General features: G+C 42.2%; 1 protein-coding gene and 1 pseudogene across 1 annotated transcript; both read right to left on the bottom strand.

Annotated features, from left to right (window-relative positions):
- Window positions 1-34,492: 34,492 nt before the first annotated feature.
- Window positions 34,493-139,996, bottom strand: LOC126354528 (sodium channel protein Nach-like). Its single transcript, XM_050004256.1, has 9 exons — window positions 139,860-139,996; window positions 125,785-125,985; window positions 105,543-105,699; window positions 104,021-104,151; window positions 93,579-93,687; window positions 93,186-93,453; window positions 68,412-68,574; window positions 46,509-46,624; window positions 34,493-37,793 (listed from the first exon to the last, which is right to left on the bottom strand). The coding sequence occupies exons 1-9, from the start codon at window positions 139,973-139,975 to the stop codon at window positions 37,612-37,614; spliced, it is 1,443 nt and encodes a 480-aa protein (XP_049860213.1). The 5' UTR covers window positions 139,976-139,996; the 3' UTR covers window positions 34,493-37,611.
- Window positions 87,651-87,768, bottom strand: LOC126357209 (5S ribosomal RNA; annotated as a pseudogene).
- Window positions 139,997-144,179: the final 4,183 nt, after the last annotated feature.

The raw sequence follows: 144,179 nt of genomic DNA, 5'->3' as shown, positions 1-144,179 counted from the left end.
AATGTGTCAAATCCCTCTGCCAGAAAAAGTAAAGCAAAACAGTGTGTTTATAACTGACGACGTTGCTGTGGAAAACCAGGGTAAAATTCTACGATAGTTCTATTTTTGTCATCATATGTTTACTGACGTATTTTATCTCAGTCACACATATCCCATAATCCTGAAACACTTGGTGATGGATAACGCAGATCTCATTATAGATACCGGGTTAACCAGACTTACACTTTTATTTAATGGTTTCTGAACTGTTCACCCTGCTAAGTTTTGTAAGTTACTCAGTTGTGCATCACAGGGAAAGCATATGTTAGTTTTACATCCTCACTGCTGCACAAGCACATTTTCTATTAGAGTGCTACTGACTTGAGCTATATATGTATTGAAATTGGTCACTGATTCTAAGTTATATGTCATTAATAACACTTCCAATTCACTTCTGCTATCAGAATTGTTTAGAAAGTTTACACTTAATTCACCAAGGACTAATAACTTCTTTTTGCTTGGCGGACAACATAATAGGGCTTCAAACTTTTTTATGAATAACTCTTAATCTTTTAATGGCGACCTGTACACTGTTGCTAATATCAACACTACTATCTAGCTCTAGTTCATATGCACAAACTTCGAAGTGGTGATCATCACAAAATTTGCTTACTTCTACAGTTTTCTACTTATACCCTTGTTTTGTGTGTGCTAGATCTGCAAGTGTAAGACGCTAAATTATACCCTCTTATACTGACACTTTCCAACCTCACAGTTACATTATGTTCTGGCAGACAAAGTATATCAATCTCATTTTTCAGATCATCTAAACACACTAACAGCTCATCTACTTTATTTTTTATTCCCCTGATATTTCAGTGAAGTAAATTGAAACTACCCTTACCTTTATCCCTATTTACTGTACATGAAGCTCCTTTTATTCTATTTCTCTTGATTATTGTTTGTCTGGACTTTGGTTTTAACCTAAAAAACCTTGTACCTGGTCCCACAGAGATCATCCCTTGTGCGACTGTGGCCCCCTGGCAGTATCTGCTAATAGAGAAGCTAACTAATATTTCCCCTTCCTATTTAGGTACAGACCATGTGTAGTGTAGCCTGATCTACCAATAGCATCAGTGGGAACAATACTCATATGAGATTTTGTCACTGTCTGGAACACCCTTTTCAGCTCAGTGTTAACATGCCTTACAGCAGTGTTTACCCAGGGCCGATCATGACGCTGAAGGACCTTCACAAACAGCACATTCAAACATGGTTCTGAGCACTATGGGACTTAACTGCTGAGGTCATCAGTCCCCTAGAAATTAGAACTACTTAAACCTAATTAACCTAAGGGCGTCACACACATCCATGCCCGAGGCAGGATTCAAACCTGCGACCGTAGCGGCCACGCGGTTGCAGACTGTAGCACCTAGAACCGCACGGCCACTCCGGCCAGCACAGCACATTCGTGTGCCCAGTTTTTGCTCCTATTTTGTCCAGGTCACTCCTAATACTATACCTTGCATTCACACCAGGCTGTTTCCTGCTCCGTCTTCTACACTTACCTTATCTTCCTTGTCAAAGACCCTACATAGCTCACCAAGGTTTTTGTCACCTGTCTAAGACTAGCATTTGGTTTCACAAAACTTGTGGCCTGGTACCCTTCACCTAATTCCTTCTGAAGCTGCTAGCCTACGCCACTTCCATGCCTGCTACCTAGAAGCAGAATTCTTCTTTTCCTATTCTGATTTGATCCCGCCCTATCTTTTTTTCTTTAAGCTAATATTCTGCTTCAACCTACTTTCAGTTACAGCTAGTGCGCATTCATTCATGTGATTCTAAAATCAGTGACTAGACTGAAGTAACGACCAAAGACATCAATATTTTGGTATAACAGTCTTGCCTACACAAAAAATTGCTGCACGAGTGGTCACAGTTGTGCTCGACTCCCGGGAGGTCGTCACGGGAAGTTGGAAAACCTGAATTAGCAGGCTCTGAAAGATAGACGCAAACTATCCCAAAATATTTCCTGGCAAATTAAAACCGTTTGCCGGACCGAGACCAGAACTCGGGGCGTGCTTCACCAATTTTTTTTATTATTTTTGTTCCCCGAGGCAAGAAGCACTATGGGAGCAGGGCGGCGGTATTTTCCGTAAGTACTCTTTAAACTTCCTTTGCTCGTGTAGTTCCTTACCCTTTGTCTGATGTAGCTGCTCTCAATAATATATGTTTTAATATGCGACACTCTATTATTTATAAGGCCGACCATTACGGGCACCATGTTGCCTGGAGGAGACACTGCGTTCGCAACGTAAGCTGTGAGATTTCCATCATCGGCTGCTAGGGCCTTTGCTGTCCGAGATATCAGCAGAACCCAACTGAGCTACACAAGCACGACGCACGGCCCGTCCTCACAGCTTCTTCCAGGAGTGCTAGTTCTGCATGGTCTGTAGGGGAGCTTTTGTGAAGTTTGGAAAATAGGAGACGAGGTACTGGCGGAACCGAAGCTGTGAGGACGGGTCATGAGTTGTGCTTGTGTAATTCAGTTGGTAGTGCATTTGCCCGCAGAAGGCAAAGGTCCCGAGTTCGATTCTCGGTCCTGCACACAGTTTTAATGTGCCAGGAAGTTTCATATCAGCGCACACTCCGCTACAGAGTGAAAACTTTCATTCTGTCCCACAAAAGTCTACTCAGATAATTTCAAGAACTAGTATTAAGAGAAGAAACAATAGACATTCATCATGCCATTCTGGAAGCACCTTCAACACAAAATGAGAGTAGTTACAGCACGCATAGAGGCAATGATGCTGTCACCCTTACCACTCACCATACGCGAATGGAACAGGAATAACCCTAACACGTTGCACCACGCTAAATACCTTGTGCCACGGGCTTCAAGGTGGTCTGAAGAGTAAAATGTGGGCGGTCTTTATCCTGCAACAGAATGATCCTGTTCCTCTATGTTCCTGAGCGTTTGAAGTTGATTATGTGCTTGAATTGTTGCGAAGTTTCCACGTGCCGCTGTGCCTTAATTGTGGCGCTCTGTTCGAGAAAGTCGATGAGCAGCAAGCCTTTGCAGTTAAAGAAAGAAGGCATCATAACTTTCCTGGAGCTGGCATGTCTGTTATTTCTACTGCGCTGCAGAAGTTCCGCTGGGAAGATCTTACACATCTTCCATACAGCCCCGATCTCTCTCCACGGGAGAGCCCTGAAGAAAGAAATTAGCGGCTGTCGGTTGCTCCGGACAAAGAGGTGCACGCTGGGTTACAGTCGTGGCTCCATAGGCAATCGCATATATTTTTCCATGAAGGCACTGACCGTCTTATCTGATAGTGGGATGTATGTATTAACGGTCATGGTGATTACCTCTGAAACGATGAACAGTTTACCTACTGTTTTCCCCAACTGTCTTGTTTTCGTTTGACTGCCACTTACAGAAGAAGAAATCTCTGTCCTCAGAATTTCAAAAGTTTCTATGTCAGTGATACAACAGGTCTTTCTTGTCTACCCCATACTGGCGACCTCGTAACATCTCTGCTACACTCTCGTGTAGTAGTTGTGGTCTTCAGTCCGAAGGGTAGTTTGACGCAGCTCTCCACTCTAGTCTGTCCCGTACAGGACGCGTCACCTCTTCATAACTACTGTATTCAAGACTTCTTCCCTCTACAATTTTTGCCTCCACACTTCACTCCATTATCAGGCTAACTGTTTGTTGATGCCCCGGCATGAGTTCTGTCAACCGACCCCTTCTGTCTGTATATCGTCTCTAGTTCGACCAACTGTAATTATTCCACTGCCCAAATAGCAAGTCATCAACTACTTGTAGTCCCTCATTTCCTAATGTAATACCCTCCGTGTCGACAGATTTCATTCGACTACATTCCATAACACTTATTTTACTTTCATAGTATGAACAATTGTCAACTTAACCCATTCCGTGCTACTGCTCTTCCAAATCCTTGCCGCCTCTGACAAAACTAAAATGCCTCAAATATTTTATTTCTTTTCCCTTACCTTCAGTTTCGTTACAACTTTTCCTCTGCTTCCTTTATTGCTTCCTCAACTTTCAGCTTTAATAACATCGAGAATGCTCTACAATCTGTCTCACACTCTTTTCAAGTACTGTTTCCCTTTCATCTCCTTCGATTCCTATAAGTCCAATCTGGTTTCTGCACAAGGCGTAAATATTACACTGAAGTGACAAAACTCATGGGATACCTCCTAATATCACACCGGACTTCCTTTTGCCGGGCGTAGTGCAAGGGCTTAATAAGTCGCTGCTGAAATTCTGAGACATGCTGCCTCTATGGGCGTCCGTAAATACAGGATTTTGTACACGAACTGACCTCTCCATTACGTCCCATAAAAGTTCGATGGGGTTCATGTCAGGCGGTTTAAGTGGTCATATAATTCCCTCGAACTGTCCACAATATTCAGACATGGCGAATTGTCGTTCATCAAAATTTCATCGTTATTTGGAAACATGAAGTCTATGAGCGACGGCAAATAGTATCAAAGTAGCCGAACATAACCATTTCCAGTTCATTGATCGGTTGAGTTGGACCAGAGGACCCAGATCATTCCATGTGAACACAAGCCACACCATTATGGAGCCAACCCCAGCTTTCACAGTGCCTTCTTGACAACTTTGATGCCGGCCACTGTGGCCGAGGGGTTATAGGCCCCTCAGTCTGGAACTGCGCTGCTGCTACGGTCAGAGGTTCGAATTCTGCCTCGGGCATGGATGAGTGTGATGTCCATAGGTTAGTTAGGTTTAATTAGTTCTAAGTCTAGGGGACTGATGACCTCAGATCTTAAGTCCCTTAGCGCTTAGAGCCACTTGAACTTTTTTTTTTACAACGTTGGTCCATGTCTTACCAACTGAAATCGGGCCCATTTGACCACGCGACGGTTTTCCTGTTGTCTAGGGTCCAACCGACATGCTCACGAACCCAGAAGACACCCTGTAGGCAATGTCGTACAGTTAGCAAAGGCACTCGTGTCGCTCGTCTGCTGCCATTGCCCATTAATGCTAAATTTCACCAGACTACCCTAACAGATACGTTAGTCTTTCGTCACATAATGATTTCTGCGGTTATTTAAGTCAGAGTTGCTTGTCTCTTAGCACTGACAACTCTACGCTACTCCTCTCCTCCTGGTGGCCATCTGCCACTGCGTTGCCCTTGCTGAGAGATGATACGTGAAATACGGTATTCTCGGTACACTCTTGACACTCAGGATTTCGGAATATGGAATTCTGTAATGTTTTCCGAAACAGAATGTGCCACGCTAACTCCAACTACAATTCCGCGTTCAAAGTCTTTTGATTCCCGCGCTGCGGTCACAATCACGCCGCAAACCATTTTACATGAATTACCTGAGTCCAGGTGACTGCCCCGCCAACACACAGTCCTTCTGTACCTTGTGTACGCGATATTACCGCCATCTCTGTGTGTGCATATAGCTGTTCCACGACTTTTGTCACGTCAGTGTATTTCCCCCACAGTGAAGCATGTTACCCTCAAAAAGTGGGTTTCAGTAAATATTTTCAAACACAAGTTTGAAGCTACAAATGCTGTAAAAGTTGATTTGCCTTACTTCAATTCACCTTCTACGAATTTTATTTACCTGTGTCAATAGTACCTCAGCTGTGGTACATCGTATGCGCCTGTCAGGAGGAATAAGGACAAACATATCTCAACATCTGACAAAAAAAAGGGGAAGCAGCCACAAGACATAGTCGAATGTCAAAATATCAATGTAACTTCGTGTTTCCAAAATGAGATTTTCACTCCTCAGCGGAATGTGCGCTGATATTAAACTTCCTGGCAGATTGAAACTACACTCCTGGAAATGGAAAAAAGAACACATTGACACCGGTGTGTCACACCCACCATACTTGCTCCGGACACTGCGAGAGGGCTGTACAAGCAATGATCACACGCACGGCACAGTGGACACACCAGGAACCGCGGTGTTGGCCGTCGAATGGCGCTAGCTGCGCAGCATTTGTGCACCGCCGCCGTCAGTGTCAGCCAGTTTGCCGTGGCATACGGAGCTCCATCGCAGTCTTTAACACTGGTAGCATGCCGCGACAGCGTGGACGTGAACCGTATGTGCAGTTGACGGACTTTGAGCGAGGACGTATAGTGGGCATGCGGGAGGCCGGGTGGACGTACCGCCGAATTGCTCAACACTTGGGGCGTGAGGTCTCCACAGTACATCGATGTTGTACTGGGGCCGGACCGCAACGACGCACGGATCACGCCAAGACCGTAGGATCGTACGCAGTGCCGTAGGGGACCGCACCGCCACTTCCCAGCAAATTAGGGACACTGTTGCTCCTGGGGTATCGGCGAGAACCATTCGCAACCGTCTCCATGAAGCTGGGCTACGGTCCCGCACACCGTTAGGCCGTCTTCCGCTCACGCCCCAACATCGTGCAGCCCGCCTCCAGTGGAGTCGCGACAGGCGTGAATGGAGGGACGAATGGAGACGTGTCGTCTTCAGCGATGAGAGTCGCTTCTGCCTTGGTGCCAATGATGGTCGTATGCGTGTTTGGCGCCGTGCAGGTGAGCGCCACAATCAGGACTGCATACGACCGAGGCCCGCAGGGCCAACACCCGGTGTGGGGAGCGATCTCCTACACTGGCCGTACACCTCTGGTGATCGTCGAGGTGACACTGAATAGTGCACGGTACATCCAAACCGTCATCGAACCCATTCCTAGAGCGGCAAGGGAACTTGCTGTTCCAACAGGACAATGCACGTCCGCATGTATCCCGTGCCACCCAACGTGCTCTAGAAGGTGTAAGTCAACTACCCTCGCCAGCCAGATCTCCGGATCTGTCCCCCATTGAGCATGTTTGGGACTGGATGAAGCGTCGTCTCACGTGGTCTGCACGTCCAGCACGAACGCTGGTCCAACTGAGGCGCCAGGTGGAAATGGCATGGCAAGCCGTTCCACAGGACTACATCCAGCATCTCTACGATCGTCTCCATGGGAGAATAGCAGCCTGCATTGCTGCGAAAGGTGGATATACACTGTACTAGTGCCGACATTGTGCATGCTCTGTTGCCTGTGTCTATGTGCCTGTGGTTCTGTCAGGGTGATCATGTGATGTATCTGACCCCAGGAATGTGTCAATAAAGTTTCCCCTTCCTGGGACAATGAATTCACGGTGTTCTTATTTCAATTTCCAGGAGTGTATGTACCGGACAGAGACTCAACTCGGGACCTTTGCCTTTCACGGGCAAGTGCTCCACCAACTTTTTTTTTTTTCATTTTGTTAGTTGTTGATCGTTGTGTTTGGTCGTTGCGGGCGTGACATGACATCCGTTCAAGTGCGTTTGTTGATCCTTCCACTCAATTTTTTATTACAGATGCCAAGCGGCTCTCTGACAGAACACGATGAGGTACCGTGTCGGCAGCCAACTGAGCTACCCACACACGACTCACTCCCTGTCCTCACAGCTTTAATTCTGCCAGTACCTCGTCTCTTCCCTTCCAAACTTCACACAAGGTCTTCTGCGAACCTTGCAAAGCTAGCACTCCTGGAAGAAAGGATATTGCGGAGACATGGCTTAGCCACAGCCTGGGGGATGTTTCCAGAATGAGATATTCACTCTGCACTCTGAATGCGCACCCAACGGATGCAGTTTTGCTCCAGGCATCACAGAAAAAAGTACAGAATCGTTGTTTCGTAACGCTTTCGTTGGGATTGCGATGAATCCAGTCAGTTGCATTTCTCTGATACTGACCCTTCAGGGACTTGAAGAAAGTTCTAGCAAATGCTTTCAGTAAATGTGTACTGTGCGGTGGCAATCCCAAAAGTTCAATCCCATTTTCCCAACAATATTCCATAGCATCTAAGATAGTATGGCTGCCATAGTTGTCAATAACAAGAAGTTTAATAGGGCTACCCATTCCTTTGCGTTTCTTGAAATGTCGAAGCAAGACCATGAGCAATTCTTCATTAATGTATCCCGATTTACTCATCTCCGTAATGGAACAAGAAGGTAAGCCAACTTGAAATGCAGGGCGTTTCGCCACTCCTTTAAAAATTACCATTGGGTGTAAATACGTACTACTTGCATTCATGCATGCAACAAAAGTCACATTTTGCCCTCTTCCCACGTTTGTTAGTGAAATAACTTCTCGTTTCCCTTTAAGACTTACTATTCTTGTGGGTCTGTTGTTAAGAGGAAAGCCGGATACATCCATATTATAAATACACTCTGGTTTATCAACCAAATCATATTCCTTTAAGATTTCTTCTAAATTCTGAAAGTATTTCCTTACTTCTGCTTTATTAAAGCCTTCAGCGCTGGCTCGTGAAACACCGTCGGGTTTTCTCTGGCTAAGGTGAGTGTCTCTTAACTAATGCTCTAAACCAATCGATTCCAGCAACCTTGCTTTCTAAGATCCATGGATGTTTCAAATTATTTTTCTCAGCTAACGGAAATGCAGCTTATCTTAACTGGAGTGGCGACAGACCTAATCCTAGTTGTTCTAGAAATAAAGCTCTCTGGACCAAAGCATCTTCAATTTCAGAACCGTTGGATGACAATTTCTATTTTCTATATGACTAGTTGGGGTTAATCCGGCTTGCATTTTCATTTTAATTTGCATTCTACCATGTAAAGTGCTGAAAGGAATGTCATGTAATTCTGAAGCAGCTCGAAGGCTGAACTGTCCTCTCATTACACTCTTTTTCCCTCATCTAATGCAGCTGGACTCCATTTACTGTAGATTTTCTTTTCTGCTCGTTTTCGTGGCATCTAGAAAATAAGAGAGGTCTTAACAAGATCGCAGAGGGAAATTTTTAACATACAGAATTTATTTGCAATAATAGTGTATACCCCCTCCCCCTCCATGGACCATGGATCTTGTCGTTGATGGGGAGGATTGCGTGCCTCAGCGATACAGATGGCCATAGCGTAGGTGCAATCACAACGGAGGGGTATCTGTTGAAAGGCCAGACAAACGTGTGGTTCCTGAAGAGGGGCAGCAGCCATTTCAGTAATTTTAGGGGCAACAGTCTGGGTGATTGACTGATCTGACCTTGTAACACTAACCAAAACGGCCTTGCTGTGCTGGTACCGCGAACGGCTGAAAGCAAGGGGAAACTACAGCTGTAATTTTTCCCGAGAGCATGCAGCTTTACTGTATGGTTAAATGATGATGCCGTCATCTTGGGTAAAATATACCGGAGGTAAAATAGTCCCCCATTCGGATCTCCGGGCGGGGACTACTCAAGTGGACGTAGTTATCACGAGAAAGAAAATTGGCGTTCTACGGATCGGAGAGTGGAATGTCAGATCCCTTAATCGGGCAGGTAGGTTAGAAAATTTAAAAGGGGAAATGCATTGGTTAAAGTTAGATATAGTGGGAATTAGTGAAGTTCGGTGGGAGGAGGAACAAGACTTCTGGTCAGGTGAATGCAGGGTTATAAATACAAAATCAAATAGGGGTAATGCAGGAGTAGGTTTAATAATGAATAAAAAAATAGGAGTGCGGGTAAGCTACTACAAATAGCATAGTGAACGCATTATTGTGGCCAAGATAAACACGAAGCCCATGCCTGCTACAATAGTACAAGTTTATATACCAACTAGCTCTGCAGCTGATGAAGAAATTAATTAAATGTATGATGAGATACAAGAAATTATTAAGGTAGTGAAGCGAGACGAAAATTTAATAGTCATTGGTGACTGGAATTCGAGAGTACGAAAAGGGAGAGTAGGAAACATAGTAGGTGAATATGGATTGGGGCTAAGAAATGAAAAAGGAAGCCGTCTGGTAGAATTTTGCACAGAGTATAAGTTAATCATAGCTACTAACATTTGGTTCAAGAATCATAAAAGAAGGTTGTATACATGGAAGAATTCTGGAGATACTAGAAGGTATCAGATAGATTATATAATGGTAAGACAGAGATTTAGGAACCCGGTTTTAAATTGTAAGACATTTCCAGGGGCAGATGTGGACTCTGACCAAAATCTATTGGTTATGAACTGTAGATTAAAACTGAAGAAACTGCGAATTTAAGGAGATGGGACCTGGATAAACTGACTAAACCAGAGGTTGTACAGAGTTTCAGGGAGAGCATAAAGGAACAATTGACAGGAATGGGGGAAAGAAATACAGTAGAAGAAGAATGGGTAGCTCTGAGGGATGAAGTAGTGAAGGCAGCAGAGGATCAAGTTGGTAAAAAGACGAGGACTAGTAGAAACCCTTGGATAACAGAAGAAATATTGAATTTCATTGATGAAAGGAGAAAATATAAAAATGCAGTAAATGAAACAGGCAAAAAGGAATACAAACGTCTCAAAAATGAGATGAGTGCAAAATGGCGAAGCCGGCATGGGTAGAGAACAAATGTAAGGCTGTAGAGGCTTACCTAACTAGGAGCAAGATAGAGCGAAAGGCTATTTACAATTTGTACAGAAACGAGATGACAGGTACAAAGGTCGAGGGGCATGAAAGGGAAGCAGTGGTTGTAGCCTCTCCCCGATGTTATTCAACCTGTATATTGACAAGTAGTGAAAGAAACAAAAGCAAAATTCGGAGCAAATTACTTGGAAGAGCAGTTGAACGGAATGGACAGTGTTTTGAAAGGAGGCTATAAGATGAACATTAACAAAAGCAAAACGAGGATAATGGAATGTAGTCGAATTAAGTCGGGTGATGTTGAGGGAATTAGATTAGGAAATGAGACACTTAAAGCAGTAAAGAAGTTTTGCTATTTGGGGAGCAAACTAACTGATGATAGTCGAAGTAGAGAGGATATAAAATGTAGACTGACAATGGCAAGAAAAGCGTTTCTGAAAAAGAGAAATTTCTTAACATCGAGTATAGATTTAAGTGTTAGGAATTCGTTTCTGAAAATATTTGTATGGAGTGTAGCCATGTATGGAAGTGAAACATGGGCGATAAATAGTGTAGACAAGAAGAGAATAGAAGCTTTAGAAATGTGGTGCTACAGAAGAGTGCTGAAAATCAGATGGGTAGATAGTAATATGGCACTTCATTTCAGAGTCCAGTTATGTTTAAGGCATCAGCTAAGACATGGTAATAACATGATAGAATGAGATTTTCACTCTGCAGCGGAGCACTTGCCCTCGAAAGGCAAAGGACCCGAGTTCTAGTCTCGGTCTGGCATATAGTTTTAATCTGCCAGGTAGTTTCAACATTATGACAATTCGTGTAAACATTGTCAGCATATTGCTGACATATTTTTACATACATTTCAGGCATGTAAATACGGCAAGAAATACTCTTTACATTTTGGGCGGACATTTAAATGTGGACGCAGGAGGAGGACCAAAGACCGACTGCGGTTTGTGTGGCCAATGCAGTACGCAGTATTTTATATGTGGAGGGACTTACATTGTGATACATGAGTCACATCGTGTGGTTTGCTGATGTGTTTTTTGAACTATCGTTTTAGATGTGGAATTATCATTGTGATACTTGATATAACAATTGTATTTGTGTGTGTGTGTGTGTGTGTGTGTGTGGTCAGAGTGGGTGGGTGTGGTTGTGGGTTGTGTGGTTGAGCGGGGGTTGGTGTGTAGGTGGGTTGGATAGGTGAGTAGGTATTTAGTGTGTTCGCCTACATATTTTTTTTTCCTTGATTCAGTGTGTAGATAATTTCGTTTGATATCTTATGGTAATAAATCAACTGTTTTAGTAACAGCTATTTTTCTTTTGTAGTTTGATGTGTCCCTTTATTACTACGTCTGTGTGAGGTGTGGCACCTATATTTTCATGCTTAATTGGGCTTCATGCTGGCATATAGTCTGCAATGATCATATATCATAACATTAACAGATATTCAGATGATTCTCATGTACTTTCTCCATTTCTATACAGGTTGCTCATTGATGGTCATAAACAATGAAATTAGTACAATTGGTTCCAATGGCTCTGAGCACTATGGGACTTAACATCTGAGGTCATCAGTGCCCTAGACTTAGAATTACTTAAACCTAACTAATCTAAGGACACCACACACATCCATGCACGAGGCAGTAATCGAACCTGCGACCGTAGCAGCAGCACGGTTCCGAACTGCAGCGCCTAGAACCGCTCGGTCACAGCGGCTGGCACTGAAATTAGTGGAAAACAAAGATTTGGTTATTAGAAATTTCCGAATTATATAAAACTGATTTTCCTTCTCCTTCTTTACCACATTCCCTTCTATCACTTTTCTGGAGTAAAACAGTTCAGCCAAATGTAAAAATGATGAAATGGAAATTTTTGAAAATCTCTTCGTAATTTCACCTACCTTTCTCCTACCCTGACAACTAGGCGAAATTAGGACCATTTTTTCTAGGAGTCGCTGGTTCACTACATATACCAATTGTTAAGTAAAAATGTTCCAGTATTATGTCATGTGAGTAAAATTTAAAGACTAACACATGAATGACTGAATAGTTTTGCAGAAAACACCAGTAATATATTTGAAAGGAATGAAATACACTTTGACTATAAGAACTGTAACAAATTTAAAGGAACGATGTAGTGTAACAAAACACGTACATTTGCTTTCACAAAATGACAGCTTTTGAAGAAGTATCCTAGTAAGTTTTACAAGTCACATCAAACTGTGGACGTAGTGCCTGTCCGTGCAATCCGTGTCGAGTATAACATTGCAACGAACTCCTATATCGACGACCGGCTGATGCGTAATCCCCTCAGTTGCAGCAAGGTATAAGATTGTCGAGACTCCCACCAATGCAATCTACCTTCCAGTGACAGGTGAGATGTTGCACTACTTGCAGTTGCGTACTGTGGACCAGAATAATCAACTTGCTGACTTTCGCGATGAGAAAATCATTGTATGATTACATCTATGGCAGGATGGGCGTATGGTATGAATCCAGTGCACGCAGTCCATAGCTCGCCAGTTCGCTCTCGAACCGCGAAGTGATTACACGTGCGAACTACGAGTAAATCAATTGGCCTGAAACGTCGCAATGACAACCTCATTTAGTATAATCAGTCCAGCAGAGTATGATGACGAATTATACGTCAGGAATACTTCTCGCATAAACCTTATCCATCGACAACATTTAGCAAGAATGATGAAATTAGGATAGTCTTCCAGCACCAAAACGAGCTGAGCCTTCCATGCAAGAGTTTCATGTTGTTGCTGTTGTGGTCTTCAGTTCTGAGACTGGTTTGATGCAGCTGTCCATACCACTCTATCCTGTGCAAGCTTCTTCATCTCCCAGTACCTATTGCAGCCTACATCCTTCTGAATCTGCTTAGCGTATTCATCTCTTGGTCTCCCTCTTCGATTTTTACCCTCCACGCTGCCCACCAATACTAAATTGGTGATCCCTCGATGTCTCAGAACATGTCCAACCAACCGATCCCTTTTTCTTGTCGAGTTGTGCCACAAGCTCCTCTTGTCCAAACACCTCCTCATTATTTATGTGATCTACCCATCTAATCTTCAGCCATCTTCTGTAGCACCACATTTCAAAAGCTTCTATTCTCTTCTTGTCCAAACATTTATCGTCCACGTTTCACTTCCATACATGGCTACACTCCATACAAATACTTTCAGAAACGACTTCCTGAAATTTAAATCTATACTCGATGTTAACAAATTTCTCTTCTTCAGAAACGCTTTCTTTGCCATTGCCAGTCTACATTTTATATCCTTTCTACTTCGACCATCATCAATTACTTTGCTCCCCAAATAGCAAAACTCCTTTACTACTTTAAGTGTCTCATTTCGTAATCTAATTCCCTCAGCATCACCCGACTTAATTCGACTACATTCCATTATCTTCGTTTTGCTTTTGTTCATGTTCATCCTATACCCTCCTTTCGAGACAGTGTCCATTCCGTTCAACTGATCTTCCAAGTCAATATAGAAAATGAATAACATCAGGGATAGGCTACAACCCTGTCTCACTCCCTTCCCAACCACTGCTTCCCTTTCATACCCCTCGGCTCTTATAACTGCCTCTGTAAAAATTGTAAATAGCCTTTCGCTCCCTGTATTTTACCCTGCCACCTTCGGAATTTAAAAGAGAGTATTCCAATCAACATTGTCAAAAGCTTTCTCAAAGTCTACAACTGCTAGAAACGTAGATTTGGCTTTCCTTGGCATGTAGCCATTTCATGCATTCTGTTTTTCTCCATCTTGAATGTCACGTCCCACATGCTTCAAACCGACACCTTCCACATCTCTTACCGTCCTCATACATATATGTGAAGGTAGGGATTTGTGAAATTACGAGAAAGACTCATGGTAGCGAATAACAAATTTTTTATTCAGGCATACATATTTGCACAGGCGTACACATTCTGAAACGTCCCCTTAGAAAAATTATTCATGACTGTGCTTAAACTGACGCACAATAATTTTAGCGCAACGCAATCTGACTTTCAAAAATCCCTACAAAAGAATGGCCCTGACTAACATTAATCTATACGTTTCACAAATCACTTACCTCACAAAAATCTTGGTTACTCGAACTAATGCAATACAGCGAGCGCCACTACTGCCAGCTAAATAAAAGATTCAAACTACTGAAGCCACTAACTACTGACAGGCATAGTTAGCAAATGAAAGATTTTGATAGAGAACAAACAATGTATTTACCTTAATATCATCAAAAGTCATAATATATATAGAAGTTCATGACATCTAGTCTCACAAATTTCAAAACTCCGCCATTTCTCTCCCCTCGACTACATTCCATTATCTTCGTTTTGCTTTTGTTCATGTTCATCCTATACCCTCCTTTCGAGACAGTGTCCATTCCGTTCAACTGATCTTCCAAGTCAATATAGAAAATGAATAACATCAGGGATAGGCTACAACCCTGTCTCACTCCCTTCCCAACCACTGCTTCCCTTTCATACCCCTCGACTCTTATAACTGCCTCTGTAAAAATTGTAAATAGCCTTTCGCTCCCTGTATTTTACCCTGCCACCTTCGGAATTTAAAAGAGAGTATTCCAATCAACATTGTCAAAAGCTTTCTCAAAGTCTACAACTGCTAGAAACGTAGATTTGGCTTTCCTTGATCTTTCTTCTAAGATATGTCGTAGGATCAGTATTGCCTCACGTGTTCCAACATTTCTACGCAGTCCAAACTGATCTTCCCCGAAGTCGGCTTCTATCAGTTTTTCCATTCGTCTGTAAAGAATTCGAGTTAGTATTTTGCAGCTGTGGCTTATTAAACTGATTGTTCGGTAATTTTCACATCTGTCAACACCTGCTTTCTTTGGGATTGGAATTATTATATTTTTCTTGAAGACTGAGGGTATTTCGCCTGTTTCATACATCTTGCTCACCAGATGGTAGAGTTTTGTCAGGACTGGCTCTCCCAAAGCCGTCAGTTGTTCCAATGGAATGTTGTCTACTCCGGGGACCTTGTTTCGACTCAGGTCTTTCAGTGCTCTGTAAAACTCTTCACGCAGTATCGTATCTCCCATTTCATCTTCATATACATCCTCTTCCATTTCCATAATATTGTCCTCAAGTTCATAGCCCTTGTACAGACCCTCTATATACTCCTTTCACCGTTCTGCTTTCCCTTCTTTGCTTAGAACTGGGTTTCCATGTGAGCTCTTGATATTCATACAAGTGGTTCTCTTTTCTCCAAAGGTCTCTTTAATTTTCCTGTAGGCAGTATCTATCTTACCCCTAGTGAGATAAGCCTCTACATCCTTACATTTGTCTCCTAGCCATGACTGCTTAGCCACTTTGCACTCATCTCATTTTTGAAACGTTTGTATTCCCTTTTGCCTGTTTCATTTACTGATTTTTTATATTTTCTCCTTTCATCAATGAAATTCAATATTTCTTTTGTTATCCAAGTGTTTCTACTAGTCCTCGTCTTTTTACCAACTTGATCCTCTGCTACCTTCACTACTTCATCCCTCAGAGCTACCCATTCTTCTTCTACTGTATTTCTTTCCCCCATTCCTGTCAATTGTTCCTTTATGCTCTCCCTGAAACTCTGTACAACCTCTGGTTTAATCAGTTTTTCCAGGTCCCATCTCCTTAAATTCCCACCTTTTTGCAGTATCTTCAGTTTTAATCTACAGTTCATAACCAACAGATTGTGGTCAGAGTCCACATCTGCCCCTGGAAATGTCTTACAATTTAAAACCGGGTTCCTAAATCTCTGCCTTACCATTATATAATCCATCTTATATCATCTAGTATCTCCAGGGTTCTTCCATGTATACAACCTTCTTTTATGATTCTTGAACCAAGTGTTAGCTATATTCTGCGCGAAATTCTACCAGGCGGCTTGCTCTTTCATTCTTAACCCCATTCCATATTCACCTACTACGTTTCCTTCTCTCCCTTTTCCTACTCTCGAATTCCAGTCACCCATGACTACTAAATTTTCGTTTCCCTTCACTACCTGAATAATTTCTTTTATCTCATTATACATTTCATCAATTTCTTCATCATCTGCAGAGCTAGTTGGCATATAAACTTGTTCTACTGTAGTAGGCGTGGCCTTCATATCTATCTTGGCCACAATAATGCGTTCACTATGCTGTTTGTAGTAGCTTACCCGCACTCCTATTTTTTTATTCATTATGAAACCTACTCCTGCATTACCCCTATTTGATTTTGTATTTATGACCCTGTATTCACCTGACCAGAAGTCTTGTTCCTCCTGCCACCGCACTTCACTATTTCCCACTATATCTAACTTTAACCAATCCATTTCCCTTTTTAAATTTTCTATACTACCTACCTGCTTAAGGGATGTGACATTCCACGCTCCGATCCGTAGAACGCCAGTTTTCTGATAACGCCCAGAGATCCGAATGGGGGACTATTTTACCTCCGGAATATTTTACCCAAGATGACGCCATCATCATTTAACCATACAGTAAAGCTGCATGCCCTCGGGAAAAGTTACGGCTGTAGGTTCCCCTCGCTTTCAGCCGTTCGCGGTACCAACACAGCAAGGCCGTTTTGGTTAGTGTTACAAGGCCAGATCAATCAATCATCCAGACTGTTGCCCTGCAACTACTGAAAAGGCTGCTGCCCCTCTTCAGGAACCACATGTTTGTCTGGCCTCTCAACAGATACCCCTCCGTTGTGGTTGCACCTACGCTATGGCCATCTGTATCGCTGAGGCATGCAATCCTCCCCATCAACGACAAGATCCATGGTTCCTGGGGGTGGGGTGGGGGGGGGGGGGGGTGAGAGTTTCATATATTTGATCGTTCAAGGAAATCGATGGCAGCGCTACAGTGGAATCCAAGCTAACACGTAATGCTTCATCATTCATATTACGCTATGTACCCAATGTGTCTCAGACTGACCGTAAAGGCAATGTTGGCATAACAACAACCCTTAAAATATACTTCTCAGCATCACCCACAGATTTGAATGGTTTAGAAAATGCAGGATGGTTCACAGACGATCCGGAAAACAGAGCAGTTGCTGGGTGTTAACGATTTACTGCATACATACGACCAAAAATGATTTTGTGCTTCTTTGAGGACATGAAGCAGATTATTATGAGCGCTAAGCAGGAACTCATGCTGGTACAGAAAGCAACGTACAATAACTCTCTCACTCAAGCAGCTCAAGAGAAAAATATGATCACAATCAGCAAGATAATATGGACAATGCCTCACGCCAGCGTATCAGACGAGGAGCGTTTGAAGTTAGTAAAAGTTTGAATGCCGGCACATTACGCTCTTAAGAGTTTTTTAAATACCCTGTGCCACTGACGGCATCCAGAAAAACATGGGATATTAAAAACCTCTGTTGAAGTGAAGATGCCAAGATTCATCATACTTGCTTTTCAGTCTGATAAAACGGGTAATATAGCAGCTGATTCCACTGTATTTGACAACTGCAAGTTAACTAATGCAAGAGTTTACCTGAATTCAGAGTTCTCCCCATATGACAGTTTACTTCTGCAGTGGGATGAAAATGTATACAGCCTAGCATATGACATGTATACGAGCTTATGTGCTTCTTACCACGGAAATTCAAGAAGCTATCACCGATCACTGTAATAGACTGCACAAAACTGAGAGAGCTAATTAATTGTGGACCTAAATATGCACAAAATGAATTTGAATCTTCGACAAATTTCCCGGAACACGCTTCAATATATGCTGCAAGTCTGCACGACTGTGTGATCAACTACTGCTCGCTCATCGGTGTTGTGCAACGAGCTGTATAAATGAACAGGTTCTGTGCCATACCCAGATCATTCCTCAGTGGTACCCCAAGGTTTGAAAATTATTGCAAACTCTCTGGGTGTCTATGATGATGAGCATAGACAGTTCATATTTGAAGGTGTTGCATTCGTAGCGTATACAAAAGATGCCAGAATAACGAAGACATTCTCAGGAAGCATTGCATTACCAAGGCCTTTCAAGAATGTTAAGTGCGCTAAAACACGAAAGAGTGCAAAATGGTTAACACATTTCCACCATGGACTTCACTGAGATGATCCTGGCATATCTATAAAGATATTTAGACATCGAGTCTAATATTCGACCACACGGATACAATCATCTAGTGAAGGGGAAGGAGAAGATCTCATGGATGCGGCAAATCTTCAAGTTTGCTACAATTCAATATCTGTAATTCTACGGGTGTCCTTCTGCCCATCGGCTGAATAAGGTGTGTGTAAATAATTTTGCTGTATTTGCTTATGAAAATGTAAAATTACTTTTAAGTTGGATGAGAAGTAAATGAATTTTTACCGCATAATATGGGTGCATCTTTTTTTACTCATTTCACCCTGATCCAAGTAGTTTAGCCCAAATACTTCGACTGTGATTTTCCTCAAGCACTGGCAATATAATTTTAGACACGTTTGCTATATGTCTTCAGAAGCGGACATGTTCACATGCTATCTGCTCCCATAACCCAACGTGGGCAGCACGATAGGCAAGGTCCCATGTAGCCATTTCATGCATTCTGTTTTTCTCCGTCTTGAATGTCACGTCCCACATGCTTCAAACCGACACCTTCCGCATCTCTTACCGTCCTCATACATATATGTGAAGGTAGGGATTTGTGAAATTACGAGAAAGACTCATGGTAGCGAATAACAAATTTTTTATTCAGGCATACATATTTGCACAGGCGTACACATTCTGAAACGTCCCCTTAGAAAAATTATTCATGACTGTGCTTAAACTGACGCACAATAATTTTAGCGCAACGCAATCTGACTTTCAAAAATCCCTACAAAAGAATGGCCCTGACTAACATTAATCTATACGTTTCACAAATCACTTACCTCACAAAAATCTTGGTTACTCGAACTACTGCAATACAGCGAGCGCCACTACTGCCAGCTAAATAAAAGATTCAAACTACTGAAGCCACTAACTACTGACAGGCATAGTTAGCAAATGAAAGATTTTGATAGAGAACAAACAATGTATTTACCTTAATATCATCAAAAGTCATAATATATATAGAAGTTCATGACATCTAGTCTCACAAATTTCAAAACTCCGCCATTTCTCTCCCCACATTCAGCACTGCTGGCGGCTCACCTCCAACTGCGCAACGCTGCGCGCTGTTAACATCTATCTGCCCAACACTACAATGGCAGACAACAATGAAAACTAGCCACAGACTGCGCACAGCACAGACAGTGATTTTTCATACAGAGTGCTACGTGGCGTTACCAATAAGAAAACCTATACAGCCTACTTACAATTCAAATGCACTCGCATGCATACACACATGGGCAAATAAGCAATTACACATGCAAACACACCATACATCATACACATACAATATTTACACAATAGTAAAAGAGCCATACTATTCGATACAAGCTCTCACTCAGCCAATTTCTCAATCTCTCTCTTATTCACATCACTGGAATCCCCCACCCCCCCTCGTGCTTCAAGTAAATAGTGTGAGTACGGGAGGGTACGATCCCGTCAGCACAAATGGCTCTTCTATCGTCATGAGGTGAGAATCCGACTTAAGATTGCAGCCCAGTGTATGCCTTTGACCTCGCGACTGAACACTAGTTTGCCGTATCATATGAAGAGCTTGCAGTGCAGCACGGCGAACACCACTGTACAGGCACTGCAAGTAGTCTTCGACTGTGAATCGCGATATGCACATATTTTGGATCTTAGACACACAAACTCCATAATGGGTAATCGATTCACCTCATCCTTCATTAATCCATTAACCTTCTTGTTGTGAGGAACAATAGTGTAAGGATTATCGGCTATGTGTCCACATGTGTCAAATTCATTACCATGACACTTCATTACTTGATAAGGATTGCAGTTCTTCACCCAATAATGAAGCTAGCTGTATCCATATAAAGTAACTTTGATTCCACGAAATGAGTCTTAGCAAATACATAGTGGAACCGGTATATGTGAAGTTTGGAGATGTCCAGTATACACATCCCCAAATAGATACGTTTTGTAAACTCTACTAAAACCTTCGACATTTCCACAACAACGAAGTTCTCCTTTAAAATAGGGACTGCTTAAAATCTGGTCTGGCAAATGCAATTTCTTATGCCCCAACACACCTCCCATTTAGTCCTAATCAAACTATTGCGTTCATTTCTTACAATCTGCATGGTTTCACCGAAAACTGAATTATTTGTTAATTTATAAATATCTTTTCCGAAATCAATAGTCACTCCCACCCTCTTTTCGGTATTTAATTCGAAATACTCCTTCAACCAGGAGGACTGATTGATTCTACCTAGCTCCATCCCTAAGCTGTGGCACTGCTGGAGATTATGATAATGAATTACATACCACTACTTGTGTCCAACAGTGGTCATCAGTTAAGGGACAGTGCTTCCTCGCCGAACTTGTCGCTCTGGACATAATGGCAAGTCGCTTGTCGTTTAATGCACACTAATAGAGTACGTGAAGTCTGCCTCCACCACAAATCCGACATCAGAATCATCAGCCAGACCCATTATTTTGCCGCCTAATCCCTCTAATTCCTTTCTGGGCACCCTTTGAAACCCACCAACTGGCAGTAGCCACATCATGGTGTGGCCGTGTAAGTAATTCACATCCAAACACAGAATATAACTTGAATCGAGGGATGCGTTGAACCCCGCACCCATGCGTGCGTTATTTTCCTTGGTGTGTCTGTGGACACACTGGCAAAGTCCCCCACGAATCCCATTCCCAAACAAAAGAATCATATCACCATCATTCAAAAGTGCGATGCTGTGCTTCGTTTTCTTGAGCATTTGGTCACAGGACAACCCAGGTGCTCAGGGTCCAGAGAGTAAGTGGCCATGTATACACTCTGGAACTTTTCAAAAACATCCGCAAGCAAGTGCACGTCCTTTTCCATGTGTAGTCTTACGTATTTACCCAAATTTCTAATGATGAATTCCTGCCAGACATTCATGGTATGCTCGTAATGTGCACTAGTTATGGCATCGCCTGTGAGAATACTGGTAAATGCAGACATGTTGGGTAACCTGGTTTCGTTGTGTTTCGCCTTACTATCCAGATACTCATAAGTGAAAACTCCTTTCTTAGTCACAAGCTAAAAATTCCATCATCAGGGTATGTAGATCGCGTGATGTGCATATCCTCCTGAGATAGAATGTCAACGAGTTTCTGAAGGCTGCATGAAACGTAAAGAGTAAAGGAAGCGGAGCGTGATTTTTGGCATCATTCGTTTCGAGGAAAGAAATATACTTCTCCATACTCTCAGGTGGGATACTGATCTGATATTTCTTCATGTCAAATTACCCAGCTGTTCAACTAGAAAATGAGCGTCAGACCAGCCTAAATTACGGAAGGAAATTGTTATGCGTCGTGGTAACTTGTACTTCAAATTTACATGCAGTGTGAGCTCCACTGCAGAACTTCCCCATAAGATGACAATGATCTCTACGGGCAGTTTCAGCTTTTCTTTCTAACGGCAGCCCACAAATATGACAGGTAACTGCATCATTGTATAATTTTTTGTTCGCTTCCGATTCGGTCATGGGTATGTTGGTGCCAAACAACATCCCATGAGAATTTTTGAAGCTCAGTGAGCAACCAAACCGCAGTATTATCCCTGACATAATAGCAGTTAAGAGTTTAACTATATGAACGAGCAATTTGGTACGCTGCCACATATGGTACGTGTTTTTGCGTGAAGGTGGTGTGTGAGTCTAAGGGGTTCTCTTCACAGTGGGTGATAGGTGCAAGGAGACATTCGAAGTCTACGGACTACTTTCCTGGTGGTGAGCATTCTTCAATTAAATGAAATTGTTTTCTTCTGAAGGCATCTTGTACCAGTTTTTTGGTGTCACAGTTTTCAGATGCTTTTTTAAATGCTCCTCCTTCGAAAAGATATTTAGGCACTTGAAGCAAATATGCCGTTTCCAATAGTGTATACTCAGTTGAAATTAAAGGAGGCGGGACATGTCTTTGATCCATACGTAATGATGATTATCACCTTCAGAGAAGACCAGCCTGTTCATATGAAGATCACACTCACCTGCATGTTTCGAAACATGGAGTGGTCCAACGACAGTACGTTTGTCCTGCTACTGTTGCTCATTGTCATCGTCATCATCAGCTTCATCGACTTGCTTTTTCTGTTTCTTCAGGCCATAAACGTGAACTGTTATTCCGGGATTTTGTGCCAAAAATTTTAGTATGTTGTGAATCTGTACAGAAAACTCGATGCCGCCAAAGTATTAGCATCCACGAATGTTAAGACCTATTCCGTTTCGAAATGTGTGCTGCGGATCTTTTGTGCAATTTCTTTCTCAAGCCAGGATTGACTATGCAAAGCAAGCCTGATCCTTTTCATTTCGGGCGTTAATAAATGCCTTCTTATCAGCTATATCCTTAGCACGAAACACATTAATACAGACGTCGAGTTGTGGTATTTGACTGAGTGCTTTAGCTGAGACTCTTACATCCATCTCGGAAAACTGTACCAGTATAGCACCCAAGGTGGATTCACGATACCACTCAGCTATTGATGTATTCCGAGATATAATGCCATTATCACCCCAGATGTAGTGCAGGCTTTTCTCTTCTGCTCTTTGTGTGAGTCAACTCGCAGCACAGTATTGCGTTTCATTTAACGGCATTACATCTCAGATCACCTGGGGTTTTGAGGAGTTCTGTCTCCAGGACCGGGAGGCATACTTCTAGAAACCTGACAGGACGCAATACTTCCCGATCGGATTTTCAATTCTATTGAAAGAGATACTCCCCTAATGTCCCTAGCAACCGCCGAGTATTCTAGACGGGTTATGATGCCGCTACTCTGGTGTCTTTCGCTATTAGGACAAGTGAGAGCACTATCACTAACAACAGGTTCATTATCATTAACACTACAACTAGGAGGCGACTGCATCGACCTGGTGGATGATGGCATTGGGTAGGAGGTGTCTGCTGGGTTGAGGGGTATGCGCCGAGGCGCACATACCTTTCTGTGAAAGCAAGAATGAACAGTCAGAGCAGGAGTAGGAGGAGGTGGCTGCGGTGAGTTCCACTGGGAGCACCCAGGTGACGGTGTCTGGCGATTCTGCTGCTGCTGTTGCATGCTGGAGCCTTCACCACCAACGATCTGGAGGGTCGAGGATCATTGCTGTTCTTCTTCTTCTCCTTCTCCCTCCAACTCAACCACCCATGGACGCCAGACGGTACTTGATGGTGCGGGGCTGTAGCTGCAGTGGGCGCAGCTGATTCCACCACCTGATTCGCCATGAATGGTGCTTTGTATGGCTGTGCATGCCGCTCGGGCACGTGTTTCTTCCCGCCCATGAAACCACCGCACTGGGCACTTGTCCCACAGCTAACTGTTGTCGTGTTGGTGGTGACTGTGGTACCTCTATAACGTACGACTTACGAAAAAAATTAAGTACAGTGCTCAACATTTATTTTATTTATGCTGTAAAGAAATAACAACACTCCCAGAAAATCGTTTACTTTAGCTCATTTTTTTTTAAGTCATCAATCTTCTGACTGGCTTCGTGCAGCTTTACACAAATTCCTCTCCTATGCCAACCAGTTCACCTCCAAGTAGCACTTACAACCAACGTCCACAATTATTTATTGTACGTATTCCAGTATCTGTCTTTCTCTACAGCTTTTTCCCTCTACAGCTCTCACTAGTACCATGGAAGTCATTCCCTAATGTCTTAACAGATGTCCTAACATCCTGTCCCTTCTCCTCATCAGTGTTTTCCAAGTATTGCGCTCCTCCCCGATTCTGCACAAAACCTCCTCATTCCGTACCTTATCAGCCCACCCAATTTTCAACATTCGTCTGTAGCACTGTATCTCAAATAATTCGATTCTTTTCTGTTCCGGTTTTCCCACAGTCCATGTTTCACAACCTCACAATGCTGTGCTCCAAACATACATTCTCAGAAATTTCTCCCTCAGATTAAGGTCTGTGTTGGATATTTGTAGACTTCTCTTCATCAGGAATGCCCTTTTTGCCAGTGCTAATCTGCTTTTGATGTCCTCCTTGCTCCATCTGTCATGGGTTATTTTGTTGCCTAGGTACGAGAATACCTTAACTTCATGTACTCCGTGACCATTGATCCTGATGTCAACTTTCTAGCTGTTCTCATTTCTGCTTTTTCTCATTACTTTCGTCTTTCTTCGCTTGACTCTCAATCCATATTCAGTAATCACTTAACTGTTCATTCCGTTCAGCGGATCACGTAATTCTTCTTCGCTTTCACTCAGGATAGCAATGTCATCAGCGAATCCTACCACTGATATCCTTTCATCTTGAATTTTAATTCCAGTCCTGAACGTTTCTTTTGTTTCCATCGTTACTTCTTCGATATACGGATTGAACAGTAGGGGTGAAAGATTACATCTCTGCTTTACACACTTTTTTATCCAAGCACTTCGTTCTTGGTCGTCCACTCTTATTATTCTCTCTTGGCTCTTCTACATATTGTATATTACCTGTCTCCCTATAGCTTACCCTATTTTTCTCAGAATTTCGAACATCCTGCACCATTTTGCATTACAGAACGCTTATTCTAGTTCCACAAACTCAGTGACAGTGATTTGATTTTTCTTTAGTCTTTCTTCCATTACTAACCACAACGTCAGACTTGCCTCTCTGCTACTTCACCCTTTCTAAAGCCAAACTGGTCGTCATCTAACACATCCTCAATTTTCCTTTCCATTCTTCTGTATATTATTATTGTCGGCAACTAGAAAGCATGGCATGTTAAGCTGACTGCAATCTTTGGAATTCCATGGATGATATTTTTCCGAAAGTTGTCAGACTTATACATTCTACATATCAACGTGAGTAGTAGTTTTGTTGCCAATTCCCCCAATGGTTTTAGAAATTCTTACGGAATGTTATCTATCCCTTCTGCTTCATCTTATCTTAAGTCCTCCAAAGCTCTCTTACATTCTGATTCTGATATTGGATCCATTATCTCTTCTGCTGTTTCTTCTTCTATTACATCAGTCAAATATTCCTCCTCATAGAAGCCTTCAACGTACTCTTTCCTCTCTCTACTGCATTTAAAAGTGCAAATCCCGTTGCACTATTAATGTTACCACCCTTGCTTTTAATTTCAGTGAAAGTTGTTTTAACTTTCCTATACGCTGAGTCAATCCTTCCACAATCATTTCTTTTTCGATTTCTTCATATTTTTCACGCAGCCATTTCGTCTTAGCTTTCCTGCACTTCCTATTTATTTCATACCTCAGCGGTTTGTATTTCAGTATTCCCGAATTTCCCTGAACATTTTTGCACTTTCTTCTTTCATCGACCAACTGAAGCATTTCTTCTGCTGCCCATGGTTTCTTCGCACTTGCCTTACTTTGTACCTAAACTTTTCTCTCCAACTTTTGTGATTGCCCTTTTTAGAGTAGTCCATTTCTCTTCATCTGAGCTATTCCTTATTGCTATATCTATAGCTTTAGAGAACTTCAAGCGTATCTCCTCATTCCTTAGTACTTCCGTATCCCACTTCTTTGCGTATTGATTCTCCCTGGGTAAACTCTTAAACTTCACCCTACTCTTCATCACTACTACATTGTGATTTGGGTACGCCTTGAAATCCAGTATCTGATTTCAGAACCTCTGTCTGACCATGATGTAATCTAACTGAAATCTTCCCGCATCACCTGGCCTTTCCCAAGTATATCTCATGCTCTTGTGGTTCTTGAACAGATTATTCGCTGTTAGTAGCCGAAATTTATTACAGAACTCAATTAGTCATTCCCCTCTCTAATTCCTTGTCCCAAGTCCATATTCTCCTGTAACATTCTCTTCTACTCCTTTCCCTACATCTGTATTCCAGTCCACCATGACTATTACATTTTCATCTCCCTTTATATACTGTATTACTCTTTCAATATCCTCGTATACATCATCTGTCTCTTCGTCCTCAGCTTGCGACGTCGATATGTATACCTGAACTATCGTTGTTGGTGTTGGTCTGCTGTCGATTCGGGTAAGAACAAACTGATCACTGAACTGTTCACAGGAACACACTCTCTGCCCTACCTTCCTAGTCATAACGGATCCTACTCCCGTTATACCATTTTCTGCTGGTGTCGGTGTTACCTTATTATCATCTGGCCAGAAATACTTGTCTTCTTCCCATTTCACTCCATTGACCCCTACCATATCTAGATCGAACTTTTGCATTCCCTTTTCAGGTTTTCTAGCTTCCCTATCTTGTTCAAGCTTCTGACATTCCACACCCCGACTCATGGAATGTTGTCATTCCGTTGGTTATTCAGTCTTTTTCCCATGGTCGCCTCCTCCTTGACAGTCCCCTCTTGGAGATCCGAATGGGGGGCTATTTCGTAATCTTTTACCAATGGAGAAATCATCTTGACACTTCTTCAATTACAGGCAACTTGTCCATTGGATACACGTCTTGTGTCTCTAATGCAGTGATTTCCATTGCCTTCTGTATCCTCATGCTACTGATCATAGTTGGTTCTTCTGGATTTAGACGGTTTCCTATCCCAAGGACAAGAGACTGCCCTGAACTTCTTTTCACACCCCCGCCCTCATTGACAAGGCCGCTGGAAGAAAGAGGGTGACTACTTATGCCGAAAGTCTTCGGCCGCCATTGCTGATTATCAGTCTAAATTTAATTGGTGGTGGGTTTCAAACATGGGACCGAGAAAGTTTTTGATTATTACTCAAGAACGCTAACTGTGGACCACGGGTATCATTAAGGTACACTACTGGACATTAAAATTGCTACACCACGAAGATGACGTGCTACAGACGCGACATTTAACCGACAGGAAGAAGATGCTGTGATATACAAATGATTAGCTTTTCAGAGCATTCACACAAGGTTGGCGCCGGTGGCGACACCTACAACGTGCTGACATGAGGAAAGTTTCCAACCGATTTCTCATACACAAACAGCAGTTGACCGGTGTTGCCTGGTGAAACGTTGTTGTGATGCCTCGTCTAAGGAGGAGTAATGCGTACCATCACGTTTCCGATTTTGATAAAGGTCGGATTGCGGTTTATCGTGTCGCAACGTTGCTGCTCGTGTTGGTCTAGATCCAATGACTGTCAGCAGAATATGGAATCGGTGGGTTCACGAGGGTAATACGCAATGCCGTGATGGATCCCAATGGCCTCGTATCACTAGCAGTCGAGATAGCAGGCATCTTATCCGCATGACTGTAACGGATCGTGCAGCCACGTCTCGATGCCTGAGTCAACAGATGGGGACGTTTGCAAGACAACAACCATCTGCAAGAGCAGTTCGACGACGTTTGCAGCAGCGTGGACTATCAGCTCGAAGACAATGGCTCCATCACAGACAGGGGCGCCTGCGATGGTGTACTCAACGACGAACCTGGGTGCACGAATGGCAAAAGGTCATTTTTTCGGATGAATCCAGGTTCCATTTACAACATCATGATGGCCGCATCGGTGTTTGGCGACATCGCCGTGAACGCACATTGGAAGTGATGGTATGGTATGGGGTGCCATTGGTTCCACGCCTCGCTCACCTCTTGTTTGCATTAACGACACTTTGAACAGTCGACGTTACATTTCAGATGTTTTAGGACCCGTGGCTCTACCCTTCATTCGATCCCTGCGAAACCCTACATTTCAGCATGATAATGCACGCCCTCAAGTTGAAGGTCCTGTACGGGCATTTCTGGATACAGAAAATGTTCGACTTGTGCCCTGACCATCATATTCTCCAAATCTCTTACCAATTGAAAACGTCTGCTCATTTCTGGCCGAGCAACTGGTTCGTCACAATACGCCAGTCACTACCCTTGATGAACTGTGGTATCGTGTTGTAGATGCATGGGCAGCTGAACCTGTACAGGCCATCCAAGCTCTGTTTGACTCAATTCCAGACGTATCAAGAACGTTATTACAGCCAGAGGTGGTTGTTCTGGGTACTGATTTCTCAGCATCTATGCAACCAAATTGCGTAAAATGTAATCACATGTCAGTTCCAGTATACTATATTTGTCCAATGAATACCCGTTTATCATCTGCATTTCTCGTTGGTGTAGCAATTTTAATGGCCAGTAGCGCATAAACAGAAAATCTCATTCTCTAGTTCACTTATATAGGGGCTAAGGAACATTAGCAACATTAGGGCACCTACTTACTTGCTAGCAAAATATCTGGCTGAATTGCTTAGCCCCTATGTAGGTAAATGCCCTCATCATATCCGTAATTCCATGAATTTCGTGAAACGTCTCGACAACTTCCGAATGAAAAACACTGATATCCTAGTGAGCTTCGACGTGGTTTCACTATGCACCAGAGTGCCTCTACGAGAGTCAGTCGAGCTTATTGGGCAGAAATTTGACGAGAAGACCACCGAATTCTTTAGGCATGTCTTGACCTCAACTTATTTTCTGTTTAATGGGGAATACTATGAGCAAACGGATGAAGTCGCAATGGGCAGCCCACTATTGCCGGTGGTCGCGAATTTGTACATGGAGTACTTCGAGGAGGAAGCCTTGTCGTCATCCAATTCGAAACCTACTTGTTTCTTCCGTTATGTCGATGACACGTTCGTCATCTGGCCCCCATGGTAGGGACAAGCTAATGGATTTCCTTACACACCTAAACTTCATACATCCAAACACCAAATTCACTATGGAGACCGAAGCAGAAGGAAGATTACCATTCCTGGACGTCATGGTCAAGAGAAGAGCTGATGGTACCCTGAGCCACGACGTGTACAGGAAGAGAACGCACACTGACCTGTACCTGCATGCAGACAGCTGCCACCAGCCTTCTCAGAGGAATGGAGTACTAAAAGCACCAGCAGACAGGGCGCGCAGCATCTCAGACGCAGAGAATCTGCCCCAGGGATTGGAACACTTCAAAACCGTGTTCCGAAAAAACGGGTACTCGGAATTGCAGATTAGACGCGCTCTCCGTCCCACCACCACAGCACAACCTGTGGAGACGGATGAAGTCACGGAAGAAGAGGTAGCCACTGTCTTTATTCCGTACAATGACGCACTATCGGGGAAAATCGGCCGTATGTTAAAGGAACACCGAGTTAAAACCGCCTTTTGCCCACCCAATAAACCCGGGCATTACTGAGAACTGTGAAAGATGACCTCGGTTTGAGGAAGGCCGGCATATACCAAATATATGGGAAGACTTAATCGGACAAACAGTACGCACCATCGAAGATCGTTGCCCAGAACATCAAAGGCTGACTGAAATATCCAAATAAGTCGGCGGTAGCAGAACACTGTTTGTCCGAGAAACACGAGATGGATTATGAGCATACCCAGATCCTGGCTCAGACCTCTAAATACTGGGATAGCGTTATAAGGGAGGCTATCGAAGTTCGCACCAGGGAAGATCTTATCAACCGACATTGCTGCTACAGTCTCAGCAAAGCTTCGGACCCGGTACTGAATGTAATTAAGAAGACTCTCAGCAAGAAGTACGAACTGGCGACCTGGGCGGACGTAGCAAGCACACCGACGCTACGATAGATTCCGACGCCCACGTCTTCGCGACCGCCGGCGTGCGGGCTCGGACGGTGAAGAGAGCGGCCCGCGGGGGGAGGGGATTTAAATCAGCCAGCCGCCCTCAGGAGCTCAGTTACACACAGACACTTCAGTCGCTGAGATGTGCAGCCGAGGGAAGGACAGTTATGAACACCAGTGCTACAGCTTTGAATTTGATGGACACAGCTACGGAACCCTTGAAGACAGCGCTGTCTGCTCCGCTCCCCGATTCCGAAGATGAGAGCTCCACCGCGCATCAGCCACGCGGAACAATAAGAGGAGAGCAACAGCCACGACGTCCGATGTTCGCAGCTCGCCGAATGAGAAGAGGGCCAAGCAAGATTTCGCCCCTGACGCCGACGGCTTCGTCCAGGCCCGGAGAACTGCGAGACGCATGCAGTCATCGACGGCGCTTCCAACTGCCATCGCCAACTCATTCGACGCGCTCGCTGACGCGCCGGAACACCTGCCGCGCGATCCTGCGCCGAAGAAAGACTCACATCTTCCGCCGGTGGTCCTCCAGTATCGGCCGTCGTATGGGGAACTGCAGAAGTTGTTGCGCAGCTGGACAACGGCCGTGTACACCGTGAAGCCTGCAGGGCGTGATTTGTACCGGGTCACACTCCGCACTGCTGACGATTATCGTCGAGTCACTCGGGAGGCGTCTGAGCGTGGCATCCCCTTCTATACCCATGCTTCCGCGCCTGACAAGGTCCTGAAGATCGTCATACGCGACCTTCCATTCAACATGGCGGCCGACCATTCCATGGCGGCCGATCACCTGCATCGTGAACTCGCTGACCTGGGCTTCTACATCCGGGCAGTCGTGAAGATGAAGTCGCCTAAATCGCGCGATGATATGCCGCTCTTCCTGGTCGTCTGCTCCGACACCGTGGAGAACCGCAAGCTCTACCAACTGACACGGGTCGCAGACGGCCTGGTTCTGACAAAAGATCTTCGCTCCCGGAGAAGACCAGTGCAGTGCTTTCGCTGCCAGGGGATAAATCACGTCGTGCGCCACTGCTCTATGCCGGACAGATGTGTTAAATGCGCCGGCGCCCACGCAGGACGAGCGTGCCCCCGTCTGCCGACGTGTGCACTCTGTGCCGGTGCACATGTAGCCAATTATCGTGGGTGTGAGGTGTGGAAGCGTGCCATCGCTCGCCAGCGTGGCCAAACACCCGCGCCACGTCCGAAGGAGCAACGAGACGGCCTGGCGTCTCTTTCGCAGCAGCAGCATCCGGGGCGCGCTCCGCCCTCCCGACAGCGTCGGCCGCTCCTGCTCCCGCCGCATGTAAGGCCGTGCCGACACCTGGGGCCCCAGCATCATGGGAAGCGTTAGAGGGCTCAAGGGCGTCGCGTGGAATGCCAATGGCGTCCGCACCCAAGCCGGCGAACTCCGCCGATTTCTTCGTGACGAAGCCGTCGACGTCAGTGAAACCCACCTGAAGCCTGGGGTCGACGTCAGGGCGGCGAACTATCCCAGCTACCGCACCGATGGACTGACGGCGGCGGAGGGACAGCCGTTTACGTCCGCAATGGCATTCGTCATCACGGTATACAACTTCCACCAGTGGCAACGCTGGAGGCCACTGGTGTCGTCGTTCATACCTCGGCGGGCGCCATCACGTTCGTCGCTGCCTATAGACCGCCGTCCCGTCCGCTGGACCCTGCTGACGTCGATGCTCTGCTCTCCTTGAGGGGGCAGGTGTTCGTCGCCGGGGACTTCAATAGCAAACATGTCGCCTGGAACTCCAGGTTCACAAATGCCGCTGGCTGCTGCCTGCTCAGGGTGGAAGAACATCACCACTCGCTTGTGGTGGGGCCGTACGACCCGACTATCTTCCCTGCCCGTGGCCGACCGGATATAATAGACATCGCGGTCGTCAAGGGCATTCCTCATCAGATAACTGCCACGAGGAGGACGGCACTGTCTTCTGATCACGTCCCAGTCGTTTTTGATATAGATCTGGACGCCCTACAACAGCCCAGGAGAGGCATCTCGCTTGCTGGTATCGATTGGAACAGGTTTCAGGCAGCCTTGACGGACTCACTCGCCGCAGCACCGGCCCCTGTGGACGCTGGAGCGGACGGAGCACTTCTGCACTTCGCGGCATCCACGATCGACGTAGCCGAAACAGCAACGCCGCCCCGACCACGCACTCCGCCAGACTACTCCCGACAGCTGCCGCCGGACATCCGTGCGGCCATCACTGAGAAGAACAGTGTCTACCGGGAGAGGCAGAGGACAAGAAATGCCGACACTAAGCGCCTCCTTAACAGGATGCGTCGGGACATCCGGGCCGCCATTGACAACCATCGCCATCGCGACTGGAACAACAAGGTCGCACCCTCTGCCTTGACGATGGCACGGCCTGGAGAACGACGAAGAGTTTCCTACGCCGAACTCAACGTATCCCTCCGCTGATGGTCAATGGTCAGGCTATCTGCGAACCAGCTGCGAAAGCGGATGCCCTAGTAGACGTCTTTGAGGTTGTGTTTACGCCGATAGAGGACCTGACTGATGCTGTCCAAGACGACCTGCTTGCTGACCGGCTGCCGCACTACTTGGAGGCACGCGACGACGATGACGTCATTGAAGAGATGACGGCAGAGGAGGTGTCGTCCATCCTGCGTGCCCTGAACCCCAGGAAAGCTGCGCGCCCAGATGACGTTTCCAACGCCCTTCTCAAGAAGTTACCGCCAGTGGCTGTTACTCATCTCGCCAACGTCTGTAATGAAATCCTCCGGTCCTGCAGTTCTCCTCAGTCCTGGAAGCATGCTGAGATCGTGGCGATTCCGAAGATGAGGAAGGATCTGTGCCAGCCCGCCAACTACAGGCCTATTAATTTACTGCCGGCCGTCTCCAAGGTATTTGACAGGCTGTACATCAGGCTACTGCAACGCCACGTTGACGAGGAAGGCCTGCCCGAAGAGCAGTTCGGCTATTGCCGGGGCCACTCGTCAGTACACCAACTCCTTCGGCTAGTGGAAGATGCGTTCGTCGCCCTCGAGCAGCGCGAGTTCTTCGGCGCGGTGTTCCTGGACGTGTTGCGTGCTTTCGACAGTGTGTGGCACCGTGGCCTCTTATTCAAACTTTCTGAACTTGGGGTACCGGCATCGCACGTCCGTCTCATCCGTTCCTATCTTGAAGATCGGACCTTCCATGTGAGAGCCGCGCATGGATTGTCCATCGTCCGCCGTATCAACGCCGGTGTGCACAGGGCTCGGTCTTGCGCCCACTCCTGTACTCGCTGTACCCTTCTGATGCACCGAAGATCGACCGTGTGCGGCTCGCCCTGTACGCGGATGACACGGCTCTATATACAAAAAGCCTCAATGCCGCCGTCATGCACCGCCGTCTGCATCTCGCCGTTGACACCCTGGCAGCCTGGGCAGACAAGTGGCGTCTGCAATTCAATGGGGCCAAGACGCAGTTCCTGCGGGTCACCAGAAGACTCGTTACTGCAGGTCTGCAACCACTCACCGTCGGTGGAAGCCCTGTCCCGTGGCGTCTAACGGCGAGTTACCTCGACATCATCATCGACCGCCGACTCACGTGGGGTCCGCACATCCACGAAGTGAAGAACAAAGTACGGAACAGGCTCTACAAACTCTACCCGGCGCTGAACCCCGGTTCCCAACTACCACCGCGGCTGGGCATCACTCTGTACAAGGCACTGCTCTACCCTGTACTCCAATACGCCGCCGTCGTCTGGAGGAGCGCCGCCGAAACCAACCTGAAGGAGCTGGAGACACTGCAGAATCGCATACTTCGGCTGGCCTTACATCTGCCTTACGATTTCCCCAGCGTTCAAGTTCACGACATCGCGGAAGTACCTCTGCTCTGTGACCTCATCAAGTCGACAGCCCGCACCTTTTACGAAGGTGCTGGCAGGTCAAACAACGCCAAATCCGGACGCTGGGCCGCAAACTGCCGCGCAGCGTCACCAACAGATGGCCATCCCTGCTCGCTGCCTAGCTAGCACTGCAGAAGTGTGCTGAGGAAACACCCCTGAAGACGATCAACAAGTGAGGACGCATTACATCTGCATGCATGGGAGGCAAAGGAATAACTTCTGCGAACTCCATCACACATCTGAGGACAAGTTATCTCCGTGAAGATCAACGCAAGGAGCTGAGTTCGTCAGCGTACCTCACGATGTCGACATGTCTGATCGCCGAAATATTGTGCCTGTTGGACAGTATGAACCGGCAGTATACCCGTGGACTGTTCGAGCAACAAATACGCCGGGAGAAACTGAAGAATCACATCAATTTTCTAATTAATTTGATATCAAAATTGCGCCATAACTTTCTTTATCCAACTACCAGGAATGATTCCCAAATCTCTCCAACCATAGCAATTCTGGTGACAGTTTCTCACTGTTGCCCAATGAGCACGTACGCCCGTAATAGCTATAACGAAACCAGTTAAGGGCACTGCTATATTTGTAACACGGAGGCTACTGGATTGGAGCAGTTTTGGCCTGAAGATGGCGTAATATAACGTGGAAACTGGTTGCCTAGAAATAAACCTGTATAACGGTGATTGGTATTGTTTTTATTGAACATAGCAATTCTGGACAATGAGGTTTCATGGTTGTCCTGTAAATAGAGAAATTAACATAATTTATTTCTAATTTCTTATTTTTATCATTGTTTTACAATAATAGATCAGTGACTCCTAACAAATAACACTGTTTTTTTTATTTTACAGTCGTATTTTGATAAACCTTTCAATAACACAGAAATCTTTGCTCATAAGGCATTTTTATGTTGCAATTACACATTTTCTTTCAGTATAATCAAGCTAAGAATTGGAAAATTCCTTGGCCCAGCGTTGCGATGGGTACAGTGCAGTCTTATCAGATATGCAGTCTTAACGGATATATAAAACAGGCATTTCAGTTCAGGAGAAAAATCCAGCAACCAGTCATTGCTAAGGTTAATTTATTGCGGAACCATTATCTGTTTTGAGAGCTTGTTAGTGCAATACAATCCTATCTTAAAATGACATTTAAGTTTTGAAAATTGTTTACATAGAATTAACAGCATGCTTCATTTAGCAAACATATTATCATTTGCTGATTTCATCCTATAAATTTGATAGTCATAAAAGTCCACGAATGGAAGAGAATCGCATGGTAGGCTCTGTGCATGTTGCTTCGTACACTGTATGTGAATGGCGAAGATGAAAAATGAAGAAAAATAAAAAGCCGTTGTGGTTTTGCGTCTCGCAAACGACTCAGTCATCGGAGACGTAGCACAGGATAAGAAAAGAAATCCACCACAATCTTTCAAAGGATCCACCCTGGCATTTACCTTAAGGGATTCAGGGCACCCACCGAAAACCTATATCAGGATGGAAGAACAGGGCATGAATGTCCATTATTCAAAATATGAGTCTAGTGTCTTCATCAAATTCGGTTTCGTAAAACAAGAAATTATAGTTCTTAATTACCTTTTTGTCTCCCTCCTACAAAAGATGTTCCACGCGTAAGGTGTGAAAAGATTATATCGAGTTAACGAACTGTCTTTAGTTCATTACGTTAGACGCATAGACGCACATGAATACTCCTGACGCCACAGATACAGTGTTTTTGTTTTTTTCTTTTTTCTTTTGTTTTAACAGTTCTGAGTCAGATATCGTAGATAGAGTTAGAGGCTCATTGGAACAAAAATACACACATTTATAAAAATCATTGCATGTATATGCGATTCACATCTCCTTCTAAAGCACTAGCCTGATTTCAACCAAACTTGATTTATCGCAGTATGGAAAGAAGCGTTATGGAGGTAAGAGCCATCTACATCCCGCAGGCGTGGGAGTGAACAGGAAGGTGACGTCTGAAACAATTTCAACCAAATTATATTTGTGAATGACTCTTTACTTGTATAAAAATACTGGGGTAGGGGGGTAATGTACCAAAGCACCCCTGGCGCTGGAGGCGACAAGCCATGGAATATAAAAAGATTCCGTAACAACCGATGTTATTATCGATTTCTTAGTTTTCAGAGATACAAAGCTCATTGATGACAGTCTTGATCAATTTTCACCTCTAGGGGTGGGACTCGGAGTGTAAACACAGCGATATATCTTTTAAGCAATTTCTTCAAATCTTGACATAGGTATCACTTAGTATCTGGAAAAAATTACTGTGACAGTAAGACAGCCCTAGCACCCATATGGGTGATGATGGGGGTGAAAAGGTGTCACATTAAAGTACAACACAAGAACGCCTGTAGTGATTTCAACTAAATTTGGTATAGACAAATGTGACCCATTCTACGTACGAAAGTACTGTGTCAGTAAGACATCTATACTGCCCTTAGGGATGGGGGTGGGTACGACAATGAGTGACATGCAAAGATGTTGGAAACGAACTGTTGGTGCTTCTTTTCTGTAATTAGTATACTTGGAACACTTTAGAGGGATGAAACGCACTCTGTCTCTTATTTTTGTTGTTCAATGCGTGAAGCAGTTCGTGAGAACGGACACTGCAGCGATCCAGTAATTCTGGCAGCGCGTTTCAGTGCTGAAGGTAATGTCACACTGCTGAATATATTTAACGTCCTCTATGGTGTTAAACATAGAGGCACCTGTGAAATATATGTGACATATGCCTAGGCTGTCGAAGTTGCTGTCAGAAAGCTAGAACGTAAATAAATAAAATCACCAAAATAATAAGCAATTGTGATGTGATTGCTTTGAGGAAAAGACATTTTCTTCTCTACTGATATTGCTGTTCAATAAAAATGTGTTTTCACTGTTTTCATTACTCGACAAAATAAGACCAGGAGAACAATAATGGTAAGTTCATAGTTTTCCAAGAAATTTCACAAGAACCATAAGCTTTTTTGGGCAAAGCGCGTTGAAATAGTAGCTGGATGCCCGATACGTGATATACTAGGAAATTCCTCTAAGGAATGCAGGAAATAGTCACTAGCGCATCTTGTGCTGCTGACTGCATCATACCAACCTAAGGGGTGTTCAAATGTGTTTGAAATCTTATGGGACGTAACTGCTAACGTCATCAGTCTCTAAGCTTACACACTACTTAACCCAAATTATCCTAAGGACAAACACACACACCCACGCCCGAGGGAGGACTCGAACCTCCGCCGGGACCAGCTGCACAGTCCAAGACTGCAGCGCCTGAGACCGCTCGGCTAATCCCGCGCGGCCAAGAAGTGTACAGTGACGCGTTCCACGCCAAACATGTCGTGTAGATTGTGCTTGTAACCCTGGTAATGGCCGGGATGTAGAGCAAACATTCCTAGTGATTTGTGTCATTAATAATTAACAAGTGTCAGTTACTGTAAAAAACAGATTTTCGTAAAGCTGGATTCGGGGTATATTTTTACCCCAGATTCTGCCGAAATGTCAGTGAGTCTATGTATTTGAAGAGTACAAGGTGCAACCAGAGGAATTCATAAATTCATACGCAAACAACTGTTTCAGTTTCATTGTAATATACTAAACAGAGTTAAATCTACGATTATTTAGATCAGTAGCTGCAATAACATAGCACTTACGATTAATTACCTCGAACAACAAAGAGCAAATGAAACACTAGTCTATACATTTAAAATGTTACAAGCTCGGAAAGGTGCATCATTATTCGTCACTGCATGACCAGATTTACTAGCTTCAGCTCACTAAATTTCCTTGGTAATGTTTTCGAGCCATTTGAGCCTCCTCTTCTTCCTTTTTCTTTTTCCTGGAGATAGATCAGTCTGAACGCGCAAGAAAATGAGACGAAGAGTCAACAAGTAGACCAGTTCCACGGCGCTAAGTAAACTGCAACCCAGGAACAAGGCTGCTGTACCACCTAAAGACACTGTGGACAAAACACGAAGTCTCTTAAGTGATTCAGCGATACTGAAAGCAAGTTAAATATGTACAAATGCGTGACATTTTACAAAAACGGATAGTGGTCGTAATACACTAGCAAATAATTATAAAAAATAAATTGTGTGAGGAACTGATCGCACATAAATCAAGTGATATACACGTGTTACACAGGTTGTAGGTTTTAAGAACAGCGGTGATCAGCCCGAAGGTTGATTTGAAAGTGGTATATCTTCGCTGTAAGGGAATCTACGATTTAGTGTCAACTTCGAACTAACGCACAGTGCGGCATTTTTCAAATTCTCATATCATTGCCAGAGGGTGAAAAAGTGATACGTGACGAGAAAAATCCCAGAACCAACAAGGACTCGAACCCCACCCCTCTGGACTTGTAGTCCAGATACGATCATGATGTACGATTCTACGACTGTGAACAATTGGGCGCTTGGGTAAAAACGTGAGCCTTGTCCATTTACAGACTTTCGAATAAAATATACGTATATATTTTCCTTGTTTATTCTAAGTAACCCAAATAGTTACACGAAAGCCTGGTTTTTTACGTTTGTTAGAATATCGTAAATAACCTAAACATTGCGATCAAGGCCAGAGGGTCGGGTAATCCCGGCTGCCCTCGTGCACTCGTGTCACCCTCTACCTTATGGCGACATCGGATGCAGCACGGAGGGGAGAGGAATGGGTTCAGCATTCCGATCTCGCGGCTGTTGTCGGCTTTCCAGGCCTTGGAATCGGCCCCTTACCATCCAAGTAGCTCTTCAATTGACATCATGAGGCTGAGTACACCTCGTTCCAGTCTTACTGCCCAGGAAATATCGCTGGCAGTACCAGAGACTGAACCAAGGTTCTCAGCGTTGTAGACAGACCCACTGACCACTCAGCTACAGAATATCAAAACATTAAAAAATTGTAGTTGCTATGAAACATTCAGTGATCGCCATCCAAGGAAAAAAATTCAAACTGTTACTGTAGGGCAACTGAATTTTCTGGAAAACTGAACAATGTCCACGTTATTTCCACTCTAAGAACTTTTGAACACAGTAGGGGAGACCGGGACGCATTTACGCTTATTTCTTGTCGGAATTTTTAAATCTTTTGGTTAGATTTTTATCGTGATTAAAATTGTTTAGCCTTATAAGATGGTTATTAAAGTATAAATTGTTATATATACTTCTGACTGAACATTACATTTAAGAGGGCAAAAGAGATTTATATAGCATCACCGTCGAGTGCGTAATGTGCCTCTGGTATGGGGCAGTTTACGCCACTATATGGGCACGTTCACGCATATCATAGACCTTAAGAATTAGTAAACAAAACATATCACTAAACTTTTCAAAATACGTTTTTGTAGTAGTAAACAAAATTACAGACTTTGTTACACCAAGTAACATGCTAAACACAATAATTTCACTGGTAGTAATCAAATTTTGTGGTGAACAGCCACCTGGAAGCATAGTACAGCGTGCATAGAAGTTTTAATGTTAATCAAAGGCCTGTTCATCACTGTCAGAGTTGCAATTTGTGCAGATACAAAACAAGGTTTTCCTGTGGTACAAATGTCTTGACTCCATCGTTGCATCTAAGGCACTGGACCCAGTCTTGTTTCTTTCAATTGGTTATATCGTCGTTCCGCGCAGTAAATCTAACGTAGTTTGAACCGTCTTCATCAGGCTGCTACAGGTTATAAGAGAAAGAGAGGGGAACTGGGTGGGACATTCGTTGATACGTGACTACTCGCTAACAGACGCTTTAAAAGGATTAGTTTGTAAGAGGAGAGTGAAAGAGGACATGGCAGGAAAGAGGAGATACACGATGACAGACGACATAGAGGAAAGCGGGAATTACTCGGATCTGAACAGAATGGCAGAAGAAAAAAGAGAATGGAAAGTTACCATATGGAAACGTGCCTTTGGGCGGAACACTAATTATGGCATCACAAGTAGGCCTATCCACATTATTACTGTTCATGCTTTCAGCAATTTCTTGCCTTAATCAGACCATAATCTTACAGAATTAATTCTTTCTGTTGAATTTCATCAATTTAAAATAGCTTTTTTTTTAGCAATTTCTACTTTTTACTCTCCCGTGTCTTCAGTTTTTTTAGATTGGGTTTCCAACTACTGTCGTCTTATAGTTCCCTTGTCTGAGCTATTAGTTAGGATGGCAATGCGGAATATCCCGTAAACGTGCTCTAATAAAAGTACGCAAACTTGCCCTAACAGAAGTGCGTAAACGTGACCCATTGCCATTTTTGCGTAAAAAGACAAATATTATGCTCTGCGACCTAAGACGTCCACTCAGTTATAGTGCTTGAAGTTTGTGAGAACTCCCAGTAGACGGTAGTATTAATCTTCCATTGTCGGTAGCGCTCTAGCAAGAATGGTTCCCGACAAAAGTGCTCTGCGAAAACGTGCCCCAAGCGTAAACGTGCCCCGGTTTCCTGTTGAGCACTGAAGTCTGATGTTAGTTCCGCCATAGTTTGCTGGCTGTCCTGGTGTACCTGTGTGGCGCGCCTACAATGTCGGGCATCTGTCCCAACCCCACAATGTCTGGACTAGGTCTCATCTTTGTTTCATCGCGTGTCGAAGTAACTCAAGACAGCTCTCTTTGGACAGCCCACAAGTAGTGCAGTTTCCAAAATGCTCCTGCTGAGCCTCCAGCCATCATAATGTGCCCTCGATCAGATAGCCATGTGCCTTCCCCACTCTACACATGGACAGCATGCCCACTGGCACTACATGCACCAGGCGTGTGTCTATCAGTCGTTTCTCGCCAGGTGGCACAGCTAACTCCTGGACAGGTTTATACCGGTAGAAGGTCGGTGGTGACAATGTTTTGGCTGATTAGTGTAAATATTAAAGTCAAGTGTGTACATTCCAAACTACTTTCCATATTGTGGATGATGTGCTGACAGATGTTCTGTTCTCTCCCTTCGCAGTTTCTATGCTGTAGTCGCAATGGGAACATTTGCTAGACATGGCAATGCAAAGACTGTTCACATCATTTCATTTAGATACACAGATTGGAATAAATAAACGCATCAAAATTCATGCACACACAGACAGGAGGGAAGGGAAAGTGTTCAGAGATATGAAATAGGAGGAGAAGTGTGCAATACATGTGTCGAACGTGGGGAAGCCGCATGGGAAAGGTTATTATCTTATCTATACCACTATATAAAGATCTTGTTTAACCTTTTTTTTACAATGATTTCGAAAAAGTTGTTGTCTGATTTACTTCATGTTTTTACATAATATAATTTATGTTAAAAATTAAGCAGCTTATGTCCTTCCAAACTTTTATAACAGTATTATGGTAAAACATGAACTATATATATATATATATATATATATATATATATATATATATATATATATATATATATGATGAGACACTGTTTAGAAATATCTCTAGAAGTAACTGACGAATTTACTTCATATTTTTACACTACACTTTAATAAATGTTAAGCTAAACATTCTCTCCACATTTTTAATATCTGTGGTATAAGTTATAAATATATATGTATCATATGTCAGGGGAACGTTATTATTAAAAATTTCGAAAAGTTATTGACTGATTTATTTTTAATATTTGCACTATGCCCTAACAACGCTTCGAATGGACCCAAGCTATTTGTTTTTTAGATATAAATGGTATATAAATATATCTGTAATATAGCAAGGGGAAACGTTGTTAGCAAGAATCTCGATAAGTTCTTGACCAATTTACTCTGATATTTAAACAATGCTCTATTAAACGTTAGGTCAAACAAGAGATATTTATTTTTAAATACATATGGTATATAAATAATTATATATAACTGGTAAACATTAACAAAAATCTTGAAGAGCTCTTGACTAATCTGCATCAAATGTTTAGACGGTACTCTAATAAATATTTAGCTGGACCTAGGCTATATATTTCTTTAAAACTTCAATGCATAGGCTGTCTGTTGCAACCAACTGTGAGAAAGATAATGCTTTCCATGCTCTACTGTGCTGTGAAAATGTTCATTTTTGTTTCGTTGCTCGCAATCAGTTCGAATTACAATAGCAGGGCATTTAAACAACTAGAAAAATAATTTCTCCCATTTATATTCTTTCCTATTATACACAGCTATATGTTGTTTTGTTTTCTTCCTCGCAGTCAGTTTTAACAGAAAGCAGGAAAGTTGTATTTATTGTTATTGGCTCATGATTAGAACATTGCTTTGGAATCTTATCCATATGAAACTTTCTAATCTTACCCATCTGCAACTGAAAACAAATTGAAATACTGTCACTGAAGTTTCTATCCCAACAGTACTAGAAATGCTGGAAGTCTCTCACACCCTATGTACCAATGATCCCAACCAATATACTCTTTGATTTTAAGGGACATCAGTTCTCTATCAAAGTTTCGTTGCCAATAACTAGAAACAAGAGTCGAGGACAGAGAGGCGATGGAGAAGTATGGTAGGAAATTGACATAGAGAGGGGAAATGAGGAGATAGGCAGAAAAATGGAGGAGGAGAAGGTGAAGAGAGACAGTGGGACAAGAATATGGACAGAGAGAGACGGGAGGACGTGGTTATGTATAACCAATAGATATGCATTTTAGCAATTGCAAAGCATTGCCAGGTCCTCTAATGTGTTATGAAAGCAAATGTATGAGTGTGTATGTATATACCATATTTCCTCCTAAGCCCCTGGATTGGGTTCAACCAATAACACTGTCTGGAAAGAATCATATTGTGTGTGTGTGTGGGGGGGGGGGGGGGGTAAGAACCACCTAGCTTCATTGGGTGAGGGTGGGCCAAAAAGGGTTGGTGATGCCTGTCATTTCGGCTGCCCTGTGCTACTTGTGTGTTGTGACTGTAGTGTAGGAATGTGTTACACATGGTTTACATGGAGATGGGTACGGCTGAGTGGAGAGAGGGGGAGGGGAAGATGGATAGTGAGATGAGGAGTAGGAGACAGATTGAGAGACGAGGTAGGATAGTGAAATGGAGAGGTGGAGGCAGAAAGATAGATGAGGCAGGAGATGGACTGCTAGAGATGGGAGACTGTGAGGGACAGAACGGGAGAGGAAGGGGAGGTGCAGAAGGTAGGTGGAAGATGATGATGTTAGTCGGCAAGTAAAAAAGCAAGTTGTTGTGAGGAGGCAGGTGGAAGTACTGCTACCAGGGATGCAAATAAGAAGGAGAAGGTGATATGTAAAATAGGTTTCGGAATCTCATTCCCGTATTTAATTGTAATGGAATACTTCAAAACTATGAAGTATTATTTAGTTATTATTTCTGCTCCTCGCTGTGTCAACCAGTTCCCAATAATGATCTAATACGTACTTTTATCATTGTTTTTAGGGCGAAAGATCATACCAGATGGCTGAATATCACATATAAATTTAATATCCTCTCTGAGGTAGCATGGCGTAAAATAACAGAGAATGAGACATGTAAGTGTGAAGAATATGTGACTTACGCATACATGCATGTAGCCCCAAGTGAAAGGACAGCCCATAATACTGGACGTCCCATGAGAAACTATCAATATTCAGGGATATAATAGGAACGATCATTCGAAGCGAAGAAGCCTAGCAAACAAGAGCTTTAACATTTGTACCTTAAGAGCTATGAGCACTTCTTCTTCTTCAATGCTGTGAAACAACTCCCTTCTACTGGAAGGTCTTTGCTTCCTATATTTTGGAAGGAGGTAGTAAGGACCAAAACAAGAAAAAAATTGTCTAGTAAACATGGGCTGCTATCAGCATTTGTTTAGTAGAAGAGATATGCTTCAACATCGTGAAGCTGAACAAATGCTCATAGCTTTTAAGCTATGCATTTAAAGGCCTTGTTTACTAGAAGTTTTACCTTTGAATGATCATTAACTTCCATATCCCTGAATATTGACCATTTCTCTTGCGACACCCTGTATACAGTGTAAAGCAGCATGTACATATGTGTGTATGTACAGGATCTTCTCCTAAGTGCATGGATAGACTTCAGCCAAACTTGGCACACAAACAGCAAACTTCATTAGTATCAGCACCATGGGGTCTATAATATCCTAGTTCCAATAGGAGAGGAGATACTGGCAAAAACGTCTTTTCTCAGCCTGTGCCTTATAGGTCGCCTTGCTTGACATTTGTGTTGTGTGGCAATAGTATCATACTGGCTTATAGATCTGCTTTCCAGGACAGAGACAAGGAATGGTTTCCCAGCCCCAAACGTGTAGGCTGCCCTGTATGAGAAGTGCGTTCTGTTGGAGTAGTATTGGCCTACTTTATCGATCTGTTTTGCAGGTGTTGCAAGCGCAGATGGGTATGGCTGGGGGAAGGTTGAGACAGTTAGACGAGGGGCTGTGGAGAGGAGGGGGTGGGAGAAGATGGACTGAGAGAGGGGGATGGAGAAGATGGACACACAGAGGGGGGAGTAGGATATCTACAGAGAGAGTGTGGAAGAGGAAGAGACAGACTGAGAGAAGGGCCTGTGTTGATGGACAGAGAGACAAGTGGGTGGGGGTACAGAGGTAGAGGGAATGAGAAGATGTACAGAGAGAGGGATAGGAGAAGATGGCCAGAGAAAGGAGGAGGAGGAGTTTTACAGGCAGAGGGGGGAGGAGGTAGATGCAGGAGACAAGTGGAAGGTGGAAGGTGTGGTCAAATAGTTAGAAGGTGGAGAAGTAAGATGGAGAAAGAGGAGATGGACAAGGACTGGAGAGGAGGATATGAACTGAGGGAGTGGGGAAGGAAGATATTGTCAGGGAGAAGAGGCAGCAGAGATGGAGAAAGAGAGGAAGGAGGAGTAGATGCAGAAACAGAGAGAATGGGGAGGAGGAGATGGATCTGGGAGGATGAAGTGGACAGTGAGATGGAGCAAGAAGAGGTGGACACACAGTTGGGGGGGGGGGGGGGGAGGGAAGAAGATGTGTAAAATGTGTGCTTGAGTGAAGGCACAGGAAAAAGGCTAGTGCATGTATGAAATAGCATGTAAGTATGTGTGTATGTCCAGCATTTCCTCCTGAACCATATGACCTATACGAACTGGGTTTGGAACATAAACTGCTTGCTACATGATAATCAGAACTGTGGGGATTAGAACTTCGTAACTTCCATGAGAGTGAAAATTAAGGCAAAGAAAGCTTTATAACCAGTGACCTGTAGGCTGATCTGCACCCCACGTATGTTGTATTGTCATACCTTGCAAGGGCTACACATACATGGCTGAGATAGCGAGAAGTGAGAGGGGAGAGATATGGGGAGGATGAGGTGAACTGAGACAATGTGGAGTAGGAGATGGGCAAATAGAGAGGGAAATAGGCATGTTGCATGAGTACTATAAGCATTCCTCACAGGGGCCACATGTGTGGATGTGCACAGCTAAGCACAGGATTTTAGGAAGGAGATGGATGGTGAGTGAGGGATGGGATGAGGTGGACAGAGAAAGGTGGAGGAGGAGGCACACTGACAGAGATGGGCAGAAGGAAATGGACGGAAGCAGGAGATGGATAGAGAGGGTGAGGAGAAGGAGGAGATAGAAATAGAGAGGGGACAGAGGAGATGGGCAGAGGGAGGGGCAAGGAGGGGACAGACAGAGAGAGTGGGAAGAGGAGATATATGGAGCAGAGAGGGGACAAGTAGATGATCAGAGAGGAGCAGGACGAGATGGACAGAGAAAGGGGGGAAGGAAAGATGCAGGAGCTAGTTAGAAGGTGTAGAGGAGAAGTGTGCAGGTGGAGAAGGAAGAAGGGGAAGGATGAGATGGACAGAGAAAGAGAAAGAAAGATATAGTCAGAGGAAGGGAGAAGAAGCTATGGTCGGTAGGAAGGGGTGGGGGAGATGGACTGAATGGGGAGGAGAAACTGCAGAGACAGAGAGTGTAGGGAGAAGGAAATGTACAGGTAGAGATGGGAGAATAGAGATAGAGAAATGGAGGAAGGAAGGAGTGGACACAGAGAGGGGGAGGAGGAGATGCTCAAAATATATATGTCAAACTAGTACGTGAGTGAAGTTGTGGAGAAAAGGCTAGTCTACTAAGGGAAATTCATTGTTGACAGATTCCACACATAGCTTTTAACACCTCTCTGGTCCACCCATCTATCCACAGAGCTTTGTAGAAGCACAAATCACTGTGGCCACCCTTCCATGAAAGTGGGGGAGGATGTAAAGTGCGACAACCCACCAGTTTGGGATTGGGAGCGGGGGGAGGGGGGGGATATTAGGATATTCTAGAGATTCTACAAAAAAATGTATTTGGAGGTGAGAACCGCATCTTTCAAACATTGTCTCAGTGAGGCCAGTTCTCACAAGGCAATACACTTGGGAATCGCGATGTCAGCATCACGCCATCTTTCTCCTGTTGTTTGCTAACAACCCAGACCACTGCGTTCAGGCAGTAATGAACGTGATAAACGAGTCACAGCACAGACGCTATTGTGTAAGCCAGCCTTGAGCCAGAGTGGATGGCTTCTGCCATCTGCCTCTGGCTCTTTTCACCAACACAGGTCACCAGCCACACGATCGGGAACCACCTCCTATTCCGTTTAGTTTAGTCCAAATCTCCTAGACTGTCAGTGAGAATCTTTTTGTATCCCGAATAACGAGAATATAAACCAACCTCCCATATATCACTCTTCCGACGCTCATCCATGCCACTCTCCTGCACAGGAGATTATTGATATGGTACATTTGTTCAGTTGTGCTTACCCAGTAAGTCTTCAAAAGTGTACAATGTTTCTCTTTTGTATCTAGATTTGTTGTATGGCGCTATGCTCCACTTAAAAACAAGTCCGTCCAGACTGAAACCTCCAGCAATGGATTTCCTGCAAAAAGACAAAAGTATACATAAATTCTCTTTAGAGTGCGCATAGTTGTTATAAAATCCTATGTTACATCCAATTGTGAATACTAGAAGCTAACAACTGGAGTTTATATTGTCTGCCAGTTGGGCATGTAGTCGTAAATCAGTAAAAAATGCCCAAAACTTCTAGAAATATGGGAAATGGTTGAGAATGGTGGAGTTTTGAAGATACAGTGGCCACTATCTAAGTCTCCCGGTTCAATATGTGGATGTACGGATCTACTTCCTCTGAAGAATAGTTGCTCTTCAGCGTTTAATCTTCATAGAACGTAGATGTAAAGGAGGATAGAGCTTATTTATCTGATGGTGGGACGTCAACAACTAAGGCTACGGTCACAGTGGTATCGACATCGGGATATTCCACCAGCTCAAGCTCGAACGAACATAACGTGGATTGTGAGATATCTATTTTGACTCTTAGAGTTTCCGTAGTCTATCTTTCTTTGGGTTGTGGTAGGTGGGCATTAACTGTCCTGTAATTATTATTACTGTTCCTGACGTTTCTATGTGATAGTAGTTTGGTGAATCTGTGAAATGAGTGGTTTGCAAATGTCGTGTATGAGTTCCCACTTTTCAAGGCTTTAGGTATTCTGAGAATCTTACTCTAAAATTTATGTTTTTCTTTCACCTTTACCTGTGAATAACAGTCGTTGAAGATTGATTGATGTATGTCTGTTTTGCCGAGTTTATTTGAAGCTGAACGGAGTGTTTGCAATCTTGCTTTTCAATACCACCACGAGTCATCTCGTGTATGCAGTACAGTGTATAATGCAACACTTTTTTTCTGAAGGCAGATTGGTTTTATTCAGGAGTCCAATACACCAAGTTAATCCCTACTCTTTTGGTGAAAAAATCTTATTTTTCAACATAATATCCGTTCAACGAGACCATCTTACGTCACCTTACTGTGAGGGCCTCATGTCCGCTTGGTCTTGCTGCATCAACAACTCACCGTCATCCACGTACTGCTTCCCGCGAGCTGTATCCTTCGTTAGGTCAAGCAGATAGGTGGAAGATGACATATCTGGGCTGTAGGGTGGATGAGGGAGAACAGGCCAGTAAAGTTCTGTAAGCTCCTCTCGGATGCGCAGACTTGTGTGCTGCCTTTCGTTGTCATGGAGACGGAGAAGTTCAATAGCATTTTTGTGGTGACAGTCGCACTGAAATCGTTTCTTCAGTTTCCTGAGGTTAATACATTGTACTGCCGAGTTGACTGTTGCATCGTGAGGGAGGATATCGAACAAATAACCCCTTCAGAGTACCAGAAGACGGTCGCCATGACTTTACTGGCTGAGGGTGCGGCTTTGAAATTTTTCTTCAGAGGGCATGTGGTGTGACGTCACTTCGTGGATAGCGTTTTTGTTTCCGGTGCGAAGCGATTAACCCACGTTTCATCGCCTGTGAGGCGGTTCCATAAAAAATTATCACGATCAGCCTCGTATCGCACAATCAAATCCGCACAGACAGTTCTTTGTTTTTTCTTTTTTGTTTTTTAGACGGCGAGGAACCCAGTGGTTACACACCTTTGAGTACCCCAATTGGTGGACGAGTGTGTCAGCGCTACCAACAGAGACGTCCAGATCCGACGATCACCTCGAATGTGAGTCTCCGCATTTTCCAACATTGCAGGAGGCACAGCTGCGTACAGCCGGCCGGTACACATGAGATCAGATAGGTTTGAGTGACCTTGTTGCGATGGTGACAGACGCCTCGCCCAACGACTCACAGTGTTTTGTTCATTGTCACGTCTCCGTAGACATTCTGCAAACGCCTATGAATATCTGCGATGCTCTGGTTTTCCACCAAAATAACCTCAGCGACAGCTCTCTGCTTGGAACGCACCTCCATTACAGACGCCACTTTAAAGGCTAGATACAGCGCCGCCACTTCATGAAACTACAGGGGCTTAAGTGGGAATGTTCCCCGATTCTATTTCTATTGCTTAAGCCTTGTCCTGCAGTTACGTAGGGTCAGCCTTCGTTAATCGGATTTGGCATGTTAATGTTTAACAGGTGGCCGCATGCCCTTCCCGCCGCCACCCGAACCCCCCGGGACGCAAGTAGTGCACCCGAACTGTCTGCGTAGAGTTTAATCCATGGAGTAGTGCGAAAGTCTTCAGATGTCTGCGAGCCGTGTAACTGAGGCGGAACATGGGGATCAGCCCGGTATTCACCTAGTAGGATGTGGAAAACTGCCTAAAAATTACATCCAGGCTGGCCAGCACATCGGCCCTCGTCGTTACAGCAGATTTCGAACTGGGGCCGGCGCGCCTACCCGAGTCCAGGAAGCAGGCTACACTCTCGGGTCGGGAATATTCCGCGATATCACACAGCAAAGCCGCATTTTTTCAATCGCAATTGGCCGAGAAAAAAATATGTAGCATTACTTATAGAACGCCCCTCATAGAACATTTCTCTCTTCGTCTGATATACAGGGTTATTCTAAATGATGGATCCATTTTCAAAAATTTGTATGTATTCAGGTACAAATCCAAAACGAAGAAGCTTTATACCAATGAAAAGGGACGTTTCGAAGTTTTTGGCGGCCGCTGGCGGGCGGGCGGTGATGGTTTCAGAAGCGGCCGGTAGAGTTCGAGTGGCGGTTCGGCCGTCATTCCGTTTCGGTGTCAGTTGTGAGGTAGCGACTGTGGAGCACAAGGTTTCTGTGTTTTTGATTTCGCGGAAAGTGAGTCGGAAACTGCAGTGCAGCGGGCATTTCGTGCCAAATTCGGTATTCAGACACCAACTCGCAAAAGCATTAGCCGTTGATTGAAGCAATTTAAACAGACTGGGAGTGTGTGCAAAGAAAAAAGCACATTGTACCATAAACGAATTATCACACGCTGCACAGTAATTTAAGAAATTACGGTATTAAACGTCTAGTTTCGTGAGAATGTCAGTTAGAGGAGATCTCCTTAAATGATCTTAAGAAGAAAGACATCGTTTTGAGGAAACTCATCTCGCCAGAAGAAAAATGTCTAATCAGTGCCTAATTATTTGGTGTTTGCAACTGTATGTATTGTTTTAGTTGTAACTATTACGTGATTTTTCAGTTTTTTTTAGTAGCATTTCATAATAAAACCAAAATAAGTTTAGAAATATTTTCAGCGAAAAGTAGGAAAACTTTCTCATTTGTATACATATCTTACTTCATAAAAAAATTCTATTGAGTCTGTTGTAGCAGATCCGTTAGTATCATTTGCTGCAGCAGGAGATGTAGCTATGCTGTTTCGATCTCGAAGCAGTCATCATCATTATCAGTGTTCTGCCCTAGAGTAGGGCTTCACATGTAGCGGAAAAAGAATTGCAACGGTTCAGAGCACAAAAGAAGGTAAAACAGCTGAAGCGCCAAGTATTTCTCAAATTCTCTTAGTTACATTGTCAAAAGTTTCGATTTTCCTGTAATTTCTTGCATACTTTTTGTAATTAGGCTTGATATAACATTTATTGTTACCATAGACAGACTCAGTCGGCGTAAAATAAATTATGCACATTTAATTATTTTTTCACAGTGCCTATCATGAAATTAAACAACGATGAACTCACATGGCACATGGCGGTTCGAGTTCAACTGGGAATGAGAGTTCTTTTATACAGAAATATAAATCGCAAAAAGAAGTAGTGAGGGTGTTGTGATTTGAGTTGCAAGGCCAGCATAGAACTGTAGGACAATAGAGTTTATGCTTAGAATTAACTTGAAAAATTTTGAAGGACTGTATAAACATTACTCTTAGGCATGACTGTAGATTTTTATCATCTTTAATTTTGTTTACTTTATTTTTTAAGTTTTTTCTGGATTTTTGTCTATCATTTTATTATTATTATTGTTATGTTAAACAGAGGTAAATGCTTTCCATTTTTATAACTGTAGGCGAATCACAAATTAAATGTCGTCTTTGAGATGTTCCCGTGTAACGTAAGCCAGCCTTGGGGGTCATTCTGGACTGGGCCCTTACTTTTAGTACATATAGAAAATATAGCAAAAAAGTGAACACCAGGATTGATATTATTAGAAAACTAGCTGGGTCAGGATGTAGACCGAATGCAGGTACTCTTCAGACAGCCACGTTGTCACTATGTTAATCTACGGCAGAATATCGTGTTTCAGCATGAAAAACAGTGCATAGACACGTAAAGTTGATGTTAAACTAAATCAAACAATGAGAACAATTAGTGCCACTACTGAATCAACACCGCTTGCAGGGATACCTCACTATGTAACATTGTACCATCGTCAACTAGACGAAAAGCAACAGTGTTCCAAAAGTGTACTACTAATTGGAACTCACATCTGTGCAACCAGCTACAGAATATACCTGTCATCAGACTTAAATCCAGTAAAGCACCCTGGCCAACGTAAAATGTGCTTTTTGTATATGATGTATACCATGAATAGAAAGAGGTTTCGCAGACGTATCCTCCAGCAAATTCTTTCCTTATTACTGACCTTACTGAATGTGTGAATGGATTTCGTCTCCGAGGAAACTATTGAAGTTCTGAATTGATTCTGTATAGGGCTTGGAACGTGTGACACCTGTTTCTATGAATGTGGGTTCTAGGGTGCCCCGGCGTGTGACTCTGGGGTTGCTGTCCAAACTATGCAGTGGACTGATTAAGAGACATACACTGTCTAGTCAGCTTAATGGTACCATCTGTCAGTAGCCTGAAAAATCACCTTTTGCAGCACTGACCACTAAGACACGTGCAGGTAGAGAGTCGATCATGTTCTGGAGGGTACCTATAGGGATGTGGAGCTGTGCTGATCCCAGTGCTGTGGCCGGCTGCAACGGACTTCTCAGCTGAGGATTCATTGCATGAACAGCCCTATCGAGGCGGTCCCACAGATTTTGTATTGGGTTTATATCTGTAGAGTCTGGTGGCTAGAGGAGTATGGTAAACTCATCCAGATCTCTTCAAACAAAATGCATACACTGCAAGGTTGTGACATGTTGCATTTCCAGCTAGTAGATACCGTTGTGCCGAGGAAAAACAGACTGCATGTAGAGGTGCGCATGGCGCCCAAGGATAGATGCATGCCTTTTTTGATCTACTGTTTCTTCCAGAATGACGAGATAACCTTAGGAATGCAATTTAAACATTCCCCAGATCAAAATGCTTCCTACTTCAGCCTGGAACCTCCTGAGATTGTTTCATGGTGTTTGCTTTTAGTCCAGTGGAGCATAAAAAGTGATTCATCTCAAAGGCCTACCTGTGGCCACACAGTGGACTCCAGTTGCGGTACTGGCGTGCAAATTCAAGGCTTAATCACCACCTAACAGTAGTCAGCATGGGTGCATAAACCTGATGCCTGCTGCAGAGGCACATAATGCACCAATATTCCAGCTAGGGGACTTGGTCTATCTGAGTTGTCATTTGCTCAACAGTTGCATCATCTTTTCGCCCTACACATCTCTCCAGTCATCGTTCACCACTGTCATCTATGGCCTGCGCTCCATCACAGCTGCCTCAGAGCCAGTTTTGGATAGTGCCGTTTTTCCAAGCATGGTATGTTTTAACCCTTTAATGCCCAACACTAAGTTTTTGTTCATGATAACGATGAAGTCAAAGCAGTTCTTTTAATGGTGGCAGCATGTATCAGTGGCTAAAATATTTTTTAAAATTTTTTACACAGATTTATTTCTCATATGATAAAACATACGCTGGGCATTAACATGTAATAGTTCAACAGCTAATGTAATTTTTCATGTATCAAGGAACAAATGTTAAACCTTATTTTATTCATAAAAATTGATACATTACTATTTTTCACCATTTATGGTTCAATCATTTATGGTACTGAAAAAAAAACAATCTCGAGGAAACCCAACATCATATTACGTTAGTGATATTTTCTGTAGTTTGCACAATTTTTAACTGTGTTATAGCAAACATTTTTTAAAAAATTGGTGGAGACCAACATTACACTTTATGCAATGAAATTTTGTGCACTTTCCACAACTTTTACATCTTCTCTGAGTGAGAAGTTTGTCCACAATATCTCCAACATTATCTCTGAGGATCTAATTTGGTACACCTTTCCTGGATTTTGGCATGGGCTCTTGAGGTTTGTCTATTTCTTGCGACATCGGCATAGATAGTACAATACTTCATTGGAACTCCAGTGAACTTCTGTTCTTCTCCTTTCCATACAACATCCACACTTTGACGAGGCTATTGCCCAGGTAGAATTTAACAAGAGGTCAGTAGCGTTTCTTGAAGTGACCCTGGTTCTATTCAGACTTATCAGTTTGTTGAAAAAATTAACTCCTCCCATCCCTTTGCCATAGAGATGTACTAAGGTTGTTGAGCCGTAGTTACATGCTTTTATTCTGATTTCTCCATCTCTTGCAGGTCCCCATGGTGAGGTAGACGTCCATTTGTTGGTTCGTTGCTAATGTCACTTGGCTGTTGCCAAGCCCCCTTAGCAGGCTATACTGTTCATCTTGGAAAATATGATAAGAAAAGAGAGTTTCCTCTTTCGAGTCTTTCAATAGTGCTTTCTCAACCCTATCTCCTTGAATACTGCCAGTGTAGTGTAATTCATGCTTGGTTAGTGATTCCAAGAGACGCAGAGAACTGAAATAGCTGTCAACAAAGACAACAGAACGAGAAGCAAGAAAACCTAAACAGAATTTTTCTGTAACAGAAATTCTCAGTGTTTTACTTTCTTCTTTATCAGCAGCACCAGTGTATAGACTGAACTTCACAACGTAGCCCTTAGGTATCATAAGGAGGCATAACTTGTACGCATAACGAACATTTTTTCCCTTTACGAATTATTTCATCCTGTTACGTTCATAGCAGGGCTCCATGGCTTCATCTAAAGGGAAAGAACGTCCTATTGGCTGAATAAGTTGCAGAAATATGTTGTTGAGCTTTTGCAAAAGAGAATCAATTTTGTTATTTTTATCGTTTCGTTTTGATCGAAAACTTAAAGAACATAATTAACTACAAACATTATGAGACTGCTTCAATTTAGCCACGAGAAAAGGCTCTGATATATTATCTGTGAAATGCGCTTGACTGCCAACACTCATAGCATTTAGTTCCTCTGATACTAAATTTCATGATACTGTTTTAGATTTCTTTGGTAGTTCTTGTGTATTGTTCTATACATTGTTGCTTTCTATCACTGGCTGCAAAACTACATCGTTTCTGTTTCTCCCCTGAAATGGTTTGTACTTCTACTGGGGCAAAAGAACTCCTTTACCATTGTCACTGAAACTAACGTGTCTTTCATAACTACGAGGAGCACCATTAAAATCGGAACCATTTTCATCATATGGTGGAAGAAGGATTAAATCCAGTTCATCTGCTCGTTCTACTTCTCTGCAGGTATTATCTTCAGCACTGAGATCCTTAAGTATTTTTAGAATCTCTTCCGCATCACAGAGATCGTCTGGGTTACAATAGCTTTTATCTTACCTACCGATAAAGTACACTATATAAGGATTAGCAAAATGACTTCTGCAGTCCATTGCATCCGTTATTGTGCTCTGACTGTAGCAAAAGGAATGAAAGTCAATTAGGTATAAAAGAAGTGATAGTTTCTCATAGTATGATATATCATACAAAGATGTATTATTATATCACATAAGTCTAGATAACGATTTTACAACCAGAAGCAACGTAGTGTTCAATTGTTATTCTGAGTAAACACTAAAAACCATATCTGTCACACATTATGTTGCCAGTTGAGAGAAAAGAGGAAATGGCTTCCTCCACTATTTTGGTATTTTTGATTCACAATCGTTGTTATGAAGTGGCGTCCATTGACTGTACACAAAAACAGTTATAAACGATCTACATTGTCCCATCTCGTGGTTACAGTTTAAAATAAAAACGAATAAGTATGATGAAACATACCTTGCACATTAATGAGTTAATTACGGTGGCACTGCAAAGAGTTTACAAACTGCCATTTCCGAAATGCCTCTGTTCTTGGCCCGAAAGCCAATAATCATGGCCATTTGGAGGAGAGATAAATCGCTTCTTTTCCAGAGTACGAGAACGACTTCACTGCCTTCCACGTCCCTCCACTCCCCCCACCTCCCCCCCCCCCCCCCAAACACACTTTATATACCCTCCATTGCTAGCTCCAATGTGCTGTCCGTGAGTGGTTATTGTACACTGACGTCGAACATAAACTATTTTGGTCACATTTATATGACTGGACTGTTTAGATGTATAGTTATGATTTTTTGTGTATCTGTTTGTTTATATTTTTATTGGACAACGACAACAGAAGGATATGTTTATACAAAACTGTGTAGGTAATGTACATTCATAGGTCCAATTAATGTTGAAAAAACGCACTTTCTCACTACTTTATAATTCTACCTTTCTGTTAAAAACTAAATTACTATCTTATTTCTTGATATTAGATGGTATGCTGCTTTCTTTAGTTGCTCCATAACCCTGTTCATTTTTTTTTTGTTTAGAGTACAAGTTATTTTATACCTCTTACTCATATAAAAATTTACTTTCACTACCTCATTTTCAGTTACATTTTCACAGTATTTAACTGTACTTTCACTGAAGGAATGCATTGGTAAATGCAGGTGGTTATAACCAACGCCTTCAACTGAAATGCAAACGGAGTAACCTGCATTCTATGTGAATAGGAACCACAATCTATCAGCAAAAATAATCCCAAGATTAGAAGCCTCAGATGAAAATCGAAGAAAGAAAGCTACTACACACACCAAAAAAAAGCAACAAATAGTCAAGAAACACTGGCTCCATATAGGCTCAACATATAACTGGAATACATCTCGGTACATCACCGAAATCAGTTTTTGTGCATTTATTTACACTTGTTTGACATCATTCACATACCAATTAAATGCATACCTATAAGAAGTATCTATATATTCTAGCACAATGATGGATTTGCATTGATATCAGCAATGAGGATAACCTTTATCCTTTTACTAAATGTAAGCTTGTTTCACAATATAGCCAAATAGGTTACTCATCTAAAAATTTCTTTGATTTTGACACCATCAGTAGGGTAACTGTAATACTTCAAGTACAGTCCAAAGTGTCGTATAGGTTCACTAATCCAAGATGGTGAAAGTAGCCCAGTTGTTAAACTAAGTCTAATTCTCCTGAAGTATAAAATCCAGCACTGCAGACCTATAGATACAAGCACAATGTCTATGACGATCCAAGATGATGGACCTGGAGATTTGAGTACAACGCTGTAACATCACAATCCAAGATAATGAAACTGAACATATGAATGCAGTTTTCAGACTGTGTACATCAGTTTCATGAATATGGTTGCCATGTCACGAAAATCCAAGATAGCATACATGAAAATTCGAGAAAAGTCTGTATGGGTGCCAGATTGCTTGTATTCAAAGTTCAGAACCCAATAAGAACACTCGGTTTTCCTTGGCATCATAGTGGAACTAGACAGCTTATGCTAAGATTAAAATGGCAGGAAATTCAAATAACCTAGTTTAAAATGGCATCTAGCCAATTTCCCCCACCCTTCCAAAGTCACAGTGCACTGATGCAACATACGTGTCTGAAAAAACCACACCCTTTCCCCCCAAAATGCCAATGGCTAGAGCCCAGTTGTCCTAGGTTTAAACATTTCTGGAAGGCTCTTTATTTAAACTAAATGCAGGCGAGTCCCTTCCATGGTCACAGTCCTGCACGCCACTCTCTTGCCAACGCCATCCAATGCACTGAGCTCCCTTTCAGCCTGTCATATGTGTGTAGCTCGCCGCACTAAATCTGCCAGCTGCTGTCTGGCGCGGAGTGTAGTGCATGGCGATCATATTTCAACACAACAACACTTGTCATCAACTGACAATGCATCTCTTCTTACAGAGAGACATGTGAAATTTAGATGTACCTGCCCATTCCGTGCATAAAAAAATGAAGGCTGTTAATATAGTGTGCATGTGTTCCTTCTCGAAGAAAATTACAAACTGGCATAACACAAACTCGTTTTCCCCCACAAATTAAAAGCGTGGGATGTTTAGTTATTGTTGAGGCGTTGGCTGACTTCGGTCTGTGCAATTATTAGGTTAGTGTCCTAACTAACAGGACAGAGAACTACATTCCGTTTTCAAAGAAAGTCACCAATAATATCAAACCGTGCATACTGTAATCGCTAAGATTCATACAGGCACCACTGAAGAAACTTGCTCAAACCATGCATCAGGAAGATATACATCTACATCAAACTGCATATCCCAATTATGCTACGTTTTACCTCATAACAAAGAAATGGGTCTTCCCAGTCATATAACTACATTCACTGGAGAAACTCAATGAAACCACATTGGCTATTGAAACCGCATTCTATAGTAAACTTACAGGTAGTGTCATAATGGAAGCAGAATATGGGCAGGCAGTGACAGTCTGACAGGAGTTTAATATCTCTAATAAAGGGGAGTGTGGAAGTATTTATAAGGATGCAGACATTTTCGACTGATTCCAAGTGTATGCCTGGAAATGTACTCACTGGATACTGCATTCCACTACACTGCTCCAGGGTTTTTGTGGTATGCAATGCCCAAACTCATATGTGTCAACAATGAACTCGTAACCGACATTGACATGCTGTAGTTTTTTACAGTGAGAGATTCGCAGGGAATTTACCAATGTATCCCTAGCCACGTCAAGGCAAATAGTTTCCATGACACACACACAACCGTTTGCTATTATGTCCAGAGTACTGAATTTCGTAAAGTGGATCCCACACAAAGATGTTGACAATGCTGGAGGGAAATACAAGATACATTGTATCTAAACCTCCAGCAATGTCTCAAGTTGGGACTGAAACTGGATTCAGTCATCTGTGCTGTTTTCTTGAGAGAGTGCCTCTGGCTGAAGGCATTCATTGGTGTAAGAGAGCTTCAACAATGTGTTATTTTGAATAAGATTTTTATAGATCAATGAATAATGCAATTTTCCGCAAAACAATGGAAACCGTTAGAGAACAGCACGAAACTCTCTTTGTCACTCGTAGGGACAGGCATTATGGTGTGACAGAAAATATTCTCATTATATTTTGAATAGGCCACAATATTCAGTAAGGAATTTTTCACTCTGGAAATGGAGACGGTTTCGGAAGAGTTCACGAAACCTGTTTATGCGGATGTGTGTATGATGGACCTGTCTAATCCACAATCACCCCAGTTCCATTATGAGGTTGCAAACACTAATTTTTCACCGAAAGTTATTTTATATGGCCACAGACAGCTTCATTTATATGGTGAATATCTGTTCTCCACATGACATAGTAAGGTAGCACCGCAATTAATTTGACACATCTTAATATGAAGGTCATAATGCCTATGGCCTTATGACCAACAATAATGTTATTTATTTGGTAAAAGATGAGGCAAATTTGTCCCAGATTGCGAAATTCGTACGTCTCCGCTAGAAAAAGTGTGCATAGGGTTTAGGGACAGGGGGCAGTGAAGTGTTTGCAATGTATGGCCTCAATAGTTTTCACGATTGACGATTACTTGAAGAGCCTTTGTGATAGTGTTGGTAGTTTCACAATCCTCCTTCGCATATCGTGTGCGAGGTCAATATTCAGTTATGAAGACATGAGATGCACACCCGATCACAGCTGAAAATCGGCCTATATGTCATGTTCATAAGCAGGTCATTTGTGAGAATGTGATCGAAACCCTACTGTACCCACACGATTCAATTGAATGATAGCGTGGTATATATAGAAAAAATATCAGTGCACGTATGAGGAGTAACCACATTTTACAGTGTTCGATGCTGTAAAATTTGGTTCAAGTGTATTTCAAGCTGTTGAAAACATCAACGTTTCAGTCTGTGAAAAACATAACCTGTGAGGCCCACTGTGTATTACTTTCTTGTGCACTGTTTAAGTCTTTCTGGAAATACTGTATACGGTTTCTGTTCCTTGTTTTTGGGTAAAAAATATAATTATTTACTGAATTGTAAGACAGGAATGAACTATTCCACTTTGTTGGATGTATATTACGGGAAAAACGTATTATGCTGTTTTGTAAAGAGTAAAATCAGTTTTGAAGAAAATAAACATTATCACGTAGAAGAAGGTGTAATTAGATGAATGACGAACACTAACTTCACTTTACGAAGGTTTATTCAGCACCTGCAAATACAAGAGCGCGGAGCGAACTGCCTCCAGCCGGAACAAATATGGTATATATACAGTTACAGGACATTCCAGTACAATGAGTCATGACATTTGTGGATAGTTCTAGAATGTACTCGACCGAATATAGAAATTAAAATTTTACAGCTCTGGTGAATTTTGAACTGACGACCCTCCATGCAACAGTCTAGTATCGTTACGACCACACTACTGTGCTACTGTGCTACTGATATTCTTCTGTGATATTGCCCCCTCCTTAAGAGAACAGAGTCGGTGATGCGTCGTCCTAGTCCGGGAACGAGTCATCAGTACTGCATACTCCGACTCTTGATTACGGAATCTCGCCCTGGCAGTGATCTTCTTAGAAACGCCTTTACTGCTACGCTTTTCGTCACCTTTCCGCTTGTTACCTGTAGCTGGAGCTTCGAATTTACCCCGGGTTGCAGGATCCTTCATTCGAAGGACATGGACCGTATCTCTGATCTTTCGTTGTCTTGTCTCGGGGTCGAAATCTTCAACTTCAAAATTAACATCAGACAAGTGTTTTACAACCTTATAAGGTCCAAAGTAGCGCCTGAGGAGCTTCTCAGAGAGATCAAGCCGGTCCCGGTGGCCAAGCGGTTCTAGGCGCTTCAGTCCGGAACCGCGCGACTGCTACGGTCGCAGGTTCGAATCCTGCCTCGGGCATGGCTGTGTGTGATGTCCTTAGGTTAGTTAGGTTTAAGTAGCTCTAAGTTCTAGGGGACTGATGACCTCAGATGTTAAGTCCCATAGTGCTCAGAGCCATTTTTAGAGAGATCAACCTTCCAAACACGAGTTAACATCCAGACGAGATCACCAGGCTGGTAGACAACAGGGGCGGTGGCTCGCATCATAATTTCGGCGATCGTTTATCTGAGCCTTCAGCGTGCGGAGTCGAGCTAACTGCCGAGCTTCCTCAGCTCTGGTTAACACCTGGCCGATTTAGTCATCGTCAACGTCATCAGGATGTAACGGAAACACAGTGTCCATCGTCGTTGTCTCCTCACGCCCATGCACCAGCAAAAATGGCGTAAATCCTGTGGTGTCTTGTTTGGCGGTGTTGCACGCAAACGTCACGAGAGTAGCACCTCATCCTAGTTGCTCTGCTCAACATGGGCGAACAGTGATAGCATGTAGGCCAAGGTCTTGTTAAGGCGGTCAGTAAACCCCTTAGTTTGCGGCTGGTAGGCACTCGTTTCGTGAGGAGTAATGTTGTACCGACGGTTTATCTCTGTCACAAGATTCGATTGAAAAATGTTTTAATGCGATGTCTTCCACGATGAATTTGCCTACCTCGAATGCTTCGGCGTAATGGCATAGCGTGTCAGTTAATCAGCGGTAACAATAATCCATCTATTGCCACTAGCAGACGTTGTAAATCGTCCGAGGAGGTCAATCCCAACACGCTGGAAATGCGTTTCGGTTGGTGGAAGTGGTATGAGTCGACCAGGTGGTTTCTGAGGAACTGCCTTTCTCCTCTGGCACTCTCGACAGTGCAACACATAGTGACGAACACTCCTAAATAAACCTGACCAGAAAAATCTCTTGCGGATTCTATCCTATGTCTCAATAAATCCTAAATCTCCGGCTTCAGGTGTGTCATGGAATTTCTGTAGAACATCTAAGCGCATGTGTTTGGGAATCCCTGATAGCCACCTCTTTCCAAACAGATCAAAGTCTTTCTTGCAAAGTAATCCATTAACTACCTTAAATTGTCCTTTCACATCCTCTGACCGATTTGAGATATCTTGGCGTCCTTCTTCTGCTCAGCAGAGATATCCTGGAGTGCAGCGAGACAGTCACTATCTTCATCAATGTCTTGATGGTCTTGCACAGGGTTTCTTGAGAGACAGTCGGCATCCTGGTGTTTTCAACCGCTTTTAAACACATGGTAAAGTCATACTCTTGAAGACGTAGTGCCCACCTGGCGTGTCTCCTGTAGGATCCTATAAGACCTGTCAACCAACAAAGTGATGATTGTCTGTAATAACTGTGAATGGCCTTCCATAGAGATACTGTCGAAATATGCACATGGACCAGATCACAGCAATACATTCTCTTTCTGTAGTTGAGTAGTTTCTCTTGGGTTTTGTAAGTGTCCTAGAAGCATAGGCTGCAACCTTCTCTTTTCCATCCAAAATTTGCAACAGAACAGCACTGATCCCACACCCACTGGCATCTATGTGTAGTTCTGTAGGTGCCCATCGTACAGACCAAGTACAGGGTCAGTCGTCAGAGCTTTTCGCAACACATCGAAAGAATCTTGTTGAGCACCACCACAGATAAATTTAGCATCGGCTTTTAATAACTCTTGTAGTGGCCTGGCTTTGATACAAAACTCTTTGATAAAACGACGGTAATAAGAACATAATTCGACGGAGCTTCTCACATCTCTAATACTTTTAGGAATAGGAAATTCCGTTATAGATCTCACCTTTTCTGGGTCTGGCCGCACACCTTCGTTTGACGCAAGGTGTCCAAGTATTCAGATTTCATTTGGTTCGAAGAGACACTTTATTCAATTAAGTTTCAGTCCGCCTTGTTGGAGACACTTAAGAACAGCCCTCAGCCTTTTCACCTGTTCATCAAATGTGTCTGAGAACAGGGGTGATGAATGCAGTTTTCTCACGATCAGCCTCATCTACTTCGATTTGTCAGTATCCCGAGTACATGTCCATGGTTGAGAAAAACTTAGCCCCCTTCAGACAATCTAGTGTATCGCCAATTCGTAGAAGAGGGTAAACGTACTTCCTAGTTATCCTATTAAGATTCCTGTAATCAACACAAAAGCACCAACTTTGATTCTTACTCCTGACGAGAACCACGGTGACCACAGTGGGCTCTGCGAAGGCTGAATGATGTCATTCTTCATCATTTTCTAAACCTCGTCGCGAATTATTCGATGTTCCGTTGCTGACACACGGTATGCTCTCTGGTTTATTGGTTGATGGTCTCCAGTGCTAATCCGGTGCTTCACCGTTGATTTGTCTAATTTGCTCTTCACCTGTGGATTGAAGCATTCTGAGAACTCTTGAAGAATGGGAAGTAGCTTCTTCTGTTGTTCCTTAATGAGATCTGGTGATAATCGAGCTAGAAGATCTTGTCACGTAGTGGTAGCGCCAATTTCGCCCACAGACTCGGCATAGGGGGTTTCTATGAAGCTCAGCTGTTCGGCAATTAACGGCTCAGCTTTTGCTACGCACGTGCGTCTTGGAAGGATCTGCGGTTCTTGGCGACAGTTAACTCTCCACAATTCACTGAATCCGTTCTTAAACGAGACAACAGAATATGGGATGACCAAACTATTTTTCAGTGGTATGCTTCTCTTACACTCCACTACAAGATCCATGGGTTGATGCATGGCATGACACATGGCAGTTACCTTTGTAGCGCTGACTGCACAAATGATCACTTCATCCGGCACACATAGTCTCCACACACTCGGATGCGCATCTTCCTGCACACAGTATCTCATCTCGTCTAGCATAATCTTCGATCGACAAAAATCTATAATTGCCTGAAAAGCATTCAAAAAGGCCCACCCGTGAATGACGTCATGACTACACTCTTGTAAGACGATGAATTCTAAGGGCTGTGTATGGCCACTTATACCCACACGAATGACACATCTTCCTGTAGGTTTTACATATTTCCCAATAGCCACGTTCAGCAGCGATGTTTTGCTGTCGTCGAATACGGTTCTCTGCAACTGGCGACGGTACTTCTCCGAAATGACTGAATATGATACTCCAGAGGCCACAAGATATCAATGAGGTTATCGAAGTAGTTTCCTATCATTTTGTAGTGATCGACGGCGGAGGATTTTTCTCTTCGGCGGCCTCTCTTCCAAGGAAGGACGCACCCTTTAGTCTTCCAGGTTGCGGCGGCTAGGTGACCGGCTGGAGCTTCTAAACGGCGTGTTGGGAACCGTCCTCTCCAGCGGCTAGCTTTCGGCGATGATGACCTACGTCGCCCTGCGCACACATCTTCTTGTTCATCTTCGTCGTCCCGAAGTTGGCGTCGGCTAAGATCGGTCTGCTGTCTGCTGCCGCGGGCGTCATCAAATATCCGTCGCCTTTCTCAACAACAACGCACCACATGACCCGGTCGTCCGCAGTAGAAACATACTGGTTGGTTATCCTGGGTCACCCAGACGTCAATCTTCCTTGGTGCCCAAACAGGTTCCTCAGGCGGCATTGTAGGAATGTAACTTCGACTGGGTCTCGACTTTTTCTCCGTTTTAAAGGGTAATGATGGACGAGAGATTGGGTTCAATGTCTGTTCCACTCCCTTTCTTACGACCTCTTGAAGGGTCTACGGTTATTGCTCCTCGGCAATCCAAGTGCCTTCTGAACTTCCTCTCTCACTATCTGACGAAGTACACTTGTGAAATCTGTATCTTCCTCCATCAGAGACATCGATGCGACGTTTGGAAGCCCTTCAAACTTCTTGCGTGTAATTCTTTTTTGATGCATTGTCTCAACATACTGACACCATTCTGTGAAGTCGTCTGCTGTCGAAACATCCTTCAGGGGTAGGGCTTGATACATGTCGTCAGCAACACCCTTCATGAGATGTAGAACCTTATCTTTCTCCTTTATATAATTATTTACTGAACTGTAAGACAGGAATGAACTATTCCACTTTGTGGGACATATATTATGAAAAAACGTATTATGCCGATTTGTAAAGAGTAAAATCAGATTTGAAGAAAAAAATATTGTCACGTAGAAGTAGGTGTAATTAGATGAATGACGAACACTAACTTCACTTAACGAAGGTTTGTTCAGCATTTGCACATACAAGAACGCGGAGCGAACTGCCTCCGGCCAGTACACATGTAGTATATATACAGTTACAGAACATTCCAGTACAATAATTCTTGACATTTGTGGATACTTCTAGAAAGTACTCGAACCGAATATAGAAATTAAAATTTTACACCTCATGTGAATTTTTAATTCACGACCCTCCATGTAACAGTTTAGTAACACAACCACTACACCACGGTAACTGTGCTACTCGTCTTCTTCTGCGACAATATTACAGATATATCTGCTTTGTTGAACGCTGGTCATTCATTTTTATTTCTGCACCATACCATTTACGATATGAGATTACTTGACCATATAACTTGCATTTGCATCTGCATTGCACACGCTTTTTTTTTCACGGAATGGACCCATTTACACTTCATTAACAATTGAGAGACAGGTGTTTTATTTGTCCCTATGTTTGGTGGTGATGAAATGAGATCTTTTTCCATGCTAGTACATAGGGAAAGTCTTTTCTTATATCCCTCGAGAGCATTACTTCTAGGGAGGGGGGACGGGAGATTACCCAATAATACGCTTGTTTTATTCCATAGCCAAACAGAACATATCTTCCACTGCATGTACAGGGGCGGCCCTGCCTCTTAGTTAAAGGACAAAAGTTGAGCCATAATTTCATACATTGATAGCAGTGGAAAAACGTAACGGAAAATGTACGTGATTGGGTATGACCATACAGTGACTAGTAAATTTATTCATTTCTAGCACAGTCATAATAATTTGGATGTCTGTCAAGGTGAGTGGAACTGACTTGAACTGATAAGAAATGCCATAACCAAAATAGCTAATTTATTGGATGAAATCATCTCCAATTAATATGACGGAAGACAACACCAATCTCAGGCAACTGTGGTTCCTAACACATATTCATATATAAAAATGAGATATACATATGCAGATATACGAAAGCAAGGGGGGACCTATGGTAACAATCTCCAATAAAATCGACTTTGTCCAACCCACACGCTTTAAGTTACGGGTACAGGTGTGTACTGGTTATGCTTGGAGACTCAAGTTCTTTTTTCAAAAAGGAATCACCTATCAAGAAATATTGATCTGTTAGCATAAGGTGTTCAGTACTTCACAGAGGCCGGACTTGAATTTATCCAACACATCGTTCCAAGGAAAAGGAACCACATTTGGTAGTTGAATCGGAAGAATCATGCTCGGACAGGGCAAGTGGAGAAACTGTTTACAAGAGGCATCACTCAAAGACGAACGTGATCACTTAAAAATGGCATATTTGAGTTTGTTGATGTGTGTACATCTTGTAGACTGGGCATCAAGTCTTTCTCTTGGTCACTGCCTACCAGGAAGCACATTCTACTTGCATTCTTGAATGCCTGGTTCCTACAGTTGTGCGGGAGCTGGCATGATACATTCTGCGTTGACAACTGCTCTGGCTCTCACTGTTCTGACTGACGTCAGAAAGAGGTTTGGGAGTGATCCCACATATACTCCCATTGACTTTGTGACACCATAAGCTTGTCTTGCTGATGGTGTTAGCAAGTGTGCTGTTGCTTTGGTGTGTGAGGAGATGAGGTGCTATGTGTTGTGTATGGTTCGCCTGTCTACCACCATCTAGGTGTTGGTCGTTCACCTGACCATAACTGATAGGTTGGGGGGGAAGGCAACCATAAAGCTGCCCGTAAATACAGGCTGACCAGTCTGCCAATTCACTAGTCGAGTTGGTCAGGCCTGATCCACTCCCATGTGTGTAGATGATGGTCTTGTAATCAGTTCCATGATTTGGGTGTGTTGGCTCAACCACAAGCCATACCTGCGTGCCCGACTGCTATCTGTCAGCCCACACTTCCTCAATGAATGCAGCACTCAATGGTATCCACACACACTCAGTTGGGTCACAGATATGGTTGGCGTGTAGGTCAGCCGACCACTTGGGCTATGAATGCATGCCTTAAACTGTCCATGCACAGGCAGGCTGGTCCGCCAAGCAGCTCACCCCTGAGCCACTCGCTTGTGTGTTGCAGCCAGTATGCAGTGTCTGATGTGACTTCTTCAGGCTCGGGTCAGCCGATGGCCAATCACCAAGAACTACAGAGTAGTCCCAGGTGCTGGACCAACCAGTAAGGTGCAAAAAAGGGTGGGAGGTCATTGCACTAGACCTATCCTATAAAATTTTGAACATAAAACTTTCCACAGTATCACACACTGCGTTTGACTCAGCCAGTGGCAAAGTATACTTTTTAAAAAGGTGGGAGAAACGAGACCTTACCAGTGAACTCATACCTCCAAGTTAGGTTTGAAATAAGCACTACCAATGCTGCAAGCCCTCACACATAGAAAGAAAGAAGGAAAGCACTCCTGACTTGAAACTACGGATGCGAACAATTAAATCAGGACTGGGTATCAGGAAGGATGAGGCTGCTGAAATCAATAATGGAATGAAAAATAAAAGAAAATTCCTCATATAAATCTCCCTTTAAACGTTGGCATGTGATCTACATATCATATAGACAGTTACAGAAGCGATTCAAAAATACAAAACGAGAAATCACTAAATTATGAATATGTAAGAAAAAGATGTGTAGTTTGACAGTGTTCAGGTGTGATGGCCATGCACTTCCCACACTTCTTGCTGACAGTACCTGGCAGACTTGGCGTGGCCAGCTGCATGCATGAAGAAGGTTGTGAGGTGGCTCAGCTTCGTCGACAGCAGTGGCAACACTCCAGCATGCATGAACTTAGCGAGCATTCTTAGAATCACTGAATAGACAACTTAGAGAGAAGTGAGCAGTGTTGAATTAACTATTAAAATTTTATTAACTAAGAAACACAGGATGATTTAGTTATGATTAATTTCTAATAGAAGTTATTGCCCTATGATAAGAAGACTGAGTGTGACCAATTGTGCTAACTATTATTTTACATGCTCTCTCTGAATGCAATCGGCGGAAGGTGAATTCCTACCAAGCTGTAACAATAGTTCATAGCACAGATCACTTCTTTGGCTTAGTACATGTTACTCTTGGAATCTCTTTACAATTTTACGAATGGAAGGAAATCCACAGGGCATTGCGCAAGAGTGGTACTATCAGTGGCTAAAGGAGTTTAGCTGTTGTATTGTATGTTAAAGTTAACCTAAGAATGTCCTGAAACAGGGGTAGTTCGGAAGTGCAGGTTCATCACACAAGTTCACTTTCCACTGATTCTTTCAGTCTACAAACCGCCGACAGCACAACACAGAATCATGAAGTTTGAAGGATAATACATAGAAATTGCCATTTGACATATATGAGTTTTATTCTCATAGTTCGGAAACACTTTTCATTCTACTGATTGTAATGTTAATACTAAATTTTGTCGACAATTCGACAATAGGTTCACAACACAAAATTGCTCTAATGGCGTCTGTTAACAATACAAATCATCTATTGAGCACCTCCCCAAGCAGGATCCCTAAGCAGAATCCTTTCTCTCTGTTAAAATTCCAGGAGTAAAGACTCATCCCAGTCAATAGAACATCTGTATCATTGTTTATCACTGGCAGCAGTCATTAAACACAATCTCTTGTATACAGCCCATAAATTACTCAAACTGTACATAATCTTTACAAGATATGCTAGACATTTAAGGAATACCTGCATTTTGCTTAAATAAAGACACAGTTGCCCCAGCCTATCCTGCCTTAAGTGTATAAACTTAGGGCAGGTGACCTCTCACCATTGGCATATAGGGTGATAGTGGGGGGAAATGTTTATTCATGTAAGCTGTGTCAGTGAATTGCGACGTGTTCATATCTCTTGGTCTACCATCTCTGATTTAAGTGATGTGGCAACCACGCTCATGACATTGACGTAGGTGGTCTGAAAACTTCACTGATAGCTTCATATTCGCCATCTCGGATCTACATTGTGGATTGTGGTGTCATAGGGCAGTGCTCGTATCTCCAGGTCCGCCATCTTAGATTTTATACTTAGGACAATTGGGCTAGGTCCACCATCTTCGATTTTTTAAATTTTCCGCTATTTTATACTTAATGCAATTGTCCTACAGTGTCATAGGAGTGGGGAGAAAACGCTCTAGCCCACTGGGCAGTTTTCAATTTCACACCAATTTTTGTATTTCCCTCCAATTTTCGAATCTCTTGCGATCTTTTACGTAAGGCTATTGAGCTAGTTCCGCCATCTGGTGCACCTATATGATACTTTGCATTGCGTTTGGTGTGGTACAGCTATGTTACTAACATCATATCGAAAATTCGTATGTGCTGAGGAATCTGAGAATACATTATAATATAATATATAATATAATCAGCAGTAACAAAAAGACAGATACCTTAATCTACCTTGAACTGTTAATTTACTCATACAGGAATGCAATTAGACATGAGTTGTTACTTTCACATGTTCTCTGTCACTTTGAAATAAAGTTTGTAAGAACTGTAAATTTTACACACTCAAGACAATAACAATCGATTTTAGCGCTGAATATTATTCTTCTAGACAATTTTCTATCACATAAGTACTGTCAACTTGAAATTGGATTATTGTTCTAAAACTTGCTCAAACGTTCGCAAATATCCTAGATCATTTCCTTGTAGAATCTATTTGAAAGTGTTACTTGCTGAAAGACAAACAAATCTACAAACCTGAATGTAATTTTTTCATAATTCCTCAGATATTCCGTGATATTGTAATACAGGTTTATGTCCCACCTGATTCCAATACAAATTGACTATAAGTTACGAATAATGTTATTAAAATGGTACAACGAAAATAGCAACGAATTCATAAGAAATTGATTACTCACATTGCTAATTCGCTTATTTTTGACACTGTGTAATGAACTGTCTCACAAGGATTAACACATTTGCACCTGACTGGTTTACCATTTTTGTCAGTCAGATGTTCCAGGTTCTTAGCATACGGTGCAAGACAAGCAAGACCTTTGACATCACATATCGGTCTAATACCTGAAAGAAAATGAATAAATTACTGTATTAGAAGCAATTCACAACATTCATAAAAAGCATAGGAAATAGTTAGCAATAAACTTCTCAGTGATGAAGAGAGGTTTGAAATGGAAGTCATCGAGTCGATAGTGAGAGTTTTAGAGACACACAAGTCATTTTAGTTGTAAGAGATATGAGAAAACTCCAAACAGAAAATGAAAAGAATATTACAACAAATATCTTCAAGAAGTTATTAAAAATATAATAATTTGACATAGAGGAAGGCATAATTTGATGAATGACGAACACTAACTTCACTTGAGAAAAGTTTATTCAGCACTTGCACATACAAGAGCACACAGCGAACTGCCTCCAGCCAGAACACATACGTTATATATACAATTACAGAACATTCTAGTACAATGAATCTTGACATTTGTGGATACTTCTAGAATGTTCTCGAACCGAATGTAATAATTAAAATTTTACAACTCAAGTGAATTTTGAGTTCACAACCCTCCATACAACAGTCTAGTATCATAACCACCACACCACACTGACTGTGCTACTCAGCATATTCTGCGATATTGCTCCTTCCTTAAGAGAACAGAGTCTCGGTGATGCATCCTCCTAGTCCGGGAACGAGTCATCGGTGCTGGACACTCCGACTCATGATCACTGACTATAGCGCTGGTGGTGATCTTCTTATAACTTCCTTTGGCACTACGTTCTTCGTCATCTTTACGCTTGTTGCCTGTCGCTGGAGCTTCGAATTTACCCCGGGTTGCAGGATCCTTATAGGGCTTCATTCGATGTGCACCGTATCTCCGATCTTTGGTCGTCTTGTTGCGGGGTCGAAATCTTCAGCTTCATAAGTAACATCAGAGAACAGTTTACGGGGTCCAAAATAGCGGATGAGGAGTTCCTCAGAGAGACCAACAGGAGTAAAGATCCAGATGAGGCCACCAGGCTGGTAGGCAACAGGGCAGTGGCTAGTGTCATACCTTCGGTGATTGTTTTCTTGAGCCTGCAGCGTGCGGAGTCGAGCTAACTGCCGGACTACCTCAGATCTGGTTAACACCTGGCCGATGTAGTCGTCGTCCACGTCATCAGGATGTAACTAAAACACAGTGTCCATCGTCGTAGTCGCCTCACGCCCATGCTCCAGGAAAAATGGCGTATATCCTGTGGTGTGGTGTTTGGTGGTGTCTTAGGCAATGGTCACGAAAGGTAGAACCTCATACCAGTTGCTCTCCTCAACATTGACGAACACTGATAGTACGTCGGCCAAGCTCTTATTAAGGCGTTTGCGGATGGTAGGCAGTCGTCATTTGATGAGTAATGTTGCACTGACGGTTTGTCTCTGTCACGAGGTTAGATTGAAAAACTTTCCATCGATCCATTATTAACGACATTGGGGCACCGTGTTTTCATACAATGACTTACACGATCAACTTTGCTACCTTGGATGCTTCGGCTGTTTTCACGGCTTTTGTACTGGCAAAGCGTGTCAGGTAATCAGTGCGAACAATAATCCATCTATTGTTGCTAGAAGACGTTGGAAATTGTTCGAGGAGATCAATCCCAACACGCTATAAAGGCGTTTCGGTTGGTGGAATAGGTATGAGTCGGTCAGGTGGTTTCTGAGGAACTGCCTTTCTCCTCTGGCATTCTCGACAGTTTGACACATAGTGACGGACACTCCTAAATAAACCTGGCCAGAAAAATCTCTTGCGGATTTTACAGTATATCTGAATAAATCCTAAATGTCCTGACTCATGTGTGTCATGGAATTTCTGTAGAACATCGAGGCGCATGTGTTTAGGAATCACTGGTAGCCACCTCTTTCCAAACGGATCAAAGTTTTTCTTGCAAAGTAATCCATTAACTACCTTAAACTGTCCTTTCACATCCTCTGACCGATTTAAAGCAAACATAATTTGAGATATTTTGGATTCCTTCTTCCGCTCAGCAGAGAGATCCTGGAGTGCAGCGAGACAGTCACTATCTTCATCAATGTCTTGATGTTTTGCACAGAGAGACAGTTGGTATCTTGCTGTTTTCTTCCACTTTTGTACACTATGGTAATGTCATACACTTGAAGAGATAGTGCCCACCTGCCGGGTCGTCCTGTTGGATCCTATAAGACCTGTTAACCAAAAAAGTGATGTTGGTCTGTACAACTGTGAATGGCCTTCCATAGAGATACTGCCACAATTTGCACATGGTCCAGATTAAAGCAAGACATTTCTTTTTGTAGTTGAGTAGTTTCTCTAAGCTTTTGTAACTGTCCTAGAAGCACAGGCTACAACCTTCTCTTTTCCATCCAAAATTTGCACCAGAACAGCACCGATCCCACACCCACTGGCACCTATGTGTAGTTCTGTAGGTGCCCATCGTACAGACCAAGTAGAGAGTCAGTCGTGGTCGTCAGAACTTTTCGCAGCACATCAAAAGAATCTTGTTGAGCGACACCCCAGACAAATTTAGCATCGGCTTTTAACAACTCTTGGAGTGGCCTGGCTTTGATACAGAAGTCTTTAATAAAACGACGGTAAGAAGAAAATAGTATGAGGAATCCACACACATCTCTAATACCTTTAGGAATAGGAAATTCCGTTACAGATCTCACCTTTTCAGGGTCTGGGCGCACACCTTCGTTGGCACAAGTTTTCTGATTTCTTTTGCTTCAAAGACACACATTCTTGGATTAAGTTTCAATCCACTTTGTTGGAGACACCTAAAAAACACCACAGACTCTGGGGAGGTTTCTATGACACTCAGCTGTTCTTCAATTAACGGCTCAGCGTTTGCTACACACATGTGTCTTAAAAGGATCTGCGGCTCTCGCGCGACAGTTACCTATCCACAATTCACTGAAACCGTTCTTAAATGAAACGACAGAGTCTGGGATGACCAAGTTATTTTTCAGTATTATGCTTCTCTTACATTCCACTACAAGATCTACGGGTTGATGCATGGCATGACACGTGACACTTGCCTTTCTAGCGCTGACTGCAGGAATGATCACTTCATCCAGCACACATTCTCTGCACACACTGATGCGCATCTTCCTGTCCACAGTATCTCATCTCCACTAGGTAATCTTCGAGTAACAACAATCTATAATTGCCTGAAAAGCTTACATAAAGTCCCATCCGAAAATGACTCCATTCCTACACTCTTGTAAGACGATGAATTCTAAGGGCTGTGTATGGCCACTTATACCCACACGAATGACACATATTCCTGTAGGTTTTACATATTTCCCATTAGTCACCTTCAGCAGAGATGTTTTGCTGTCGACAAATACGGTTTTCTGCAATTGGCGACGGTACTTCTCCGAAATGACTGACTATGATGTTCCATGCACCCACCACATCTCTTTTGTTCATCTTCGTCGTCCCGGAGTTGACGTCGGCTAAGATCAGTCTGCTGTCTTCTGGCGCGGACGGTATGAAATATCCGCCGCCTTTCTCGACAATAGCGCACCATATATCCCCGTCGTCCACAGTGGAAACATAATGGTTGCTTATCCTGGGTCCTCATGCGGCATGTTCGGAACGTAACTCCGCCTGGGTCTCGACTTTTTCACCATTTTAAATGGAAATGGAGGACGAGAGATTGGGCTCAATGTCTGTTCCACTTCCTCCCTTATGACCTCTTGAAGTTCTCGATTTTTTGCTCGCCGTGCAATCCAAGTCCCTTCTTAACTTCCTGTCTCACTATCTGACGAAGAACACTTGTGAAATCAGTTTCTTCCTCCATCTCAGACATAGATACAACGTTTGGAAGCCGTACAAACTTCTTGCGTGTAATTCTGTATTAATGCATTGTCTCGATATACTGGCACAATTTTATGACGTCATCTACTGTCGAAATCTCCTTCAGCAGTAGGATTTGATACAAGTCCTCAGCAACACAGTTCTTGAGATGTGCAACCTTATCTTCCTCCTTCATTCTAGGAACCACTGTTTTACACATCTCCAAGATGTCTTGAATGTAGAATGCTGTAGCATCTTCTGATGCTGTGCCCTGCAGTTTATTGTGCCTTCAGCCTTGCACTTCAGTCGTTGTGTGTCACCAAATTATTTGCGCAGTTCCACCTGTAATACTTCTCAGCTTATGAACTTCTCCTCATTGTTCTCATACCATTGCTTGGCAGTGCCCTCCAAGTAAAAAAATACGTTAGCCAAATACACGGTGATATCTCATTTATTAATTTTGGCTATATGCTCAAATACCTTCAGCCACTTGTTTGCATCTTTGCCATCGTCACCAGACGACCCGGAAGGACGTCTTATGCGGTGGCACACAGTTGCTGTCATTGTAACGTCCGCTTCTTCTCCTGTCTCCGACAGATTGCGATCTGTTGAATGTGGCTCGAACACGGGTTTCTCGCCATGTAAAGGGCTGCTTAGTCGTGGCCTGATGGGAGTGACTGTGTCGTCGATAATGTGAGCTATCATAAGTTCCATTACCAGGCGCCTCCACTAGAATAATGTCACGTAGAAGAAGGTGTAATTAGATGAATGACGAACGCTAACTTCACTCAACAAAGGTTTATTCAGCATTTGCACATACAAGAGCGTGGAGCGACCTGCCTCCAGCCACAACATATGCAGTATATATATGGCTACAGAATGTTCCAGTGCAATGATTCTTAATATTTGTGGATACTTGTAGAATGTACTCGAACTGAATGTAGAAATTAAAATTGTACAGTGCACATGAGATTTGAACTCGTGACCCTCCATGCAACAGTTTAGTAACATAACCACTACACTACAGTGCTGCTCAGCTTCTTCTGCGACAATTTTAATCATTCTCCCAACTAATAGAGAACGGAAGGAATCTAATGTAGAAAGATTTGAGAGAAAATTAAAGAAATATATGTGGAAAAAATTTACTCTTCGAAGTAAATATACATTGGTTGATTCAGTTAAAAACTGGTTTAAGAATATACTAATACAAAACAGTCAACAATACAAATGGACCTAAAGATGTACATAAATTTAACTTAAATTTAGCTAAAATTGTATATAATGATTATAAACCCAATTACAAATGGCTGACAAAGATAGAATAAGCAAAGTGAAACGAACTTTCGAAAAATGTTCTACTGCTAATTGGTCAACAGAAATTTTAGAAGTTGAACTGAAATGCAGTTTCTATAAAAAGATGTAAAAATAAATTTTTAAGATCAGGAAATACAAAAAACAGAATTTCTGGAGATTTACCTAGTGGAGAAACTTTCTAAAAAAATGTTTATAAGATTTATCTTAAACAGTGAGGTTTTGATAATTCAAACAATAGTAGGGTAAATGAAAATAAACTCTATAAAAAACAGTCGTAAAAGTTGTGATTTATTCTGCCTTCAAGACACTGATCTGGTGTATAACACTATACTATGTTAATACATTTGCAATGGTATACAGTTCCCGAATTTTCTTTAATATTTTGAACAAATTTATTGAATTGTGATATTCTCAATCTCTGAACATTTCTTCACAGCTGTGGTCCATATTTCTAATCCCTTTCAACAGTTTTATAATCTTACTTCTTGGTGCTCTAATTACATAATAAATGTGTCTAATATTATCACTAAGGAACCTTAAAATAATAAATTTTGGTCTCATATCCTCATTAGTTCTTCACAGGATTATGTGTTGTAGTATTGCATTTATTTGCTCATTTTTTCATATATTTTCTCTAAAGGAATATTTATTATTTCTCTCAAATTTTCTATGCCATTATCCTCCAGTTTGATGGTTTTTCATTTTTTGTTTATCTTTTTTTAGTTGTTCTATACAATTGTTGTTGTGACCTACTTATTTTCAAATCTAATTTTCTCCATAGTCATAAACTAATGGTAAAACTGCTTCATCTACCCATTTTTGATCCTTTTCAGCTAGTTTCACTTTTTATTTCAAAATTAGTTCATAATGGTGCATTTGTAAAGTTTCTGTGGGGATGTTAGGGTAATGAATCACTATTCTTGAATTCTTTACTGTTAACAAGTTTGCTTATTTCATGAGATATAGAAATGAATCTATGCATTACAAATTTTATATTAGTATTTTTAACATTTTTTATTAATATTGTTAGTTTTTAATTTTATCTAATATTTCAATGACACATCATAATCATTTTAAAAACACACTAAAAACTAGATCTTTTAACTAATATATAATTTTTACTTAACTAATATGCTTCTGAATAAATGGAGATGATCAGAACAGAAAGATATGGAATGTATTAAATTGATAAATCAGTTGATAACTTTAATACACTGAAGAAAGCAAAAGATGATTATAGGTCAACATGAAGGCAGTATGAGATTAAATATTATACAAAGTTTATTGACAGTGAAATGCCTGCCTGGGTATGTGGAAAAAACGTTTCTGCATATTATTAGAAACATCGTTTAAAAATAATTCCAAGTTAAGAACATGCTAATATATTGTTGTCAAAGGAAAATCATGAAAAATAAACTGAGGAAGGAAAAACAAAGAAAATGATTTGTCTACAAATTAATGATTTAGTTTGTTTTATAAAAATCCATATTGTTATAACAAACGTGCAAATCTGTGAAAAAGATAGTCTAGAATATATAAAAAAAATAAGAAATCTCATGTTGAGTCCAATTACTTTCATAATTTCTTTTAATAAATTTTATTATTATAATACAACTCATAAGCTTTTTATATTTCTTGTTTTCATTTCCTTTTTCTTATTTTTAATTGATTCTTAACCAGTTTCTTATTTTTCCTTCTTGATGAGATAGTTTGTCTTGGAAATCTTTTGTTCATTCATCTTTTGGTATATACATTATGAAATCAAAAAGAATTTCTTTGATTAGATAATAGCTTCTGATCTCTCCAGTAACCTTAGTCCTTTGAGTCATTTAATCTTTTTAAAATTTCTCATTGATAGCAGAAACAAAGCGTTTTTTTAATCACTTGATGTCATATTTTTTGATTGATTCTGTGTATATCCATATTTTAAAGAACAGGATTACTATATCTTGTTTCTGTGCAATTAAAATCATAATGTTTAAAGCATTAAATCAAATTTGTTTTGGTAATTTTAATAATCTCAGAGTATATGTTCAGAGCCTCTGAAATACTACAATGAATTGAAGATATCATTGGTAATCAAAACGTTTTTCTCTTCAATTAAATGAAGCCACTCAATAGAAATACAATCCAGACTATAAATAATAAATAAAATATTTTTTACCATCCTGAAAAGTTATATTATTAAAGATCCTAAAATTCTGTGCCCTGCAATATCATTCTAATTTTACACAGTCATTCTCCAAATTAAAGATAACAATCACCAGATTAATTTTATAATTTTTCTTAATAAAATCAGCTACTTTATCTTTTCTTGTATAGAAATATCTTCATATTTTACTTTTATTCTTTATTTCTAGTGATAGTAAATAGCAGCTAATAATTTCATAGTATAAGAGTAATACATAATGAATAACACACAGAATCTCTTATCTTAAAACAATTCTTTAAAGAAAAGATCTAAGACTTTTAACAATAAAATATTTTCCATCCTTAAAGCAAAAAACGTTTTTTCCAAAAAGTACATTTTCTTTCCTACCATTAAACTAATGATCTAAAATTATTAGAAAAAAATGTTATTTAAATCTTTTAAGCACAAATCAGGGACTTTTAAAAAGAAATTTAAAGAATTTCAATTTTTAATGCGAAATTTTTTAAGAACGAAGAATTGTTTTCTAACTTATATAAGTTATGTAAGAAATATTTTAAAAAATAATAAAGTACTGTGTTTAAAATGAAGATTAATCCAATTAATTTTGTTCTTGAAACCAAATAAAAAAATTTCTTGTAAACAGACACCAATCTATAACCATTCACAACTTCATGATTATAATATGGGAAATAATTTAAGGGCTTATTATAAATTAAGAGATCATGATTTATATCTAATAACATTTTTCTTATTAGCTGATGTGTATGAAAATTTTTAAAAAGCTTGTATAAAACCTTATGACTTTGATCCTTCTTGTTATTTTAAAACACTGTGTTTTAATGCAATGTTAAAATGACTAAACAACCTCTCAGTCTCCTGCAAGACTGAAAATTGAATAAGAAATGGAATATCATGATGTTGTAAAAGATATCTAAAACCAAATAACAAATATTTGTTAAGTGATTATGTAAAACGATATCCTAGTATAGAATGCCTGTATAGAGGCAGCCGACGTGCCATATGACATCATGTGGCGCTACCAGCCATGGCAAACTGGGGCAGGACACCAACTCTAGTGTCACGTCTATAACTGCAGTGTGGAAAGCAGCTGGCCTCCTCCAGACCCACCACAGTCAGGTACGCTGTTTCAGACTTAACCACACACTAATTTTACAGCTGGAAGGATTATGGTCTTTCCATGTCTGGAATAAGATGACATTAACACCCCAGTTGTGAGTGTACCAATACTATAATTTGTGGGAGGTAGAGGGGTCAAATGATATTTTTATTGACAAAGATCGAAATTTATTGTCAAACTATTGAGTGTATTTTTGTGATATCTGTGATTTGTGTGTGTTTGTGAGTGTGAGTGTGTGTGTGTGTGTGTGTGTGTGTGTGTGTGTGTGTGTGTGTGTGTGTGTGTGTGTGTGTGTGTGTGACACGTTTTGGCTTTGATATTTGAATAAAATGACAGAATTTTTGAAAATCAAATTAGCAAATGAGTGTTGTTTGTTTCTCATTGAGCAATTTAGCAACAGTCATTGTTGATGCTGGTGGAGATTCTTCCAACTACATCTGATATGCATCTAAAAAGAGTGCACTGATTTCAAAATAAAAATGGCTCCCAACATTTTTACCATTTATGTCCCAATAGTAATTTAACACCAACATCAGTTCTGTAAGGCCTGTATCTGACCAAAGCGAGAGCTAAATTGAGTGTAACCTGTATATACGTCATCCCAAAATGTAAACTACATATCTGTGTGGAGTGGCCGCGCGGTTTGAGGCATCATGTCACGGACTGCGCGGCCCCTCCCGGCAGGGGCTCGAGTCCTCCCTCGGGAATGGGTGTGTGTGTGGTCCCTAGTATAAGTTAGTTTAAATAATGTGTAATTCTATGGACTGATGACCTCGGGAGTTTGGTCCCTTTGGAATTCACACACATTTGAACATTTAAACTAAATAACATAAACAAAAATATGTACATATTCCAGGCCACTGAAGATTCCATGGAAAGAGAAAAGGCGAAACGCATATGCACGAAAACTGTGTTTCATTCAATTGTAATTAGACAATCCAAAAGTAAAAATTATCAACATACTATAATATTCTACGGAGCTGAAGACGACAGGACTAAAAAAGTTGAGGATCAGTTTTTATTTATTTAAATAGCTGTAGGGAATGTCAGTAGACCGCAACATCCGTTGGCATGCAGAATCATGGCCCTGTGATCATTAGCCCAATTCCTCCAACAGTCGTAGTGTTGACTGTGCCGCAACCCATCTTGGAATGACTGTCGCCGCAGATGGTTAGCTTACAGAGATGCCATTTCCAGTAGCATACGACACTGGCATCTGTCATATAGTGCATCACTTACTTCAGCGCCACCTAGCAAACGAAACACACACACCGTATTCACATTCCAATGCCCTCACTGTCATATAACAGGTCTGTCACGCTAACATACCGCTCGTAAAGAAACTGGGCTATTAATAGCTCCCAGGAACAGCAGAAGAAACAAAGAAGTCAGGTAACATCCATGCTAGGAAGTGTCAGCCTATGGATCGGAAGGTCAATGTCTTCTCACCCACAAAAGTCTTTGTAGGATTTTAATCTGTTTCTTATCACAACTTCAGCTTTGCTGATGTTTTCTTGCGCAGAGACAAACAGGAAATGTATAGTGTTGGAGTTTCTACACAGTTTACAAGAAAATATTAAAAATATGAATGGACAGGAAAGACATTTTCTCGCACGTGTGTTCCTAACTCTTACCGCATATTGTACAACTAAAGTTTCTACCACTTTCCAAAGGATGAACACTGTTTCATACTGATCACACAATGTAGGCTTTCACGGCCGGTATTGTCTTCAATTAAAACTTCTGAGCTGATAGGCTGCGGTCGACGTATAAAAATTCTTCTCTGAAGTTTCGTCTCCAACTGCGGGAGACATCCTCCGAGGTAAAGCGGCGAACTGCAAAGAGAACTCGAGGAAGCGCTAATTACATAGGCAGCGTAGAGGGCTCCACTGCCCATCACGTGGCGTCGGCTATGAAACAATCTCTGTTTCCCTCGGTCCAGGCTCATCGTATTTACAACCGTATTGAATCTGCAGTGTTACAGGAGAGGATTCATCAGACGCGGTGAGCACTAAACCGGCAGTAAACTTTTTCATCTCCACTTGGTTATTAGTAACGCTATGCAGTGTGGTGATTGGAATAAGATTGACGGTCTAACATTCAAAACTATGGAAGTTAGTGCAGAAATATCAGTAAAAAGACAGAAGAAGAAGTTCGCTAACTTACAAAAAAACATTTCGGAAGGTACAGTTGAGGACAGTCGCCAAAGGAGACAATTCTGCTGTGACGCACCCAAACATACCCATAGAGGATATTGTAGCAAATATTGAGGCAGGTATCGGTCAGCTTCCACAGCAGTCCGCTGATGTAATTAGGATGGAAACAGCTAGGATTTTACGTACATCTAAGCCACCTAACAGTAATTTGTCACAGGCACAAATGAAAGCGCTGAGAGATATAAACGCAGATAAAAACATTATTGTTTTTACTGCAGATAAGGGTAATGCCACCGTCATATTGAAGAGTGAAGACTATCATGGAAAGATCAATGATATTTTTGTTCCCTCCAATTACAATAAACATCAGGAGGATCCGACTATGAAGATTTTAAAAATGACCAATCGACTGGTGAAAGCGTCTTCACGTACCCACCTAGACTTTATGGATTACCCAAAGTTCATAAACCCGAGGTTCCGTTGAGGCCAATAGTCAGCGCTATAGGCAGCCCCACCCACCAGTTGGCTAGACAACTTGCCTCATTGCTGCAGCCTTATGTTGGTAGGACTGACAGACATATTAAAAATTCAGCTCATTTAATTGAAAAGTTAAAGGAAATGAGCGTGGGGCCGAATATATCCTCGTCAGTTTTGATATGGTGTCATTATTTATCATGATTCCGGTAAACGAAGCTATTTCATGCATATCGAATATTTTTCCCATCGATATTGTGATATTATTCCGACATTGCCTCACCACAACCTACTTTCATTGCAATAGTGATTTTTATGAACAGATTTACGGGGTGGCTATGGGCAGTCTTCTTATTCCTGCTGTGATTAACTTTTTTATGGAGACGTTTGAACAATGGGCGCTGCACACTGCCAGTAAGAGACCAGCCAGATGGTATCTCTAAGTCGATGACATTTTCGTCGTATGGACACACGGAGCAGAGGATTTGAATGCCTTCCTGATTCATCGAAACAGCATTAATCCGAAAATCCAACTTACAATTGAGACGGAGCGTAATGCGCAGTTGAATTTTCTGGATGTGTCTGTCATTAAACGACGGGACGCAACGTTGTACCATAAGGTGTATAGATAGACCACACATACTGATCGTTATTTGTATAAAAATTCAAACCACCACCCTAGACGAAAAAGAGTTGTAATAAAAACCTTGGTAGAAAGGGCGTACAAAATTTGTGAAACTGTTTATTTAAAAGATGAGATTGAACATCTTCGGTCGACTTTCGAGAAGAATGTCTATTCTATTAAGGAAATATATCGAGCTATTCGCTCTAGGCAGAGAATCAGGAGCAACGACGAACAACAGCCGCCCTACGGCAAGGTTTATCTTCCGTTCATTAGTCAGGTCACAGATCGCATTGGGAAAGTGTTAAGCAAATATGGGGTGGAAATTATTTTTAGACCCACCATGGGAAAAAAAGAATATTTACTATCGACCAAAGATGCACAACATCCTTTGGCTGCACCAGGGGTATTTAAAATTTTACATCTACATCTACATCCATACTCCGCAAGCCACCTGACGGTGTGTGGCACAGGGTACCTTGAGTACCTCTATCGGTCCTCCCTTCTATTCCAGTCTCGTATTGTTCGTGGAAAGCAAGATTGTCGATATACCTCTGTGTGGGCTCTAATCTCTCTGATTTTATTCTCATGGTCTTTTCGCGAGATATACGTAGGAGGGAGCAATATACTGCTTGACTCCTCGGTGAAGTATGTTCTCGAAATTTCAATAAACGCTCGTACCAAGCTACTGAGGGTCTCTCCTGCAGAGTCTTCCACAGGAGTTTATCTATCATCTCCGTAACGCTTTCGAGATTACTAAATGATCCTGTAACGAAGAGCGCTGCTCTCCGTTGGATCTTCTCTATCTCTTCCATCAACCCCATCCGGCACGAATGCCACACTGGTGAGCAATATTCAAGTAGTGGGAGAACAAGTGTACTGTAAAGTGCTTCCTTTGTTTTCGGATTGCATTTCCTTAGGATTCTTCCAATGAATCTCAGTCTGGCATCTGCTTTACCAACGATCAACTTTACATGATCATTCCATTTTAAATCACTCCTAATGCCTACTCCCAGATAATTTATGGAAGTAACTGCTTCCAGTTGCTGACCTGCTATATTGTACCTAAATTATAAGGGGTTCTTCTTTCTATGTATTCGCAGCACATTACACTTGTCTACATTGAGATTCAATTGCCATTCCCTGCACCATTCGTGAATTCGCTGCAGATCCTCCTGCATTTCAGTACAGTTTTCCGTTGTTACAACCTCTCGATATAATCCGTAAAAAGCCTCAGTGAACTTCCAATGTTATCCACAAGGTCATTTATGTATATTGTGAATAGCAACGGTCCCACGACACTCCACTGCGGCACACCTGAAATCACTCTTTCCTCGGAAGACTAGCAGCGGTTGTAATAGAACTCACGACGTCTTATCCACGGTGCGCAACGCTTCCCGCTACACTACTAGCTGACACCTTGTAGTTGTGGTCAGCTTTACATCTGTACCACAAAGAGAAGTGTGAACACCCGTCTAGTTGAACTTAACAGGAATTGCCGCCTGGGTCACGCGGATAAATCGGCCGTAGCGGAACATGTTTACCAAGAAGGTAATCATGAAATAAAATTCATCGAGGCGAGCGTCACATCTAAAACCTCGCATTATTATACGCGCTATCGAGGCTATCGAGATTGATAAACATCGTAATAATTTCAACAGGAAAGAGGAAGGTGTTAAACTGGATAAAATGTGGATGTTGGCATTGCACCGGAAACGTGATGATCGATTAATTTCAATCGACAATGTTGGCATTAGATGGGACAGTCGCATGGCCGACGCCACGTGATGGACAGTGGCGCCCACTACACTCCCTATATAATGAGCGCTGCCTCGCGTTCTCTTTGCAGTTCCCCGCTATATCTCGGAGGATGTCTCCCGCTGTCAGAGACGAAACGTCAGGGGAGAGATTTATATATCGATCTCGGCCTATCAGCCCGTAAGTTTTAAGTGAAGACTGTTCATACTTTACACACACACAAGCAGAAGCATCTGGCATGGGATGCATTCAAAAATACTGTTTGTTAGTGTCAAAAATGAGTAGCATAACTGTGGAATTAAAAATCATAGCCTTTAGTTTGATAACACCATGTTCATTAGTCAGGGCACTTTATACAGTTAATAAGATGGCTTTTGAAACGTAAATAGTATTGGAGTTTCCAGGCAGTTTAATACTACATGGAGACAGAACATTCATCTTCCTGCATGCATATAAACCACTATTACCCACATATACTTGTGTATAGAACTTAAGTACTAAACTAGTACCGAGCAAAGTAGGAAAGCTAAAGTGTGGAAGGAGTATACTGATGGGGCGTACAAGGGAAATGAACTTGGAGCAAATATTATAGACACAGAAGAGGAAGTAGATGCATGAAGAGATGCTATAATGCTAGAGAAGAATCTGACAAAGCAGCGAAAGACCTAAGTTGAGACAAGGCTCCTGAATTAGACGACAGTCTATCACAATTACAGATGTCTTTGGGACAGCCAGCCACAACAAAACTTTTCTGTATGGTATCCAAGATCTAGGAGACAGACAAAATACACTCAGAGTACCAGAAGAATGTAACAATTCCAATTCCAAAGAAAGCGGGTATTTACAGGTGTGAAAATTACAAAACTATCAGTTTATTAAGTCACAGTTGCAAAGTACTAACACGAATTATTTACAAAAGAATAGAGAAATTGGCAGAAGCCGAACTAGGAGAAGATCATACTGACTCTACGACTTTTCTTAGAAGATAGGTTGAGTAAAAGTAAACCTATGTTTATAGTTATAGTAGATTTGAAGACGTTGTGAATGCAGACTCGGTACAGGACGCCGACTTGTGCGTTGAGTGGAAGCAGAGGCGACGTCAAGAGACCGAAAAACGCTCCGAATCGGGGCTAAGAATCTTAGATTTTCCTGCACCCGCCGAGCTCGCCATGGGCGTCACCGCACACGAATCGTCACTGGCGTCATCACATGGTGGCTCAGCGGTAAGTAAGGTCACTTAGCCAACCCCACAAGGTGATGGGCGCTGCTTATCATGTGTATTTAACATTACCACCTGCCAATTTCGGAATGTACGTCCCTTCCAGCCACCGTAATTTGACGATTCAGCAATCTGCACAACGTTGGCTAAGGACAGATCGGATAAGACCAGTACACTAGTGGAGTCAGATGCAAACATGAAACGTCCCCTTAGAACAATTTATACAAGACTGTTCTATATGAAACGTCCCCTTAGAAAAATTATACAAGACTGTGCTTAAACTGACACACAATATTTTTTAGCGCAACGCAATCTGACTTTTAATAATCCCTATAAAAGAATGGCCCTGACTAACATTAATCTATACGTTTCACAAATCACTTACCTCACAAAAATCTTCGTTACTCAAGCTACTGCAATACAGCGAGCACCACTATTGCCAGCTAAATAAAAGATTCAAACTACTGAAGGCACTAACTACTGACAGGCACAGTTAGCAAATGAAAGATTTTAATAGAGAACAAACACTGTATTTACCTTAATAGTCATAATATATATGTACATATCCGTTCATGACACCAATTCTTACAAATTTCAAAACTCCGCCATCTCTCTCCCCACGTCCACCAGTGCTGGCGGCTCACCTCCAACTGCGCAACACTACGCGCTGTGAGCATCCAGCTGCCGCTGCCCAATACTACAATGGCAGACAACAATGCAAACCAGCCACAGACTGCACACGGCACAGCCAGTGATTTTTCATACAGAGCGCTACGTGGCGCTACCAATAAGAAAACGTAAACAGCCTACTTACAAACAGAACCATCACATCCCTAATTAGAGAGTTCACATATGAGGTAGCATACTGTTGTCACTCAGACTGTAGCATAACCTGTGATTCAAGCCACGTACAATTGCATGAGGTTCTTGCGGCGCTGCCGCCAGTATATGAGTTTGATGTCCAAAATACTGTATCAGTAATAGAGAGTGTTCCTCGAAGTTAAGTTTGTCAGGCTCAGTGGAGCGCTTCAAATTTCGTTCAGTTTCATATGACCCTGCACTGCTGTACAACAGTAATGTGTCATTGTCAGCTGGATCTACGATATGCCTTATGCGGCAGTGCAGCAAGAATTCGCGCACGTAATTTCCCCACCTTCCCGAACACGTAAAAACCGGCTGATGGCGTTGGGGGTGACAGGGGAAAAATATTTCTCTTCAGGCGCCTAGCCCGCCACCAGCGTGGCGTGTTATCACAGAAATTCTACATTCAGATTCAGCAGCTCCTTCGCCTTCTCTTGCTGCAACTTTTGTTGCTGGTCCTGATGCCACAACTTCTGGTGCCAGCATTGCAAAATTTCTGGGTCCGTGTTGGTCATAAGTTGAACACGACGAAGAAACAAGTAATAGCATCAAGAGGATAAGAACACCCTGCATCGCCATTTTTGTAATTGTACAAGTGTGACAGCGCAGCAAAATCGTCACTCTGCGCACAAATGCAGATACACTACCCGAAGGCAGCCCCACTGAAGCTACGGAGCTGAGCCCTAGAAAAAGGGCACGGAGTCCGAACAACACGTAAAGACGAGCAGAGAGAGAAACACAGACGCGACCAGTACGAGCGACTGAACAACCTAGCATGTAGAAGCAGCACGGCGTGAGACAGGTGAAAGGTATTTGATGTCAGCATAAGAACTGCTGGACCGGCCTATCTGCACCAACAGGTAAGCACCTCAGTTAGTGGTTCCGTCAATACTTCAATGCTCTGCACGCACCAGCCGTGACACTTGCTGCACTACTCCATCGTAAGACCGCCGCCAGCTTATCTGCGTCCATATTTGTGTCTGCTCGCAGGGATATGGCAGTTTCAGAGCTGTGAAGTTATAGGTGTGGGAGAAACCCTACTTTTTAAAAAAAAATCCCGGAAATCTTTTAATTTCGCGCCATTTTATAATAAGGCAATCGCCTTGTTTTTTAATTTACTACCAGATTTTGAATTTCCTGCCATTTTATACATGGAGCAAGAGGTCTATGTTAGATGGATGGGAGAATGGGAAACATGTACACGCTGCATAATGTCGTAAGAGGGAGAGAAAGAGGAACAATGCAGCCTGGCCTCCTACCAGTACAGTCCTCTACTTATGTAATATACACTACTGGCCATTAAAATTGCTACACCACGAAGATGACGTGCTACACACGCGAAATTTAACCGACAGGAAGAAGATGCTGTGATATGCAAATGATTAGCTTTTCAGAGCATTCACACAAGGTTGGCGCCGATGGCGATACCTAAAACGTGCTGACACGAGGAAAGTTCCCAAGCGATTTCCCGTACACAAATAGCAGTTGACCGGCGTTGCCTGGTGAAACGTTGTTGTGATGCCTCCTGTAAGGAGGAGAAATGCATACCATCACGTTTCCGACTTTGATAAAGGTCGCATTGTAGCCTATCACGATTCCGGTTTATCGTATAGCGACATTGCTGCTCGTGTTGGTCGAGATCCAATAACTGTTAGCAGAATACGGAATCCGTGGGTTCAGGAAGGAAATACGGAACGGCGTGATGGATCCCAACCGGCTCGTATCACTAGCGGGCGAGATGAGACCGGCATCTTATCCGCATTGCTGTAACGGATCGTGCAGCCTCGTCTCACTGAGTCAACACATGGGAACGCTTGCAAGACAACAACCATCTGCACGAACAGTTGGACGACGCATGCAGCAGCATTGGCTATCAGCTCGGAGACCATGGCTGCGGTTACCCTTGACGCTACATCACAGACAGGAGCGCCTGCGATGGTGTACTCAGCGACGAACCTGGGTGCACGAATGGCAAAACGTCATTTTTTTAGGATGAATCCAGGTTCTGTTTACAGCATGATGATGGTCGCATCCGTGTTTGGAGAGATCGCGGTGAACGCACATTGCAAGCGTGTGTTCGTCATCGCCATACTGGCGTATCACCCGGCGTGATGGTATTGGGTGCCATTGGTCACGCGTCTCGGTCACCTCTTGTTCGCATTGACAGCACTTTGAACAGTGGACGTTACGTTTCAGATGTGTTACGACCCGTGGCTCTACGCTTCATTCGATCCCTGCGAAACCCTACATTTCAGCAGGATAATGCACGACCGCATGTTGCAGTATTGTACGGGCCTTTCTGGATTCAGAAAATGATCCACTGTTGCCCTGGCCAGCACATTCTCCAGATCTCTCCCCAACTGAAAACGTCTGGTCAATGGTGGCCGAACAACTGCCTCGTCACAATACGCCAGTCACTACTCTTGATGAACTGTGGTATAGTGTTGAAGCTGCATGGGCAGCTGTACCTGTACACACCATCCAAGCTCTGTTTGATTCAATGCCCAGGCGTATCAAGGCCGTTATTACGGCCAGAGGTGGTTGTTCTGGGTACTGATTCCTCAGGATCTATGTATCCAAATTGCGTGAAAATGTAATCAAATGTCAGTTCTGGTATAATATATTTGTCCCGTGAATACCCGTTTATCATCAGCATTTCTTCTTGATGTAGCAATTTTAATGGCCAGTAGTGTAAGATGAAGAATACTAAAGAAGAGAAATGAAATTACTAGTTAGACAAAACTAAAATACCGTCACAAAAAAGGAAGGCCGCAAAGTCGTGTGGAAAATGACACAAGGCTGGTAGATGATGTGGTTTTCAGTCTGCACAACTACAGAAAACTACATCCACTTGAATACTTTTACTGCAGGTTAGATCCTCTACAATTTTTACTTCGCACTTTCCTCCATTACGAAACTGTATATTCCTTGAAGTTCACAATTTGCCCTGTCAACTTCTTTTGGTCGAGTTATGACATAAATTCCTGTTTCTATAATTCGATTCAGTACCTCTTCGTTGCTGACAAAAATGATATACAGAAGAGTGGAAAAGAAAACTAAGGATCTGTTAGGTAACGATCAGTTTTGCGTTAGGAAAGGTAAGGGCACCAGAGAGGTGGATGCAGATGAGCGTACATGGCTCTTGCGGCAGAATTGTGAGGCAAGCTGTCACTGGCTGTGTGTGTAAAGCATTGTATGGACAGAACCACGACCCACGTCAAAGTGCTGATATGGTAATGTCGAGCCCAGCCACTAGTCCACCCCCTGAAGATAAGGAACTATATTATTGCTTTTCTGGACTGCTTCAAAGGCCCAGACGGCGCGGAAATTCTCAGCTAGCTTGGGAGTATTGTTTGTGTTTCACTCCAAAAATGTTGTTTGTTTCAGTGAGATTCGGTAGCCCCACCTATCGTATGGCCCATCTAAACTAAACTCCGTCCATACAGGCCTTGGGAGGCCCAACGGTACCGACTGGCCGCCGTGTCATCCTCTCAGCCCAGGGGCGTCACTGGATGCACATACAAAGGGGCCTGTGGTTAGCACACCACTCTTCCGACCGTTGTCAGTTTTCGTGACCGGAGCCGCTGCTCAGTCAAGTAGCTCCTCAGTTTGCCTCACAAGGGCTGAGTGCACTCCACTTACCAACAGCGCTCGGCAGACCTGATGGTCACCCATCCAAGTGCTAGCCCAGCCTAACAGTGTTTATCTTCGGTGATCTGACGGGAACCGGTGTTACTACTGCAGCAATGCCGTTGGCCACGGCCCATCTGGCCCAACCAATAAAAGTAACACTGTTTCAGCTCGGTGCAAACCTCGTGATGGTAAAATGTGGGGGCGGCGTTCAATTAGCAGCACGTAGATTGGTGCCGACTGTGTTTATACAGTAGCAGCACAGCAGAGCACGACCTGGATATCAACACCCCAGAGAGGCGTCATTGATTTAAAAGAGATTTACAGGCCGCCTCCTCCCGAAAAAGGAGGCCTGGAACCTTCCAAAGCCCACCTGTACTGCTAGACGGAGCGAAGCTTCCCCTCCTAGCGCACCTTCCCAATGCTGACAAATGTGACTGCAACATAGCGGTCAAAAAATGAACAGATATCAGATAGCAATATGTGACAGTAATGTTATACAATGACAGAGAAAATGTAGAAACAAATAGCAAAAAAGAAAGAAAATACTGGCTCTGTGGAAGAAACTTACAATATACCATTAACTGGCAACATTTTCCGAAAAATAGCAAACATAATTAGATCACATAAAGTGAAAGCAGCTTTCACTACAAAATATATCAGAAATTATTTCATACTTTTAACAACAAAAAATTAAAATTCCGGATTCAAGAATATACAGTATCAATCTACTACATAGGACAGACTGGCTGGAAATTTCCTACCAAACTGACTAAATACATCAAGTTTTACACTCATAACCAAATCACACAGTTAACCTTAGCGACACACCTAAAAGCAGTGGACGTCCAATCGCAAACATAGGAGAGGTTAAGATACTCCATCACTTTCAAAATGGTTCAAATGGCTCTAAGCACTATGGGACTTGACTGCTGAGGTCATCAGTCCCCTAGAACTTAGAACTACTTAAACCTATCTAGCCTAAGAACAACACACACATCCATGCCCGAGGCAGGATTCGAACCTGCGACCGCAGCGGTTCCAGACTGTAGCGCCTAGAACCACTCGGCCATCTCGGCCGGCTCCATCACTTTCAGAAATCACATAAATAATTAATTTGAGGAGATGTAAATATTTGTACTATATAAAAATCCAGGCGAAAAACGTAACCGTTTATTGGAAAGGCATCTACAGCCAAACTTTTGCTGCAGCGGTTTTTATTCAACATGCCAGGTGCAAAAATTCTCAATCGCAATCTAGATAGTGGATCGATTAATTTGTTCAAATGTTTCTCCCTTACATAATAACTTCCGTAAATACATAAATATGTTCGTTCCTTCTTAATCTGCAACTAAATACAGTTGAATAAAATACAATATAAACATACTTGATAATTTAAGTTGTCAATGTATCAGTGACGTTAGTTACGAGAGGCAATTTGATGTGAATAATGTAACCTACGAAGGCTCCAGCATCAGTCTGGCTTTCTAAAAGGTTAGTGCATCACACGGGCAGTTCTGGTACTGCAATTGATAAGGAGAGCGGGACATAAGAAAAATGAAGACATGCACATTAAAATAGAATTAGAAAGAGGACAATTTGAGTTTAACATCCCCTCGATAATTAGGCCATTAGAGATGGAGCACAAGCTCGTATTAGGGAAAGATGGCAATGGAAATCGGCCGTTCTCTTTCAAAGGAATCAACCTGGCTTTTGCCTTCCGCGATTTAGGGAAATCATGGAAATCCTAAATTGGGATGGCTGGATGGGGATTTGAACGCCCTTCCTCCCGAATGCATATCCAGTGTGCATCCATTGCAACACCTTGCTCCGTCCGTAAAAAGCATTCAGCAATGTAAAATAGTGCAACATGTTCGAAATTCTGAGAAAAATAGGAGTAAGCGATACGGAAATATGGATAATATACCATTTGTACAAGCATCAAGAGACAGCAATGACGACAGCAAACCAAGAACGGAGTGCCCTGATTAAAAAAAAAGTGTAAGACAGCGATGTTGTCTTTCCCCTGTGGTATTCAATCGATATGCATGGAAGAAGAAATGATGGAAACAAAGGAAACTTTCAGGAGTGGTATTGATAATCTGGGTGGGAGGATATCAATGATAAGATTGACCGATGACATTTCTGTCGTCGTAAAAAGTGAAAAAGAATTACAGGACGTGTTGAGTGGACTGAGAAGCAACATCAAAGTTGGGGATTCTGCTACCTTGGAAGCAAAATAACATTTGAGGCACGAAGCTGGGAGGATATATAAAGCGCTTTAGTAGAGACAAAGAGGGCATTCTTGGACGAGGGGAGTCTATTAGTATTTGTCTGAATGTACGTTTGGAGCACAGTACGGTAGTGTTTCATGAACTGTGGATAAACCGTACACGAAGAGGATCGAAGCGTTTGAGATGAAGTACTATGTTGAAAATTAGGTGGACTGATAAGACAAGAAATGAGAATATTCTTCACAGAATCGGCGAAGAAAGGAACATAAGGAAAAACTGACAAGTGGAGGGACTGGCTGATAGAAATGCTTGAAGACATCATGGAATAAATTTCATGGAACTAGAGGAGACCAGAGAATAACTTCCATGATACTAGAGGTAGTTGCAGAGTATACGAATCAAAAGACAAATTATAAATAAATACTTCATTAAGAAATTCAATGTGCCGTACCAGGAAACTGACTGGTTTTAAGTGTCAGTAAGAAAGTTCTTACAAGCTGCTCCTTGAAAAGAACAAAATAGCAATCAGCTCTTAGTAATAAAGCTATTTGCGCAAATAGCGCTGTTATCGGTTTCAGTCCGATATGTTCTTCATGTGGCTGTTCACGTTTATATTACATTTATCATTATTTACATTAGTTGTCGGTTGTTCGCGCGACCGCTGCAGTCGCAGCTTCGATTCCTGCCTAGGGCATGGATGTATGTGATGTTCTTAGGTTAGTTATGTTTAAGTAGATCTAAATTCTAGGGGACTGATGACATCAGCTGTTAAGTCCCATAGTGCTCAGAGCTATTTGAACCATTTGTCGATTGTTTTCTTTCCAATAACTAATGTAAACAACAACAGATGTAATATAAACGTGAACAGCCGTTTGAGGATGAACTGTCATCTCGAAACAGGTAACGGCGCTATTTTTGTAAATAAATAGCATTAATAATAGTGTTTCTTCATGTTTGCAAGACTCCGCCTGTAATTTGTGCACAGGAGCGGTCTCTAAAAATTAGTTACCGACAAAAGAGCTAGAAGAAAATTTTTGTTCCCAATGCTATGAGGCACTACACTGATAAGGCAAAACGTTATGACCACTCCGCACCGTCATGATGAATGCCACTGGGGGCCTTGCGCGCGCGAGACGCGGTAACAAAAGTGTGTAAGCGGAGCAGACACGGACTGGGGATCACCCAAGCGAAGATGTACGCTGCAAATAGGGAAATCCAACTTTCACAAAGAGGCGATTATTATTACGCTGAGCCTGTAAACGAGTATCTCGAAAACGGTGAAGCTGGTCGAATATTCACGTGCTACTGTCGTGAGCATCTAGGGAGAGAGGTAGAAGGACAGTGATGCTACCAATAGGCGCCAAATGGTTGGACGTCTACCACTCTTCACAGAACGTGGGGCTCAGAGGCTTATCTGCTTTGCAAAGTAGGATATATGGTGATCTGTGGCATCTTTGCCTAAAGAGCACAATGCTGGCTCACGCACAAGTGTTTCGGAGTACACCGTTAATGGTACATTGTTGAACATGAAGTTCCGCAGCAGACCATCCCTACGTGTTCACATGCTGGCCCAACGACATCGTCAATTACGACTGTAGTGGGAACGAGACCATCGGGACTCGACCGTCGATCAATGGAAACGTGTCAGCTCTTCGGGTGAATCACATTTTTGCTACGCTAAGTCGATGGTCGTTACCACAAACACCGTCATCGAAGTGAACGGCGGCTCGGTACGTGCAGCACGCCACGAACGCAGATTGGTGGCAGCAATATTATGTTAAGGGAGACATTCTCCTGTGTTTGCATCGTACTTGCGGTAGTAATCCAAGACACGCTGACAGGTGCGAACCACCTGCATCCCTTCATGCTTGATGCCTTCACCGACGGCGATGTCGTCTTTCAGCAGTGTAATTGTCCGTGTCTCGGATCCAGAACCGTGATACAGTGGTTTGAGGATCATTACACTAAACTTACGTACATGTCTCGGTGACCAAATTCGCCTGATGTCATTCCTATCGAACCCATCTGGGTCGCCATCGGGAGCCATCGTACGGAAATCAGCGACCCGTTATTTATGCGAAGTACATCACCTGTACATAAATATCTAATGCCACATACCTCCACAAACCTACCAACAAACTTTCGGATCCCTGATACGTGGAAACAGTGACGTGTTTCGTTCCAAAGACAAGCTATTAAGCAGATGGTCATAATGTTTTGGCTCATCATTGTACATTTTGTTTGTAATAATATCAGTTCAGAGATGCAGCACTAGGTTTTTAAGTAGTAGAACTGCAGTCAACAAAAAACCATTCTCTTATCTTTTAAATCTTGATACACCAGGAGGAAACACAGGTTGGTAGAAACAGTACGCGCTATCCACTAATGCATGTATGAAAGACATTCTCCACGTACTGCCACTTCCATCAAGTCCAGAAGCATACAACAAGGTGCCGATAACACGTTTTGGGAAAAATACAGCGCCTTTTCAACATACAATCTTCACTTCCTCTAGCCGGCCGGAGTGGCCGAGCGGTTCTAGGCGCTACAGTCTGGAACCGCGATGCCGCTACGGTCGCAGGATCGAATCCTGCCTCGGCCATGGATGTGTGTGATGTCCTTAGGTTAGTTAGGTTTAAGTAGTTCTAAGTTCTAGGGGACTGATGACCTCAGCAGTTAAGTCCCATAGTGCTCAGAGCCATCTCAACCATGTTTTTTCACTTCATCTAGAAACTCCCGCATCGTAAAATGTTCAAAATACTGCAGATAGCAAGATTCTGAAGGGCAGGCAATTTTATAGCAGCCTTTCAAGTGCACGACTTGAATTTAGCAACTGCAGCAGCCGGCGTATCTACTGTATCGACACCGAGCGAGGTGGCGCAGTGGTTACACACTGGACTCGCATTCGGGAGGACGACGGTTCAATCCCGTCTCCAGCCATCGTGATTTAGGTTTTCCGTGATTTCCCTAAATCGGTTCAGGCAAATGCCGGGATGGTTCCTTTGAAAGGGCACGGCCGATTTCCTTCCCCATCCTTCCCTAACCCGAGCTTGCGCTCCGTCTCCAATGACCTCGTTGTCGACGGGACGTTAAACACCACCACCACCACCACCACTGTATCGACATGTCAACAACAAACAAGATTTTCGCTTGTGATGAGTGTACTTGTAGTCTCGCCACAACAAATACAACTGTTCAGTCAGAATTTTTGTCTCAAATAAACGTATTATCGTATTTCAAGAAAAATGCAAACAGGCAACATACAGATTTTGCTATAAGTTTCACTCAGAAAAAACGGATTTATACTCACCAAGTGTAGAGTAGAAGTAAGGCACACATCGACATAAGCGCATTGCGAAATTCGCTCTACAGGTCATTTTGCAAAGATTGACGCTGTACGGCAAATTTCGCTTTTGATCATACAAGTAACAGCCCCTCTGTCGAACAGATAATTCCAGGACTTCAGGTGACGATACCAGCTGGAAGTTTTTGAACGCGGCGCTCACGACTCTCTTTCCTTCCAGATAGTGGAACCATGTACCTGTAGCTGCTATCTCATACGGAGAATGAACGAATATCTGAAAGTTTTCAAATAATGAAAATCAAACGGACACAGAAACAAATTATTAGTACACAACGAGAAAAATATGTCATGTATATCACACAGTTGTTCTGTTTCATTGTCTTTCACATTCAGACGCACCTGCACCTGTGTCTTCAATTTGTCAAACTGCAAATGGCCGTAGCATACTTGATCAGTAACCGAGTTACATTTCCATGGCTCCGAAAATTTCTTTGGTTTTGTCGAATTTCTGGAAAACGGCACGTAGATGTATTCATTACTGACACTGTTTTTCAGCATGGATACAATTTTCATTGTATTAAATATCGATCATCATCAATATACGCAAGCGCAAAAAATGTGTACTATTGTAAAGTAAAAGTTTTTTTTACTTCGCTTCAGTGAAGTTCAGGCACATAGATACGAATTCTGATACCATGTGGCAAGAGTTGTTACTAGGGAAGTACTAATACGCGCATAAATATCTGAACAAACTGAATTATGGGCGATAAGATTGTTTTGTATACCACTTACCATAAGGCTATGTCGGGCCCTGTGATCAGTGGACAGCACAGTCGTGTGAATGTGTATAACTGCTACCAGCAGACACCATTAGGGAACACTGTTAGGTGTGTCAATCGTTCCAGATGCACATTAATAACACAGTACTTCAAAACTAGGAGACGCATTATAAGAGATGAGACAGAAGTTACAGCTTGATAATTTATGAGGCTTATTAAAATCAAAACTCATTCACACTACAACGGGAACATGGACGTAGAGGGACAAAAAGGGTATAAGCACACATTCAGGATTGGCTACTTCAGGGGCACACCCTTCGTTCTGTTTCGCTTGACAGGTTCTTAACCTATTGTTCTGCTGTGAGGATTATTAGCTCCTGAGATAATCCGTCATTTGGGTTGACAGGTCCTTAACCTATGGTTTGGTTAACTAGTTTTCCAAGAAACACCCACCCCTCCGACCCCCCTCCTCCTCCCCCACCCTCCCCTACTCGCGTTCCACCCCTCAGGGAACACCACTTGCCAACACAAGCACACTTTTGATACCAATTTCATTGACGAATTATTGAAATCGATCAAATAAGTAAGCGCTCCCCCTCTGGGAAAACCCACAGCTTTGCTCCTTCCCTCCCCCACCTGCAAACTGGCGCCAAAAAGACTTTGATGATCGGTCATTTGGTTGCAAATGGTTTGCAGTGTAAAGAGTGTCGTAAAACAATTTAGATAATGAGTGGAATATTGATTATTTAAACATACTATGAGACACAAGACTGTGTATGGAATAGAGTTTATAATAAATTTACGAAATTTGCTGCTGCGAAATCGATTGCAATGTATGGAATATTATTTAAACAATATAGACAATGTGTAGAATGTTGTTCATTTAAACAAAGAGTGCTCTTCTGTTCTGATTGTGTATGGAAATGCTGAGCAGGCTTAGTTTATATCTGCTGCTGTAGTCAGGGATCTTAGACTCTTATCTTTTATTTCTCTCATTTTTCGGAGCACACTGGTGTCTAAGCACAGACAGGAAAATCTGAAAAATCACACATCTAGAAGTTCACGATATATATATCGAATCCCACCGCCACTTTCTGCACTCTCAGCAGCAAACTATTTTGTACAGATCGACAAACATACAGTAGTAATACTGCACTGAGAGTTAAACGCTGCGAAATTGGTCACAGATCATGAATATAATGAAATGCACTATATTAACCACCCCTTGGAGCCTCCCATGCATGTGTCTATCATCAGGGCACCACCGCGAAGGTCAAAACCTCCCAATGTCCAAATTACAGCTCACATTATTGAATACCACTGACCACAGATTGCATATCGACCTCCTTGGATCTCGCGGGCCCCAAACAAAGCACCAGATTGTGGCATTCTGCTGGTCAGGGAATTCCTGTCTCGCTTCCTGTCTCTGCCTTTCTCAAGAGGCTACTCCCTGCTTGTGTGTGTGAACCAAAATCCCGAAACAAGTAGACAGAGGTTTTCACCTTTCCTCATAATACAGTGTTCGTATTTGCTAATGCTGGAAGAAAAGTATCAAAAATAGAGTGGAATAATCCATTTGTACTAGCCTCTCAAATTAATTGTTTAACAATTTACAAGACTCAGATAGATCGTTTAAATCAGTCACCTCCGCCTTAAAATGATTCCTCTTCGTAGTAAAACTTATTTTCAGTGTTTGAGTATCACAAACAAATATTATGCAAATCAACTAATGAAATTTCCACCCAAATAGATCGTTGCACTAAATATATCTGAGGCTTTATGAGCACCAACGTCTCAGAGCACAAACGCCCTCCTCCACCAAAACCTTCCACTAAACATACTCGGTGAAAAGAAATCCTACAGATCACCCAAACTACCGACCGCGAGGCGGGTGCCATTCGCACCGGTCGGGGAGAGAGAAACACCTGCGCAGACAATGCCTGCTCATACCAAATACATGCTTACATACAATACAACTATCGGGAACAATAAATTGATTAGTTGGGAATTTGAGGTCACTATTGGGTTCTTAAAAGTACTAATAGATTCCTAAATTGGTTCCCTCTGCTATATGCGGAAGAAGGAGGGGGAACGTTAGGGTAGTGGTTCTCAAAGCGTGCGCCAGGGTGCACTGGTGCGCCCTAGAACATTTACGGGATTGCCCTCTAATATTTTAGGAAAACATATGGCTAAATAACTGTAGCAACTCCATTTTATCCATTTCACGACAGGTATAATACGGAACGAGACCTTAAGTTTTGTCGAATATTTCAGTTTGGTTAAGGAAATAAGGTAGCTTACTCTCCTTGTAGAGTCGACAGTATTCGGAGCGTTTCATGCCGACTGTCTTCTCTCTTCCATTGCTGCTAATCTTAGCTAACTAACAGAAGCGGCTGTATGGGATCTGGGCAAAGGTATTTAAAAATAATGAGCGACGATAAAGCCATTGCTAACCCATTGAGGTCATCCCTTACACTGCTGAGAAGTGTAAGGAATTCTGGGGAACTTGTGATTCGCAGTGGGGCGAGAAAAATAATTATTCGCGTGGCAGAATGTGTGTGAAATCTTATGTGACTTAACTGCTAAGGTCATCAGTCCCTAAGCTTACACACTACTTAACGTAAACTATCCTAAGGACAAACACACACACCCATGCCCCTGACGGATTTTTCCGACGGGAGCTCTTACGGATATTATCTAATCGTGTCGTACTTTGGTTTCGCATTTGGTTTACCTGTAGACGTTTTTCTTTTATGATGGTAGCCTTGCTGAAATTGAGCCTTGTGCGCTATGCATGTGATCAAAACTTGTCCACAGAATTCGGAAGGTTTCGTGTCGTTCCCAATGATTGCGAATCAATTCCATCTAACTCGGAGTGACGCTGCAACAGCGCGTAATAAGTGAATTGCATATTATTATTGTTGGTCATTACGACCTACTTAGGTTTCGCGACAGTGTACCAAAAAATTATAAATACATGTGCAACCAGTCACTTTTTAATAAAACACACATCAAAAAAGTTTTGCATCACCTCTGCTCCGAGAGTTCCGGAACTTGTAAAGGACATTGGAATAGAGTTCAACAGAAACATTATTTCCGTCCTTTTTATTGCTCATGAAAATCATATATTGCATGTTGTACTACCATACAGAGAGATCTTCAGAGGTGGTGGTCCAGATTGCTGTACACACCGGTACCTCTAATAATCAGTAGCACGTCCTCATGCGTTGATGCATGCCTGTATTCGTCGTGGCATACTATCCACAAGTTCATCGAGGCACTGTTGTCCAGATTGTCCCACTCCTCAACGGAGCTTCGGCGTAGATCCCTCCGAGTTGTTGGTGGGTCACGTCGTCCATAAACAGTTGTCAATCTATCCCAGGCATGTTCGATAGGGTTCATCTCTGGTCACTCTAGTCGAGCGATATCGTTATCCTGAAGGAAGTCACTCTCAAGATGTGCACGATGGGGGTGCGAATTTTCGCCCATGAAGACGACTGCCTCGACAGTATGCTGCCTACATGGTTACACTATCGGTCGGAGGATGGCATTCACGTATCGCACAGCCGTTACGGCGCCTTCCATGACCACCAGCGGTGTACGTCGGCCCCACATAATGCCACACGTCACATGTGACGTAGCATGTGAGAACTGCTGGATTTGGACGGGTTACTCCTGTAACTGAAATATCAGATCTGAAGATGGTTCTGAATGAACCGAAACCGGTCATATGAATAAAAATATTTGCAATCAAGACGGTTTTTAAGTAACATTATAATTTCACTGATTGCTGTTGTCCCAAAAGACATTATGTCTGTTTTTGCAAACGAAGAAGAATCATTGTAAGACGTAGGTGAGTGATTTAAACGATCTATCTGAGTCTTGTAAATTGTTAAACAATTAATTTGAGAGGCTAGTACAAATTGATTATTTCACTCTATTTTTGATACGAAACTGCATCAGCTCTCCCCTTTCTTCCAGCATTAGCAAATAGGAACACTGTATTATGAGGAAAGGTGAAAACCTCTGTCTACTTGTTTCGGGATTTTGGTTCACACACACAAGCAGAGAGTGGCCTCTTGGGAAAGGCGGTGGCAGGAAGCGAGACTGGAATTCCCTGACCAACAGAATGCCACAACTTGATGCTTTGTTTGGGGGCCGCGAGATCCAAGGAGGTCGATATGCAGTCTGTGGTCAGCGGTATTCAGTAATGTGAGCTGTAATTTGGACATTGGGAGGTTTTGACCTTCGCGGTGGTGCCCTGACAATAGACACATGCATGGGAGGCTCCAAACGGTGGTTAATATAGTGCATTTCATTATATTCATGATCTGTGACCAATTTCGCAGCGTTTAACTGTCAGTGCAATATGACTTCTGTATGTTTGTCGATCTGTACAAAATAGTTTGCTGCTGAGAGTGCAGAAAGTGGCGGTGGGATTCGATATATGTCATGAACTTCTAGATATGTGATTTTTCAGATTTTCCTGTCTATGCTTAGACACCAGTGTGCTCCGTAAAATGAGAGAAATAAAAGATAAGGGTCTAACATCCCTGACTCCAGCAGAAAATATAAACTAAGCCTGCTCAGCATTTCCATACACAAACAGAACAGAAGAGCACTGCATTTGTTTAAATATTCCATACTGCAATCGATATCCACACAAATTCTTTAAATAAATCTATATTCCACAAACCGCCTTGCGCCCCATAAATTGTTTAAATAAACATTATTCTACACATTGTCTATATTGTTTAAATAATATTCCATACACTGCAATCGATTTCGCAGCAAATTTCGTAAATAAATAAATAAACAAACTATATTCCATACACAGTCTTGTATCCTATAAATTGTTTAAGTGAACAATATTCCACGCATTATCTAAATTGTTTTACAACATTCCTTCCTTACACTGCAAACGATTTGCGACCAAGTGACCGATCAACAAAGTCTTATTGCCGCCAGTTTGCAGGTGGGGGAGGGAAGAGGCAAGGGTGTAGGTTTCTCAGAGTGGGAGAGGTTAATTATTTGATCGATTTCAATAATAAGTCAATGAAATTGATCTCAAAAGTGTGCTTGTGTTGGCGAGTTGTGTTCTCTGAGGGGTGGGGTGGGAGGAGGAGAGATGGGGGAGGAGGAGGGGGAGTTAGAGGGGTGGGTGTTTCTTGGAAAACGAGTTAACCAAACAATAGGTTAAGGACCTACCAATCCAAATGGTGGATTATTCCCAGGAGGTCATAATCTTTGCAGCACAACAATAGGGTAAGGACCTATCAATCGAAAGAGAACGAAAGGTATGCCCCTGAAGTAGCCAGCCCTCAATGTGTGCTTATACTCTTTTCGCCCCTCTACTTCTAAGGTCCCGTCGTAGTGAGAATGGGTTTTAATTTGAATGCTCCTTATAAGTTTACAAGCTGTAACTTCTGTCTTATCTCTTATAAGGTGTTTCCTAGTTTTTGAAATACTGTATTATTAATGTGCATATTTGATTTTCTACAATACCACAAAACTGTACCAGTTTATATATGTTCTGACTGTATTTTATTTCAGTCATCCTGTATGTGTGTTGCAGGAACAGGAGAAACATGAGCCAATGAACTGAAACGTGTTAATGTCAGTTTAGAACCTGATACAGACATCAAAGTGGTTGTGGAAAAAGCAAAATATATGGTGGTGTATGAAGCTGTGGTAATACACTGCTTGGATGTGTTCCAGCAACAGAAAAAACAATGTGTCAAACAACAAAACAGGCACCCTCTCTTGCGACCGATAGTCTGTGGGATATTGTCCTCTTACAGTACAGGTGATGAACCTTTACTCTGGTCTGTGGAAGAGACTTCGATCTCAAGCCACCTGCTTCAGTGAACCAATATTTGTATATTTAATAGGATCGTCACATATGCTCAGTGACACCGCACAGACAGTATTTGTTTTTGGCATATATATCAGAAGAGAGGGCTGTGGTAATATCGATTTCGCTACTGGGTGATGTTAGCAGAGTTTCATAGTTCATAGTCTTTTTTTGTTGGATTGTACAAAATAACGATAATAGAGAGAATGTTTGGTTGTCAAACGTGAATGCACCCTGAGGGACGCAGATGTACCTATGGCTGCAGTACCTGTATGTATCTTGGATACACAGCACAATGCAGTAGTAAAATCCTCATCCTTCTTGTACTGTCTTTTTCTACTACTACCTCGTGTTGCAAGAGAAAGACATATCTGAAAGAACAGATACCATCTTCATATAGTTAAGGCTAACCAGCCATTGATCTTCTTCTTCTTTGTGGGTGAGCACATGTTGCCTGAACTCTTACAGGAATCGGTAAGATTGTCTGCCACAAGTAATGAGTGTAACGGGCAGGGACACTATGAATGTAGTGTGTGGACATTAAATTGGGAATGTGGGTCTTGCGGGGAGCGTGCAAGGGATAAGTCCCTGCAGTCGCACTATCCTCTGTGTCCTTGGTGGCTCAGATGGATAGAGCATCGGCCATGTAAGCAGGAGATCTCGAGTTCGAGTCTCGGTCGGGGAACACATTTTCAACTGTCCTCATTGATGTATATCAACGCCTGTCGGCAGTGTAGGGTCTTGATTTAATTATCATTTCAAAGGTTCGTTTGGTCCTGCTCTTACACATCGAACACAGTTGGCAGAACTATAACAACACGTTCCCATTCCTACCAAGTAGTCAAAAAAGACGCTATTGTCTCATTGACATGGTTCATCACGTTTCTCCACAGGATGCAGAAGCGTGCCAGATATAGTAGCTCTCTCTTACTTCTGCTCAGTTCTGACATAAGCTGGGTCCATCACATGAACAAAGCTGCAGAGATGGCGGGAAACCACATTGGAGTTTTACTGTAGCAGATAGGTTCATAAAAAGATAACTCGTTTTGAGATTTGAGAGTGGCACGAATATGACTCACAAGTGGCTGTAATCATTAAAGACATCTCCATGGGATCCAATGCAAGTTTGTGGCTGAATGGAAAACTTAATTCCAAATCACATACAGCATTACTACCAGAAGGCGTAACACTATTAGTGACTGTTATGTGTGCCTGTAGAACCGCTTTTTATGCAGGGTGACGATAACACAGTCGTTGTGAGCATGTTTTTAATAGTGCAGGCCTATTGCGAAATGTATGTTGCCGGTGATAGAATCCTTCTGTGGTCAGCTTCAAATGTTGGTTGTCAATAGGATTCCTAGAAAAGACCATCGTTTTCTTTTCAAGGATTCCCATGTGAACTACCTGGTGAGTGTAATCTGACTACTGAAAAAGAAAGATTACTCGCCTTGAAAAGTGACTCTCATGGTCAATTTAATTTATTTGCCTGTCAATTTGATAACAGTAACATGCTGCCTGGTGGGTGGAAGTGGTGTCTAGGGCACCACGGAAATAATTCTTGACTTGGAACAGTAATCAGGCGTTTTTTTCTGCTATGGTGATACATTTTAAGGGTATTTCAATCTTACACCTGCACAGGGAAAGTTAACAATCGTAATAAAATCTGACGCATTAACGAATTTATAATGTGATATATAGTATAAACCTGATATTTACAACTTCTGTGTACTTTTATCTTAGGAGACTCAAATGTGGAGAGGCAACTGGTTGCCTTAAGAGAGAATTCGAAAGTGGGGAGGTGTCTTGTGACAGTGGTAGATCTTAGCATCTACCCGATGAAAAAATATTTAGAGAAAATGTTGCCTATTGCATACCGCCACTTAATTTTCACAGCAAGTAACGATACTTCAGCAATGTGAAAAAGCGTATATGCATCGATCTCCTCTGTATTTCATGGCCGTCCGCTGTAGACGAGCAGTTCTAGGCGCCTCAGTCCGAACCACGCTGCTGCTACGGTCGCAGGTTCGAATCCTGCCTCGGGCATAGATGTGTGTGATGTTCTTAGGTTAGTTCGGTTTAAATAGTTCTAAGTCTAGGGGACTGATTACCTCAGATGTTAAATCCCATAGTGTTTAGAGCCATCTGAATCATTTTTTTTTACATTTCATGTGAGAAATTCGAGGTGTGTGACGCCTGCCTTAGGTTGGGTAAAGTGGAATTTTTAAACAGGGGTTCTATGTCGGGGTGGAATTAGTTAGAACTTCTGTATACATCCAAGCTGCAACTGGTTCTTACGCAGTGTACTGTTGCTGGCTGCAACAGTGGTCATGAGGAGTCGGCAACCCAAAGCAATGGATTATCTCAGCCTGTGATAGGTACAAAGAATGCGCCGACTTGTCTGATCTTGCCCACGACAGCGAGGGCTGGCGATGTGACCAGTCTGCTGTGTGGAGCAACAGAAGCAGATGTGTATACGTTGCGTAAGAGAAGATTGGAAATAACAGGTGTTTGCAATGGACGTATTGATAACATCAGAATTCCTACGATCATCCCTGGATGCCCTCCATGGCCGAGGATGGAGCACTCTGGCATATGCATGCTGCGATTGTGGCGGTAGTTTTCACTGGCCTCTGAACGTTGGCGCTTGTGGAACTCAGGAGGTGAGTGCGTGGAATGTGAGAGTGTTTCAGCAATCTCAGGCTTCTAGCCTTGACATCCACTGTTAGTGACTGGATCGTGGTTTAAGTGTGTCATGTCTAGCGCTTCTAAATACATCGCAGTAGATTCTGTTTTGCAGAGGCATTTGTTCTTGTTGTCACTATTCCATCACATGGTAGACCCTTCCTCCTACATCCAAATGCAGCAGAGAGGAACAGTTTAGGATTCTTTGGTGCTTTAAAACCCAGTCGTGATGTCAGGTTCCTGGTTGCACAATCTATTGTTTACAATAGCTGTATTGCAAGCACACATCTGTCCAGGTTCTCCTGCAAATTGTTTAAAGACATAGCATGCAACTGAATTGGATTTCCTACCAAATAACCCCATCGTGGGGAACGAGCATACATGTCTTGGACACCGGCGTGTGTCACAGCCACTGATGGGATGCATCGCTTTGCGGACACTTGAGCAGCCTGCGTGTGCAGTGGTGCAAGGCAGTGCTCTATGCGGGCCAGTGAATGACTGACAGTGGACAGTCTGTGTTTCATGATCGAAATATTTTTGACAGTGTAATTACATGTGACGACTGTTTCACGATGGTATTTTTTGTGCGATTAGAATAAAAAAAAGCCATCGATTTAATTACTTCTTTTCGATGTATTTTACAAGACCTGCATCTTCCCGAACAGTAAAGAAACATGAACAAAAAAGATCGAGCTCCTGCGAATTGAATTTTTTACAAATAAGCAATATACTCTCTGCTGTGTAATTGAATTTCCTGTCCTGGGATCCTTCCACTCTGACACAGAGCCACCAGATTCTGGGTGGAGTAGGAGGGCCAGGGAAAGGGAAGGGGAGGGATGGGGATTTACCAAAGGGGGAGGGGTTAATTAATTTATCAATTTAATTAATTATTCAGTCAAACTAATAGAGTGGGAGGGGGCTATTCGAATAACTCAGACCAGAAAGTGTACGTGTATCAGTGAGGAGAAGGGGGGAGGGTTGGAAGTTTCCTGTGGGGGTGGGCGGAGGAGGGGGAGGATAAGAACAGATTATCGCAAGGGGTAATAATCCTCTTAGCAGAACAAGATTTGCTCCTGAATGTATACTTGCACTTGATGTAGACAACCCAAACTAACCAAACCCCTCATGCTGTCTGTCACCCTTCTCACAGTGATCAATGCTATTGTTCAAGAATTCGGGGCTATTCCGCGCGCTTAATTCGCTACATTGCTAGACAATGATTATCTTACAGGTAAAATAATGATACTCTTAGAATAAGTACTAGTAAAACTATGTTATAGTTGTAATATGCAAACTGCAGTTGCACTAAGCAAGACACAAACAGAATACTGCGATTAGAAACGGTTTGTGCCTATATTCTTTTCTTTACTGCATACTTAGAATACAAACAGGCTTAGGAAAATCTCATTTGATGCGTTGTTTTGTGTGAGTAGATACCATAAATACGTTGTTGGGATCAATTACTAACATTTGAGAAGCTTACTTTTTAAATAGAGAATAATGGACTAATTTAATTAGTTACTTACATTGGTTCCAAAGCTACAGCAATTGAAGAGGCTAGCGAGAAACATAAGCCAAATTCTGTGAAAACACTTTCAAATTCCTTATCCGTGAGGAGGGAGCGGAACTGTTTGGAAGGTTTGTAGCGTATGTGTGTCTGTTAACAAACAAAATCTATTTTATACACTAGTAATATGCTAACGTTAATATTATGATGATGGACACAAGCCATATATAAGGGAGAGTCAAATGAAAATGAGACAAATGAAAAAAGTAAATAAACTGCTCATTATTTCAAAAGAAATCTCCGTAACTATCAATACATTCATCCGACTGTGAAACATGATGGTAAATAGCTTAATGGAAAAATGTTTGCGATTGACTGCGGAAACGTGATTGCAACCTATGGGTCCACCTCTGAAGGCTTCACTGTATGGTGGTACAAAATGCAATGAGGAATTTTCACGAGTAATAAAAGGGGCGGAAATGATGTTTATGTTGATCTGAGTTCCTATTTTGTGTACAGGTTCCGGGAGACTCGAAATCGAGGTAATGCAAAACTTTTTTGATGTGTATATGAATGGCGATGCAACGTATCATTGGGCCACTATCGTTCGCGATCGGTTTGAAGAACAAAATGGCTCAAATGGCTCTGAGCACTATGGGACTTAATAACATCTATGGTCATCAGTCCCCTAGAACTTAGAACTACTTAAACCTAACTAACCTAAGGACAACACACAACACCCAGCCATCACGAGGCAGAGAAAATCCCTCACCCCGCCGGGAACCGAACCCGGGAACCCGGGCGCGGGAAGCGAGAACGCTACCGCACGACCACGAAATGCGGGCGTCTGAAAGAACATTCCGGACAATTCGAGCGAACTGTTTCTGCTATGCCTCACGTAGCTCTCTTAGTCTGAAGCAAATCGATGACAAACTAATGTCTTTTCTCAGGCTCCAAAAATATGGACATAGCATGAGGATTAATGGGAACTGTATGGGGGATTTGTAAGATCATCCCAGCGAAACTTCCGCACCGTAGTCGAAATAATCTTGGGAAAACGTGCAAGAGAATGATAACGTCTGACAACATTCCGGGGCGTTCCAACGCTGTGTGTTAACTGAAGGGCACCATTAAGTTGGAACGCCCATTTCTGTTGCAGAACGACGGTTGCCCACACGTTTCTAAGTTTGTTTTGACTACGGTGCACAAATTTCGCTGGGACGCCCTTACATTTCCTCCATACAGTCCCGATCTCTCCCTATCCAATTTCCACATTTTTGGAGCCCTGAAAAGAGACATTCGTGGCCGTCGATTTGCTTCAGACTAAGAGTGGCACCCATAGGTTGCAATCATGTTTCCGCAGGCAATCGCAAACATTTTTCCATTAAGGCATTGACCATCGAGTCTCACAGTGGGCTAAATATATTAACAGTTATGACGAAGAATTCTGAAATAATAAACTGTTTATTTACTTTTTTCATGCGTCTCCTTTTCATTTGACTGTCGCATGTAAGTACGAATCCGTCGTCATGTCAACTCACTTTTGTGGCGATACTCTTCATTTCGCCGGCAATGCCATAGAGCGAGCGGTCTTCCTGGTACTTCGTAAATGCTGCGAGATTTAACAGCGAAATATTCACTACGTCTGCGAGGAAGTTCATATAATAATTCTTCTTATCAGTCGCATAGGCCCACTTCCTGTCAAATGAACAGATACAGTTATTAGGAGGGAAATTTTTAAGCATCGAAGTTAAATATAACACGATCTATAACACAGAATTTCACTATTTATGAATGCGGAAACAGTAACGTAGTGAGAACACTGGAATCGCCCATCAAACACTACTGTCATTTTGAATCTAAACCAACACATATAAAATTACATCACGTCGCGTTCATCCTCAATGTTGTAGGTATAAGGGGCGATCAAAAAGTTTCCGTTCGAAGGCCACACTAACCCCTTGCCACATGTCGGTGCTTATACACCGGCAGCGGGGTAGCGCTGGGTTGAATATACGCTGCAGCAGCGCACGCAGACTGAAACTTTTTGATGGCCCCTCATAATTTGTTAGAATTTTCAAGTACTATTGGATAATTAAATCCTCCAAAACAATGTGTTAGAAAGCCAAAATAAAGAATGCAGAATGACTTTGACACGATTATAAGAAAGAATCATTTTATTGTGCATCGTTTAATCGTGCAACGGCTGCTGAAGACTTGCGCATAAAATTATGTGATCCTTTTTGACGAACACTTAAGATCAGTCAGTAATGCGTACGCAAGAAAAGAAAAACAAATAATAAATTTTTAAGCTATATTTTTATTAAACGTGAAAAGTATTATAAATGCTTTGATCATATACGTTCTGTCTCATGGAATAATTATTACTAGAATTAGATTACACTGTAACTTATTCCACATTAAAAAGACGTGGTAACATATGAAGTATTACGAACTTTGTATTGTACGAGTTCAGCCTCTTCACATGAACATTATGGAAATTGCTGTATAAAAACCTTTTCTATTAATAATAAGTAGAAGTTAATTTATCACGGATATGAAAAAATGTATCAGTTGTAATGTATCACTATTGTACTTACATCAAGAATACAACTGTAAAAGAAAGAAAATTAAATTTGGTCCTTCTCATTAAGCAATGCTGAGAAGAAAAGTTCATTATTTCAAAATCTAAGCGACACAGTCAACAAAGAAGAAATGCAGCACCGTGAATATAAAAGACGTCGGAAGAATTTTCCTCATGCACGAAACAAAATCACTGCACAAGGACTTGGTAGGAAAATACAAGAAATTCTACACACCTTTATTGAACTATGCGGATTCCAAACATTGACTCAGGAATTAATTTTAATGAATTTTGTAACATACATTTAACTTTCCAAGGTCAGTCGTACCGTGGCAACGTCACGATTACCACTATGCTGTATAAAGTACAGTACAATTCCTGCTTCACTACAGGTGTCAGTGAAGCACTGCGAAACAGCAACCACCAGGACCATAAAAGCGAAGAAGGATTACATCAGCTTCAACAGCTTGTAACATTACAGGACATATTGGGACATATTGAAGTATTCGATACTGTAGACTTTTAGGGGATGTCGATACAGATATGCAAAATGTAAAGGGAAACTTTGGTGATGTTTAAATATTGTACTGTGTCAATATTAGGACATTTTGCACAGAAAGAACAAAAATAGAATTAATGTAAATATATATTAGTGTTAGTAACCTATTTTCATTCAATTTTGTAATTATATTTCATTTTGTAAAAGAAAGACTCGCTGTTTGCTGTAGCTCTGATTAATTGTATAAATTATCAGTTTTGAGCTAAATTATTTCGTATAATATGGACAAGATACTTTTAAAAACTCACCAGCTAAAGAGAAAGTCTGTAAATGAACGTTTAATGCACACTTCTGGAACTTTCTATGGAGAAATTCTATATTATGATCGCAAGAATACGAAAACTTGTGAAAACTGTTTCATAACCTAATTTCGAAAGACGATTTGTATCAAGAAATATTGCTAAAAAGATTTATTTACGTTTTGAAACACGATTTAAATCATTTTACATATAAATAGTTGTTCTAAATCACTCAAGAAATATCCAGAATCAAATGTCAAGATATTTCTGGAAACATCGGTACAAATCTGGTGAAGGTTATCCAGAAGCTGGTAGAAAAATGTTATAAAATCTATTTGGAAAGTATGCTTGTAAGAATTTATATGTACTGATCCTTTTACTTACTTTAATCTGTACTAAAATTCTGTAATGTCTAATTTAGTTTTAAGTCGTGAATTGCTATCGTATTGTAAACAAAACATTGTCAAGGACTCTCATTGTTTGGAAAGACATTAATACACCTAGGAGTTGTCAGTTGCCAGTTGGGATATGCAGTGCGGTTACCTCTGAGAGTCAGTTGTTGAGTCTGTGAAGTCTGTCAGTTCTGTTTGTAAATAAACGTCTGTAATGAAGAATTACTTTTGTCGTCAATATGAACTCAAGACCTTTTGCACGAAGCAGACACCTCCTAATGCAACGTTTTAATTTGGTTGAGGAAGCTGGGATCGCTATAAGTGCAAACAAATTGAAGTGGAACGTTTTAATTTGGTGTTGAGGAGCTGAAATGTTATAATTTGGTGGAGGAAGCAGAGGACGTGACGACCACCCAGTGATTCTTCAAAATAAAATACGTCTCTTCTGTGATCACAAGAAGAAAATACGTCTGTTTTGGGACCACAAGAAGAGGATATACGACGGACCAGTCATTCTTCAGAAGTAAATACGTCGATTCTGGGGTCACAAGAAGAGGAGTGAATCAACCGAGCGAAACCATCCTGATTGAAGAAATTTCGCAAAACACGGACACCAACGACCGCCGACGGACACTAAGATAAGTACCTGCTTCCTAAAATAATGGAAAAAGACGCAGATTTCAGTATTGACAGCGGTGTAGCGAGTACACCTATTAGGGAAAGCGCTTCTGACAGTGTAGGAATGTTGGAAATGTTAAAACAAATGTTTTCAGAGTTAAACTCGAAGTTGGATAACACAAACTCGAAGATGGACGATTCTCGTACCGAATTACGTCAACAAATTGAACAGACACAACAACAGATGGACAGGTCGATTTCGAAGGCTGTGTGTGATTTAAAATCAGAAATAAATTCAAATACAGAACAGATTGCTCACACTAATCAGGTTCTCGAAGAATGGCGAATTACTTTTGAGTCAAACCAAAAAGAACTTAGTTGTCGTGTGGACACGGTTGAGAGCAAAATTTCTGTCCTTGAAACTGATTTAAGTAACGAAATTTCAAATAACCTGTCAAAACTTAAAAAAGTTGTTGATTTTGTAAACGAGGAAAATTCTCAATTGAGAAATGAATTTGACCAGACAAAACGATTTTTTGAAAGCGAAATTGAATCTTTCAAATCTGATTCTGACAAAAAGGTCACAGAAATTTGTAGTAGAGTAGGTAATGTCGAAAAAACTGTAGACAGAAAATTTGTAGAAATACAAGAAACTATGTTGCAAAAAGGTTTTAGTAATAGTTGTAATGGGGAATGGGGAAATTTTCCCATTAAAACTTATTCTGGTGACAAGAATATACACCCAAAAGACTTCATGCAATTCTGCAAGGAGCAGTTCACGTCCATAATGACAGATAGTGTTAAGATAAAATTTGTAAAGAAATTACTTGATGGTGAGGCGCTTTCGTGGGCCAATCAGAAATGTTCCGCGGAAATGTCCTTTGAAGATTTCGAAAAATGTTTTCTAACCAAATTTTGGTCGGAAAATGAGCAAGCTCGAATCAAAAGTGAATTCTTGAATGGTCCTAGTTACAGAGAATCTGATGGGTCAATGAAAGCCTATTGTGAGAAACCGTTGCAAAAATTAGTGCATCTGGATAAGCCATTTGATGAGCTAACTCAAATTGATGCACTAAAACGGAGACTTCCGAAAAGAGTACAATGGGGTTTAGTATATGGTCCAGATGAGTCCATAGAACAATTCTTGAAATATGTGGAGAAACTTGATAGAGCCTTTGAACAAAACAACAGATTTAATGACTTTGTAAGTTCATCACACAGAGGGTGGGAACCTAACCATGGAAATAATAACAATAATAGTGAACGAAGAAACTTTAACAACAACAGGGATAATTATAATAGCAATGACAGAAGAAATTTTGGTAGGAATGATCAGCACTTTAATTCAAACAGAGAATGGGAAAATCGAAACGGGTCCTGGGGTAATGACATGAGAGAAGGTAACCCGAGGCAGGGAAACGACAGACATAGGCCTTTAAACGACTAAATGCTCCACTGGGAGTCTGTCAGTTTGGGGCAAGGAATTTTCAAAATCAGGCTAATTTCACCCAGAACAGACAGCACTATAATCAAAGACCTAACCAGTATAGACAGTATGCTTATGATCGATCTGTAGATAGAGGTAATGAAAAAATTAAATTTGACAGGAAATTTTGGAATGTCATCAGAGAAAATACTAGAAACAACTGTAATAGGAACCAGGCTATCTTTGATGAAGTAGGCTTAGAAGATGATATAATTGCAAATTTATATAATCAAGAAGAAGCACCTAATGCTGAAATGAAAGGTAAGGATAACTTTGATAATTTTGGATTGTACAAACTTACGTGTGGTGATGTTTTAGATGTAAGTTGTCATAATGATGTTCGTACTGAAGTTTCTGGAAAGTCTGATATTCATGTGGATGTGGTTGGTGAAGATGGTGTTGTGAGTAATGCTGGTGATACTAGTAGTGTTTGTAGCGTAAGCTCAGGCAATGATGATGATAATGTTGATGTTAAGGCTAATGGTGATTATGTACTAGAAGATTTTGATGGTGAATTGGATGGAATAGTTTATGTTGAAGTTAAGGAGGATGTTATAAGCAATAGTGTTGAGAATAGTTGTGCCAGGAACTCTAACTACATTCCACATGAGAATCAGATTGTGCCAGTTCAGCTTAGTAATACATCAGGAGACAGGGGGGTTGATTGTGCTGATGCATCTGAGATTATTTTGAAATCTGTTGGGGACAAATTTAAAGATTACAGTGATGATAATGATGTTAAGATCAAATTAAGGGAAATTTGTGAACCAGTTTCTGCTTTTAAGCCTAATGAAATCATCAAACGGGGTACTAGTTAGGATGTGTGTGAGGTAAATAGTAATCCAGACATTCCAGTAAATTCCAGTAGACCTAGAAGTTTGAAGAAAGTATTGCCTAATAAAGAAAACCTAAATATGGAACAGAGGTATGATGAGATAGCAGAAGATCTTTTGTATGGAGAACAGGAAGAAAGGGAAAACACCACTATTGGTAGTCCATACATAAAAATTAAAGCTGCAGGTTGGGAAGGGTATTGTTTGATTGACACAGGGAGTCCAATTAGTGCCATTTCAAGCAAATTAAGAGATATAATTAAGCATGATCCTGACTTTGTCGAATTACCAGTTGTTGGAATAAAAATTAGAGGCATTACCGGCAAACTGAGCAAAATTGTTAATAGACAGGTGTTGTTGTCCTTCAGTATAAATGATGTACAGTTTACTCAAGGATGTCTTGTAATAAGTGACCTAAATGAGAATGTACTGTTGGGTATGGACTGGATATTAAAAGCTAATGCAGCATTTGATTGGGAAAAGAGTTTGTTTACCTTTATTGATCCTAAGACGAGAGTATGTTCCAGTACTGACATGTCGGTTCAAAACTGTGCTGATAAGGGAATTGAAATTAGGGATGTTACATTTTCTAAAGACAATGGTTATTGTGTAGAGGAAATTACTGAGGATTATGATGATGGAGAATATGGGGATATAGTTCAAGAAAAATTACGGGAATCAGATAATTTGAACCAAGAACAGAAGGTAGAGTTAGAAAGATTATTGTGGAATTACTGTGATGTTTTTGATGATAGACCTGGCAGAGTAAAGAATTATCAATGTAAACTCAGATTAAAACCACATGAACCATTCTTTATAAAACCTTATAGTGTACCCATTGCAAAGAGAAAAGATGTAGAAAAGGAACTTCAAAAGATGGAAGAGTGGGGCATCATTGAGAGAAGTAAGAGCCAATACAATAATCCTTTGGTAGTGGTTGCAAAACGTGATGGCAGTGTCAGGCTTGTACTAGATTCAAGACACCTAAATAAGTATCTGGAAAGAGAGACCGATCATCCCGAGAATATAGACGAATTACTTCATAAATTTGAAAGAATGAAATACATGACCAGTTTAGATCTCACATCAGGATTTCACCAAGTAGAATTAGAAAATGATTCCAGAAAGTATACTGCCTTTTTGTATGGGGGAAGATGTTACCAGTATTGTGTGGTACCATTTGGGCTGAATGTCTCAGTAGCCGAATTCATTAGAGCACTTGACTTTGTTTTGGGAAAAGATCTTTTATCAAAATTAACTGTGTATGTAGGTGACATTTTGATCACTGGAGAAACTTGGGAAGAACATGTTAATACTTTGTGGGAGGTTTGCAATAGATTAAGGAAAGGGGGAATGTCACTTAAATTATCTAAATGTAAGTTTGGTATGAAAAAATTGAAGTTTCTGTGGCACAGTATTTCTGAGGAAGGTATTTTGCCAGATCCTGAAAAACTCGAGGCAATTGCAAAATTCCCAATTCCAAAAACCAAGAAACAACTAAAGTCATTTTTCGGGATGTGCGGTTACTACAGAAAGTTCATTAGTACCCAAGCTCTAAATGCTCCAAGTCTTAACAGATTGCTGAAGAAAAACGCAATGTGGGTTTGGGATCAGGAATGTGAAGCTGCTTTTGAAGAAATAAAAACACAGTTATGTAACAGTCATATTTGTACCGTCCTGATTTAAGTTTACCTTTTTGCATTATGGCAGATAGTAGTGATTATGGCCTAGGTGCTCACCTTTTCCAAGAAGTATATATAAATGGGAAAATAGAACACAGGTCTATTGCTTTTGCTAGTCGAACCTTGAAAAAACATGAGATGCAATACTGTTACCGAGAAAGAGTTTTTGGCCATTTACTGGGCATTTTCTAAATTCAGAAATTATTTATTGGGAAACCAGGTAGTTGTCTACACAGACCATAAGGCATTAATTTATATTCAAGAATGTAGGTTGCATCATGGAAGGATTACCAGGTGGGCACTCTTGTTACAACAATTTAATTACTCAATAAAATATCTTAGAGGACCCGATAATGTAGTTGCTGATGCTTTATCTAGACTACATGTGGGGGGTGACTTTGAAGATGACAGTGGGGAATGTGAAAAAGAATTCAAAATTATGTATTTAAGAGGGGTGGACAATGAACAAGAAATCAGAGACATTTGTAATGACATCCGACGGAATCAGAACCACGATGAGAACTGTAAACTGGTCAAAAGTTATTTAGAGAAAAAGGGACATGAAAAAGTGGGAGATTATTACAAAATCTACAAGGGGATTCTATTCAAGAGAAACAGTGTAGATACCGATGTATGGAAATTATGTTGGCCTGAACAGTACATCAATGTACTCATCAAGTACATTCATGAAAGTTTTGGTCATTGTGGGATTCAAAAGTGTATCCAGAAAATCCAAGAAAATGTGTACTTTAACAACATAGCCAGAAGGGTTAGAAAAATTTTGACGGGTTGTGACAGGTGCCAAAGAGTAAAAGCATCCAACCAAACTTGTCGAGGATTGATGCAAAACATCTTACCAAAAGAACAACACGAGTTAGTCGCTGTCGACTTATATGGACCATTACCGAAGACCAGAGGAGGCTATTGCTACATTTTTGTTATGGTTGATGTTTTTTTCAAAATTCATTAAGTTATACCCTCTTCGCAAGGCAAACAGTAAGAGCATTATTTCAAAAATCAGAGGAGACTATTTTGGCAGGGTTGGAAAACCTCAGAAAATCTTATCAGACAATGGGACTCAATTTACTTCTGGAGTATGGAAAGCTTTTGTTGAAGATGCAAATATAAGTCACATTCTTATTTCAGCTTAACATCCGTCAGGAAACCCCTTGGAGAGATACATGAGGAAAATTGGGCGATTCTTTAGAACCTACTGCAATACTGATCATGCTAGTTGGATTGACTATGTTGAGAAATTCGAAGATGTTGTGAATAGCCTCCAGCATTCCTCAACAGGGTTTTCGCCTTATGAAATACAGTATAATAGCAAACCACCACATCCAATTAGTGATTTCATTGATTTTCCAGTCTGCAAACCATTAAGTACTCAAGAGAGAGAGGAAATAGTGAGAAAGACCATGAAATCTCAAGGTGATAAGAGGAAATGTAGACATGACAAAAGATTGAAGCCTACTCAATTTAAAATTGAAGACTTGGTCCTTGTTAAAACACAAGAGAAGTCTAAAGCCATCAGCGGTGAATTAAAAAAGTTTTTTGACATATACATTGGACCTTTCAAGATTCAGGACAATCCTCATCCGAATGCTTACCGTCTAGTCTACCCAAATTCTGGCAGACTATTTGGCCTACGAAACGTGACCGAACTGAAATTGTATAAAAAAAATGCAAAAAAGTATTTTAGATAATAGATGTTTATAGACTTTTATATGTAATCTTACCAGGATATTTTTGTATACTTTGTTATGTTGTATTTATCTGATTCCTCAGGGGAGCATACATTCTTTGTGTGCTAAGTGTTTGGCGAGCACTAGGTCCCCTAGCTATGCAATTGTCATATTTCATTTTCGTATTCTGGCATTGCATCTTACACTTATTCTGTGATCCTGTATAATCAATTTTCTCCATCTGTCAGTCTATCCTCTCTTAGCTTTAAGAAATTATTTAGAGTAAATTTTCTTGAGTAATTAGACTTTAGAGAATTCAAATTTCTGTGTCCTTAAAAACCGGTCCACCGACTATTTAATGCTTTTGCTAATGTTTAACTGGGTTTGACCACTGTATGCTGGATATTCATAGCGGACTGTGCTATTGCAGCCTGTGATAGCCTGCAGTGAAGATGAGACTGAAATACAGTGTGTGGCATTGAGGTATACCGACCTTTAAGGAAGAAGATCACCGACCTTCAAGAAAGAAGATCACCGGTCTTCAAGAAAGAAGACACCAAAGATATGTGTAAAACTTTTCTGTTTTGTAATGTAAGGACATCAACCCTTCCGTGTTTCACGTGGAAGTGCTGATGGGGGGGGGGGGGGGGGGTTGTGTAACATTACAGGACATATTGGGACATATTGAAGTATTCGATACTGTAGACTTTTAGGGGATGTCGATACAGATATGCAAAATGTAAAGGGAAACTTTGGTGATGTTTAAATATTGTACTGTGTCAATATTAGGACATTTTGCACAGAAACAACAAAAATAGAATTAATGTAAATATATATTAGTGTTAGTAACCTATTTTCATTCAATTTTGTAATTATATTTCATTTTGTAAAAGAAAGACTCGCTGTTTGCTGTAGCTCTGATTAATTGTATAAATTATCAGTTTTGAGCTAAATTATTTCGTATAATATGGACAAGATACTTTTAAAAACTCACCAGCTAAAGAGAAAGTCTGTAAATGAACGTTTAATGCACACTTCTGGAACTTTCTATGGAGAAATTCTATATTATGATCGCAAGAATACGAAAACTTGTGAAAACTGTTTCATAACCTAATTTCGAAAGACGATTTGTATCAAGAAATATTGCTAAAAAGATTTATTTACGTTTTGAAACACGATTTAAATCATTTTACATATAAATAGTTGTTCTAAATCACTCAAGAAATATCCAGAATCAAATGTCAAGATATTTCTGGAAACATCGGTACAAATCTGGTGAAGGTTATCCAGAAGCTGGTAGAAAAATGTTATAAAATCTATTTGGAAAGTATGCTTGTAAGAATTTATATGTACTGATCCTTTTACTTACTTTAATCTGTACTAAAATTCTGTAATGTCTAATTTAGTTTTAAGTCGTGAATTGCTATCGTATTGTAAACAAAACATTGTCAAAGACTCTCATTGTTTGGAAAGACATTAATACACCTAGGAGTTGTCAGTTGCCAGTTGGGATATGCAGTGCGGTTACCTCTGAGAGTCAGTTGTTGAGTCTGTGAAGTCTGTCAGTTCTGTTTGTAAATAAACGTCTGTAATGAAGAATTACTTTTGTCGTCAATATGAACTCAAGACCTTTTGCACGAAGCAGACACCTCCTAATGCAACGTTTTAATTTGGTTGAGGAAGCTGGGATCGCTATAAGTGCAAACAAATTGAAGTGGAACGTTTTAATTTGGTGTTGAGGAGCTGAAATGTTATAAGCTCGTCTCCTAACTACCAAGCGGAAAATCTGAATCAACGATGAGTGGCGATTCTGTCCACGACAGAAACGGGTATATGTAGGGGCAAGTGCAGCATGGTAGTGGTTTAATTTACGGCTGAGTCTTTTGTTTGTGACCTGATTCCACACCCTGCAGTGGGCGCTTAGGGCAATTCATTGTCAGTTCGTAAGAAGGGAAGGCAGAGCACAACTGGAAAAAGAGCTCTCCTTGAAAAGGCTCGGATTGTTGGATGATTGTGAAAGAGTGAAACGTCATTCCGAGGTGAATGGCTTGGAAACGAGCACCACTACTTTACTCACTATCCTGAACGTGCCTAATGCATCGAATTCTCCTGTTACAGCAGGCGTGATTGTTTTCACAATCACAGTACAGTATATCAGGTGTGATGATAGGTTAAGGATGCACAACACTACTTAAATAAGAGTGGAATACAGACTCAGTTAAATATGTGTATTTCGATAAACGGGTCACAAAAATTGTTGTGCGTGATCCCGTAGCGTTTTCCCACAAGTTTAATAAAAAAATAATGGTTCAAATGGCTCTGAGCACTATGGGACTTAACATCTATGGCCATCAGTCCCCTAGAACTTAGAACTACTTAAACCTAACTAACCTAAGGACAACACGCAACACTCAGCCATCATGAGGCAGAGAAAATCCCTGACCCCGCCGGGAATCGAACCCGGGAACCTGGGCGCGGGAAGCGAGAACGCAACCGCACGACCACGAGATGCGGGCAAGTTTAATAAACACAGCACATACACACAATAGAGACTTTATCCTTCAGTAGCAAGTGCTTCTTCACTATTTACAAAAGTCTGCCAGCGTTGGGGTAACTTTTAGATTCTGTAACAGTAGAAATCACGTCGTTTTGAGGCAAATAACTCGTCGAACCATGTTCGGTGCGCATTTTCAGCCGAATAGAAAGTTGTTTCAAGGTTGTTCGATAAAGAGCGGAAAATCTGAAAATCTCTCAGAGCGCAAGATCAGGTGAATAAGGTGGGTGCGGAATGACTTCCCAATCCAACTACTATGTAGTGTTTTTTCGTCAGTCTAGCAGAATGCGGGCAGGCGTTACCGTGGAGTAACATCACTTGACGCACCCTTCCTGGTCGTTGTTCTTCGACTGCGGCTGCAAGACGTCTCAGGAGTTGCCAATAAATGTCAGCAGTGATAGTTACACCTCGGGAAACCAATTCGTAGTACACCATACCGTCGCTGTTCCACCAGGTGCGTAACATTATCTTTTGCAAGTGCATGTGCTGCTTTGTTTGGGTTCAACCATTCCTTTTTTTCCTCTTAGAGGATAGGAATGGTCAATGTCATTTACGAGCCACTTGACGAACAAGCAGATATGCACCTGTGATGACGAACAAACAGATATGCACCTATGACCACCCATTTGCCAGTTCTCGACTACAACGGACGTCGATCATTGTGGAATAATGTGTTTAAACGATCTTCATCATAGCCCGAAGGTCTTCCTGAATGTGGAAAATCACGTCAAAAAGATCCTCCTTAAAATTAGAAAATTATTTTCTGTCCAGTGGCACTATCTATTTACATGGTACAAATGTTTCTGGCTGCCTCCGTTGCTGTCACACATCTACTGATCTCAAACAGTAGAATATGTCGGAAATGTTCCGATTTCTCCATTTGACACTCCATATTCTAGCATACACAGTTCCATTTGCAATTTCACCCCCAGGTTTAACCTAATAAGGAATATCTAATTGCTGCAAATGACCGTAATCTTTAATCGGACTACACAAGACTCACTACAGAGACTTCTTCCAGAACCTATTCTTCATATGAAAAACGGCGATAGCTTTGCAACCTAAACGCATCCCGCGGGAATTCACATAATGATTCTGACTCAATATTAAAGCTATGGCCATGTACATTAAGATTTACATACCTTTTCAGTATTTCAGATAACAGAATCTCTCTAATGAAATATATTAAACAATCCACAAACAACTATTTAAACAGTATGATTCACAAATATGCATATCAGTTTACACTGCACTGTTACTCGCTTAGTAGCAGCACTCTTCAGTGCCTGCTTAAGGCGCTGGTACCTGTACTATGCTGTTTTTTTTGTTTTTTGTTTTTTTTTTGTACTATTGCCGCTAGGTGCCTTATGCTTACTTTAAGGTGCACTCTGCCGCCTCTATTATCACTTCTGTTAGCAGTCAAACGCTTAGGTTTAGCTAACCGTTGTAACGAAACTACTATGAATAAATTTGAATGACTGAAATACGGTGGTATACAGAATCGCAAACATACTTGGGTCGTTACCTACTCATCAGATCCAAATGACAAAATGGGAATATGTGAAGTCAAACTGCAATAATGAACTACGAATAAAAACGGAGAATCGCTAAGTAAACAGGTAGCAACCGGAATTCCAGCACGCAAAACCAAAACCTAAGAACTTACACACCAAACTAATACATAGCTAATATAGCTCACGTGATTAAACAAGGTGAAACGCCTCTTGAATGTATAGCAAACGTGCCCGTATATCGTATATAAAAGCACTCCGTCTTCAGGCCACAAGTGGCCCCATCGGGACCATCCGACCGCCGTGTCATCCTCAGTTGAGGATGCGGATAGGAGGGGCGTGTGGTCAGCACACCGCTCTCCCGGTCGTTATGATGATTTTCTTTGACCGGAGCCGTTACTGTTCGGTCGAGTAGCTCCTCAATTGGCATCACGAGGCTGAGTGCACCCCGAACAATAGCAACAACGTATGGCGACCTGGATGATCACCCATCCAAGCGCCGGCCACGTCCGACAGCGCTTAACTTTAGTGATCTCACAGGAACCGGTGTATCCAATGCGGCAATGCCGTTCCCCTAATATTGTATATAAGATATGCCCAAATGAAGATGAGGCCCTCGCTGTGTGACGTTGTATGTACTCCCAATGGGTGCATGAGTTTGTCGAGAGATGACGTAGTGGTATTCCAGCAAGCGGAGTTAACGGCTCTGCAGCAATTTCCTCATTTCTGGTGAAATGTCTCCGCATCTAGTTGCATAATAGATTACTCTCGATCAGCACAAAGAGCAGATATCCAGTTTCTTCTCACAAAAGGGGAGGATGCTTCACAAATCTGTCACAGGATGGAAGAGACGACAAGAGAGCAGTGTCTCACATGGCGCACAATATTCTGCTGATGTCAGCATTACGAAGAGGGATGTGTGAACATCAAGGACATGCCACACACTGAGCAGGCGCACGTTGTCACCACGAGTGCCATGGTTTCTGCTGTGGAGGAGCACATACGAACGAAACATCGTGTCACCACATGTGATGTTAAACTGTCGATAAGCAAAGGATATGTGCATCACATAATCCACATGAAGCTTTGTCGATGCATAGTTTCGTGTACAGCGGGTGCCCAGGCTCCTTTCACAGAGTCAGAAAGCGGCGAGAGTGGGTGTTGGCTTGACCCATCCGTTGAGATACGCGAAACAAGAAACAGATTTCATTGCTCAGATCATGGCACGTAATAAAACGCGGTGTCACCACTACCCATTGCCTCCAATCGAATGAACATGGAGTGGCAGCATCCCAGCTCACCTCGTCGAAAAACAGCCCACTCTACCCCGAAGGCTGGAAAAGTGATGCTCAGTATTTTATTTTTTTTCGTTGAAGAATGATCTCTACTCATCAACTGGCTACCACAGTGTGCGACAGTTAACGCTGAACAGTTTCGCAACATGTTGCAAGGCACAAAGAGGCCATCAAGAACAAGCACAGGGGCAAGGTCACGAATTGGGTAGCACTTCTTCACGACTTGCTAGGTGACATGTAGCCAAAAACACTCTTGTGTTCCTTCAAAAATTTCTATGGGAGGTCCTGGAACATCCCTGTTACAGTTTCAGTGTCTCTCCATTTGACTTACATATCTTTGGCCCATTAAAGCGATGTCTGAAAGGTCAGAGGTTCACATGTGAGGAGGAAGTGCAGACCACTGTGCAAAACTAAACCCATCAAGGATACAAGAGTTTCTACACTGAAGCTATCCATTCCCTTCCTCGGTACTGGGATCGGTGTATAAAATCAGTGTCAGTTACGTATAATTGTACTTTTCCACTTGATCTGTAATTATAGTATTGTTATTAAATTTTCTTTAGATAAGCTGCAGTCTGCTTTTCGTTTGAGCACACCTTATAGTTACTGGACTAGGACACAATGCCTAGTCAATCTAGAAAAATCAGAGGATATCTATCAAACGAAGAAATAAAATGTGTAATTGATGGCGGGCAAGAGAGATACTGTCTAGTCATGGCACATGGCAGTGAAACGTGGCAGATTACTTTGGCGGCGTCACGGAGGCGTAAGTGCTCCAAATATCATCGTAGTTACGAGTTGGCATGGTCATTCCAGATCATTTGATTGTTGCAATTACTGAGTAACAAAGGTGACGAGCGGTTTCTCCGACTAACCAGTCATCTTTTATCGACCTCCTGGTTGCTGTAGAACTCGTTTAAACTGTCGTAGCGTACCATGTAGGACAACGACCGTCGAGCAAGTGGTAACAGCGGTCACCGTCAGATCACCGAAGTTAAGCGCTGTCGGGATGGGCTAGCACTTGGATGGGTGACCATCCGGTCTGCCGAGTGCTGTTGGCAAGTGGGCCTTTATGAGGCAAACTGAGGAGCTACTTTATTGAGAAGTAGCGGCTCTGGTCTCGGACACTGACATCTGGCCGGGAGAGCGGTGTGCTGACCACGTGCCCCTCCATATCCGCATCCTGTGACGCCTATGGGCTGAGAATGACACGGCGGCCGGTCAGTACCGTTGGGTCTTCATGGCCTGTTCGCCTGTTCGGGAGGAGTTTTACTCTTTTAGCATGCCACATAATGGTGCGAATAGATGGTCATTGGGGGTTACAGCGGAAATATCGATGACATCAACTTTTTTTAGAAATTGATGACATCAGCATCAGCTTTTCCCAGAATCCTTGACGACAGGATCCGGCGCCCGGCCAATGACAACACTCCCACAATTTCTCTCTTCTTCCCCTTCCACACTGTGGACATTGGTAATACGTATGTACGTATGTCATCGTGCTGTCTACCAGTTGCATGCCAATGGCGTGCAGTCTTGGCCATCATCCTTCGGGCAATCGTAATTTTTATAGTTCGACAGTGTGAGAACTGTCGTTTACAGTCTGTACGTCCGTTCAATATGAAGCGCCTCCAGCCACAGGAAAGAGGAAGACTATCACTAGGCACTGCCAGTTCTTTTTTTAACAATGTGGTTATTACTAACAAAAACACACAGATTTGTATGCATGCGTCTAACACTGCAACACAGCTTGCGGGGGCAGCAGCTGATGTTATACTGCTACCACACATGTGTCTTTCACAGATATGCTGACCTGTTATGATAAATTAATAACGTTTAAATTTCGATTTTTGTTGTTATTGTTACAGACGAGGATACACAGCTGTTACGCGATGTACTAGTGCCTCAGGTTGTCTGCCTGATCTGTCATGCCTGTTACTGTTTGACTATGTCGCAGTACAGCCACGGCAGCAACTAATCATAACCGAAAGCCCCTCATCCAGTGCTCACAGATCTACTGGGCCGGGATGGAGACGTGTTGCAAGACCCACTATTGTCTGAGTCACAGCAGCAGCTTTCTACATGGAGTTTATTTGGACTGCCAAGGAATCAGGAAGAATATCGCAGGGCAGCGAATGGCTATTACTGAAATTGCCGGTTGTAAATTGAGGACTTATATACATATACAAATAAAATATGCTCTGTAATGGTTATTCATCAACGCTTTCAACACACACACACACACACACACTTGGTGTGTTGTAACTGCAGCATATACACAGGCATAACACAAGCATAACATAATACATGCTGGTGTAACACTTTACAGTGGTGTACACCACAGTTATGCCTTACATATACTGCACATATGTCATACATACACTGCCGTAATAATATTTACAACTGTACTCTACGCCAGTCAGAACTGTCGGAATGAAGATAGTTTACTGCATTAAGGGGGATAAGATGTGGCAGACCAGATGTTGTGCACCTATTCCTATGTACAGAAGTAGGGGTTTAGCAAATGGGTGGATCCTGTGTTTATGCCTAACTTTAAGGTCTATACTGTAGAATGGTGGAAGCGGACATACTCCACTGCAACCTGTCGTCGTATTCCAATGGGGCCGGCCGCGGTGGTCTCGCGGTTCTAGGCGCGCAGTCCGGAACCGTGCGACTGCTACGGTCGCAGGTTCGAATCCTGCCTCGGGCATGGATGTGTGTGATGTCCTTAGGTTCGTTAGGTTTAAGTAGTTCTAAGTTCTAGGGGACTAATAACCACAGCAGTTGAGTCCCATAGTGCTCAGAGCCATTTGAACCATTTTTACTCCAATGGGACAGCGGGATGATCTCTGCATATAGTAAAATGCCAATCTGTGTGCGGTGTTTAACAATGTTAACATGACACACAGTTCTTCGCATTCTATGTGCATGCTTTGAAGAGCAGCAGGACCACTTCACCGTATCCTATAAGCACCAAACACACCAGACCTAAACTCAATCGAGAATCTGTGGAACCACCACAACCGGCCACTTGGCTCCATGTATCCCGAACCGAGAACCCTAACGCAGCTCGCCATGGCATTGGTGTCAGCATGGCTCAACATCCCTGTCGGAGCCTTCAGAACCTGATTGACTCTTCCTGCGTGTCTCGTGGCGGTCCGCACTGCTAAAGGTCGTTATTGAGGCTATTGACAGATGGTCACATTAACATGACTGGACAGTGCAAATATTCAAAAAATTCAAATATTAATATGTATTTTAACAAACCACAACAGACTTTCTTTTATGGCCTGTCGGATTTCATGCTGAGATTTTTGGGATGGACGTACTGATGGCTCAGTACGAAAAGACGTGCTAGCAAAGTGTGGCTTTTTATTTCTGTTGCTGCTTGCGGCTACATATACCACTTTCCATTAGTATCAACATGTACCTTTTACAGCGACTACTATTTCTAACTATACAAACCTCGCCATCAGGAAACTATAACGGTAAAAAATATCCTAAATATACATTACTTTTTTCGTTTTATTGGTATTTAGAAAATTAATTTAAGGGAACCCGGAACCTAAAAATGATGAAATTTTGGGTTTTCAGTTTATTGTGAAATAAAATACTACAGATCTTCCTCTTTAAAATGACATATTAATCTTACCTGTAGCTCAACACCAAGTATTGAAAATATTATTTTCAATAATGTGCTGTAGAGGGCATGTGGCGACATTGAATTTCCATGGATACATGTTCATTGAAAACATTCTTTTTCAAAACTTCCGGTCTTTCCAAAGACTTTATATTATGTTGACAACACGATTTGATAGGCAATTGTTTTGTCTACGTATTGTAGTCTTTGGATACTGTTGTTTACATTGAGCATTTGGTGGTTATTGCACGATTTGTGTTGTATTTCTATTGCGTAACTGGAACTAATCAAATATGCCTTGATTTAGTAACAGAGTTTACAAGAGGAAGAAGCCTCCTCCGAGGTACACTAGTGGAACTGTGACAATTTCTCAGAGCTTGGGAAATGATTCTGAAAATAGTGAGGTTATTCATGAAATGAAATCTACTCCTGTATCTAGCACAAGCAAGAAGTTGCACGGATCAACTGAAAAATACTGCAGTTTATTGCAGAAGTGTAGTGAGGATAATGTGAACGAAATAATTAACACTTCATTACTCTCAAAGGTGATTGAGAGTTCAGTACTGTGTAAGGAAGGTTGCAAATTGAGTATGTCAGTAAATGTAAAGCGACACATAGGACTTGCAGCAGAAATCTGTCTCCATTGTACTAGTTGTCAATACAGTGTTTCATTCTGGAACTCAGAATATGTCAAAATAGGCCAAGGTGAAACTGACAGTGAGAAAAGCAAGTACTATGGTGTATATATTAGATGTGTTTATGCTCTAAGGTCAATCGGTAAGGGATACTCTGCTCGTCAAAAGTTTTGTGGTGTAATGAACCTACCATCACCACCAACGAAATTTTCAAAATATAACTCGGTTGTTGGATCCTGTGTTGAAGATATTACCCAAGAATCCATGAAAGAAGCAGTGGAGGAGGCTGTGGTGATGAATGAAGAAATTCCAGATGTTCAGAATCCTCGGGACCTGACTGTCGCACTAGATGGTACGTGGCAGAAGCGCGGGCACATTCCACATAATGGGGTAATAACGGTAACAAGTGCTGATACTACAAAAGTTATAGATGTTGTAATTAAATCCAAGCACTGTAGGTGTCCTAAAAGAGTGAAGGATGAGCATGCAGAAAACTGTCGCAGGAATTTCAGTGGGTCTAGTGGGGCCATGGAAGTTTCAGATGTGAAAGACATTTTCAGTCGCTCTCTTCTGTGATACAAGGTCAGATACCTACAGTTCCTGGGTGATGGTGATTCGAAGTCTTTTACTGCTGTATCTGAGCAGAAACCTTATGGAAATGATGTTACCATTACTAAACAGGAGTGCATAGGCCACGTTCAGAAACGTATGGGAACAAGGCTGCGTCAACTGAAGACCATAATGAAAGGCCAAGTACTCAGTGATGGAAAACCTTTGGGTGGAGCTAAAAGATTGACAGACGAGGTAATCAACAGATTGCAGAGAGACTATGGACTGGCAATAAGACAAAATACTCACAGTGTTGATGCAATGGAAAAGGCTGTAATGGCACTTTACTACCACATCTTATCGACTGACGAGGAACCATTACACGGACTATGCCCACAGGAACCCAATTCCTGGTCAAGTACAACAAATATCAGGGATCGGAACGTGTATACAAGCATCATCACAGTCTACCAGAAACTGTCATGAAGGCTATAAAACCAATTTTCAGAGATCTTTCTGCAACCGAACTTTTGAAAAAATGTCTCCATGGACGTACACAAAATCAAAATGAAAGTATGAATAATGTAATTTGGTCCAGAATCCCAAAAAATGTGTTTGTGGAAATCAATACTCTTCATTTTGGAGTATATGATGCCATTGCTATGTACAACAAAGGTAACATTATAAAGTGCAATGTGCTGCAGAAATTGGATGTGATACCCGGAAAGTACATGGTGAGTGCAATGATGTCGATAGACAATGAAAGGAAACGGGATGCTGGAAGGAAAGAAAAGTAGTGTGAGAGACAAGCCAGACAAAGAATGAAAGGTGTGAAAAGAAGGCTAGATGGGGAGATGTCTAGTGACAGTGAAAACCCCTGTTATGGTGGCTGGACTCCACTAAAATGTGAAACTTTGAAACTCGTTTTCCACAAGTTCACTGTTTTGCCATATAAGGAACACTTTCTGCTAAACTATTATAGATAAAGACTTAAAATTTTCAAGGAATGTAAACAGTGTCAATATACACCTTGTATCATAGCCTTTTTGTGATACATAATTGATAACAGATTTTATTTCAAAGATACTGTGCCAAAAATGTGTCAATTGTTTTCAGTAACAAAATAATTAAAATCTTCCCAAAAAACACCAATAAATTAAAATCCATATGGTATATGGTATTAAATATATGTAATATTATACTGTAAAAGTTTCATCATTCTGGTGTTAATAGTTCATAAGAAAATGTTCCTTACATTTGACATTGGAGGTACAGGACGTTCCGGGTCCCCTTAAAAAGGTGCTTTTCTTTAAGCAGAGATGTCCTTTGTAACTTTGACGTAAAATTGAGAATTTATTTTCAAGGCTAGTACACTAAGGGTAAGAGCGGGTATATCAATGACGAAATTACAGGAATGTTCAATGGAAGCATGTCAGATGAATGAACAAGCCGAGAGGCAATGCCGTTTGTTCTGCTGTTTGCTGAGCACTGATGCTCTACCAAACAGCCTAGCTAGCTTACCGTGAGATATATTCCGCTGCTGCTTCCTCGTCGAGCCTGTCTCTGTAGCAGACGGTGACTGCGGGAAATAAATTTTGCCAGTTCTGGTAGTCTTTCTCCAGCGACACAACAGTCGGTTGCTCCTGGAACCGTCTGTAGCTGCTCATTGTGAGCAATACGCTGACTGCAATCGCTACCACTATGCTGAAGCCCCACAGAGCACTAACAACAGAAAACAGCAGTCAGTTAAGGTTTATATCAGTTCCACATGAATGTGAGAATATGTCGAGAAAAAATTTAATCAACTGTTATCCCAGTAAAACGTCTTAGAGAAGTTAAACTGCGATATCACGTTAGTTAGTCATAAAGTTTCAATTTTAACTTTGAAATATAACGTTACGTAATTAGACTTTAAGATAAAAATCCGATGCACATCGAAGAAAGTATTCAAAGGTGGCGGAAATCTGTAGGTGTGATGTAGATGTACAGCAAAAGAAATGATTGCAATTTCAAAAAAGTTGGATGATTTCTTCAAGAGAGAGAGCTTCACAATCTGAACAAGTCAGTAATGTCTTGGTCTAATTCTGGTCCTTCTGCAAGCAGTTATTCGTCTTGGCATTGACTGACAGAGTTGTTGGATCGCAGCCTGAGGGATGTTGCGTCATATTCTGTCCAACTGGGGCGTTACATCGTCATAATCCCGAGCTGGTTGGTGGACCCTGCTCTAAGCGCTCCATTATGGAGAGATCTGGCGACTTGCTAGCCAAGGTAGGTCTTGCAGACCATCACTCCTGGTTGTCGGGCTACATGGCACGTGACTATCAAGTTGGTATCCCATCCAGGGCGTCTCCAAACACGACTTTGCTGGTCATCAGGGCTCATTTAGAGGCGGGACTCATCACTCGAGGCAATTCTACTCCAGTCAATGAGATTCCAGGCCGAAGACGTGTCTGGAGACGCCATGGACAGCGGTGGGATACCAACCTGAGTGTCGCCTGTCATACAGCCTGACAACTAGGAGTGATGACTAGGGATACCATTTGTTTTCATAGCAGAACAAGTTTGGTTGTCATTCGCGGCACCCTTACAGCACAGCCGTACGTCGACGATATTGTATACCCCGTTTCATTGCCCTTCATGGCAAGCCATCCTCAGCACACATTTTAACGAGATAACACCCTCCGCACATGGCAAGAGTTTCTACTGCTTGTCCGCGTGCTTGCCAAACCCTACCTTGGCGAGCAAGGTCGCCGAGTCCCTCCGCATTGAGGACATTTGGAGTATTGTGGGCCATGTCCTCCATACATCTCGGTACTTTAACGATATAACTCGCCACTTGGACAGAATTTAGCACGATAAGTGCTTGCATAAGGGCCAGAGGTGGACAACGCGTTATTGACTCGCTCAATTTGTGAATTTTTCTGAAACGGCAACTATTGATTTGTCTGTACACTTAGATCAGATTTACAGATTACTGTCTCAATCGTATAATTTCTTAGTGGTGCGTCGTCTTTTTTTCCTCAGAGTGTTTAAAAAATGGGGGCGAAGAGCGCCACAACTGCCCATGCTGAAGTGTATAGCAAAAATGCACCATAATATGATCCAGAAGTCGGGGGCATAGACGCTTCCATATTGGTCAAACACGTCTGAATTACGAAGAACGAAGTGTCAAGCCGTCTTTCAGTGAGGAATCGAGAATCGCAAGAACAACGGAGGTATTGTATTGTATGTTAACCGGGGATCTAGAAACGACAGTGAGACTCCATGCCCGCTGCAGCCGCAGTGGTCCACAACCCTACCACCTCTACCCCAGTCCACTCCAACCCTCCGCCGCCCCACACCGAACCCAGGGTTCTTGTGCGGTTCGGCCCCCGGTGGACCCCCCCTCCCCCCCCCCCCCTCCCACCAGGGAACGTCTCACACCGGACAAGTGTAGCCCCTATGTTTGTGTGGTAGAGTAATGGTGGTGTACGCGTACGAGGAGAACTTGTTTGGCCAGCAATCGCCGACATAGTGTAGCTGACGCGGAATAACGGGAACCAGCACGCATTCGCCGAGGCAGATGGAAAACCGCCTAAAAACCATCCACAGACTGGCCGGCTCACCGGACCTTGACACAAGTCCGCCGGGCGAATTCGTGCCGGGGACCAGGTGCTCGTCCCCAATCCGGAAAGCTGTGAATTAGACCGAACGGCTAACCGGGCGAGTACAGCGAAGGTACTTGCACTCAAAGACCTACGTATCACATGGCGGTATTAGAAAAAAAAGGAAAATTTTATTTATTTATTTACACGTCAAGCTCCGTAGGACCAAATTGGGGAGCAAACCAACAAGGTCATGGAACATGTCAGTTCATGAAATTACAACGTAAAAGAACAGATAAAAACAAAATGTTTATGGACCCGAAAAAAAAGTCGTAAGAGGTCCATGATTAAGAAATTCGTTGCTAGCGCACTCGAGCAGATGTGTCATTTCTTGGTATGTTCTGTACTCAGTGCGTGTGCATTCTATTTCATTTCGTTATATGTTCTGCACTTATCAATAATGTATATATTCTGAGACTGTAGACTTAGTAACTAAATAGATTATAGAAAAATTTGTTGCTCATGGCAAGTCCAATTGACTCACCATCACTGCCAAATTTTTGCGCCCCCCCCCCCTCCCCCCCCCCGCAGTGGAGGGTTATGTAAGACGTCCATGATTAAGAAATTCGTTGCTAGTGCACTCGAGCAGATGTAATTTCGATGGATTGCTCACGCGCTGCCTGCGATATGTAAGCTATAAGAGAATCTCAGACCAAAGAGCAGTGTTGACTCAGTAGGAACTGTGTAGCAGTAGGAGTAAGTTGTTGCCAGCGAGCAGTCTGGTGTACCGTGTTGGCTGGGCCGGTCGTGGGGGAGCGATGGCGGAGCCTGAGCGTTGTAGCATAAGGTAAAAGCAGCCTCGCGCATATGGAGTATTGTTATATCAAGTAAATGTTTTAAAAAATCTCTTAATAATAATCTTTCTCATAAAAAGTAACTTTTGACATTCATCTCAATTTAAAGAATTAACTAATTTCTCCAATCCTTGGCCATCCCGATTATTGAAAAGAAAAATCATTTCTTTCCTTTTATATAAGACAAATCTATCGGCCAGCATTGCACTTAGCTGCGCCACAAAAATTTCTTATAGGAGCATATATATACGCGTTATCCGGCGACATAATTAAGGTAAGATTTTTCAGTTTATTCAGAATGATGTATCAGGGCCATGACGCAGCACTGCTGACGTCCAAAATTTACCAGGCTAAATTGGCAGTCAATTATTGAAAGGTTATAAGTGAGTCACATTTTTATAATTGAGAGATTAGTCACATTTTATTATTGATAGGTTACACAATTTTTCCGTTGGTAGGTTATACTGAATGTGAACGACATAATTATATTTTTTACTGTTGGCAGGTTTAGGAATTTTTCTGCTGGGAGGTTACACTAAATGTTAATATTATAATATTATTTTATACTGTGGGGAGGTTACAAAGTCAATCCATAAGTTTAAGTAAACACAACTAATAACACAACAAGAATCAGCTTAATTTTTCAAGGAACTGCTCGACAAAATAGAAGGAGTGGCCCATGAGGGAACTCTTCAGTTTCGATTTGAAAGCGTGTGGATTACTACTAAGATTTTTGAATTGGAGTGGTAGCTGATTGAAAATGGATGGACCACTATACTGCACACCTTTCTGCACAAGAGTTAAGGAAGTCCTATACAGATGCAGGTTTGATATCTGCCGGGTATTAATTGAGTGAAAGCTGCTTATTCTTGGGAATAATGCATATATGCATTGTTAACGAGAAATGACGGTAAGGAATGCATATATTGAGAGGCCAATGTCAGTGACACCGTTACGTGACCGAGCTGCCTTGGCGGCCTCTTTCTTGGACGCCTCCGTCTGTAACGGTGCCGATTTCTTGCCTCCTTCATCAGCAGATAGGACGCTGTTCCTTCTCCGTCCTGTAATGGCTTCATACTCCCATTTCCCCCTTTCGACAGGAAGGGTTGACGCATCTACAGTGGCTCCAGTTCAGGATGTGGCCTCGTTGAGGATGGTTAGGTTTGGTTATTGCAAAATTACTGTAATTGCTGGCGATGGGTTGATCCCTTTCGTTGCAGCTGCTCGATCTCGTAATGTTGCGTTCGGAACCGTAGTCCTGTCGCGAAGAGTTCACCAGCGCCTGTACTCCTCTCGTGACACGCTTCTTGCATTGCCGAATGGGGTTAGGAAACTCTGGAAAGCCAGAGGGCAAGTAAGAGATGCTGCTGTCACCGCAAGTGCGTGCAAGGTCGCATCCTCATTCACTTCGCGCGCGTACCGAGTGTGTGTCCGATATACGTATGCTCGCCTCGGGACACTCACTCCTAATACACCAAGCTGCGGCGCACTATTTATAGGTACTACGCATTGCGATTACAGAACCATCTGTTATTTCGAAACTCCTTTATACTCTTCTTACTGCTTTCACAATAAACATGCCTTTGTTGCATTCGTCTATTGATCTTAGTTTTCGATTTTTATTTAATTTTGAAAGCAGGAGCTCCTTCGCTGAACACCATCTATAAATCAGTGTGCAGGATACTTTGCCGTTTAATGTATATACTAACGGAAAACGAACAACGAAACAAGGCTTAGTAAGGCTGATGGCCGCCGGTTCTAGGCGCTTCAGTCCGGAACCGCGCTGCTGCTGCGGTCGCAGGTTCAAACCCTGCTTCGGACATGGATGTGTGTGATGTCCTTAGGTTAGATAGGTTTAAGTAGTTCTAAGTTCTAGGCGACTGATGACCTCAGAAGTTAAGCCGCATAGTGCTCAGAGCCATTTGAACCATCTGATGGGAAGGAAATATTTTTCGTACAGCCAATACCACAGGCCATAAGTATTTGCGAGATGGAGGAAAGCGATGGGAATGGGTGTTACCCACACGTCTCTCCCACTCGCAGACGTTTTTTCAAACTACCTGCAGTAAGAAGTTATCTAGAAATGACAGTTCAACGGCGCCAAAACGCTTGAAAGACAATTACTGTATATGATGTAGCATGAACACCAAAATTATTAACGATATAGTTATTACATCAAGATCTAAATGACAAAGTGACTGACGACAATTTGTTTACAGGATAGCTACCATAGAAACAATCCTTCTGAGAAAGCTCTTGGTCAGGCCTCCTGTTCTGTTCACGGATATCACAGACCTGCTTCCACAGCCGATGTTAACACACGCCTGTGCGGTGACATTCGATTCGGAGGTGAGCCGATTCGATCCGTGGTAGTGGATGACTCTTAAACTGCCCGTACTTAGCCGCTGAATGAAGTAGAAGTATTGTCGTGATGTTCCTGATCACCATACATTGCTCCATTACCCTGCATAAAATTCCAAATCTCACCACAGTGTCTCATGGTGTGAGACACTGTTGATGGTGACCCGTCCATCGGATGGGGTCGTTAACCTCGACGACCTTCTTGGTGCTGTTCGAGGCGAGTAGGCTCTGTAGTAGGACTGGGACTCTCTCGTCACCAAACAACACAGACATGACACTACGCTATACATGCATCCGTTAAGCTCACCTACTCTCTTCAGGTGCATATACGACTCAGGTTTCACATACCTGCGACGAGAAAGGCCATTGTGTATGGAGGAAGAACAGACTTTCCACCAGGCGGCTGAACCATTTTCATGGGATTTCATGGCCAACAATGCTGTCCGTCATTTACATTTTTACCTTTGTCATGTCGCTCTTGTACATCAGGTGCCATTTGCCAGCAGGTCCTTACCGAGGGGATGGTGAGAAAGAGAGAGAGAGAGAGAGAGAGAGAGAGAGAGAGAGAAACCCGATTTAAGAATTAAACGGGAAAGGCACGTGTGATCTCCAGCCCTACGTGTTCCTACTTTCTTCCCGCGAGAAGAAGCGTTTCCCTCGACACCAGGTTGAAAACGCACAATTACCACAATGTCATTTTGTCCAAGCAACACTTAAACAAGTGACTGCTACCGAACACGCATTTTTAACCGTCAACAGTGAGCTTGGTGCCTAACAGCTAGCTCATCTTCAACAATGGAGTTTTGTTGCTACTTCACTACAGTATTGTAGGTTCTTGACAACTGGAGTGAAACTGTTTAAGCTAGGCTGCTTCAAAATATTCGATAGAGTAATAAGTGAAATGGGAAATAGATCTCTCATATAACGTACCATTTCATCTCACTTCAATTTCCCGTTAGGAAAGCGTTACATGAGAACTCTGAATCTTATTCTGAAAAACATGGAGCTAATTTTTGTGCCAAATAGAACAGAAATTTCGATACAACGGAGCTAGTTAACGAAACAGCTGCTTTTACATTCCAGCAGAAAGAGCTAATGAAGAGCGCTGACACAGATTCCCATTCGGATATCTAGAACTTTTTACCCGAGCCTCTGCTTTTCAAAAAAAAAAAAAATGTTGCAACGATCTACTTTTTTGTTTTCACTGGCATGATAAATAATGAAAACATCATTGCAAAAGATAGATAGGGAAAGTACAATTCAGTGACAAAGCAGACAACAATGGAATCAACACCGACGATTAGCTCGCTGCCCTGTTGCACGAACATCTGTTGTCAGTATAGCACGAAATTCCCCGACTGCTGACGGCTGCTACCGACCAAAACTGGGGAGTTCATACGCTGCTGTAGTTCCCAGTACCTGTACTGTACAGTGTTATGTGTCGTTTTGTTTGTTGACTATGTGTTCAGTTGTACACCTTACAAAGATGAGTGCTGTAACAAAAAAGAGAAAATTTGTGCCTTTGCATCTAAAATTAGAAGCACTAAGACGACTTGACAAAGGAGAAACAATAAAAAAAACTTGCTTTCGAATATGGTGTCGGTGAAGTTACTGTTGGTGACTGGCGAAGAAACCGACTTAATTTGGAACAGTTTTCTTCAAAGAAATGCCACACGAGCCTCTCAGTCAAAGAAGTATAAAGAAGTCAGACTTCGAAAAAACAAGTGAGGCGTTGTTCATGTGGTTTACCCAACAGAGACAGAAGGGTGCTCCGATTTCTGGCCCAATCTTGAAAGAAAAAGCTTTGTTTTTCAGAAATGAGATGCAGGAAGGAAATGACAGTTTCGCCGCTAGCGTGGGCTGGTTCGACAAGTGGAAGAAGAGGTATGGAGTGCGTCAACTAGACGTATGTGGAGAAAAACTCTCTGCTGACGCTCAGGCGGTTTCAAAATTTATCGTCGAGTTTAAAAAAATCATGTTGTTGTTGTTGTTGTCTTCAGTCCTGAGACTGGTTTGATGCAGCTCTCCATGCTACTCTATCCTGTGCAAGCTGCTTCATCTCCCAGTACCTACTGCAACCTACATCCTTCTGAATCTGCTTAGTGTACTCATCTCTCGGTCTCCCTCTACGATTTTTACCCTCCACGCTGCCCTCCAATGCTAAATTTGTGATCCCTTGATGCCTCAAAACATGTCCTACCAACCGATCCCTTCTTCTAGTCAAGTTGTGCCACAAACTTCTCTTCTCCCCAATCCTATTCAATACCTCCTCATTAGTTACGTGATCTATCCACCTTATCTTCAGTATTCTTCTGTAGCACCACATTTCGAAAGCTTCTATTCTCTTCTTGTCCAAACTAGTTATCGTCCATGTTTCACTTCCATACATGGCTACACTCCAAACAAATACTTTCAGAAACGACTTCCTGATACATAAATCTATATTTGATGTTAACAAATTTCTCTTCTTCAGAAACGCTTTCCTTGCCATTGCCAGTCTACATTTTATATCCTCTCTACTTCGACCATCATCAGTTATTTTACTTCCTAAATAGCAAAACTCCTTTACTACTTTAAGTGTCTCATTTCCTAATCTAATTCCCTCAGCATCACCCGATTTAATTTGACTACATTCCATTAACCTCGTTTTGCTTTTGTTAATGTTCATCTTATATCCTCCTTTCAAGACACTGTCCATTCCGTTCAACTGCTCTTCCAAGTCCTTTGCTGTCTCTGACAGAATTACAATGTCATCGGCGAACCTCAAAGTTTTTACTTCGTCTCCATGAATTTTAATACCTACTCCAAATTTTTCTTTTATTTCCTTTACTGCTTGCTCAATATACAGATTGAATAACATCGGGGAGAGGCTACAACCCTGTCTCACTCCCTTCCCAACCACTGCTTCCCTTTCATGCCCCTCGACTCTTATTACTGCCATCTGGTTTCTGTACAAATTATAAATAGCCTTTCGCTCCCTGTATTTTACCCCTGCCACCTTTAGAATTTGAAAAAGAGTATTCCAGTCAACATTGTCAAAAGCTTTCTCTAAGTCTACAAATGCTAGAAACGTAGGTTTGCCTTTTCTTAATCTTTCTTCTAAGATAAGTCGTAAGGTCAGTATTGCCTCACGTGTTCCAACATTTCGACGGAATCCAAACTGATCCTCCCCGAGGTCTGCATCTACCAGTTCTTCCATTCGTCTGTAAAGAATTCGCGTTAGTATTTTGCAGCCGTGGCTTATTAAACTGATAGTTCGGTAATTTTCACATTTGTCAGCACCTGCTTTCTTTGGGATTGGAATTATTATATTCTTCTTGAAGTCTGAGGGTATTTCGCCTGTCTCATACATCTTGTTCACCAGCTGGTAGAGTTTTGTCATGACTGGCTCTCCCAAGGCCGTCAGTAGTTCTAATGGAATGTTGTCTACTCCGGGGGCCTTGTTTCGACTCAGGTCTTTCAGTGCTCTGTCAAACTCTTCACGCAGTATCGTATCTCCCATTTCGTCTTCATCTACATCCTCTTCTATTTCCATAATATTGTCCTCAAGTACATCGCCCTTGTATAAACCTTCTATATACTCCTTCCACCTTTCTGCCTTCCCTTCTTTGCTTAGAACTGGGCTGCCATCTGAGCTCTTGATATTCATACACGTGGTTCTCTTCTCTCCAAAGGTCTCTTTAATTTTCCTGTAGGCAGTATCTATCTTACCCCTAGTGAGATAAGCTTCTACATCCTTACATTTGCCCTCTAGCCATCCCTGTTTAGCCATTTTGCACTTCCTGTCGATCTCATTTTTGAGACGTTTGTATTCCTTTTTGCCTGCTTCATTTACTGCATTTTTATATTTTCTCCTTTCATCAATTAGATTCAATATTTCTTCTGTTACCCAAGGATTTCTAGCAGCCCTCGTCTTTGTACCTACTTTATCCTCTGCTGCCTTCACTACTACATCCCTCAGAGCTCCCCATTCTTCTTCTACTGTTTTTCTTTCCTCCATTCCTGTCAATTGTTCCCTTATGCTCTCCCTGAAACTCTCTACAACCTCTGGTTCTTTCAGTTTATCCAGGTCCCATCTCCTCAATTTCCCACATTTTTGCAGTTTCTTCAGTTTTAATCTACAGGTCATAACCAATAGATTGTGGTCAGAGTCCACATCTGCCCCTGGAAATGTCTTACAACTTAAAACCTGGTTCCTAAATCTCTGTCTTACCATTATATAATCTATCTGATACCTTTTAGTATCTCCAGGGTTCTTCCACGTATACAACCTTCTTTCATGATTCTTAAACCAAGTGTTAGCTATGATTAAGTTGTGCTCTGTGCAAAATTCTACTAGGCGGCTTCCTCTTTCATTTCTTAGCCCCAATCCATATTCACCTACTATGTTTCCTTCTCTCCCTTTTCCTACACTCGAATTCCAGTCACCCATTACTATTAAATTTTCGTCTCCCTTCACTATCTGAATAATTTCTTTTATTTCATCGTACATTTGTTCAATTTCTTCATCATCTGCAGAGCTAGTTGGCATATAAACTTGTACTACTGTAGTAGGTGTGGGCTTCGTATCTATCTTGGCCACAATAATGCGTTCACTATGCTGTTTGTAGTAGCTTACCCGCATTCCTATTTTCCTATTCATTATTAAACCTACTCCTGCATTACCCCTATTTGATTTTGTGTTTATAACCCTGTAGTCACCTGACCAGAAGTCTTGTTCCTCCTGCCACCGAACTTCACTAATTCCCACTATATCTAACTTTAACCTATCCATTTCCCTTTTTAAATTTTCTAACCTACCTGCCCGATTAAGGGATCTGACATTCCACGCTCCGATCCGTAGAACGCCAGTTTTCTTTCTCCTGATAACGACATCCTCCTGAGTAGTCCCCGCCCGGAGATCCGAATGGGGGACTATTTTACCTCCGGAATATTTTACCCAAGAGGATGCCATCATCATTTAATCATACAGTAAAGCTGCATGTCCTCGGGAAAAATTACGGCTGTAGTTTCCCCTTGCTTTCAGCCGTTCGCAGTACCAGCACAGCAAGGCCGTTTTGGTTAATGTTGCAAGGCCAGATCAGTCAATCATCCAGACTGTTGCCCCTGCAACTACTGAAAAGGCTGCTGCCCCTCTTCAGGAACCACACGTTTGTCTGGCCTCTCAACAGATACCCCTCCGTTGTGGTTGCACCTACGGTACGGCCATCTGTATCGCTGAGGCACGCAAGCCTCCCCACCAACGGCAAGGTCCATGGTTCATGGGGGGAGGAAAAAAAAAAAAAAAATCATAAATGACGAAAATTTGTCTAATGAACAAATACATAACAGTGACGAAACTGGGCTAAATTTTAAAATGTTACCAGCGAGAACACTTGCTTCTTGTGAAGAAAAAAGTGCTCCTGGGCACAACAAAGCAAAGAGTGGCTCACAGTTATGGCAGCTTCAAATGCAACTGGAAACTACAAACTAAAACTAGTTGTGACTGGGAGGCCTGCCAGGCCATGAGCATTCAAGAACGTATCCATCTCAGCTCTTCCGGTTGTCTATACACATCAGAATAATGCCTGGATGAATCAGGAAATCTTCAATAACTGTTTTTTTTAACTCGTTTGTACCTGCCTGCAAGAATTTTTTTAAAGAAAGGGGAGCGCAATGCAAAGGAATTTTGCTCATGGACAATGCGTTCTCACATCCAAGAGCAGGAGAACTGCAGTACGACGGTATCCGCGCCTTGTTTTTCCCACCAAACGTTATCTATCTCATTCAGCCCATAGATCAGGGCGTTCTGGAATGTCTAGAAAAAGTATCGACGGCGATTGCTACAGTCAATTCTGCATTCCGAAGACAACGAAAGCATTGTAGGAGCTTTGAAGAAAGTGACTTTGAAGGACGTCGTGTACTGGATTAGCGAATCTTGGAGGGAAATAAAGTCAGACAATTTCTAAGTCATGGAGGAAAATTCTACAGGAAAGTGTGCCAGACACAGAAAACGAAGATTTTGCAGATGAGGACGATCAACCATTGCGTAAAAAATGATTCAAATGGGTCTGAGCACTATGGGACTTAACATCTATGGTCATCAATCCCTTAGAACTTAGAACTACTTAAACCTAACTAACCTAAGGACATCACACACATCCAAGCCCAAGGCAGGATTCGAACCTGCGACCGTAGCGGCCCCGCGGTTCCAGACTGAAGCGCCTAGAACCGCAAGGCCACACCGGCCAGCCAACCATTGTGTAATTTAATTAGAAGATTGCCAGGGTGTGATGAGGTGGAAGTAGGCGAGTGGTTAAATTCGGACGAACAGTTGGAAGTGACAGACTCTTCTATAATTGACATGTTTAACATTCCATCGCAGTGTGAGAGTGAAGAGGATGACGAGGCAGAGGCTGCACTGATGATGAGTCACACCGATGGCTACGCTGCTCTCGAGGCCGCCATATGCTACGTGGAACTGGAGCCTGAGGCGACACCAACTGACCTACTGTTCCTGAGGCAGTGATGTGACATTGCCGCGAGGAAACGTTGCAGCTTCGCCAAACAAAAGACACTTCACTATTACTTGTCTAAATAAATAATTATTGTTATTCTGCCAATACAAATTCATGTGTAAATACTTTTATTTTAATAAAGTTCATATTTTGACCTGTATTACTTATAGTGTCATAATATTTCTTTTTCCCATTTAAATTTCGATAGTCCGAGTTTTCGACAGTTCGAGGTGGTTACGGTCCCGTTCACCTCGAACTATCGAGACTCTACTGTAACAAACGATTTACCGTCGAGTTTAGCTGAAGTAGATTGTCGAATTCAGCTATCTTGTCGATAGAATATGACAAATTTGCAAGTCTGCTAAATTTGACTTCAGTGGCATTATCAATGAGTTTGCTGCGATCAAATCAAGGAAATAGAAAATGAAATATCATTATAATAAGAACACAATTCTTGAAGAGGAATGTGCTCTTGATAATTATAGCCTTGTTAGTAATTTAGTAGGGCAAATAAAATCTATTCTTCATTACACAGCATTATAATATTAATGTGCAGTAACTGCCACAAACAATAAGCTGTAGATTTTGTTTCATTTTCAATTCTTTTAGAAACTTTGCACAATTTATCATTTATTTACTACAATAACCCATTAAATTATTTGTGTGCAGTATCTTTCGTCGACACAGGGTGATTAGAAACAGTGTGAAAAACTTTAAAGGGTGTTGCACGGTAACTTGTGCTGAGAAGTAATTGTTAAGAAAATAATTCGATACATTGCGCCGTTTCCGAGTTAATTAGCATCGACAAGGCGATAAGGACATTGTGTTCGCAAATTCAAGTGGCCCGCCAATAACGGTGTCGCCAAATGTGTTCTTCGTTTGGTTTCCTAAAACCAAACGAGAGCGATAAGAAAACTGGACATTGAATCATAGTAAGGATCGAACCGGAGCCAAAAACTGAGCAGTCTCGTGCGCTGTAGCCTAGACCAGAGGTTGCCAACAGGTGATCTGCTGACCCCCAGGGGTCCGCGAGCTATGCCAGAGGGGTTTGCAAGATGCTATTAGAATATAAAACAAATTAAATGTATTTCAAATTAATAATACCTTGTATGAAATTAGTGTTTTCTTATTTTACACACATGTCTACTCAATGCAATCTCAAATGTAGTACACTTGAAAGACCAATACATTCAGTTTTAATTTTTTCCTATCTTTTCAGTTCATACTCAATTTTTAATTTGAAGGCAAAGATTTTTAGCAATAATCAAAAATTTAACAGTAACATTGCCGGCTAAATTGAAAAAGTTTTAAGCTCAATATTTTTTTCAATAATGAATATGTCAATGTTTTTCTAAGTACCAAAAATAGAAAACGTATAAAAAACTCCTAATTTGGCTTTCTTAGGTACTTGATACTGTGATATGACGAGGTACCAATCATGCTCGATGAGGGGGTCCTCGAGAAAATTTTGTTCGGAACCCCTGGCCTATACTATGAGGACAACTGGCACTAATTGTACATGGCAGGCAGCTTGATCATGGGCGCGCGAAGGCCTGATTGGCTAACTTCAATGCTAATTAATTCGGAAACGGCGCAACCTATTGAATTCTTTCCTAAGCAATTATTTCACAGCACAGCTTACCCTGCAACACCCTTACAAGCTTTTGAGACTGTTTCTGCACAGCTTACCCTGCAACACCCTTACAAGCTTTTGAGACTGTTTCTGTGCTGCAGGGTAAGCTGTGCTGCGAAATAATTGCTTAGGAAAGAATTCAATAGGTTGCGCCGTTTCCGAATTAATTAGCATTGAAGTTAGCCAATCAGGCCTTCGCGCGCCCATGATAAAGCTGCTTGCCATGTACAATTAGTGCCAGTTGGCCTCATAGTATAGGCCAGGGGTTCCGAACAAAATTTTCTCGAGGACCCCCTCATCGAGCATGATTGGTACCTCGTCATATCACAGTATCAAGTACCTAAGAAAGCCAAATTAGGAGTTTTTTATACGTTTTCTATTTTTGGTACTTAGAGAAAACATTGACATATTCATTATTGAAATAATATTGAGCCTATGCGCCAGAACGTCCTGAAATAGACAAAAGTGCGCAGGAAAGTGATAAGCCTGTCGACAGCCTTCAAAGCAAACCCAATGTTGTATATTTACAGGCAATATGTAAAACTATCCAGCCATTCATTGTGAGCATGCAAAGGTAAAGCGGAGAACATCGCCCCCTTCCGTACTCGACTGCCAATTACTTAGTTGCTTTTGGCAAGGCAGTAAGGACTTTGAGGGCGCGACTCACATTTCCAGCGGGTGCCTGTCGGGCGCTACGAGGTGGCTGACGCCGTGCACGCTCGTCTCGCGGCCAAGGTGCAGCACGTACGTCTTGGCGGCAGCGGCCGCGCGCTGCAGACGCATTGCTGCTGCCACTAGCCGCTGGCGACTGAGGCCCGCGCAAGCCGGAAGGCTGCGCGCCTTACGCATGCGCACCAGTGCACTCACGCGCCCACAGCCCGGAGGCTACGCGAGTCAACCGTCATCTATATCTGAATCAGAGCAACAAAGTAACTGACAATCGAGCATTGAGGGGGAGGCGGGTGGGTGCGGGGAAGAATGTTGTCGCTTCGCCGTAACGGGCTAGCGCAGCATTTAGCTCCGGTAGCGCAGTTCTATACCGAGTATATGTTCCTCGTTAACGCGCAGTACTGAGTTCGCTTTACAGAATTATAACGTCATACCACTCTTCTACGCGATTTTACAGATTGCTTCACACCTTGCGTAAAGAAATATACCGCACTGATAAGCAAGCATGTTGTTGTGGTCTTCAGTCCAAATAATGGTTTCATGCAGCGCTCCATGTTGCCCTATCCTCTGCAAACCTCTTCGTCTCCCAATAACTACTGCAACCTACACCCTTTAGAATCTGCTTACTGTATTCTTCTCTCGGTCTCCTACTACGATTTTTACATCCTACACCTCCCTGCGGACCGGACGTTGTGACCGAGCGGTTCTAGACGTTTCAGTCCGAAACCGCGCTGTTGCTACGATCGCAGGTTCGAATCCTGCCTCGGGCGTGGATGTGTGATGTCATTAGGTTAGTCAGGTATAAGTAGTTCTAAGTCTAGGGGACTGATGACCTCAGATGTTGAGTCTCATAGTGCTCAGAGCCATTTCAACCATTTTTGAACTTCCCTGCGGTACTATACTGTTGATCCCTTGATATTTCAGAACGTGCTCTATCAACCGCTCCCTTCGTTCAGTCAAGTTGTGTCACAAATTATTTGTCTCCCCATTTCTATTCAGTACCTCCTCATTAGTTACGTGAGCTACCAACCTAATCTTCAGCATTCTTCTGCAGCACCACATTTCATAAGCTTCTAGTCTCTTTTTGTCTAAACTGTTTATCATCCACGTTTCATTTTATACATGGTTACAATCCAAATACCTTCAAAAAAGACTTCCTAACTGTCAAGTCAATATTTGATGTTTAGAGATTTCTCTTCTTCAGAAACGATTTTCTTGCTGTTGCCAGTCTAATTTTATATCGTCTCCACTTCGGACATAGGCAACGGCCTTGCCACAGTGGATACTCCGGTTCCCATGAGATCACCGAAGTTAACCGCTGTTGGGCGTGGCCGGTACTTGAATGGGTGATCATCCAGCCACCATGCGCTGTTGCCATTTTTCGGGGTGCACTCAGCCTCGTGATGCCAATTTAGGAGCTATTTAACCGAATAGTGGCAGCTTCGGTCAAGAATACCATCATAACGACCGGGAGAGCGGTGTGCTGCCCCACGCCCCTCCTCTCCGCATCCTCCTCTAAGGATGACACGGCAGTCGGATGGTCCCGGTAGGCCACTCGTGGCCTGACGACAGAGCGCTTTTTTTTGTTTTTTCTCCACTTCGGACATCATCAGTTATTTTGCTGCCCAAATAGCGGAGGACAAGTTAACGGGCGCTGAACGCCGAGGTTATTAGAGCCCAAATAGCAAAACATATTTACTACTTCAAGTGTCTCGTTTCCTAATCTAATTTTCTCAGAATCATATGAATTAATTAGACTACATTCCATTATCCTTACGCCACTTTTGTTGGCGTTCATCTTACACCATCCTTTCAAGACACTGTCCATTCCGTTCAACTGCACTTCCAAGACTTCTGCTGTCTCTGACAGAATTATTCAATGCCCTCGGCATACCACAAGGCTTTCCCTGAACTTTAATTCCTACTCCAAATTTTTCTTTTGTTTTCTTTACTGTTTGCTCAGTTTATAGATTGAATAACATGGGGGATGCGCTACAACCTTGCCTCACTCCCTTCTTCCCACTGCTTCCCTTTCATGCCCTCGACTCTTATAACTGCCGTCTGGTTTTTGTACAACTCTTAAATTAACCTTTCGCTCCCTGCGTTTACCCCTCCTACCTTCATGAATTCAAAGAAAGTATTCCAGTCAACATTGTCAAAAGCTTTCTCTAAGTCTACAAATGCTATAAACGTAGGTTTGCCTTTCCTTAACCTGTCTTCCAAGATAAGTCGCAGGGTCAGTGTATAAGAACCAATAACAACAGTTATGTTACAGACCTTGACTGCCGTCTGCAGCTGACTGGGAACCACTGCTGAGGTAGCAGAGCCACAATACAATACGAACTCACGACACTCCTGTTTGTTTATCTTATGCATTCCGTCAGCTGCGTTCCAAGCGGTCAGAAAGCTAACACTTCTGAATAGCACATCGGATGAGTGCGAACAGCATCGTTTATACCAATTTGTAACATGGTTTTTACATTAGGGAGCATATGTAGTGGCATAAAAATCGGCACTAACTAAGAAATCACACCACACTGGTCTTTCTTTAGTTTCCTAAGGATACCGGGGGTATGAAACAGTATGTTACAGGAGAGTTTATTTATAATTCTCCTGTAACCTACAGATATTTACTGAGGAATGTTGTTTTCTTTTAAGAACATAAAAATTGATAAACGTCGTATATCTCAACAACTAAAAGTCTTCTCCACTGCACTTCCAGTCAAATTACTGAATATGGAAGGTAGAAAACTTGTATGGAATGCAATACTTAAGATTATTAAACAATAAAATAAGCCACCACAACTACGGCTGAAGGGAAACCGATGCAAATGTGATAATGAAACGTCAAAATCAATAAAACTGTTTCAAGATACGCTGGAAATCAATTTTCGCATTGTTGCAAGACAAGAATCTTCAACACATTCCTTTTGAGGCAAAAGTGACGTATATTAGAAAGTCGATTGAAGCGGAAGAACATACAAATCATTCTACTCCATACTTGGAGCAAGCGCAGATATGAATGGGTTATGATGTACTTGGTGCACAATATAGCGATCCCCCATTGTTGTGGTCAGACGTGGATGCCTGGGACCTTGACGGCGACTATGCCTGCCTTCATGTTTTCATGCAATCCACCATTGAGTCACTGTCACTTTCGAACGCCCCACAATTCTAGATACTGCACGATTCGACCAACTGGCCGAATGTGACTCCTTTCAAATTCTGCCAGGTGTTGATCACACTGCCTCACACGATTATGTGGCATCTCCTCGTCCTTCACAGTGATTGCTCGACATATGACGCTGTTCACGTCTCTTATTTACCCTCCCAGGCCTAGTAACATAACTAAATACGAACAACACCAATGCACTCCGGTGGTCAATTCTACCTGTCATAGGAATTTGTAACTCTACTCATTTACCTACCGCTGACGACGTGCATGTGTACTAAGTTACATTGACACACGACGATGCTTCCTGAATGCTTCACATCTTTGGTTGGGGACCAACTTTTGAAATAACTACACTCCTGGAAATTGAAATAAGAACACCGTGAATTCATTGTCCCAGGAAGGGGAAACTTTATTGACACATTCCTGGTGTCAGATACATCACATGATCACACTGACAGAACCACAGGCACATACACACAGGCAACAGAGCATGCACAATGTCGGCACTAGTACAGTGTATATCCACCTTTCGCAGCAATGCAGGCTGCTATTCTCCCATGGAGACGATCATAGAGATGCTGGATGTAGTCCTGTGGAACGGCTTGCCATGCCATTTCCACCTGGTGCCTCAGTTGGACAAGCGTTCGTGCTGGACGTGCAGACCGCGTAAGACGACGCTTCATCCAGTCCCAAACATGCTCAGTGGGGGACAGATCCGGAGTTCTTGCTGGCCAGGGTAGTTGACTTACACCTTCTAGAGCACGTTGGGTGGCACGGGATACATGCGGACGTGCACTGTCCTGTTGGAACAGCAAGTTCCCTTGCCGGTCTAGGAATGGTAGAACGATGAGTTCGATGACGGTTTGGATGTACCGTGCACTATTCAGTGTCCCCTCGACGATCGCCAGAGGTGTACGGCCAGTGTAGGAGACCGCTCCCCACACCATGATGCCGGGTGTTGGCCCTGTGTGCCTCGGTCGTATGCAGTCCTGATTGTGGCGCTCACCTGCACGGCGCCAAACACGCATACGACCATCATTGGCACCAAGGCAGAAGCGACTCTCATCGCTGAAGACGACACGTCTCCATTCGTCCCTCCATTCACGCCTGTCGCGACACCACTGGAGGCGGGCTGCACCATGT

This window comes from Schistocerca gregaria, chromosome 3 (genome assembly GCF_023897955.1).
Source record: "Schistocerca gregaria isolate iqSchGreg1 chromosome 3, iqSchGreg1.2, whole genome shotgun sequence".
Taxonomy (NCBI): domain Eukaryota; kingdom Metazoa; phylum Arthropoda; class Insecta; order Orthoptera; family Acrididae; genus Schistocerca; species Schistocerca gregaria.
This window is presented reverse-complemented; position numbering and strand designations above follow the sequence as displayed.

Bases quoted from the DNA above. Each gene is read 5' to 3' on its own strand.
- LOC126354528 (XM_050004256.1), bottom strand. From the start codon at position 139,975: ATGCGTCTGCAGCGCGCGGCCGCTGCCGCCAAGACGTACGTGCTGCAC. The intron at 93,688-104,020 runs GTAAGTAACTAA...GCCGTTTTCCAG, and splicing joins GCTGTAGCTTTGGAACCAAT to AAATTCGACAAAACCAAAGA. The intron at 46,625-68,411 runs GTGAGTAATCAA...GTCTTTTTGCAG, and splicing joins AAAATAAGCGAATTAGCAAT to GAAATCCATTGCTGGAGGTT.